At 39.3% G+C, this 144,179-nt stretch overlaps 1 protein-coding gene and 1 long non-coding RNA gene across 5 annotated transcripts; one reads left to right on the forward strand and one right to left on the reverse strand.

Annotated features, from left to right (window-relative positions):
* Positions 1-17,712: 17,712 nt before the first annotated feature.
* Positions 17,713-27,096, reverse strand: TENT5A (terminal nucleotidyltransferase 5A). Of its 3 annotated transcripts, none has more exons than XM_039334446.1 (4): positions 24,822-25,227; positions 24,362-24,431; positions 23,836-24,329; positions 17,713-22,733 (listed from the first exon to the last, which is right to left on the reverse strand). In XM_039334446.1, the coding sequence occupies exons 3-4, from the start codon at positions 24,283-24,285 to the stop codon at positions 21,954-21,956; spliced, it is 1,230 nt and encodes a 409-aa protein (XP_039190380.1). In that variant the 5' UTR covers positions 24,286-24,329; positions 24,362-24,431; positions 24,822-25,227; the 3' UTR covers positions 17,713-21,953. The 3 variants fall into 3 exon arrangements, with proteins under 3 accessions (XP_039190380.1, XP_039190379.1, XP_039190381.1); XM_039334447.1 differs by lacking the exon at positions 24,822-25,227 and adding an exon at positions 26,961-27,096 and having other exon boundaries at positions 17,715-22,733; XM_039334445.1 differs by having other exon boundaries at positions 23,836-24,431.
* Positions 27,097-27,206: 110 nt separating this feature from the next.
* Positions 27,207-83,750, forward strand: LOC120304189. 2 transcript variants are annotated; one of them, XR_005555658.1, is made up of 5 exons: positions 27,207-27,331; positions 39,759-39,811; positions 63,391-63,478; positions 65,513-65,618; positions 83,377-83,750. It is a non-coding gene; the product is annotated as an uncharacterized LOC120304189 (long non-coding RNA). The 2 variants fall into 2 exon arrangements; XR_005555657.1 differs by lacking the exon at positions 65,513-65,618.
* The last annotated feature ends 60,429 nt before the right edge of the window (positions 83,751-144,179 follow it).

Consider the following 144,179-nt stretch of genomic DNA (forward strand, 5'->3'; position numbering starts at 1 on the left):
AGTTCTTGCACTTAAAGCGGTATATAAGTCTCATAAATAAATGAATAAATCCCCTCTTTAATAAGTAATTTACAGTGATTTACAGTGGAGCAGGTTATTTTAACCTTCTGGGTTCAGAATAAATCCTTCTCATAGTGTTGAAAGAGCCAGCAGCATTATGCAAATCAAATGGAAGTACATTGATTCACTGAACTAGTACATATTTTATAGCTTTTGAATAAATTCCCCATACAGGATCATTTGAAGAAAACATTATTAACTTTTATGTTTGGTTACCTGGAAAGAGATGAACAGGGCTATGATGGTTGCTTTTACAGGTTTGGATTTTGTAGCTCCATCTGGGTAAATCATAGCAGATGGTTCCCAAGTGTACTGGGAGGAAACTGTTTGCTTTCTCATTTTCAGCCGTGGAAGGTTTCTGTATTCTTTTAAAGCTTCAATTCATCATTCCTTCTCTTGCTCCTGACAAATACCAGGCTCTTTTTTTTTCCCCTGCCTTTTTGGAAAATTATTTTTGAAACTCCCTCTCTCCCTCTCTCTCTCTCTCTCTCTCTCTCTCTCTCTCTCTCTCTCTCTCTCTCTCTCTCTCTCTCTCTCTCTCTCTCTCTCTCTCTCTCTCTCTCTCTCTCAGTGAGCAAATAATTCAGGCTTGAATCACAGTAGACATAGTCAGCCCATAGTCAGAGAAAGAGAGACTGCTTTTTTTCCCCCTTAAAAAATGACTCATTTGTGTGCAAAATTAAGCCCCATTCATACCAATCTCTTTGAATGGGGAGCATTTATCCTTCATTTCAGGTAGAGTTTGCTGATGACAGAATTGCCAGGAATCCATATTCAAGTAATATGATTAACTCTATAACTCCAGGTAATAAAGTAGCTTTGGGTAAACCTAAATGGGTTCCCTCTCTGGATGATGGAGATCTTGGTCAAATTATCAGACTGAAATACCCCTCCTCAAAATAGCTATGACTAACATTCTTTAAATTTTCTCCAATGGCTTCGATAATACGAGATTGAATGGCTGAAATCAGCTATCAGGTGTTGTTTTTAGAAAGATAAGCTGGGGAGAAAAAGATGATGAGCGAAATTGGTAAGCCGTTTTCTGGGGTCCTGCTAGTTAGTTAAGGATGTGCTATGTTGATAACGACCTTATTGATCAATGGCAAAAAATGAATGAAACACTTCTGAGAACTTTGTATGATTAACAGTCTCCAAACCATTCCAAAAGGATCAGTAATAAGCCACTAGCTGTGTATCTAAAATGTCTGAAATACTTCCCTGCCCTTAGTTTTTAGCAAGGATAAAGAGGGTAAAGACTCTGTTTCAATAGGAAATTAAGCAAATTTGGACAATATATCTCTCTCTATATATATACAGCCCATCGCTAAAAACGGTTGAATAAATCTTAAAGTATGTTTATTTTATTTCACACTGCGTTACAGTAATTATGTTTTGAATTGATTTTTACTGCTCATTTTAGAAGTGCAAAGGTAGATTTAACTGAATAATTTTATGTGCAATGATATTTTTTCATCAGTACACTATTATAGTTGTCAATATGCCTTTAAGCACTGTTTTGATATTTGTATGAAAATGGAAGCAAATTGCAAAATAAATATTCTATCACAAATATTTTGTTTACATATCTAACATCCCCTACGTTATTCTTCTAGTAATAAAGATAATTCCAGAAAATCAAGTGGTTCTTTCCTGAATTTGCCAGCCTCAAAAGCCTTGCCAATATCTAAAAACAAAGGAATATGTATAGATTTTAATTTAACTACAATCAAAGAATATTATGGAAGCTGACTTCTGTTTTTGTGCAGTAGTGCAGCAGCCAAGGGATTGTGGGGCTCCACACCCTATGGCCGATTTCTGCCTGCCAGGGGACCCTAAATGGGCCTGAAATTGCCCCATAGAGGCAACATAGAAGAAGGGAAATCCTGCTGATTGTGGAGATACAGCAGTTGATCCAATTGATTTGGGAAAAGCCGTCCAGAAACTGGGAGGAGAAGAGGCTAGCCCACAGGTCAGCAACCTGAGGCTCCGTAGCCACATGTGGCTCTTTGAGCCTTCCCGTGGCTCAAAGACTCCTCTGCCATTTACAGAGAGAGACAGAGACAGAGAGAGGCACTTGCGCTTCCCTGCTTCTCTCTCTGTCTCTCTCTGTTTGTGTGTGTGTGTGTGTGTGTGTGTGTGTGTAAAAGAGAGTGGACTCACGGTGTTCTCCGACAAGCTGAAAAGCTTTTTGGGCGAGGCTCCTCCCTTTGTTGCATCACTGCAGGAAGCAGGAAGCAGGAAGGGCAGGAGAGAGCTAGCTAGCCCAGCTATGCTGACTCAGGAATTCTGGGAGTTGAAGTCCCAGAATAACCAAAGACTTACATATATATATATATATATATATATATATATATATATATATATATATATATATGTAAGTCTTTGGTTATTCAGGTATTCTCCTAGAACAGTGGTTCTCAAACTTTTTAATGCCGCGACTCCCAACTGGTTGTACGTCGAGGACTAAACCGGTCGTAAGTCGAGGACTAAACCGGTCGTAAGTCAAGGACTACCCAACCAGTCATAAGTCGAGGACTTTCCCTGCCTGGGAGCGCCACGCATGCGTGGTGCCGCCCCCTGCGCCGGCCAAGGCATAGCTGGCAAGCAGCAGAGACGGAGCAGGCCGACCACCGGCTGGGCCACCAGCTGGCCCAGCCCAAGGGAGGTAAGGCACCCTCCGGAAAAGGGGAAAAAATGGTGGACAGCCTTGCTTGGCGACCCCCGTGAAATGGTCGATCGACCCCAAATGGGTCGTGACCCATAGGTTGAGAACCGCTGTCCTAGAATATTATTGCTCCTAGAAGCAAAAAGCCGAAACACCAGCCTGAAGATGACGAATGGGACTTCGTCAAAACATCGCCAAGACACTTCCAATTTGATGCAGGAAAATACCCGAATAACCAAAGACCTACATACAAACACCCGCGAAAACCTCAGAAAACAAATATATATATATATGTCTTTGGTTATTCAGGTTTTCTCCCGCGTCAAATTGGAAGTGTCTTGGCGACGTTTCGATGAAGTCTCATTCGTCATCTTCAGGCTGGTGTTTTCGGCTTCGTGCTTCTAGGAGCAATGTGTGATCGTAGCTGTTTCTTCCTTTTAACTGCCAGTGGGGGTATGAACTGATTGGATGAGAGCTTGGCTGTGTTCTGATTGGATGGAGGTGTATTCTGATTGGTTAGGAGCTTGGCTGTGCTCTGATTGGATGGGGGGTTGGCTGTGCTCTGATTGGTTGGGGGAGTGTTCTGTTTGGGTGGGGTCTTTGTTGTGCTCAGATTAGTCTGAGTTTTGCCACAGTCTTTCTGTTTCTATTTGTAGGTCTTTGTAATTTGTTATCTTCTCATCTATTCTGCTGTCTCCAGGCACTGCCACGTCCACTATCCAGACTTTTTTGTCTTTCTTATCGACAATTGTTAAGTCCGGAGTGTTATGTTGCAGGTGCTTGTCTGTTTGAATTCTGAAGTCCCAGAGCAGTTTAATTTTATCATTTTCTATGACTTTCTCTATTTTATGATCCCACCAGTTTTTGCTTACAGGCAAATGATATTTTTTGCAGATCTTCCAATGCACCATTGTTGCTACTTTGTCATGCCGCTGCTTGTAGTCAGTCTGTGCAATCTTCTTGCAACAGCTTACCAAGTGGTCCACTGTTTCTTCAGCTTCTTTGCATAGGCGGCACTTACTGTCTGTTGCTGTCTTCTCAATTTTGACTTTATATGCATTTGTCCTTAAAGCTTGGTCTTGTGCAGCCAGAATTAGTCCCTCAGTCTCTTTCTTCAATTTTCCTTCTCTTAACCATTGCCAGGTCTTGTTATTATCTGCTTTCCCAGCTATTTTTTTAACGTATTGGCCATGTAGTGCTTTGTCTTCCCATGCCTTTATTCTGTTCTTCATTTGGTCTTTCTTGTAGGCCAGTTTGATCTCTCCAGTAGTCAGTAAGCCTTCCCAATATACTCATTTCAGTACATCTTCATCACTGTCTTCAGATATTCTTCCAAAGCCATTTTTTCTTCTTCAACCATCTGATGTACTTGTAGCATTCCACGCCCACCTATTTGCCTTGGTAGATAAAGTCTGTCAATGTCACTTTGTGGATGAAGGGCATGATTCGTTGTCATTATTTTTCTGGTCTGCCTATCCATTGCTTTTAGTTCTGCTTGAGTCCAGTCCACTATTCCAGCTGTGTAGCTAATGACTGGAATTGCCCAGGTGTTGATTGCCTTTATGGTATTTCCTCCATTGAGTTTGGACTTTAAGATCTTCTTCACTCTCTTGATGTATTCACCTCTAATATTTTTCTTGACTTCAGTGTGCTTATTATTATTATTATTATTATTATTATTATTATTATTATTAAAGAGATTTAGTCTTCTGAGCTTTTTCTAAAGTCCATCCTCAGGGAAATTATCAGAGTCTGCTAGATAGAAGTTCCCTGGGGATGAGCTCCAGCACAAGTCCTAAAGCTTGGAGGACTAAACCCCTGGTCCCAGTGACAGACCAGATTAGACCCTGCAACTACTTGTAACACTGGGAAAGGTGAAAGGGAAAAACAAAGAGAATGACCAGCAGTCCAATGAATGAGCTTTGTTGCAGTAACAATGAATGCATCGTTGGGAAAGCTGAATGACCAGTTGCATTAGATTATCCTGGAGGGGTAAAAAAGTATCTCTATGGTGGCTAAGAGATTACATTATTTTGATGGCATATGAGAAATCAGTCAAAAAGTGCACTATCCACCAAGTTACGTTATTGATCAACTCTGAAAGGGTTTTTTTGGATGTGTGGAAGAATTCAACTTAGAACATAGAAGAAGCTGAACAAAGAGATTATTGGCTACTGCCCGTGATATGCCGATCACATCTGGAATGGATACTGAAATAGACTGATGGTTGCTCAGGGAAATACTTTTATAGCTTCAAGATATGTTTTTTCTTGAACTCAGTGACCACTTTTGCAGACAAATTAATTACTACTCTTTGCAAGTTCTTAAATTTCTCCTCTTACTGCAGTTTTTGTGAGAGAGCACAGATCCAGTTTCTATAAGTGCAAGACTCTGTGTCCTTAAGTGGGGTATCATTATGATTCATACAAGATTTCACCTTTTTTAAATGGAAGGTTTCACACACAGTACTGCAGCACAATGTTTTCCACAATCCATTAGCCCAAAGAGCACAGAGAAACACTGCAGTTCCTCAGTGTTCACCATGTTGTCTTTTGTGAATGTAAACCACAGACAAATAATAAAGTAATGGAAATCTTAGACTGAATAGTAATATCATAAAGAATTTTGTTTATGATGGAAACAGAAACCCACAAGAGCAATGCAAAACAGCTCTTGTGGGTGCCCAACTTTATAAAGTTTTTGATGAGTTTTGCACTATTCTATTCAGTTACCAATAAGGGTATTATTAGAACACCACGGAGCTTGATGCTTGCAGTGAGTAACTCTAGTCTAAACCATATTTTGTGAAGTTTCCCTACAAAAAACTTGCCTGGTAAAAAAACTCTGCAATTGGATATATGGTAATAGAGATCAGACCAATGGTATCAATCTATGTCTGAGTATAATAGCTTCCTATTCCCACTGTATTGCTGAGAATTGGAATTTACAACACTGGGTTCAGTTTTGTTTTTGTTTTTGCTTTGTTTTGCTTTGTTTAAACAATAGTTTTCCATTTCTGATAATAACCATAACAAGTAATTTCTACAACCAAATCAGACTCACAAGTGCAATTTCTTCTAGGCAATTACACTGTACACAAGATATTTAAAGAAATGGACCACATCTTCTTTAAATGAGATAAAGTAGATACATTGAAATCAATGTAAACAAACATCTGGCCAGCAATTCTGGATAGGCAGTTCTTAGATGAAATGGGACAACTTGCCACAGCCAACTCACTGTGGCCAGCTCGCCACGGCCAATTCACAGTGGCTAACTCACCATGGCCAACTTGCCATGGCACAACTTGCTGTAGATAATTCAACAATTCAATTTAATTATTAATTTAATTATTTTAATTCTTGTCATTCACTTTTCATTTTGTCCCTCCTTTGGAATCCTTTCTTTAATGATTCTGTTCCACCATTTCTTTGATATTACTGTAACTCTTGTCCTGTGGCGAATTGCCCCATGGCAAGTTGACCATGGCAAGTTGGCCATGGTGAGTTGGCTGCATCGAGTTGTCCTAGACATGTTTTGGAAACGTGGACTTCTAATTTAGTGATAGACCCATTTCAAGCCAATTAACCTTTAGGTGGAGGCTAGGACCATTGGAGTGCATGGTCTCGTAGTGCTGATGGTAAATATCAGATGTGTCTATAATAACACCTGGCTTATCCATAATCTGGTAGTGGATGAGCAGGCAGATCTAATGTGCATTAGTAAGACCTGGATGGATATGGGTGGTGATACTGATCTCTTAAAACTGTCCCTTCAGGACTTCCGGTGGCGACCGCCGTGCCGATGGCGGCTTATTTTAGCCGTCCACCCTGGGATGTGTCAAAGCCTGCTGAGTCAGCGAGCAACAGCTGTCTCGCGGCTCGGAACCTCTCTCCCCGGGAGAAGGGGAGGAGGTGAGCTTTCCTCAGATAGTGGTAGAGCTCCCCGAGACCCCAAAGTTTTTTTTTTTTTTTGGGTGGTCGGAGGGTGAGAGCTCCCACGGAGTCTGAAGTGTTCTCCACATTCCAGGATGCCTTTGCCTTGATTTTTCTTCAGGGCAAAGCTAGACGCTGCTTCCACATCTGTGCCTAAAATGAATTTGTCAGTAAAATTTAAAGCAGACAGAGCTGACCAGGAGAGATTAAAATGGTGATCATTTTGAGACTTTAACTCTGGAAAAGAATTTATCTTCTCCTTTTTTTCAATTAAGAGTAGTGAAAAATGGCACTGAGATGTTGATTCTTTGAGTGAAAGGACCGGAACTTCTATTTGGAACAATGTAACAGATTTTGTATTTATATAAAATGCAAGAATCTTCTTTTTTTTCTTTTAAGGGTTTTTTTGTCTTTTTTCCTCCCCTTCTTTTTTTTGGTATTTGTTGATTTTCTAAGATTTTAGCAGACTTTTTAATAAGTGGTTTTTAAAAATAAAATGGCTTCAAAGCATCTCGGAGCTTCTGTTGTTTCTAAAGCCTCAATCTTCCCGGTAATGCAGACAGCTCAGCAAGCTAAGTTTAAGGTACCACCAAGTTTGTTGGTCATATAGAGCATCTGGATGATCGTATTGAAGATGCTGTGGAAAATTTTGAAAAACTGGAAGATCGAATTGACAAAGTAGAAAATAAGGTGGAAATAATACAAGATGAAATTACTATGTTACAATATAGAGACATAGAATTTGCTTTAAGAATAAGGGGAATGAAGGAAAACATGCAAGAGGATTTGAGACAAGTGGTGGTAAAAGATATAGCTTTCATTTTGGGGGCTGAGCCTGAAGAAATACTGAGAGAGACAGAAAAAGTTTTTAGGGTTAATTCAAGGGTTGCGAGGCAGAGGAATTTGCCACAAGACGTGGTTATTTATTTTTCTAGGAGATCACTTCATAATGAAATTTTACAGGCTTTTTATAAGCAGAGATTTCAAATTGCAGCTCAAGATGTTATAATTTTGAAAGAAATACCTTCAAAAATTCTTAGAAAAAGAAAGGATTTTGCTTTTTGGGCTGACAAGCTCAAAAAACGACAGGTCCAGTTCAGATGGGAGATACCGGCTGGAATAGTGGTGAATTATGCGGGGATATATTATATGCAATTTCAAAGGCGAAAGATTTTTACATTTCTGTTTTGAAGGCGGGCTCTCCATCATCTTCACGACCTGAGATAATAGAAGAAAAGTTGGAAGAGCAGTCGGTTGATGTAGGAGACGTACAGGCTGAACCTCTGCAGCAGTCTCTTGTGACAGAAGATTTTTTAAAGAAATCGAGAATGACTCTTGCAGCCTATAGACGTAAAGAAAAAGAACAGCAGAAGGCAGATGTTGGAATAAAGAAAAGGAAATGATGAACTTTTGTAGTAGTTTTTTGAGATAGAAGATGTTTTAAAGGAATAGTGAATGATTCGTGTAATATGTAGATGTGAAGAAAAAGAACAATAAATGTTAGTTTAGCTGGTAGTTTGATTTAGTATGTTTTAAAGGAATAGTGAATGACTTGTGTGGTATGTAGATGTAAAGAAAAAAAAATAATAGAAGGTGTTGATTTAGTGGAAAAGTTTAAATATTTGGGAGTATATATTATAAATTTTTTAATTTAAAGTGTATAAAAATAATTATGAGATATTATGGGTAAAGGTGTAAAAGAATTTAAATTCTAAAGATCTCTGTTGGTGAGAATTTTAGTGATTAAGATGAATGGTTTGCTAAAACTTTTTAAGTAGGAGCGTATTAATAAATTTACTTAAGGGTGGGAAAAAAAAGCAAAGAGCCAAGTTTATTGAATGTAAGTTTGTTGGTGGAGTTATATTGGAGGGAAAATCTTGTGTTTATTATGGATGAATGGTTGTTTAAAAGAAATATACACCTTGGCATGGAGAAGATGGATAAATTACATGTAGAGTAAGTATGGGATTTAATGGATAAATTATGATTAGAGTTGATATGGGATTAAAAAGTATTATTTAGATTATGAATAATTTTTAGTTTTTAATTTGGAATTGCTTATATTGTTATTTTTGTTTTTTTGACTTGCTTAAATTTGTTTTGTATTCGAGTTAAAGCACATTATTGATTTTGTTATTTGTATAGTTGGATAAGTTTATTTAGAATTTGCTTGTTTATTTGTAACCCTGTAACCAGCTCTGGGAAATGAGGGGGGAGGGAGGGAGGGGGTTATTCTAGGGGGGGATATTGTTAAAAACTTGTATAAAACTTTTCAATAAAAAAAATAAAAAACTGCCCCTTCAGCAGCTTTAGTGCCAAGGCCAGGTTTTTTGGGTAGGAATGTTGATCTCTGAAGATGCTTTATCTATGTCAAGGAATTCTCCTTCTGAGGTGAAATGAACGGATTCCAATTTGAAAAATTGGGGTACCTTGGTGTACCAGCTACCCTACAGTTTGTCAGTATCCCTCTTTATATTTCTGGCATGGTCTTCAGGCTGGTGTTGAAGACCTCCTCTCTACAGGTGTTGAGAGACTTCATCCTCTGTGCCCAAGAAAGGCGAGGAGTCCAGGGCCCTCACAGAAACCATGGGTTTATTCCAAGCGCTCTCTGGGAGAAAACATAGCAAATACAGTACAAGTTGGAATTCATCTTTGCCTCAGAGCATTTATTTTGTTAACTAGATGTAGTGCACGCTTCCATCCCTCTTTCATTGTGATCAAATCATTAAGAGCTGTGGGTGGCATAGGGTAATACAGCTAATTAGATTGCAGGCTAATTCTGCTGACTGCCAGGAGTTCGATTCCCACTGGCTCAAGGTGAAGTCAGCCTTCCATCCTTCCAGGGTCAGTAAAATGAGGACCCAGATTGTTGGGAGCAATATGCTGACTGTAAACTACGTAGAGAGGGCTGTAAAGCACTATGAAGTGGTATATAAATCTAAATGTTACTATTGCTACCAAATCAAATCAGTCCAGCTAAGACTGAATGCCATTTGTGACTTTCACAGAGAAAACAGACCCATTCAGTTGTTCCATCCAAAACATTTAATGGATTCAATGGCCCATTAGTTTTCTAACTATCTGGCAGGCAGTTCCACTAGGTTTTTAACTAGACAGGCCAGTGATAACAGGCACTTAATAAGACTGCCCGTTAGGGTCTCTCTCTGGGGGCCTCAATTTACTGATGATAAAGAGGCAGAAGTGATACCTGGAGTGACAGTAGAGGAAGATGAAAAGCAATGTTGTTCATATATGGCGTGTAGTCCCTGTTCAAACATCTCTACATTTCTTATTGAGTGGGTGGGCTATCATCCAACTTCCTTATTTACATTTCTAATTTCCCCTTGGAGGGGAGGAATCAGGATCTCCCACCAATTTGCACAGCATTTTGCTGATAAAACTTATAAATTCTCCAAAATCTTGACCCTTCATGGGCCACTCCAAGGAATGGCTGGTGTAACAATTGGCCATGTTTTCTGGAAATGATTGTGATGTGCCAAGGATGCCCTCTGTCACCTATGGGCTTGAACCAAGCCCTTCTTGGCACTTTAGGGCAGATGTGCTCACCTGATCCAGAAGTTTGTGAAACAGCCTTGAAGGAAGCTTCACTGGGCTTATTTTTATGAGGTGCTTCCTGGATTCACTTTTTTACAATCCTTTATGGAAGGTGGTTGAGCAGATAGGTGAAGTGGGAAATCAACTATGGAACAACCTGTGATTATCTGGGCCTCGTTCAGTCAACAATTCATCAATAGGTACAGGATGGAGATGACTCATCTCCTGTTCTGGGGAATAACTATTTGTTGATGTATGCTGCAGACAGTTTGCAAATAGTCTTTTATAATAGGAAATGACTCTTTTAAACTGGAAGGTGGAAGAAGAACAAGTGAAAGAAACAATGACAGTATGGGCAAAGAACTTTGGATATTCTATAGATTTGGAAGACTGGCAAAAACTTTGGGATAAAAATATTAAGCTTACAAAAGCGGTAGCATAAAAAGAAAACTTATATAAGATGTTTTATAGATGGCATATGACACCAGTTCGCTTAGCGAAAATATTTAAAAATGTCTTGGATATTTGCTGGAAATGTAAACAACAGCCAGGCACTTATTACCATACCTGGTGGACATGCCCTATCGCTAAGTAATTTTGGTCTAAGATCCATAGATGGTTGGAAAAGATGATGAAACTACAAACAGAATTTAAACCAGAATTGTTTTTGTTAGGAATATTAAGACCTAATTATGGCAAAGAGAATGACTACTTGATATTGCAGGTTTTAACTGCTGCAAGAATAGTATTTGCCCAATTTTAGAAAAATGAGAATCTACCATCTGACCAGATTATTATTACCAAAATTTTAGAGTGTGCAGAAATGGATAGACTAACATTAGAAATGAAAGAAAAAGATGACTCAATTTATTTTAGAACTTGGGAAAAAATTTATTAATGGTTAGAGACATGTTAAAATTTGAAGGATTCAATATTTTAGAATAGTTGACTGATTTTTAATTGAATTCTAACTAACGTTTTGATGATACGATTACTTTTCCTGGTTTACTGATTTTCATTTGTTACTTTTGATTGTTAGGATTTATTTTTTTGAGATTTTATTAGTAGTGTTTACTTAATAGATCAACGTATTTGTTTACAATTGTTTTTAATATGTTACAGTTTAAGCTTTGTTAAAAATGGTTGAATATGATATTTACTTATTATTATGATCCGGACGGTTGCTTGTTTGTTGAAATATGTGATTGTACCTATCCTTATTTTACCCTAATTCCTTATTTCCTTCCCCCCCTTTCCTTTTACCCCTCCCTTTACCATACCTGTATTGTTCCTATTTTTTCTCACTTATATAAATTTAATAAAATTTTGTTAACATAATAGGAAATGACATTGCAGCAAGAGAGATAAATTATTTTTTTTAAATAGGAGTGAACAATGCAGTTTAGTTTAAGCCAACTTGGAGTTCAAAAATGTTTTTTTATAGTTGCAGCCAAAATGTAAAATATTGCCACCTTAATTACATACGTGTCAGATTCTGAACAATTATCAGAGAAATATTTCATTGAACTAGGCCTCTTAAAGTGATTTGTGATTTTCAGTCAATTTGGTACCTCTTCCAAAACTTCTCAGGAACTCCCTATTTAATCTTAAATTACTTAAACTATACAAAAAAGCATTATGGGCTATGCTGTGAATTTTATAAAATAATTAAGGTCAGATATTAATTTTAAGCATGAATTATTGAGAACATTTCTGAACTTTTGCTATGCATTGGCAGATTAGCAAACTGCAAGCAGCACATGATCAAACGTGGCTATGCTACTATACAGGGCTCTTGAAAATAATTTGACAATTGTCAGAAGTGGATTGGATTTTACTAGAAGAAAAAGACTGCACTTTTAGCAGTTTTATGACACTATCAATGGATCTACCAGAAAGTTTTGGCACTAAGGAGAGGTACTTTGTGTACTGGAAAATCAATCTATAGTTTGCATAGGAGATTCTGGAGAGAACATTCAATTACTTGGGGTTTTGATATGGCTTCTCCTCAGACTTATAAAATCCTTGTATCACACAGGCTGCACGTCACTTCACCATTCTGGCTTAGCAAAGAGGCTTGAAAAAGCTGCAGGGATATCTTTAAGAAGCCATCGGGGTGCAGTGAAGGGACTCATCAGGATATCTGTATCTCTTCCATCTCACAAGGAAAATATTGTAACACTGCTGTCTGCATTATTATATTTGCATAAACATTTTGGCAGGGATAAGAGGCTCTGTGAAAACACAACCAGGTTACCCACAGAGAGAAGCAAACTGTATCCCGCTCAGCAAGAGATCCTGTGAGTTCTACGTTTCGCAGAAAAATGGGAATTGGAACTTTGCAAATGCTGCATTTGGTCATCCAGTCAGAATAATATGTTATAAGTGTTTGGAGAACAATAGCCATAAGAGGGGCAGAGTGCATCTTGATGGCCAACAGCAAGAGGTTAAAGACAACAGACTCTTCTCTCTCAGCATGGCATTTAAATTTCATTTTTAATATGTACCATTGTGCCCACAGGAAAAAAATGACAATAAAGGTTATCTATTCATTCATCTATTTATCCAGAGTCATGGCTCCATGGGAGACTGGTTTGGAGGAGGAGTTGGAACTGGGAACATCTGACAGGGATGGCAAATGGAGATGTTTGGAATGTTTGGGGAGGCCAGGGGCTGAGGACGATGCTGTCCCAAGCCTCTCAGGCATTGGAGAGATGCTCGACTGGATGGAGAACTGCCTGCCTTCACAGACACAGGAGAGGAATGGCTGCTGATAGGCAGCAGATCCTTCTGATGAGGAATAGCTGCCTCCTCCACTTGATCCAAGGGGATGGAGAGCAGAGCGTAGGCAAGCCCAGAGAAGGGCTGCAAGGCTGCTAGGGAGAAGGCCGCCTCACCCCTTTTTCCAAGGAACACTTGGAATGGAGTGACTTAAGGAGAAGCCGTGGAGAGTTTGCCAGGAACAATTGTTTGTTTTGGCTTATACTCCCTTGGCTTTGCCTCATGCCTTACCTAGCCTTGAGGACTACTTTCTGCCTTTTGGCTTAGACTTTGTCCTTGTGGGTTTTAGAACAATAAATAAATTAGAAGATAATTATGTACACATTCTTTAAAACTAAAATTAAAAAAAATTGGATGATGATAGTAAACCAAGAAAGTAGATAGAATTATTAGTAAGCTGTTAGGAATCTATCGAAGGCTTCAGATTCAGAACCTGTCATCTCAGTCTGATTCCCAACAAACCCAAATATGTGAATTGATGCCAGCCAAAGTACCATTGATCTCGACATTATTATCTCTTCCCCAGACCAGCACATTTTTGCATCGAGAGACTGAAGTGGCTCTGATATGATTTCTTGTTTGCTTGTTTTAGTCTAGATTGTACAAAGTCTGTTCATAAAATGCCATGGGAAATCGCATTCCTAATGTTCCTCAATATGCCAGTAAATTTTCAGTGGCATGACTCCAAAAAAATTTTGATCCACAAAAAAAGGGGGATTTGGGAGCACACACAAGCTGTGGGCTCTGAGTCATGTCCTCCCACTTGATTCTTCACCACTATGCTTCCAACATTTGATTTTAAATTGTTTTGATGGATGAATTCAGTTTGTGCTAACAGTTATGTAGTTTTAATTCTCTTGTATTCGTTTTGTATGCTTAACATTTGTCATGCATTAGCATGCATCCATTATTTTGTGCATGCTGATGGGGGGGGGGACAACTGAAAAAGTATCAGAAATGGTTGGTTTCTCCCCACTCCAAAAAGAAAACCAGTTTCATCAAGTGGCTCATTATTTATAGTGCACTAACTAGGTATAAACAGGATTGGCTCAGAGGTATATATTATCAAAAGTGTTCCTTCCCATTAGTTAGTATAAAGGATTCAGATTCAAATCTCCATTCATCACAAAATTTAGCAGCTGACTTGGCTAATTGCTATTTGTATATCAGTATTTTGGGGGTAAAGGGAAAGGAGAAGAGTGTGCCTGTTGCCTTGGGCTCTGGAGGGAAGCCATTACAGAAGTATCATACGTAATAATTTAAATGCTTAATAAAAAAAGAAAGGAATAACATTTATTACATTTATATTTTTCAGTGTGATAAAATTAGTTAAAAGCATAGCAGGTTATATTTCACCATAGAAGAAATAAGAAATAAGCTTTAAAAATCCTTCAACAGCAAACAAAAACAACTATGCATAGAGTGGGCTTATCAAAGAAATAGATTGTTACAAGCAATAGCAATAGCACTTAGACTTATATACCGCTTCACAGTGCTCTCTAAGCGGTTTAGAGTCAGCCTATTTACCCCAACAATCTGGATCCTCATTTTACCGACCTCGGAAGGATGGAAGGCTGAGTCAATCTTGAGCCGGTGAGGATCGAACTCCTGGCAGTCAGCAGAATTAGCCTGCAAGCTTGCACCACCACGGCTCATTCGAGAGAAGTCTCTTCCCAGAGTACCCATATTTCATGCTGTTCTTAATGGTGAATCAGAAAGTGAGGCCATGGATATAGATATTAAAATTTATCAGGTTCATAGAAATAGAAATGGATTTCAAAAAAAAATCCCAGATATCAGCCATGTGTGTCTTTCAGTATCTTAAAATAGCTTTGAAAATAATTAGGCAGCTAAAATAATTAGCAAGCATAGGATAGATGTAGCACAATTTGGATTCTTGGTTCTTGCAAGTTCTCTAACAATTGTAGCTCACAGTCCATGGAATGGTACAATCTGGAACTATCGATATATGTTTCTCTGACTCCATCAATATGTCACCCATTTCAGCATCTGCAAAATCTTCCACATGTTTTGGAGCAGGCAGGCAGATTTAATCTGCCAGTCCACCTATGTACCATAGGATCCTCCTATGACATTCAAATATGGAATCTTTGTGCATGTCTTCTGAATTCAAACTCGTGTTCTTAGCATGCAAATATCAGCTGGGTACAGTGGAGACTTAATGGATTGTTGAGATGAGCTTCCAAAATCTCAGACTAATGCAAAAAAAACGTATCAATACAGCAATAGCACTTAGACTTAATATACCGCTTTACAGCCCTCTCTAAGCGGTGTACAGAGTCAGCCTATTCCCCCCCCCCCCAACAACCTGGGACCTCATTTTACCCACCTTGGAAGGATGGAAGGCTGAGTCAAGCTTGAGTTGGTGAGGATATAAAAGTTTTCATCTGAGAGCTTTCTCTCCGCTCTCTTTTAAATGTGAAAATAGTCTTCAGATACTCACAAATATTTAAGAAACATTTATATATTGTGAACTGTTGCAGCTTTTTATTTATTAATGGCATGTTGACACTATTTGAGAAAAGCCATCTACATTTATCCTCTGGAGAGGCAGTAGATTTCGTGCCCACACTGCCAATTTTATAGACTCATCTTTTCTGTTTTCTATCCAACACTTTTACAGTTGTTTTTTTTTAACAACTGAATTTAACGTGTTCCTGATTTTATTAATACTCAAGGAATTCGCTCTGCGAGTTTTTAAACCAAAAAATTCTTAGTATTAATAATTCATAGCATTAAGCTTTGGAAGCTTTTCAGAGCATAACTCATGCTCATCTAGCTCCTAGCATTTGAAAGTTAACAACCCAAAATAAAACTCGTATTTTTTTTAACAATGGGGGGATAATGGTCAGTCTCTAGAATATTTACATGAATCTGTTTCTCGTAAATTAACGAAGACTGATGTAGTTATTGGCTATTCCTAATGGCAGAAGCTATCCAAAATTTCAGATTAAGATTTTTCTCTAGAATTATAAATTAATGTTAAATCTTAAAGCTAGCAGAACAGAGAGCAGGGCCTCCCAGGTCCTGGGTGAGGGACTGGAAAGCAGTATGAAACGGCAGATTGTTTGACTATAAAACTCTGACATACCCTTACCCAATGGGTTCATAATCCATCTCCAAACATGCTTTGATCCTTCACTTTGGCCTCATACCTTCAGTTTACAGTCCAGATCCTGGGAAGCAAAAGCATGGAGAACGAGCTTTCCAGTAGGGGGAAAAAATATTTGAAATTTCTGGGTGATTTTTTTTCCAGTTTTTTTAAATATATTTCCATAAGCATGTACAATATCCATGAAAGTTATTCCAAAGCACATTTTTAAAGATACTTAGCACTACTGCTAATATGGAGAAACATAGTTTCCAAAGTCATTCTCTTTCTGAAGAGAATCCTGAATGTAGCTTGGGAGGAGGCTCTCAGCAACTTGACTACAGTTCCCAGGATTCTCTGGGCACTGGCCTGTCATAAATCCGATGCACCTTTGTGATGCCAGTGGGCCTTGATGGATTTTCAGTGCATAAACAAAAAATAATCTTATTATGCTGGCTATGTGAACATAACAAATGCTTTGTATACTAGAAAACTGTCTGAAGTTTTAAGTATTTATCTGGGTGCTCAAATGCTAAGATCTCCCCTTCTTTCCCTGAAAACTTATATCCAATTTCTGCTTCATAAAGGAGGCATCACACTTCCATGTTTCTCAGCCATTGTCTTATTCTTTTTTACAATCTATTAATTTAGTAATAAATTCAGTCATTGTGCTTTCATCACATAGAGGCGTTACAGCTGGGAGAATAATTACTACTTTTATTTATGACAGAGTTTATTTAGTACCTAACATGCTTATAAAAATCATACAACTTTTCCACAATTTTCCCTAATACAATTAATTTTCACTTTAATTTTTATGTTCTCGAAAATCAGACTTTTATGCATTTTTATTTGCTTTGTTGGAAACTTAAAAGTACAAAGTTTAAAATCACTGCAGGTGTCCGTACATGAATGTGTTCCAATCTCTGTAGTTTTGGGGAAAGAAAATTGTATAAACTTATTTTCCTTTATGGTATTTTTAAAATTAGACTTACATTGAAGAGGCTATTTGCTATGCAATTGTTCCCATGAAGCTTATATGTCAAGATGCTTCTCACTGAAATATTTTATTCTCTGTAAATGTGCATCTCTGGTTTACAGTTTTTTCGTGGAAGAGGCATTTGGCTAAAAAGGCATACCTTGATTTAGATAATCCCTTTTATCCCAGTATCAAATGACAGGCAAATGGATAGGTTTTGCTCTCATCCTGATTTGAGATTGGAAGTTGAATGAAAAGGCATGTTTTCATGACTATTCCAGTTCTCCATCTTGGTGCCCCTCAGGATGGGTTGATACCACAACACTAATTCCCAACTAGTATGGATATTGCAAGTCAAACACACCTGGCCACTGGATTGGAGAAGGCTGGCATATGCATTTCCATGAAGAATTCAGTTCAAAAAGTGCTTGCAAAAGTCATGCTGGAAGAAAGCCAAGGCTTTTTCCCATGCTGCATAGCATCTTTAATGGCATTTTCCAGTAAGCCGAAGTACTCTTTAAGGCCATGCCATAAAGTAAAACCCCTTTTTTGACAATTCAACAGCAGAAGTCAACAGACAATGGATTTCAAAATAGTTTTTGACACTGGAAAGATCAGACGCAGATAAATAGAAAAAATAACATTTTTATTTACAAATATTCCAAATATTGGATTCTGTAAACAAAATTCACAATCTGTTTCCTCTAGCCCAGAAGCAAATGCTTTTGTTACTTAAAAGGGTCTGTTTTCCAGCCTTTACTTGGTTAAACCTCCAACCAAACCCAGAGTCAACAAATTCCCATAGCAGGAGGAATAGTTGGATGTAACAGGATGCGTTGCTGAAGACTACAAGTTCAGAATTCTGTAGAATTTGGGAGAATGGAATTGACTTCAAGGGCTTTCAGTGCCATGTACAGCCCATTGTAGAATGCGTAGGCTTTCCAAAGTTTAAGTAGTTGTAATCATAGCAAACAGCAAAACTTATATATTGACATTTGATTTTTGTCCATTGCAATGGAAACTGGAAAGACATCCGAAAACAAATTAAACAAAAAAGAAAAGAAAAAAAAGAAAAAAGTGCTGAATATGTCTTTAGATATATTTCCTTCTCTGTCTCTTTTCCTTTACACAATTTTAAACTCCACAAACTGTTTTAAAGCTTTCTCTGAATGAATAAGAGCCTTCAATAATATAACTTGCATATAAAGCATTTTACAATAGGCATTTATAAGGTGTGCATGAAACTTTGTGCAATACCTAGCAGCAAGTAAGTTCTAAAGCCTTTGAATAAAATGAGTTATGAAAACAATAATCCTGCTGGCATTTTTATTGTCATTTAATTTTTGCTTGTTTCCTTTCAAAGAATTTGTTTCGTGTGTGCATATCACAGATTATATACAGTACAATTTCACTGAACAATTTGGGGCTGAAAGTAACACTTCCAATCATTTGCGATCAACACAACAGATATGGGCAAATGAGATTTTCAAAATATTCACTATTCAAATTATTCTTTTAAAATTCAATAGAATACAAAACCTTACATTCTCCCTTTCTCTTTCCAGCCACTGTTGAAACAGAACAAATTTAGATCTTCCATGATTCAGAGATAATTCACTGGAACCCCAATCAATTTAGCTATAAATGAGATGTCTTAAATTAAGCACTGCAACAACTTTTAAAATCTACTGAAGAAATAGTACAGGATCTTAAGCAGTATTAAGCATTTTCTCCTCAAGCTATTAGTCCATCAAAATTGAAAAAGGAAGATAGATATTGCCATTCCCTAGAAAGAGCTAAGTATGTGCCCACAAAAAATTAATTTTTGGAAAATACAGGTTTTAAGTTGTTTGGCCAGCAGTCAGTAGCATCAGACACTTTCTATTAAAAGCCCCCACCGATTACAACCCCTCCCCTTCCCAATATAAATGTGTGGACATGCCTGTAGGCTAATGAAAATTACTGAGCACTTGAAGTAGAGGGGGAAAAAAACAATTGCCAGGATTTTACCACATCCATTTGCTGTAAACAGCAACTAAAATCTGAACTATGGAATATGGTACAGAGTGTTGGCCGGGAGACCTATAATGCCTGGACTAATAATGATTTCTTAAAAATGGAAAAACTACTCCAAAGGAAAATATGCAATATATTATCAGCTTCTTATGGCCGAGGTCCTGCCAGTGATCCTTAAAAGAGTGGATATGACTCATTTTTTTTTGCAGCAAAGTCACTGCGGTAAGGAAAAGATAAAACCACATTACCAGCTGATCCCATTTCCCCAGCCCTCAGCTCAGTTTCCACCAGGAAGAGCTTGCATAGTTGCAGGCTCTGTCCCCCCCCCCCAAACCTCCTACCCTCCACTCCACATAAGTTGGACTGGAATCATTCATTATTCTGTTCTGGATGGTCATAGGAATTAAAGACAGACGATAAGTCTGATTTTTATCAAATGCAAATGTTTACCTCTCTTTTCATTCGCCACAGAGGAGAGTGGATTAACAAATATGAGCATTGTTTTATAACTAAACACTAATCGAAACAAGCTTTAAAAAAAAAAGTCATACCTATCAAGCATCAGAAGCCAAGGCAAGCAGAAAGTGCTTTCAAGAAAAAAACAAAAGATGGTTTCCCCACAGGATTCACAGAGAGGACAAACTTTGAGAACTGTAAACACATGGGGGATCCTATTCAACTAACACAAAATTATTGTAGATACGGGGAAATCTTTCACAATTTAAAAACTAGTAGAGAAAATAGATTGCCAGTAGCTTTACAGGGGGGGGGGCAAGGATAGATTGTCTGATTAGCAACTTACTAATCCTTCTATTATAAATGTCACCCCATTTTATCATTGATTAAGGATGCATCTAAATAACATTGGATTCTGTAAGTGTTGGTGGCCTTCCTTCATCAGTACTGGAAATGTCACATCATTAAAAATGGGGGGAAAGCAGACAGACCAGGCTCCAACACAATTCGTAAAGCATCAGAGCCTTAAAACCACACATACATTCCTTAATTAATTATCTTAAAGATCTCTTAACTCTGTATTAAAGTTAGATTTCATTTCCTTTTAAAAACCAGTTTGCTGGCAGAAAAAGAAAACAAAGTCAGGGACTCTTCTATATAGTAATCAACACAAAGGGGGTGGAAGAACATGCAGTAGATTGATTCTTTGAGAAAGTAAAAATGATTCCTTTTAAATAAGTCACAATATTAAGCTGCAAAATAGAGGGTGGCAGTCAAATCAAAGATGTTTGATAGTGTATGTATGCATTTGTAGGCACACACACACACACACACACAAACGTGCAACACAAATGGTTCATTTCACATTTACAAAGTTATAGTGGTCGTGGGATGCACAGTGCATTCTGCTTGCTTTTCAAAAGAAATATTAATCATTAAGTATTTAAATCACCAAGTAAAACAATATTTGGGAATGAGGGGAGCCATCTGTTTGAGCCACATTTCAGTTGGTGTCTTACTCCATCAGAGATATGTAGTCAAGGAATTTCTAAGCTGAACATTCAAACCACATTATATTAAGGTACAATAATTTAGAGTTAAAAAGTTTTGTCCAATTATGAAACCCTATGGCTCACAAATAGGCCAATTAATTACTTTTATCATTCGATTCCTGTTTTCTTTTATCAAGATTTTTCTGATATGGGAATCTCTGCAAAGTGTCTCACAATCATTACATCCTGTTACAGGCCGGAACACACACACACTATAGCTCATTTAAAACATTCCTTAACATTGCTACATTTCCCTACCATGTTTAAAACATGTGATATACATATAACATGTTATACACACGCACACAAACAGAACAATAAACATACACATTATGTACCAAAGATTGCCGAACACCAACAATATAACCTTTATATAGGTATTTGCAAGGAAAACAAATAGGAATATCCTCCACCATTTATTCACAAGCTTATTTTTTTTTTAAGTTTCTTGTGTCCCTGATAAAAAAAACAAAATGCAAGATTAAACCACAAAACTATATTTTTCTCACTTCAAATTCTCTGAAGGAATCAGGCACTTCTGTTTAAAATTTGTGTATACAAATATATATATTTATATTTCATAATCTACCATATCCCGTCTTTACTAGAATTTATCTTTGGTCCTAAAGCATATGAATCTTGCTACAGCTGGTTTTCTTGCTTTCCACATTTTTTTTTTTAAATGTGAAGCATGCACACAGCTGGAAATAATGAAATTTGCCATAATCCTTCCACCCCCACCCTTCTTCCAGCCTCCATCTCTCTTCTTTTTTGGAGCAAGCGATTTCTCTTAAAGCATTCTATTCAAGCAAGCTATACATTCTGTGGCGACCCATAATGCATGCTCCAAAGAGAGAATCCAAAATACACCTTATTCCAACATAACTGTATATTTCTGTATATAACTTTTAATTCCTGAAAGCATATTTAGCTTTTTTTTTTTTTTTTGCTTCTTCTTCTTAAGGTTCCTTTTTGATTTCAAGATTTTTTTTTCTCGCTCTGCCATAGCTATGGGAGCAAAGCATTGCCAACCCATATTGTCATCAACCCTTTCTCCTAGGTTTATTTCAAGGCGATCTTAGTTGCTCTTCAAGACAGGTTGCATACTCTAGGGTGGGATCCAATAGCTTTTGGTTCTTTTCTAAGTCATGCTCAGTTAATACCAGAGAGAAGAACCAGAAGAACTTTCCTCCAGCAAAAAAATAAAAAATAAAAATAAAAAAAAAATTAAGAGCAAACCACGTTGCACTAAAAACATCCCACTTTTAAAAGAGGAGAACCACCCTCCCCCTTTATTTGCTTGCTGGAAAAAGACATGTTCCCCAAGTCTTATTAAAACTGCTTAGTTGCAGGGCAACCAAGTAGAATAAGTGTGCTGCTGACAGGGGAACATGGGCTGAACCTGAGCAATATAGTAATTGCTGAAGTTAGCATCCGCTACATAAGGGGCTGGCTGGTAGTAGCAAGTGACATTGGCCACGTTGGGGATGATATTTTGCTCAGCCAGCACCCGGATGGCCAGCATGGTGATCAGGTTTAAAGTCTGTCGCCTCTCATGTCCCATCAGGCACACTGTGCTCTCATTCACCACCCCATGAAGGGTCATGAGATAGTCATACTTGCGGTCCTCCAGTCCCACAAAGTGGTTCTGCAAGTAAGACTCCAGCTTGCGCTGCTGTTCTCCAATGTCTGAGAAATCAATAAAAAACCTGGAGCACATATATCTCTGGAGGGACTTAATCTCAGATTCGGAGGCAGCCCTGAAGCCTCTCACTAGGAGGTTGCAGTATTTAAGGAGACCACCTCCCCTGATCTCTTCTGGATTTCTAGTTGCAATGGTCTTGTTACAAAGGTGATCAAAGGCTTCTTGGAAATCCCCATAGACGCTCTCCCCAATTATAGTCGGGTGAAACGTTTCAGCCATTGGATTTTCAGAACATTCGTAAAAAAGGAGGAGAGAGTCCAGCTTGATCTGAAAAGAATCTACACTGAACTCAAACTGCCTCCTCAGAGAGTCCACAAATTTCAGCTCCACATTTTTGCCACTGTTGTTGGATAATGAGATGAGGCTCCATCGGTCTGAATCGTTGAAGACTTTCACCATTTTCTGTACGTAGGCTTCCTGCAATTTGAAACAAATACCCCCCACCAAAAGAGAAAGAGAGAGAGAGTGAGAGAGTGAGAGAGAGAAAAGAAAAGGTCAGGAAACCAGTAGCAGCACTTCCTCTTTAGAACTTTCATTTGCATTTGATCCCAACTTTACCCTGTCCTCCCCAGAGCTCAGGCATAAGAAACAGACAATGTGGATAGATTTAGTACGTGCTCTGCAGACAGGCAGTGGTTAAAGATCAGAGAGAGGTGGTGGGGGGGGGGACTCATGCCATGATAAATGCACGAAAGGGATGTTCTGTGCAAGGGTGTTTAGTAGTTTCCTCCAAAGATGTAATAAAAATGCATACAAAGAACAGTAGAATTATCTTGGAAAATTGTAATTTAATTATGGCAAAAATAAGGTGGATAAAGATACTAGTTCTCGTTTTTTATATTTTTAAAATCAAAAACTGTTTTACCTTTTGGAGAAACTGGAAAATTTCTAAATAAAATTTAAGCTTAAGGTAATTCCTGCAGAATAACAACTTAAAAGATTTTGGACGATTCCCAACTTCTGTTAAAAGGCCGTTTGGCTTCAGTTAACCTCTGCTAAATCACGACCGTAAGAGGCTAGGCTCTCAAAATCCTTAACTAAATCCCAGCACTGTGGGTTTCTGCAGCCTGGGGCGAGAATGGGTCTCAGCTTCTCTATTCCGTCCGAAAGGGAGGGAAACGGAGGAGCACTGTTTCCCTCTAGCGGGCCCATCCACAATTCAAGGAAGGAAAGAAATAACTAATGAATACGACTTAGCTCAAAGAAAAAAACCGGGGCTCTAAACAAGCCCAATTTCTTCGGTTTAATTCAGCTATAGAGCGGGGCTATAATTAACGCGTATGGATCTCCCTGCTCTTCCTAAGCAAAGGAGAATTGATAGTTGGGAGGAAGCCAATTAAGAGACGGTGCTGGCAATAAGCGTAAGAGAGAGCAGAGCGAATGGATGGGTCTAATCCTCACGGAGCCGTCAATGGCACTTTGCAGTTCAAACTGAGGCATCTCTTTTATTCTAGGCTCGCCCTCGTCCCTCTAAAGCAGCCCACCTGCCGGGACCGAGAGCGCGCTCCCTTTCATTTACCTTCAGGGTGAGCGGCGTGATCTTCTCTTTGTTAACCCCGTCCGGCAAGAAATCCAAGAGGCAGTCCAGGACCACGTCTTTGACTCTCTGGAACTCCGCCTCGCCTTTCAAATCGGCGCAGAAGATGAGGTCCAAGTCCTTGTAGCCCAGGCCGCTATCCTGGTGCAAGACGTGGCTGGCCGCCGAGCCGTTGAGTCGCACATCGCGCACGCCGATGCCTTGCTCCTCCAGGCGGCTCCGCACCACCTTCACGATCTGTCGCGGCTGCATTTCCAGCGTGGGGAAGTTGCCCCGGCCGTGAATCGGGATGGTTTCGCTCAGGATACGATCCAGGCGTTGCACTTGCTCCCAGGTCAGCACGTTGCAGCGGCTGTTCTCGCAACTGCCCGCGCAGGGCTCCGGAGGGACCTCGTTCGAGCTGCCGTTAAGACCGTTTTCGTCGTCTGCCATGGTCCAGCTTAATTTATAGATGGTGTGTGTGTGTGTGTGTGTGTGTGTGTGTGTGTGTGTGTGTGTGTGTGTGTGTTTAAACGACACAGGCAGAACTAATGAACAAAGGCACCGTTTCCTTTTCAAGGCGTCTTCTTCCTTCGCTCCTAGTGGGGGTGGGGGAGGGGGGAGGAGGGTGAAAGAAATGCAAAAGCAAACTGAATTACAGCTGCGATCCTCAAGCCTGGAGGGTCGCAGTCGTTTTTCTCCACCCCCTCCCATTCATCGAGGTCCCTCGAGTTTTCAGCTGCGTTGAGACACGAAGCGAAGCCGCCGCCGCCGCTGCCACTAACCCCCCAGATTGGACTTGACCAGGGGCACAAATATTTTAACTATGCGCCCCCCCCCCATCCACCGGTATACACACACCCGGGCTTTCTCTCGACCACCTGCCGAATGTATGTATGTATGTGTACGTGACCGAGCCGCCTCACTCTAAGGAAAGGCTGGCAAGAAAGAGAAGGAGCGACAGACAAGAGAGACGAGCGTCCACCTACGCGCAGTTGGAGGAGCAGCCCCGTTTGGAGTTATTTATGGAGCCATGTCCCGTGGCGCGCCCGTTTCGCTCTTCTCCAGAGAGCTCCTCCAGCTCGCCCTTCCGCCTCTAGGCTATTTGCTAGTTCTGGTCGGAAAACGTTCCCAAGTACTTTTTTATATGGGCTTTTTTTTTTTTTTTTTTTGGCTCTTCCGGGGCCCGAATCGCTCTCCGCTCCCCACGCCCCTCTCATCTGCATATGGACGCTTCTTCTCTCGCTTTCCGACACGCCCATTTCTCTGCTTAAACAGCTGCTTTTCCTAAAGTTCCTTCCTCCGCCTCTCCCCCCCCCCCAAAAAAACCGTCTCCGGCGCAAGGGAGGAAAGGTGAAAGTCCGAATTGGGGGGGGGGGAATTCTGCTGGAACTTCCTGGAAGCAGCTGCTCGGAAAATCTGCCAACGATGGGGCCGGAGGCGGTGGGAGTTCTGAGAGGGCCCGGTCGACCAGGGATCCTCGAAAAGTGGGGGAGGGGGAGGGGGTGGAGGGTGGTCCTCAGAGCCAGCAGCCAAAGCCTGAGAACGTGGGGTTTTTTTTTGGTCTCTCCCTGAGGAGAGTGAGCTTTGCAATAGCGCGGAGTTGTACAACAGCCAGTCTCGCGGGGGTGGAGGAATGATACTTGCCCCTACTGAAAGCCCTTCTTAACCTGAATTATGCGCTAATTGCTAAAGTTAGCATCTACATCTGCGTTTGGCTGACCGAAGCAGCAAGGGACCTTGTAATGGAAGAGACAACCGGCCCCTTACCCAACCGCTAGTCAAATACCCCCTCCTATTTACTTATTTGTCAAATTTATTCGCCACCCGTACTCGCGGTATACCTTGACTCAGAGCAGCTTACAAGTAAGAAAGGGAAAGAATCAGAGGCTAAACGACATAACGGGGCTTTTTTTTTTTTTTTTTAGGTAGAAACCAAGAGTAAAATTCTCATGCAGGTTCGTAGGGAAAGGAGGGGACTAAGAAAAAAAGAAGGGAAAAAACAACAACCCCAAGCTCTCGGTCGTTGCGCACTTGCTACTTTACCCTGTACTGTCTGAACATTTGAGAAAAACCCAGATCTACCAACATCAGCTAAACAAATAGGTAACACGCAAATGGGGAGGGGGGGAGGAGGATTGCTCAGCATCCCTCCAGGCTCGCTCTCGCTCTCTCTGTGTGTGTGTGTGTTTGTGTGTGTTCTCAACTGAAGCAAGAGGCATCTTGGGCGAGAGCACTGAAAGAATGTATGAGCTCTCTGATTTGTGATAGATGCGGATGCTCCCGGTCACCCAACTCCAAATTATATTCCGGTGGGCTCCCTGATGGTTAACTGGCAAGAAAGGGACGGGGGTGGAAGTGGTATGCAAGGCGTCTTAGGACAGGCCTCTAGCGACGCAGGGAGTAATTAGATCGTAATCCTGACGGCAGAAATGTCTGGTGCGGAGCTAAACATAAAAGCAGTTGGAGGGAAGTTGGCTGAAATGTTTCGGTTACTTATTTCCTTTTAAAAAAGAGTAGCTGTAGGCAGTAGAAAGAGCAATGTAATAATATAAATAATCGGGGTACTATTTACTGGACCGACCTTTAAGTCGGCCGGTAAAACCTGCGTGTCAAATCGCTGGCGCATCTTCTCACAGAGAAAGGATAACCCAATTTCAAACAGTCGTCTTGGCTACCTTCTTGCCTTCCGCATTTATTCTCCGAAAGTAACATTCCTACGCACCCCGATTTAACAAGTTAGTAGACAGGGCTGAGCGCCAAACAGCAAACGAGGCAAAGAAGTAAGGGGCGCCGCTGTATTCAAGTAGGTCACGCAGTTTAAAAAGCGTTTAAATAAACGGCGTAGAATCGAACATTAGGCAAAAGTTGTCTGCTTTCATAGCAACTGTTACCTTTTATTAAAGGATTTTTTTACAAAATCCATAATCTATTCTATTAAGCATTAAGATTAGTAAAAAAAAAAAGTTTCCAATTGGCTAATGCATGCACGGGGGGAGGCTGGGGGAGAGAAGGAGAATAAAATGCAGATAACTCACTTTTTTCCCCGCTATGTCAAATCTCCAGTACGCAATCATGCAATGGCCTGAACATTAAAGAGTTAAAGCGCGGTAACCGAAGGACTCTACCTGCGCAAATCCAAATCCTCTTTAAATGTTGATGCGCAGGACTTGAAAGGCATGGCAAGAGAGCAAGGTACGTGGCCGAGGCGTCGTGCACAGATGCAAAGGTGTCTGTCACGCTTCCTAAGAAAAGATGAAGGAGACCACGGCCGATAAAAAAGGGGGGGGGAGGTCAACCCAGCAGCTGGGAGAGCAGTAATAGGAGTGGGGTGCAACGTCACGGGCCCTGACGTTCCAGCAACAGCTGTAGGGCGATTCCAAAGACCTGTGATGTGCAAAGAGCTTCGCCAATCACCGCCGCCTTGGCTGTGATCCTTTATTTTCCTGCCTTCAGGCTCCCAGAATGTCGAGCCAATTGGAAAGCTGCTCGGGCGAACGTAAGCTTGCCAGATCTGTGTGAATGAGCTTGTGCGCGCGGAGGGGGGAGGAGGAAGGGAGAGAGCGCGAGAGCCCGCCCACGTGCCCACATACGAGGGCTGCTGCTTTAGGGAAGCTGAAAGCTTCCGCGGTTGGAGCTTTCTGAGGCGGGGATCAAGGAAAGCTGGGAAGGTCTTTTCGGTTGCTTCCTTTTCCCGAGAGTCCCGATTTTGGATTGGGGAGGGGGGTCGCGGTCGGCCAGGCATACCGATCTGTCCTTCGAAAGCAGGAGGTGTGCCTGTTTTCGCCGTAGGGGCACAATGGCGCGCCGCCAAGATAAGAGGCGCTGCCTGAGGCGCCTCACTAGGTTCAGGACTCGGCGGGCCAGGTGCTCTCAGCAGCAGCTTATGAACTGCAGGAATTGTGCAACAAATAAACGGTGGCAAATAATATAAACAATAAAGATTGATCTTTGACGGGGGTTCAAAACCTGCCTTGCCCTCCTCTCTCCCCTGCGCAGCCGTAAAAAGAGGACTGGGGTGATGGTGCTGGCGGCGGCGGTTGCTCACTGGGCAAAGATTTCCAGGCTCCTAATCTTTCCGTGGGGCTTTTACACGTTCCTGAACTCGGTTTCGGCACAGAAATAACGTCGGTTTGAATCCGAATCGTCTTATGTGCCACACACGGAGAAAAAGAAAGCGATGGTTAAGGCAAGCGGCCGCGTCTGCTACCCACATCGTGTTAAGCTACGGTTGCTTAATCACACAGGGCTCCGACGATAAGCCACGGAGTAAAAGCTGCCCAAATAAGAGTTTTCATTTAGTAAAAATACAAATCGGACGAATGGCGTAGTACTTTGGAGGGGGCGGACAGCACCGGATTAACATCCTCCTGGTGTCTCAAGCCACACGGGTGGCTCTAATTGCTTCCGGATGTCTGCTGACACCAGTAGGCTTGCCTGCCCAGTCCAGAAGGGGAGTTTCCCCCTCCCCCCACCTTCCAGAGTTACATAAAAGCAAGGCTTATAGGCTCCACGTTCTCCCGCCTTAGTTTTCAATCTTGCAAAAAATAATTTATGCGTTGTCCAGAAGTTCTGGTACACTGACATGGAATGAAAAAAAAATCGACAACGTCCCGCTGCGCGTGTTCAACTCCCGCGCTTTCCAAGGTGAAAACAGCCCGCTTCTTCCTTAATCACCGCTTGAAAGTGCCGTGGAAAATGATAAAGGCAATTGAGCACCGGCCGCCCCACTCTGTGTGCCCCCTCGCCCCAACGGGCATTGGGGACTCCTGCTTGAAAAGAGTCCTTTTTCGGCAGTTTCCACTTCCCTCCCTCTCCCGCCATTTGAAATAATTTACGGTACTTCTTGCAGGAGCCAGATTCGGACTAGCGCCTTTAATAGGAGAGGACTGCCTCAGGCAGGGCTGCTGGTTTCTAACAGCCCCTCTCCAAGCTGTTAAGGGAATTCTCCCAGAGAAGTTGAGTTAACCTGCTGAAGTACAACCAAAAAATAATAATAATCTGCCAATCCACAAAGACGGGTTGAAATTGCCAGGTCTCTCAATTCCCGTCTCCCGATCCGATTGCCTCGGATGGCCGAAAGGAAAGTTGGTTCCGGCGCCCCTGCCGGCAATGCGCGCGCCGGAGAGTGGCACGCGCTGCCCTTGTTCCGCCCCATTGATTTACTTTTGCCTATGTGCGCCGCTTTGGTACGGGTTATGTGGCAATGCTGTCCCCTACCGGCGAAGAGGCCAAATACAACTTATTAGACTCTGCCTTCTCCTGCTGAGGGCTGGAGGTTGTTCTCCCCTGAGCTTGGCCTCTTTCGAGTCAGGGCTGGTTTTGCCACTCAAAAAAAACATCCGAGGGACACCGATTCCTTGACAAACAATTCTGCTCCTAAGCGATGTTATCCTTTATTTTTCAATTCATCTAAATGAAGAAAAACTTCTTTAGGAAAGAAAAGACAACGTGTGTGTGTGTGTGTGTGTGTGTGTGTGTGTGTGTGTGTGTGTAAAAAGAAATCTGAATTTGTAATGTATCGCAGTTGTGACTTGAGCCTGCTTAACGCCCCTAGTTGGGGGACTGCAAGGCAAAAGAGATTATAAAAAAGTAGAACTGCAGTATAGCAGTCAAAATGCCAAGTTGCAATCAATCAGACAGATCTGTGTGAAAAAAACTTTCTCTCTCTCTCTCTCTCTCTCTCTCTCTCTCTGTGTGTGTGTGTGTGTGTGTGTGTGTGTGTGTGTGTGTGTGTGTGAGGAGAGAGAGAGAGAGAGAGAGAGAGAGAGAGAGAGAGAGAGAGAGAGAGAGATTTCTTTACAGTGCTCTGAATTCTATCACAGAAAAACCATTTCCTTCATCAAAAATGGAGTTGTGGCCTAGAAATTCAGTTTACCTGAGAATAACCAATCTTAAAGGTAAATGGGGTAGCTGAGGAAAAGATTAAATTTATAAAGGGCCTTAGGATTTTTTTTGAAGAGCCTTCAAAACCACCACTATCCATTGATCAGTCTGTTACCCACAGAACTGTGGAAATCACATATTAATTTCCTCATGTCGCTGTGGTATAAAACCCAGAGATCAATTGGCTTTTGGTCACCAAATCATCATCACACTGTGCTTCAGAGGATGTGTATTCTCATGGAACATAGAAATCTCTCAAATTGTAAACATCAGAAATGATCGTGTCATGGGTTTGAAGCATCACCACAGTGTATAAAAATGTTTGTATTGAGGGTGAAGGTTCGTTCTTTGAGCTTGTGGGTTGGTTTCCAAACATTTCCTTACCAGGCTAGGTAACATCTTCAGCGGAGTTTAGGGGATGTCAATTATATTTTCCTGGAGCCGTTTTGTTACCAAAACATTTATCCAAGAGGGTGGGGGAAATTGTGGTCTTTGGTTGCTGAACTAAGCTCCATGCAGTCACGCCATGGCCAATGCTAAAAGCTGTAGTTCAGCAACATCTGCACAACCACAGTTTCCCCATAGAAAAAGCCCAGCTCCTCACTCATCCTCCTCAGATATGCTTACATAGAAACTTTCAATTTCCCCATTAAGTCACAATTACATATATTCACGACTAAAATCATGAATCTCTATTGTTGTTGTCTAAAAGCATGGAACTGAGGCTCCTGTAAGTTCTATAAACCTGCTACTTAAATCCAGAGCCAAAGATTACATTAAAAATAAAAATTACAACCTGTTTGTTTCACTGTTGTTCTGTAGAAACATGGATTTAGGGCACAGCTCTATACTGTGGGGTTTTTTTAGATTTTAATTAGCTATGGTACAACATAGCCTTCATACATGCTAACATATTTTAATTTTAGTACTCTTCCTCTGAAGCAAGTGGAAGAAGGAAGTCCATCATATTAATTAAGCATGTGTAAACTTTTGTAATAATTTGGTTCTGTTTGAAATTAAAATTGACTATATAGAAAACAACATAGCAAGCTTGAATTCTGAAACGTTATGTAGTTTGCTTTTGGTCAGATGGAGACTGCATGTCTCTTTTCTTTGTGTAATGTATTCAGGACACATCAGTTAAAACTAACCAAATTGGCAATCTGACATTAGTTGCCAATCCAAATTTTCCCCAGTAGAATCAAGTCTTTGAGTCTGGGGTAAGGAAGCATTGCAACTCTGCCAATCCTTGCTTTTTAAGCACAAAACATGGGGGAAAGTATTGTAATTGCTTTTTTCATGTCTATATGTATTCTTGGTGTTCACAACATTATAACTGCAATGATAAAAATGTTTATACATTTTTCCATCAGATGTGAGTAACCCTTTGGAAGGCTTATGGCACTTTTTCTTCAGAAATAGGAAGTAAAGTCATTTGAATATTATGGAAGGAACTAATCACAAAAAAACAATATTTGAACAATACTTTTATCCTTCTATACAGCGAAGGCTATATTGTAAATATTAAGTGAGGCAATTGCACTGAGTGCTTTAGAGAAAGAATAGAAACCTAACTATCCAATATTACATCATGGTAATGCAAAATCTAGTCAGAAGCAATTTAAAAAGAGACATTTTAATTACTGGTTGTGATCCTTTTCATAATTATAGGTTAATAGGGATGAATGATGGCTTCCCTAAGTGTGTGTGAGCATATTCACTTAATTCCAGTTTTGGCACATATTGTTACTTTCAGAATACTGATACCAAATTTGCAAAGCAAAATATCTCTCATAACTTTTATGCCTGTAGGATGTTTTTTTGCTTAGAAAAAGGGTAACAGAAATAAAAGTAATTGGAAAAATTAAAAAAGGTCTGCAGTTCCCAAAACAATGACAATTAAATTTGAAAATAAATAAACTTTTTAAGAAGAGTATTTCTTAAAATATGCAGGACCATACCTAAAACACTTCATCACTTTTGCAACTCTATTCAAGTTGCAAAAAAATACAATGGTTTAGCAATTTCTTTTCAGAAAGGATTCTGAAAAATGAGAGGTGGATTGGTACAGGTTCCGGAGCTGACAAGTTGACTTATGCTTCCAGACAGAATAATAGGCAAAAGAAACTCATACGTTATCTTCATGATATTTTGTGAGACATTTGTTAAAGTCTTTATTGTAAAAGAGAGACAGAGATGAAAACTAATGCATTAAAGAGTTCTTTTAAAAATTATAATATCTTGATAGGAAAAAGTTACATATTCCACCATTATTCTTGTAAGCGCTGTAATCTTTAATTGGAAACCTACAAGAAAATTTGTGTCACTTTAGCACTTTGTTCCTCTTAGTGTTTGTTACACAACCTCCTTGTTTTTTCACTCCATTTACCTAGTTCAAACAGCACAGCTATGAGTATAGGATGTGTAAGGGATTCTGTTTGTTAGGTGGCCTGTTGCAAAGCTTGACATACAGAGAGAGAGAGTGGCTGGCCCAAAGTCACCTGATTGGCTTCAGTGCCTAAGGGAAGATTAGTACTTGGGCCTCTCTGCTCCTAGCCCAGCACTTTAACTACTTCACCATGTTGCCGTTCATATTACTTTAACGCTTTAAGAATTAAGATTGGAATCAAATCAGAAATTGTTGGAAACAGCTGATAAGAGTTGTCAGTCATATTAATAAGAAAATAATAAAAATTGACAGGAATTTCTAATATGAAGTAGGGCCTTTATAACCGATCAGAATGTAATGTTTTAAATTTTGTGTTAAAAGAAATCCAAATTTCAGATATGACAGGAGTCTGTGCATAAAATTATAGACCATTAATGGGTTCCAAATTAAGTTTTTGACATTGATGCATACTCTCAAGATGTAATCTGCCAGCCTTCTAACCAAGGAATTGATTGTAAATCCCAGTGAGAGATGTAGCCTATTCTAGCAACTGTTATCATGTATAAAGCCAACTCAGTATACTTTCTGGAAATATAAAATGCAAGAAGGTGAAATCATTTTGTTTTTTTCATCCCATAATGAAGCATCTTCCAGAATTGCTGAGCTTTGTGACATTGCTACTACCGGTAGATATAAAAGAATAATCCAACTTGAGATATCCCCCTCTTTTTTGGAACATATATAATTATTCAGAGTATAATATTCACCCTGAATTTAATATCTCCCTGTTCTATTGACATTCGTATTGTTGTATATCAACTGTTTTGTTAATTCTGCATTAATTTAATCATTCAATATTTGACCTGTACAGCCTCTGAATCATTTCAGTAGGTAGATGTATATAAGCCAGTACAAATGTGAATTTTATGCTATAAGCATTTCAAATTTAGTCAAAACACTTTAAGTATCCTACTTTGCTTTTGTAACTCCACCATCATTTTTGAAGATAATGAATGGTTTGTGACTGTTCTAATGAGGCAGTCTCAAAAGATTACATCTTTTTATTAAAGGTTAAATCTTGCAATCTACTAAAGTAATATTTCTGCACAGATCAAAGATTTGCCTTCATGAAAAAAAGTTCAGTATTGAAGAAAGAGACCCTAAACTTGCAGATATTCCTTTATATTTATTGTATACTTTTAATAAGCCATTTATAATTGGTCTCTTATGCACTGAACACTTCTATTTGTATCATGCCAGAGATATTTATGTAGGCCTTCTGAGATATTTTTTTGCCATTTATTCAACATTTTTTCTTCAATTTTTATTGGGAATCATCTGAAATTAAAAAAAAGTCCTTGATGAATTATTCATCAACAACAGCTTCGACAGGCTGGCCAAACCAGGTTGAGAGTAGCCGTTGTGTCTTCGACATTCGGTGAGCAAGGGATTTGTCTATCCCAAGCATATGAAGACAGACTCTGGTGGAGTGAGCAGATGAGATCTATTAAAATAGAACCAACGGTCATGAAGGCAGTTTCTGCAAGCGACGTGATATGCTGAGAGCACGGCAAGACACGAAAGATGCCCTGGTCAACCACTGCACCCAGCTCATCTCCAATTGTCTCGACTTTTGTCCTGCCATTGGAATAAGATGAAATCTGGGAAGAGAGAGTGAGGCTGACTATGCGCGCCTCTCCCTCACTTAAATCCAATCCACGCGCAAGTCTTGACATCTTGACTTTCCCTAACTCTGATAAATCTCAAAGTCCTGTGGTGATAGGCGAGCGAAGAAGCAGCAGGTGTGGAATCACTGGGAGCTGTGGATGTGGACCTGCACACAGGCGGCTCAGGTCTAATGGTCACTTCTTGCTGATGAAGCAACAGCTGGATTTGGCGTCTATCTGAGCGACTGAGCAGCCCTCTTTAGGATCACACTGCTCACCTCCGTAGTATGAGGAAGGGGCTAGAAAATGTGCCCTAAATATTGTTGCTTCTTTCAAACCCTGTCCAGCCCACCCCGGTTGGAGGGAATCCCATCTCATGCAGTCGAAATACAAAATTTAAGATGAAACACAAGGTGTTACCACTTATTATTGGTACATGGAATGTATGTACGCTTCAAGACAATCCATTAGCAGATCGTCCAGAAAGAAGAACAGCTCTGGTAGCCAGAGAGCTTGCAAGATTTAACATTGACATTGCGGCCCTGTGTGAAACTCGTCTAGCCAATGAAGGTCAGCTCACAGAAACAGGAGGCGGCTACACATTCTTTTGGTGTGGACGTAGCAGTGACCAATGTCGTGAGTCTGGAGTTGGCTTAGCAGTTAAGAACCATCTTGTTCGCCAACTTGCCAGTCTTCCTAAGGGTGTGAATGATCGACTCATGACACTGCATCTCCCATTACTAAGTGGAAAACAAGCCACACTGATCAGTGCCTACGCACCCACAATGACAAATCCAGATGAAGTAAAGGACAAGTTTTATGAAGATCTTGATGCCCTACTTTCATCCATGAAGTGCACCGATAGGCTGATTTTATTTGGTGATTTCAACGCAAGAGTGGGGTCCAATCACTCTACCTGGGATGGCGTTATTGGTAAAAATGGAATTGGCACATGTAATAGCAATGGCCTGTTGCTATTGAAGACATGTGCTGCTCATGATCTGGTCATTACTAATACCATCTTTCGCCTACCCACTCGTAAAAAGACGTCCTGGATGCATCCACGCTCCAGACACTGGCATCTCATTGATATTGTGTGGAGAAAAGACATGCAAGATGTAAGAGTAACTAAAGCTATGCCGAGTGCTGACTGCTGGACTGACCATAGACTCATCATTTCCAAGTTAAATATTCACATCAAGCCAAAGAATCATCCACAGGGAAACAGAGTTGTGATGAAAAAGATCAATGTCAGTACACTGGAAAACCCCGACATAGTAGCTTCATTAGTAAAAGACCTTGACAATCAACTCCTGGAGCTGCAAATACAGGAAAATGCTGAGAAGGACTGGGAATGTTTCCGGGACATCTTGCACTCTTCTACACTTAAGGTTCTTGGACCCTCATATAGGAAGCAGCAGGACTGGTTTGATGAAAATGATGAAGAGATTAAGGCCTTGCTTGCCGAAAAACACCATCTTTACCACACTCATCAGAACGACCCGTTGTCAACTGCAAAGAAAAATGCTTTTATAAACACTCGCAGGATTGTACAGAGCAAGCTCCGCAAGATGCAGGACTCCTGGCTGAGTGCCAAAGCAGATGAAATCCAGAAGTTTGCTGATAGAAACGATGCCAAACGATTCTATGAAGCCCTTAGATCCCTGTATGGACCTCAGCCCTTAGGAATCTCTCCTTTACTGGATTCGAGTGGTGCAACTCTTATCACTGAGAAGACCCTGATTTTACAGCGCTGGGCCGAGCATTTCCACTCTGTGCTGAATCACCCATCCACCATCAATAATGAGGCGATTGACAGGATACCCCAGGTAGATATGAACTATAGCCTTGATGCCCTACCATCAGAGGCTGAAACCTCACAGGCCATCAATCAATGTTCCAGTGGTAAGGCACCAGGATCTGACGCAATCCCAGCGGAAGTCTATAAGGCTGGCGGTGCTGTGCTTGTTGAAAAACTTACCCAGTTGTTTCGATCTTTCTGGAAACAAGGTTCCATTCCTCAGCAACTGAAAGACGCGTCCATTGTGCACCTCTACAAGAGGAAAGGAAATCGACAAGTCTGCAATAATTATAGAGGAATATCACTTCTCTCTGTTGCAGGCAAGATCTTTGCACGAGTGTTGCTAAATTGCTTGATTGACCATCTGGAACAGGGTATACTACCTGAGACACAGTGTGGTTTCCGCAAAGAGCAAATATGCACAGTGTACATATTTGCAGCTCGACAGCTCCAGGAGAAATGTTAGGAGCAGAATCGTGAACTATACACCACCTTCGTGGATCTCACCAAGGCTTTTGACACAGTTAGTCATGAAGGACTGTGGCGCATTATGTCGAAGTTTGGGTGCCCTGACAGGTTTATTCTGATGGTACGACAGTTCCATGATGGCATGGCGGCTCGTGTTCTGAGTAATGGTGGAGCCTCAGAGGCCTTCCCTGTTACTAATGGCGTTAAGCAAGGCTGCATGCTGGCACCAACCCTGTTCAGCATGATGTTCTCAGCCATGCTGTCAGACACCTTTCAGAACAGCTCAGTACAGAGATACAGAACCGATGGGAAACTGTTCAACCTGCGAAGACTTCAGGCTGTCACCAAGGTAAAGGAGACTGTGCTACGAGATCTCCTCTTTGCTGATGACTGTGCCCTCAATGCAGGATCAGAGCAGGAAATGCAAGCCAGCATGGACAAATTCGCAGCTGCTTGTGACAACTTTGGCCTCTTCATCAACACGAAGAAAACTGAAATGATGTACCAGCCAGCTCCAAAAGCCCAATATCAAGAGCCTACCATCACAGTAAAGGGACAAAAGCTGCAAGCAGTGGACCAATTTACGTATCTTGGTAGTACTCTCTCCTGTGCAGTGACAATTGACATCGAGGTCAACTGTAGAATTGCCAAAGCAAGTTCTGCATTTGGCAGATTGCAGACTTACATGTGGGACCGCCGTGGAATAAATCTTGCTACCAAGCTTAAAGTTTACCAGGCAGCAGTGCTAACTACCCTATTGTATGCTAGTGAGACCTGGACAGTGTACAGGAGGCATGTTAGGCAACTGAACTACTTCCACATGACTTGCCTTCGTAGAATTTTGAGGATCCGGTGGCAGGATAAGATACCAGACACAGATGTCCTCTCCAGAGCAGGCCTATCATCAGTTTACACTCTGTTGATGAAAGCCCAGATGCGCTGGGCAGGCCATGTTGTAAGGATGCCAGATCATTGCATCCCTAAACAGCTCTTCTATGGTGAGCTGTCTCAAGGAAAGCGATTGCACGGGGGACAAAAGAAGCGATACAAAGACACGTAAAAAGCTTCTCTTAAGTCCCTGGATATTAACACCATCTCTTGGGAACTTCTGGTGCATGATTGACCGACATGGCGCACCTTGGAGTACCAGGGTTGCCAGACATATGAACACAGAAGGACAATCTTGGCACAAGAAAAGCGAACACTCCGCAAAGCCAGAGCTGCAAATGCTGAATTAACAGTGTCTACATTTCTTTGTTCAGTATGTGGCAGAACATTCCGTGCTAACATCGGTCTTATTAGCCACCTACGGTCACATTGTTGATGGCCCATAACCCAGAAGATGTCAAGGTCTTCATCGAAATCGATGGACGAACAACAGATTTTTCCTGCTAATTTTTCTTCTAGCCTAGATAGATTTAGGTTTCTGCATTTTAAAATATGCATTATCTTGTTTATCAGATATATAATTGATTATTATTGCTTAAGTCTTTATTGTTTCTGGTTAGGCAAAGTCTGCAATCTTTTAAGACAAATATTAAACCCTGCTATTTATCTCAACTGCTGTTTTTCCTCTTTAGATAAATTCCATAAATCATCTGGCTTATTCTTGTCAAACCAATATCCTGATATTATATGGTATTATCTATGTTCCATTGCCAGTTCTAAGAAATCCTTTGGGTGAATGTGAATGGTCATCAGCATATAATTTTAATTTATGTTTTTGATTTTATAATTTGAATTCTGAAATTTTACTCTTACATATATTACCATTTATTCCTTATCAGAAATTCTATTGTCAATAGAACACTGCCTTTGTCCCAAATCTTACAACATCAGGAGATTAATTTAAAATCAGGTGACCTTAAAGCTTTTTCTTGTATTGGAACCTATCTAGAATAGCTGCAAAAGCAGGAAGTTCATTGTGGTCTTAATAGGCCAACCTATGCTTCAAGGTTGAATTGGATCTGTAGATCACATGTTGAACAGACCTGCTCTGCACACTTTAGTGGCCAGACGTAAAGCTTTCATTACAGTTGTCCAATGTCTTTACAAGAAGGCCAGTTTTTCAGAAGAGAAATCAAAGAAAAATATGTTTGGGGTGGTGAGAGTAGAAACTTCGCAAAAGCCTAATTCTGGTTTGAAAGTAAATGCTCAAATCAGGTTTGCAGTTAACAATATAAGGAGGTTTGCTCTTTGCAAATTTTTTTTTTTTTTTTTTTTTTTTGCACTACAACATGGCAGCAGCCAGACATTTTACCTCTGTAATTATGGTTTGCATATTAGTGGAGTCCTTAGTGTTCTCTAAGCTTAATTGTTTTCAGCAGACATTTCATTTCAGCCTCCGTTCCTGGAGGCTAAAACATATGAGGAACAGTTGCTGGAATTGGGTATGTCTAGTTTAATGAAGAGAAGGACGAGGGGGGACATGATAGCAGTGTTCCAATATCTCAAGGGCTGCCACAAAGAAGAGGGAGTCAAGCTGTTCTCCAAAGCATCTGAAGGCAGGACAAGAAGCAACGGATGGAAACTAACCAAAGAGAGAAGCAACCTAGAACTAAGGAGAAACTTCCTGACAGTTAGAACAATTAACCAGTGGAACAACCTGCCTCCAGAAGCGGTGTATGCTCCAACAATGGAAGTTTTTAAGAAGAGACCGGACAGCCATTTTTCCGAAATGGTATAGGGTTTCCTGCCTGAACAGGGGGTTGGACTAGATGACCTCCAAGTCCCTTCCAACATTATTATTATTATTATTATTATTATTATTATTATTATTATTATTATTATTATTATTATTATTATTATTATTATTTCCCAGCTATGTAACTTTTTCAGTTCTTCCTCTTCTATTGGTTTGGGTATTGCTCTCATCATGGCTATGTTTCTTACTTAAGAGAAGGATTTTTTTAAAAAAAGTATTATTATTATTCTCTGATACTGTGGTATTTGATATGTGAATACATACTAACAGCCTTATAACATGGGGAAGAAAAAGAAACATGGGACCATTACTGGTTCTTTGCATTAACTCTAAAAAATTAAAAATTGAAGATCCACCACTAACAAAGGAACAAGTGAGTAACCTAATGACTTAAGTGATTCATGTGTTTTTGAATTCTGCTAATAGATTCAGGATATTGCAGCAAGAACCTTTCTCCAAAATGAATGATGATTTGCATTTTCTCCCATTTTCCTTAAACCAGGAATATCTTGGGGATGATGATTCATATTATAATAATGTACCATACAAGGGTACTCAATTCTCCGAGAAGCAAACTGAAGAACTAGGTAAAATATTTTAAAAGAGACAAAACAATCTACTTTACAAGAAATATAAAAAGATCTTGTGGCTAAACAATGGCTTTTAATAACAGAACTGTGACGCCTATATTTGATCAGACTGCAATAATCAACACAAGGGTATAGTAGACAAATTAAAAGTTTTGGTAAGCTACACAATGAAGATTTCAACTCGATCCTAAAAACCTTAAATTCTGAAATCTTGAATTATTGTACTAATAAATTAGCAGTCAGTGAGTAAAATCTCAGAAGGCTGTGACAGGAGTTACATCTCCTAACCAAACTAATCACATTAATCTTTGTTTGTAACAATGTAAGTCCCTGAGATGACTATCTCCTCCAAGCAATCTAGGTGGAGATAGTCATATCAGGGATCCATTACTTATTTTCTAAACAAACTTCTCTCTTACAGGATATATATTGAACTGATCTTAGGAAGGGGGAGGTGGCTGCCAAACTGAAAAGGTAAGAAAATAGTTTTGCTAATATTCAAGCATGCCACAAACTCTGTTGTGTTGTAGAAGATCAACAGCTTCTTGGCAACATTTGGTATCTTTTCCGTGTGTTTATTCAGAGAAAGAGAAAAAAGTGTGCTTCCAGGCAGAATAAAAGACCAACTCCATAATAACTTCAACTTCTGGAATGTTAGATTTGGGCAAGTATTCACCATACGCTTCAATGTAAGAGGTTCTCATATTTAAAAACAGCCATGCTCTATAATAAACAATAGATAAAACAAACACACAAATATTCATGAGCATTAATCAGAAGTTCACTTGGCAATTGTTGTCCCATTTTCAATTCAGAAAAAAAGTGGGCAAATACTTTCCCAACCCAACATAACAAACATTTCCTAATATATAAGTTTAGCAAATAAAATATAATAATAATAAAGTTGGAAGGGACTTTGGAGGTCATCTAGTCCATCCCCCTGCTCAAGGCAGGAACCCCTATACCATTTCAGACAAATGGCTGTCCAGTCCTTTCTTAAAAACTTCCAGTGTTGGAGCATTCACAGATTTTGGAGGCAGGTTAATCCACTGGTTAATTGTTCTAACTGTCAGGAAATTTCTCCTTAGTTCTAATTGCTTCTCTCTTTGATTAGTTTCCATCCATTGCTTCTTGTCCTGCCTTCAGGTGCTTTGGAGAATAGTTTGACTCCCTCTTCTTTGTGGCAACCCCTGAGATATTGGAACACTGCTATCATGTCCCCCCTCATCCTTCTCTTCATTAAACTAGACATAACCAATTCCAGCAACTGTTCCTTATATGTTTTAGCCTCCAGTCGCCTAATCATCTTTCTTGCTCTGTATTTCACATACTGTGTTCAAAACTTGTCTGGAAACAGGTTTCAGTTCAAACCATCTTGCCTCACTGCCTTCTGCGTGAAGGAGTCCACTGACACATCTCCATTAATATTGAAAATACGTCTTTCTTTGACATCATTAGGAGAAAGTGAGATATGATCAAAATTTATTTTGGATGAGGCACTGCCACAGGCATTAAATCTATTCAGTGAAATGATATCAAACAAAAGAGCTTAATTAATGCTCAAAATGAATATTAATATTAAAGAGAAAGAAAGTTAGAATCTGTAAGATATCTTTTAGCCATGGAGACTAAAGGACTGTTCAAATTTCCCCTTACATCTCCAGTTTGTTCATTTCAAAAAAGATGAAAACTTATTACTGAACATAGAGAAGAGACCTGGAATCACCCTGTGTTAAGTAAGAGTCCACGGGAATAGAATCGTCTTAATGCAGCAACTGATTAAAGAAATGGAGTAGGCTTCAATTTGGAAAATTGGCAAACTATCACTTACTGGGCCAAAATACTTGAACTGTCCCCCAGCATATTACTGTACAGTATATAGTTTGTATCCCAAAGCCTTTTCATTGAGATAATAATGGTTTGTTTCCTTTTTTAGGTAGTGTTTTTCAATGTATTCCAGCTGATGGGCGTATTTTAATTATTTTTAATTGTTATTACAAGTTATAACTGCTTCTGAATAATTCATGTGCAGCAAATGTTACATTTTATATTCTAACACTTGTATTGTCCTTGTTAAATAAAACTAAAAAAGTCAGTCCCTTGTGTGGGATACATTATCTCAGTTAATTGCAGCATATGAATTTTCATGATATACTGTTTTCAGCAGATTATCTTGGACACTGTGCAAAAGGATAGAGAGGATTGTCTGCTAAAATCATTTGAGTTACAAATGTGTCTCAGAGATACTTTTCAGAGTGAGAAGAGTAGCATATACATTTAATAAATAGATAAACAAATAAATAAACAAATAAATAAAAATAAAAATGCCTTTTGAAGTGATAAAATTTTCTCAAGGTATATTTGGACTATTAATACTGAAAGAAAATTGAAAACAATTAAATAGGATGGAGGTTCTTCAAGTCTTAATAAAAATTATCAATGAAATAATTGGCTTTATAAGGCCCTGGATTTGTTCCTTGCCTTCAGCATTAGGCTACTTCTTTCCCCCAAAATTTTCACCCTGTTGTCTCATTTGATCCACTAAGAAATTATGCCTGATTGATAAAATAAAGAACAATTTAAAGATTTTAAACCAGAGGAATGTGAAAATCCAAAATCTAGTATCGTTATTTATATGCTGAATCAATGGTCCTGGTTAAAAAAAAAATACTACAGAAAACTCCTCCTACCTTGTAATTAGGAAAAATGACCTTTGTACTTAGTTGTTTTACAAGTAAATATATTTACAATTAGAAAGGACACTTCATGCTACAAAGGAATTTTGTCTATAAAAGATTCAGCATTATTCAGTTACTAGCATAATAAAAGAGAACAGCTCTTAAACATTTTTGTGCCCAAACATGTAAATATATTTTGTGATGTACCAGAGGGATGTACATCCATTCTGATGAAAGAAAAGCAAGAAAAGAATTTAGACAAATGGATTCTTAATGAAAATCCATTCATTATTTATACATTTTTTCTTGATTTATTTTTAATTATTTTCCTTTGAGATTAAAATAAAATCAAAACTTGGAACAATCTGAATAGGTCAAAGGAAGGCTACAAGGAAGAGTAATAAGTACAAACAATGAAAATGACAGATATAAAATAAATACATTTTTTTTCAATCTGCTTAAAATTTGGCAGGTTTGATGCCTTGAACTAAAATGCCTGAAAACATTAACTGGTTGGTTGGTTGGAAAATACTTAAGATGCAAGCAGCTGGCTATCTCATTGAAGTCGTTTGGAAACTTATGGAATGTGTTGTTTTAAATTGCCACAAAACATGTTTTTCAGGCCGTATATTTGGCTGCTCTGAAGGAATGATAGAACACTAAAAATATTATGCTATTCAGATCAGAAATAAACCATTAGTAACCAGCAGAAAAACAGATGACACTCCTACTGAAGAAACCATAGCTTTATGGTAAAGCAAGGTTTTGTAGTTATAATATATTATCAACCTTTGATATGTCCATAAAAAGGATGAGGTTACAAAGAGAAGAATTTCTATGCAAGATCTTGGAGAGCCATTGCTAGTCAGCATATAAAAACAGCCTGAGATAAATATTGATCTGAAATAAGGCATCCTAATATATAATGTACTCACGTATTTGTTTGTCAACAAAAATGAAAATACTTTGGCCAATCTGTCTGTAATAAAGCTAGGTTGATGCTTGAAGTATCTATAAGTTTGATTGTCCCTAAACACAACTTGTTGACCATTGTGGGTTAAGAATGGGTTGGCTTGTTTCCAATTAGAGTCTAATAAAGAGTTGACAAAATGTAAATATGAAAGAAAGTAAAACGGACCAAAGTGTTTATTCCTCCCTCTCTCCCTCCCTCCCATCCATCCATCCATCCATCCATCCATCCATCCATCTGGTTTATATCTCTCTGCAATTCAATGACTTTTAGTGGTTTCTATTGGTATAAAATATAACAAACATTTAAAATACCCATAGTATCATTAAAATGTAACATCAGATAAAAACAATATAAATGAGAAAACAAAAATAAAGATGGCTAAGCTATTAAATTGGAAGAATATCTTCCAAAATTGCTTTGTTTTCTTCCTAAGGGTCAACAAGGAGGGGGACTGCCTAATTTTCACCAGTTGGCCATTGTAAAGCATTGATACTGCCACAGAAAGGCAGTAAGTTCTAACCATCATCTATTCAAAAACTGAAAATTCTACCGAGTCAGGACAATTCTGATTGACAGGCAACTTATCTACTTCTTTGGAGTTCATGTTCATGTTCTTTGTCTTATATCACTATAATACTTCATGTTGATATTGTGTTTGTCAACTCTACACTGAGCCTGGCTGCAGCCATTTTGCTCGTTCTAGGTTGTCACAAGAATGGAAGGGTGTGTGGAGGATTTTTACGAGTCTAAACTTTTTACTGTCCCATAGGAACCAAGGTCATTTCTGTCTGTTAGATAGGGGGTGTGAGCATTTGGTTAGAAAGCCTGCCAAACTGTTCTATTGGGAAACATAGCTGATTGCATAGCAATGGAGTGGGAAGTTCAACTTTGTAATACTGTCTCTCTTTGAAGAGGATTTCAGACTTGGTTTCACTTTTTACCATGCTGATACCATGTAATCAATAAACGTGTTCTTTGAGGAAATCTCAGGCCTCGGAGTTCTGATTTATTTGGTCTTGTCTATCGGAACCTGGACATTAAACCAAGTCTGACAGTGGACAGTGTCATATACATATATTTTTGACCCAAAGGTGTTTTTCAAAAGGCAACTGGACTTTCATGATTTTTTTCTTGAAAATGTTTTTCTTTTCATTCAAGAAGCTTCTTCAGTTCCAGAAAGTCCAGTTACCTTTTGAAAAGCACTTTTGGGATAGCCATGATCTGGATGATTGAGAATCTCCATAGATATATACTTTTATGTTTATAACTCTGTTATACATTTTCCGAAATGAGAATGCACTGTAGGCTAAAAACAAAATGCTACATAGCTGCCTAATTAACGTACAGATTGGTTCCTTGCTGGAAACTTTGAGGAACTATGTTATAATTTCAAATCCAAATATAGTTGAGCATGGAAGAGCTTACCTATCAGTTTGAAATGGTTTCTTTGTAGGCATCAGCTAAAATGTCAATTTAAAAACAATGGGGATGAGTTGTAACTAAGATACTATTTGGCTATTGATGTCCTAATGATGGACAAGTGAATTAAGAAAAATAGAGATGGGTCAAATTATGTGCAGATGACTGATATCTAACTGGTGTTCTGTGCATTTAAAGGAGAGTAGAGAATTATCATTTGCTCTAATAAACTGAAGCTGAGTCTCTTATAAAACACCTCTATAATATAGAGCTAAGCCAACAATTCTTTAGCTAAATAGGATTAATTTTCAGAAAGGTGACTGATTAGTTAGCTGCTGACCTGTAAAAATGAGTAAAAACAAGGTTCTTGGAAAATAATAGAGCTATTTAGCATTCAGGTCAAATTCAGATAATAGTGTATAGAAAGATCAACTGATATCGTAATGTTAAAGGCTAAGAAGAGTTTTTTTAAAAAATTGTACACAAAAGATTTCAGTCTTTAAAATAGTATTTTTCCTAAGTAGAATCATTTGTGCACTCCAAACTAAACAAATGGAGCATCTAAATGATCAAATATCTGAGGACACGGTGTTTTCCCATTCATTGCAGCCAAGTTATTTGATCCATTCTGCTAACTTTGTTATATAAATTCACCTAGTCTGACCCTGAGTCTTGAGATGATACCAAAGAGAATGAGCTTTTCATTCTCTTGTAAATAAGATTGTCAGTTTGGGGTGGTGATTAAGACATCAGGTTAGAAACCAGTGGACTTTGAGCTTCTCTGATTAGGCACAAACCAACTGAGTGACTGGGCCATTAATTCTCAGCTCTAGGAAGGAGGCAATAGCAAACCACTTCCAAAAAAAATCTTGTCAAGCAAGCTACACAGAACTCAAAAACTGACCTGATGGACACTTTATGTCATGTTTCCGAAAGATGAAACTCTTCAAAGAACTTTGAGGCATTATTTACTTTAAAGAACTTTTATTCTAGCAACATAGCTTCCGTACATAGTCAAAGCCAAAATCTAACTTCCCCTTCCTTCAGCACATAGATCAAAGCTCAATTCCCTCCCACAACTAACTGTCATAAATCACATTCTCCAATTAGTTTGAAATGCTGGCTTTCCGCCCAGTTCTTACCCACCATTCCTTATCAGCTCTTATTACAATATTGTATGTCTAACTAACTCCCATCACATTCCCCCCTCCCCCAGTATCATCTAATTCTAAGGGTAAAGTATAAGAAAGAAAAAGGCTGCATCTCCATACGTTGTCAAAGCAAGAACATCCAATGTTAGCAGCATTGACACTTTATAGATATCAGAAACAAAAAGGTTTACAGCTAAAGTTTTGAAAGCAGGGAAATAAAGGTAATTAAGGCAATGTCTTAATTTTAAAAAATGAGTTCCGAGGAAGCACAAATCTTTTCAAGTAGTTGGCATATTGGATAATTATTTTTTAACAGCAACGATAACAAACAAATAAGTTGAAGGTATTCAAAATCTTATACCATTTAGCAACACACACTTTCATGAGATTTCTGTGATTTTTAATGTTTAAAAAGTAATTTTGTTTTAAATATTGAAAATCAAAATTTAATAGTGTCACAGATACCTTGATGACAACTGTTCCTGTTTACTGATCTCAATATAATTAATACTGTGTTTGTCCCAAAATAAACTCTAACCGGAAAATAATGTGGTTTTTGGAGCAAAAATTAATATATGACCCAGTCTTATTTTCAGGGAAACACAGGTAATGTCACACATTTTACCTTTCAGGTTTATAAGTCATGTAGTCCTTGCAAGCTTATGCCATGATAGATTTTATAATAATAATAATAATAATAATAATAATAATAATAATAATAATAATAATAATAATAATAATAATAAAGTTGGAAGGGACCTTGGAGTTCATCTAGTCCAACCCCCTGCTCAGGCAGGAAACCCTATACCATTTCAGACAAATGGCTGTCCAGTCTCTTCTTAAAAACTTCCAGTGTTGGAGCATTCACCACTTCTGGAGGCAGGTTGTTCCACTAGTTAATTGTTCTAACTGTCAGGAAGTTTCTCCTTAGTTCTAGGTTGTTTCTCTCCTTGATTAGTTTCCATCCATTGCTTCTTGTCCTGCCTTCAGGCACCTTGGAAAATAGCTTGACTCTCTCTTCTTTGTGGCAGCCCCTGAGATATTGGAATACTGCTATCATGTCCACCCTCGTCCTTCTCTTCATTAAACTAGAAATACCCAATTCCAGCAGCCTTTCCTTATATGCTTTGGCCTCCAGTCCCCTAATCATCTTTGTTGCTCTTCTCTGTACTCTTTCCAGAGTCTCAACATCTTTTTTACATTGTGATGATCAAAACTGGATGCAGTATTCCAAGTGTGGCCTTACCAAGGCATTGTAAAGTGGTATTAACACTTCATGTGATCTTGATTCTATCCCTGTTAATGCAGCCCAGCACTGAATTGGCCTTTTTGGCAGCTGCAGCACACTGCTGGCTCATATTTAAGTGATTGTCCACTAGGACTCTGACGTCCCTCTCACAGTTACTACTATTGAGCAAGGTAGCCCCTATACTATACCTGTACATTTGGTTTTTCTTGCCTAAATGTAGAACCTTACTTTTTCATTTTGTCATTTTGTTAGATAGTGCCCAGTATTCAAGTCTGTCCAGATCCTTCTGTATCTTAAGCCTGAATTCTGGAGTGTTGGCTATTCCTGCCAGCTTGGTGTCATATGCAAATTTGATGATTTCCCCATCTTTCCCCTCGTCCAAATTGTTGATGAAGATGTTGAAGAGCAGTGGGCCCAGAACAGAGCCCTGGGGCACCCCACTACACACTTCCCTCCATGTAGATGCAGTTCCATTGAGGACCACACACTGAGTACGACTGGTCAGCCAGCTACGGATCCATCTGGTGGTGATGCTGTCTAACCCGCATTTTTCTATCTTCTCAAGTAGTAGGTTGTGATCTACTTTGTCAAATGCCTTACTGAAGTCCAAGTAAATTATATCCACAGCATTCCTCTGGTCCACTAATTTTGTCACTTGGTCAAAAAATGCAATAAGATTTGTCTAGCATGATCTGTTTTTGACAAACCCATGTTGGCTTTTAGTAATGACTTTGTTTGCCTCTAGGTGTTTGCTGATTCGTTGTTTGGTTCTCTTTTCCAGACTCTTCCCAGGTATTGAGGTCAGGCTGATAGGTCTGTAATTTCCTGGGTCCATTTTTTTTCCTTTTTTGAAGATCGGAACTACATCAGTTCTTTTCCAGTCCTCCGGTAGTTCACTAGTGCTCCAGGATCTTTGAAAAATATAGTTCAATGGTTCTGATATCACATCTGCCAGTTCCTTGAGAACCCTGGGGCGTAATCTATCTGGTCCTGGTGATTTGAACTCATTTAGCCTGGACAGGTACTCACTTACCATTTTCTTGCCTATCTTAACTTGTGTTTCTATTCTGTTTTTTATGGCACTATTTTTGATACGTTGGTCTGCTTTTTCCCTTTGTGTAAAGACAGATGTGAAAAACGAGTTAAATAGTTCTGCTTTCTCCCTGTTGCTTGTCATCTTCTTGCCACTTTCACCCACTAATGGACCAATCGTTTCCTTAATGTTTTTCTTGTTTTTTACATGTTGAAAGAAGCTTTTTTTGTTATTTTTGACTTTGGTCGCAAGCCTTAGTTCATTTTGAGCCTTAGTTTCCTCACTTCATCTTTGCAGGCTCGGGCTATTTATTGATATTCTGACTTAGTTATGTGCCCCTCTTTCCACTTTCTATACTTGTCCTGTTAGCGTTCTTTCCAAAATACTTGTAAAGTATCAGATTTTATTATACAAAGAAGAAACAGAAGTATATATACAAAACTGATAATTATAACCAAATAATTATGTAATTATAAACATTAATAGCAAAAGAGAGAAAGACCTGGAATTTTTTCATTTTATATATAGAATAATTCCAAATCAAAGGAACTTATTAGCTGTATTACTTTGGCCCTTGATTGAAAAAAGTCCTATTCAAATATTGACAAATAAGTTATTTATTGCAAACTAGCACCTGTTTCAGCAGCAATTCTGGAGTGAACATTACACTAAATTCTAACATATATTAACATAAACAAGCTTGTATGTTCCAGAAATTTTTTTAAAAAATGAAAATTAGGATTATTAATCAAGTTGTTACCTGAAATTTGAGACTGATGGTATAATGGCAATCAAATAATAAGCAGTTGACAATTTATGGGGACTATAGCACAGAGTATTTAAAGCTAACATACAAAGCATTCAAAGGATAATAATCTAGAAGAATTCAACACATTGTCAGTTCAATGAGAAAAATACAAGAAGTTCTGATATTGTTACATTGATTCAATGGGAGAGCGGCATTTGCTTTGGGGAATAGCACACTGAATGCAAAGAGAGATAACTCATGGAGTTCAAAAGAGAAGAAGGAAAAATGGGGGAAGTTGAATACTTGTAGAGTGACTCACCTTAGATAATGTTCAGGAGACAACAGAAAGAGATATGTGAAGGTCCTTGATGCAACAAAGAAAGGCAGAATTTTGGAGGCTTCATATAACAGCAAAGGGGGGGGGGAGTTTTACAAGATGTAGCAGTCACATACCCACATGTGAAGAACACCTTTTGTACAGATACCACTTTACTTGAAAGTGGAAAATAAAATAAACATTTATTTTTGGATCTAATTCAAAGGAAGAATTACCTTTTCTTTGAAGCTTGTAAACAGAGTTCTGGTCCTCCAAAGCATTAGAAGAATCTTCAAACAGTTGGAAGGGATTTGACAGGGCTCTCTACTACTTTGCACATGCTCTTTGACTTCCTGAAACCATGGTTTGGCTGGACCTAGACGAGTTCTACAAAAGGGCCTTGATATTCTACTCCTTGTTTGATTCTAGATCCAGATGAAAAGTCAGCTTTCTACTCCAAGCTGTGAAACCCAATTCAGCCATATTGCATCAGTGACCTAGGAACACTGTGCTTCCAAAGTCTAAGAAGACCATCTATTGGGGGTGAGAGGGGGGAAGGGGTCTGTTCAGCTCTTATAACACATAGCTACCTCCTTGGGATTATGCTACAACTCAGTAAGGATCTGGACAGATCTCTCTCTCTCTGATTGAGGATAACTTTGGCTGCATTTGTCCAATTCAGTTGAGAGGTTGCTGAAAGAAATATCTCTTCAGAGACATTTGTCTCTCCAGAGCTGAAAGAAATCTCTCTCCAGAATATTAAAAAAAAACCTAGCAAATGACTGAAAAAGCTCAGGGCTGGACTCCTTCTTTATTTTTTCCCCCAAGTTACTTCAGCTGTAGAGAAAAAAGAAAAGAAGAGGCTAGAGACTGTATCAGAGTAGAGCAAGCTATAGAGGTGGGGTTTTCCTTCTAATTTTATAGTAGGCTTATGTGCCAAAGCAGAAGTATCATTGTTCCTAGTAAAAGGTGTGTGTCGAGAGAGGAGATGGTCAAGACCAACAAAGGGGAATCTGAAAGAGACACCACCACCACCACCACCCAAAAAAAATATGTTTCAGCCAGCTGGATTAATGGTTTTCTTCCTGGTTTGAACAAGAATTGCCAAAAATTGATAGCCCTACATAGGTTTCCCAGTTTTTTTTCTGATTTAATAAACAGATTCCAAAAAGGAGTTGATAAGAAATTGAAAACCTTAAGCCTGTTGCTCTGATTAACCAAAGGACCAATCTGTGGTCCGTTCAGTTCTAACAGCCTTACTTTAGGTTTAGGGAGATATTCTTTTGCTGTATCTGCTATTCTTTTACAAAGGCCCAGAAATCAGCACTGCAAATGGGAAGAACTGAGGAGAAATGTCAACACAATCTTAATATGAAAAGGTCTCCTTGGCTCACTTTAATATATTTATTCCCTGTTGCTATTAGAATTGCTGCACACAGGAGAGAGAGGTATCAACTATTAAAGAGTTCCTGCTTTTCTTTTTAGATCAGACTAAGAAACCAATGCTATATAGTCTAATGTTACTTTAACTGGAGCAGAGTCTTGTAATTTGAATGTGCTTCCCACCCTCCTCACTTCATCTTTCTGTGAATTAGGGAGGGGTCTATCTGAGGTGTTTTCTAAATTGGAAAAGACTTAAGCTACTCTTGTCTGATTATTACTTTGACAATAGATTGTCCTATTGTCCTTCAAGGACATTCTTTATGTCCTTTACATTAACAACAATTTGGAAAAAAAAACAAGCCACCCCTCTCCCAAGGAACACAAAACAAATAGACAATCAGCAACCAAGATAAAACCACCATCACCAATGGAAAAAACAATCACAATGCAAATATAATACAAATGTCTCAATCAAACTAATTCACAGGCTCTAATAGGCATTCCAGTCCCGAGCCCAGGAACACAGCCATGTCTTCAGGACCCAGCAAACTATGCCTGGCAGTCTTGTTAGTACACAGAGCCAGTTTGGTCCGTTGGTTAAGGCTAGAAACCAGAAGACTGTGAATGGTTGGTTAAGACTAGAAACCGAAGACTGTGAATGGACTAGAAAAAATGACTTTGGGCTAATCACTCTCTCTCAGCCCAACCAATCTCATAGTATTGTTATGGTGAAAATAGGAAGAGGAAGAGGCAATAGTGTAAGGCCCAAAACCAAGAATGCTATGTAGTGATTCTTCCAAGCTGAGTTTATTGTTTCACACTTGCAAATTCTTGCCAGACTGAGCACTCTATCTGTATATTGCATCCACCATATACACTATGAACTATTAGGGAGTGGCTGTCCTCATCCTCTTTCTCTCACACATGATAGGAGGGCTGAATTGCCTCTTATTCCTCTGGAATGTAACCCCTCCCTCTTATGAATCTACTTCCTTGCTACATTCTATCATATTTAGGTATGTTCACTAAGGCTAAATTAAAAACAACAAACAGAAGTATCACTTTTGATTGCAAATGAGAATTATTCCTTGCAATCAGCTTTGGATCTCCTGGTTTGACCATAATATGAAATTTGCATAAACCTTGGCTCAAAGAGAACAAATCACGTAACATGTTGTTGCAGATTTCTCCTTTCAGCTTTGTATAATAGTTCTTTTAGCCAACTCCTGTCCCTGACATGTTAACTATTTTTGATGCTTTTGTAGATAACAAATATTAAAGTCACAGAAAAGCATGTGGGTCTTAACAGATAGCAAACTTGTGACTAGCTTGCCTTTGACTCTGGATTATCTCTGAGTCAGATTTCAGTAATAAAAGGTTCCAGACCTAATTCCAGTATCATTTTTCCAGATGTCTAAGATTATTGTTTGAATCTATGGGATTTAAGTAACAGTTTCTCACAATGTTCCAGCTTATCTTCCATGTTTTAAGCCTTTTAGATTTCACCACTGGAATTCATTGTCTGAGATTTTGGAGTAAAGGAATTTAAATGACAACAGTATAATGATCACATTCAGTTGTAGTTCTCTTTTTTCATCAAGTCTTTATAAGTTGGAAAAATTATTCTTCTAGGGCAGACATGTCAAACTCGTGATGTCACATGACATTGCGCAACATATCAGAGCTTTTTCGCCATTGCCGGCAATGGGGTTGGCGTGATTTCCCGATGACATGTCTGGCCCGTGGGCTGGCAGTTTGACACCCTTGTTCTAGGGCTAGAATAATGGAAGTTTTTTAAAAGCAGACCAACTAAACACCCTTCCTAAAAGCTGAAGCTGCATGATCATCTCATAGACTGTTCTTGGTGACAGAGGAGACCAGAGGAGAAACTAAATTTAAGTAGAATTTAGAGTACCGTACCATCTATTGGAGTTGCGTTGCACGTCTTCTAATATCAGGAAATGTATTGATTTCCAGGAGGTGTTCCAGTTCTATCATAAATAAATGTGCTTTTAGAACTAAGAAAGGATTTGTAAGTAAATAAAATGGTGGTTTCTTAAGATACAATGCCCCTCTCCTCAAAAGATACAGAAGGATCTTGACAGACTTGAACATTGGGCACTATCTAACAAAATGAAATTCAGTGATGAAAAAAGTAAGTTTCTACATTTAGGCAAGAAAAACCAAATGTACAGGTATAGTATAGGGCAGTGATGGGCAACCTTTTCGGCGTGGTATGTCAAAATTCGGCAAAAAATCGAGCATAACTCGCGTGGTGTGTCACTTCGACAAAAAAACATAATTTTGCGCAATTTATAGTTTAAACTACAAAAATGTATAATTGCAATATATACAGGTAATTGTATTTAATAAACCAAAAACAAATTATTTAACATACCAGCTTAGTAACTTCTTTGTTCATCAATCTGTCGATTTTGTATGTTGCCCTTGATATTATTGAACTTGTTTGGGGTGCCGTGAACTGAGATAAGTGAGGGGGAGGGCGAATTCTTTAACTAACCTGCATATTAGTGACTTTTTGTTGCTGAATTTCATTGGCTAAATCTTCAATTGAAGGTTGGTATTTTGTACACTTCAGGCCCAAGCAAGCGCTACTAACCTCATCTGTCAATCTGTTTCTTTTGTTGGTTTTGATATTATTTAATGCTGAGAATAAGGTCTCACAAAAGTACGTAGAAGGAAAAATTGTGAGTAAAGCTGTTGCTATATTTTTCAGGGTGCTAAAAGTGTCTGGTAGTCTGTTCCAGGCACTCCAAATTTCCTGTTCGTAGTGGCACTCATCTTGATTCTCCAAGCAGCCCCTTTCCAGATTCTCAAGCTTTGACCTCAAGTCGACAAACACCTGAGCCCAGATGCTGTCTTGAAATTCTGCAAGCTGCATCTCCAAATCATCTATTTGCATCCATTGGAAACCATTTAATTCCAAACTATTGTAGACTACTACATCAGAATACTTAATTATTCTCATGGTCTGTTCTAGGCTTCTAAATTGACTAAATCTATCAGTAAACTGGTCAAGTAACGAGTCTAAAACATGCTGGCACTTCATATGCAAGAGTTCCACTTCATTTCGTACAGCTGCACTGGCCTTCTCAAAATGCTTTTGTACTCGAGGAAAATACTTATACGTTTTAGTTTCTACATCTCGCTTGAAAATTTTTACTTTACTTTCAAAAGCTTTTATGTATCCAAACATAACATCAATACTTTTGCCAAAACCTTGTAACTTTAAGTTCAGTTCATTAACATGAACAGAGAGATCTGTAAAAAACATCAGGGTGTTGACCCACTTATCATCATTGAGCTGAGGAAAGTTTCCCAGATCCTTATCTTCAAGAAATACCTTAATTTCTTCAAAGCACTCCACAAAGCGCTCAAGAACCTTGCCTCGGCTCAGCCATCTTACATTATTGTACATCAGCAGTCCACTGTAGGTGGAATCAACCTCCAGTAAAAGTGCTGAAAATTCTCGCTTGTGAAGGGGGCGAGCAGCTATTAAATTAACTATTTTTGTAACAACTGACATTAAGTCATTTAAGTCAGTGAATCCTGCCTTGGCACATAAAGCCTCCTGATGGATAATACAATGAAAAGGCACAATCGGATGTCCAATAGCTTCTGTAAACAATTTCACAAATCCAACTTTTTTCCCCACCATGTTTGGGGCACCATCTGTCGTCACTGACACAACTTTAGAGATATCAATGCTTAGGTCGCAGAATGTTTGCATAACAACCTTACATATTTCGCTTCCTGATGTACTTGTTGGAACTGATACTAACTTTATCAACTCTTCTCTCATTGTGTGACTATCAGAATATCGACCAATAATGGCCAACTGAGCATGTGACATGACATCAGTAGTTTCATCAAGACAGATGGAAAAATATTTACAATTCCTTATGTCTCTCTTTAATTGATGTTGTACGTTTGTGTTCAGTCTCATTATTCGGTCTATTTCTACTGAGTGGTAACTCAGATATTCTCTTAATAATTGCATCTTTATTCTGCATATCGTGAAATAGAAGTGGCGCACATCTTAGGAGAGTTTCTTTAATAAATTCTCCCTCATTAAGTGCTTTTGCATGCTGAGCTATGGAGTGAGCAATGCTCAAACTTGCAGATGTTAAATTTGTACAGCCTTTTATAAATTTAAGGATGGAGTTAGATTGGCTCTTATAAAGGTGTAGCTTCCTGGAAATGTATTCCTTCCTTTCATCCTCACTTTTTTCCAAGAGCTGGGAATGATTAGTTTCAAAATGTCTATTTATATTCCACGTTCTGCTTACTACCGTTTCAGTACATAGAACGCAAAATGATCTGCCATTTTTTTCTATAATACCATACATCTCGCTCCATGTCTCTTGAAAGGGTTGGCCACTGCTACTACCACTCCCTTTACTTAACCTTTGTTTTTTATTTTTTGGGTGCTCCATCAGTGGGCCAGTGACAGCAGATAGAATTATAGATAGCTTGTTAGCCAATTAGGGGTTAACTAGCCTAACACAGCCTCCCCCTCACTTATCTCAGTTATTGTGGGCAATTACAAGTCCTTGGCACCCCAGGAGTAGACTCTCTGTGCCAGAGTTCAGGCCTACAGACAAAAGGAGATTGAAAATTTTATTATTGAAGGGGCTTATTGACATTCATTTTTTTTAAAAGATTTTATTCACTATATTTACTCCCTATAGGGGACTATTACATGTAATCATTCAATTACATACACTGATCAATGCTGTGCTATAGCAAAGTATTGATCAGTGTAATGTAATTGGTGGCACAATAAGCTTCTTGTTTCTGTGGCACATACAGTATTATATTTTATATGCTCAAATTTATGTCAGGGAATGCTGGAAGTTGTAGTTAGTTACTACAACTCCCAGCATGTTGCACTTGACTATATAGTAGTATAGGTTATGGTGCAACATGCTGGGAGTTGTAGTTTTGGCTCAGCTGCACTGCTGCAGAGCCATAGGCTGTATGAGGGCATGCTGGGCATTGTAGTTACTAACTGCACCTCCCAGCATGCTCTTATACAGCCTCTGCAGCAGACCCCAAACCTAAGTCGCATTATTGCTAATAATTTCCCAACTTTCCTCCCCCTTACTGTGTGGCACTAAATTGCGGCCTGACTGGAAAAAGTTACCCACAATAACCTGGTGACCTAGTTTATTTCTCTGCGCTTCTTCCTGTACAAATGGTGGCTTAGACTTTGCCTCTGCCCCAAGAGTTACGTGTATCTTTCTTGATTTACCACGTTAAAATTGCCCGAAGGAACAAGAGATTCATCTCTTTGGATTCGTCTCCAGAGTTGGTTAAAATATGGGCGTTTTATTATTGAACGTTTATTATTTAAGCGTTTTAAAAATAAATATTAAAATTTGTATACCTTATCCTTGAACTACTCTAGCTCGTTCCTGCAAGGCTTTTCAATGAGAGTTGAATGTTACATAAAAATCTTTCGCTTAAGACTTTGCTGGGTTGCTTTCTGGTTAAAGATGAAGAACGGATTACTTCGCCGCCTTAGCTGCGCGATTTTTTTCTCTTCCACCAAAAATCTCCTGTTTCCCATAGCAAAAGGAGGGTCATTGGTCTCAGCCAATCACTGATTATGAGCTCACAGATGGACGTGGAGGTTGGCCCAATGGCAACCGCGTAATGAATTCATTATACTAAATACATGTAAGGCCAGCTTCCCCATCCAGCCTGAGAGGAGTGAGATGTAATATAAAAGCAGCGGGGCGGCCCTTTCCTCTTCTATTCTGTTACTTACATCGACTCTTAGCTTGTCGGGAGAAGTAACATCTGAGGCTTTTCATTTAATCCCCTTCTCCTGTTTCTTGCCATTCCTTCGTCAGCATCATGGAAAGTGGAGGAGGAAGAGGAGAGGGAGAGATGGGTCAGGAGAGAATAGATGCTGATCCAAGAGAACATCCGGGGTGGAAGGGTGCTGCAAGGGATGGGACGGGTTGCGGAGGAGGAGGAGGTGGCGGCGGCAAAAAGAACGTGGAGGCTGGGCGGAATTCTGGGAAAGCCAGAGAAAAAATCCAGCAGGGGAGGGGAGATGCACTTATTAGCTCCCCTCAGCCACGAGACCTCCAGATGGTGGTAACAGAACCCGCAAAACCTTAAGATAAACGGGGAGAGGGAAGAAAGACCATAGATCGTTAATTCCTAGAAAGGAGTTCTGGTTCGGCTGTCCCGAGTGGAACAGAGAGGTGACGTGGCGCCGATCCTTGGAAAGGCACCCAAGGAAAGAGGCGGTGAGGAGAACTCAGGTGGTTCATCCTGTGCGTGTCACCCCAAATGGCTACGCATGTCAGCACTGACACGTGTGTCATAGGTTCACCATCACTGGTATAGGGGGTACCTTGCTCAATAGTAGTAACTTTGAGAGGGATCTCGGAGTCCTAGTGGACAATCACTTAAATATGAGCCAGCAGTGTGCTGCAGCTGTCAAAAAAGCCAACACAGTGCTAGGCTGCATTAACAGAGGGATGGATTCAAGATCACGTGAAGTGTTAATACCACTTTACAATGCCTTGGTAAGGCCACACTTGGAATACTGCATCCAGTTTTGGTTACCACGATGTAAAAAAGATGTTGAGACTCTTAAAAAAAAGTACAGAGAAGAGCAACAAAGATGATTAGGGGACTGGAGGCTAAACCCAGTGATGGGATTCAGCCGGTGCGCACCACTTTGGCAGAACTAGTAGTTAATTTTTTGTTGCCCAGGCCCAGAATGGACTTCTGGAAGCAGCATCCACACAGAGAACCGGTTGTTCACATACTTGAATCCCACCACTGGCTAAAATATATAAGGAACAGTTGCTGGAATTGGATATGTCTAGTTTAATGAAGAGAAGGATGAGGGGGGACATGATAGCAGTGTTCCAATATCTCAGGAGTTGCTACAAAGAAGAGGGACTCAAGCTATTCTCCAAAGCACCTGAAGGCAGGACAAGAAGCAATGGATGGAAACTAATCAAGGAGAGAAGCAACCTAGAATTAAGGAGAAATTTCCTGACAGTTAGAACAATTAACCAGTGGAACAACCTGCTTCCAGAAGCTATGAATGCTCTAACACTGAAAGTTTTTAAGAAGAGACTGGACAGCCATTTGTTTGAAAGCCATTTGTTTCCTCCCTGAGCAGGGGATTGGACTAGATGACCTCTAAGGTCCTTTCCAATATTATTATTATTATTATTATTATTATTATTATTATTATTATTATTATTATTATTATTATCATTATTATTATGGATGATCGCACAGTCAGCCAGATGTTCAGACTGGATTTGGCATTTTGTCTACCTATCGAGTCCTTACCCAGGACCTGGGATAGGCAGATATGGATGTTTGATGGTATTGCAGGTATCGTCGCAGGATGGAAGCAGTTCCTAGTAAGGCCGCCTTTTGCAATTGACTAATAGCGAATTTGTCAATGCCAATGGTGTTCAAGTGGTGCTCCAGTTGTTTTGGGATTGCACCCAAGGTACCTATTACTATTGGTACTACCCTTGCTTGCTTTTGCCACAGTCTTTTTATTTCTATTTGTAGGTCTTTGTATTTTGTTATCTTCTCCAGTTCTTTCTCTTCTATTCTGCTATCTCCAGGCACTGCCACGTCCACTATCCAAACTTTTTTGTCTTTCTTATCGACAATTGTTAAGTCTGGGGTGTTATGTTGCAGTGCTTGTCTGTTTGAATTCTGAAGTCCCAGAGCAGTTTAATTTTATCATTTTCTATGACTTTCTCTATTTTATGATCCCACCAGTTTTTGCTTACAGCAAATGATATTTTTTGCAGATCTTCCAATGCACCATTGTTGCTACTTTGTCATGCCGCTGCTTGTAGTCAATCTGTGCAATCTTCTTGCAGCAGCTTACCCAGTGGTCCACTGTTTCTTCAGCTTCTTTGCATAGGCGGCACTTACTGTCTGTTGCTGTCTTCTCAATTTTGACTTTGTATGCATTTGTTCTTAAGGCTTGGTCTTGTGCAGCCAGAATTAGTCCCTCGGTCTCTTTCTTCAATTTTCCTGCTCTTAGCCATTGCCAGGTCTTTTTATTATCTGCTTTCCCAGCTATTTTTTTAACATACTGGCCATGTAGAGCTTTGTCTTCCCATGCCTCTATTCTGTTCTTCATTTGGTCTTTCTTGTAGGCCAGTTTGGTCTCTCCAGTAGTCAGTAAGCCTTCCTGATATACTATACTTCATCATTGTTCTTCAGATATTCTTCCAAAGCCATTTTTTCTTCTTCAACCATCTGATGTACTTGCAGAATTCCACGCCCACCTATTTGCCTTGGTAGATAAAGTCTGTCACAATGCCAGGTGAATTGCCCTGAGTTCTAGCCAATTTATATTGTGTTTCAAGTCCTCCTTGGACCATTTCCCCTGGGCTATCTGAGACTGGAGGTGAGCCCCCCAACCAAAGAGACTGGCGTCTGTGATGAGAACGATCCATGACGGCTCTCTGAACTCCGAGCCCCTGATGATGGCCCGAGAACTCCATCATCGGAATGACCTCAATACCCGGAGAGTCAACCTCACCTGCCTGTTGGAAGATGTTATTCTTTTTGTTATTATTACTATTATTATTATTATTACTATTATTATTATGCTATTAATTATTAGATACCATGTGGGTGTTGTACTAAAATAATTAGTGACTGTAAGTTTTAGGAAGAAGCAATGAAAAAATGGAAACTTACTGGCATTTCCATTAATCCAGCATTCTCAATTGCAAAAGGACCAATAGTGCCTTTTCTTGGACTGTGAGTCCCTTCTCACAGTTACTCATGCCTTGGTCACCTCACATATGGATTTAATTATGACCATAATTAAGCTTGGAATTTTGGTCATTGTGTTTTATGACTGGACTTGATTTTATTACTGTTTTTATGACAGCCATTAAACAAGTCACTGCAGTTGTTAAATAAATCACGTGGCTCTCAAGTGAATTGACCAGTTATAAGTCTAAGGCCAGCTCATCCAATGTGCCTTTTTTTCCTGGAAAATGGGGAGAAAAATCACACAGCACAATCATGTAACTCCAGGTTGCTGCAACTGGGCTCCGGCCCTTTGGAACATCTTGCCTTCTGAAGTGAGATTGATTCCCACCCTCCTGACCTTCTGCAAGGGCCTGAAGTCCTGGCTCTGCCAGTTGTCTGGGGCTTCCAGTAAGGTGTACCACACTGGAGGTGCCCATTAGGATCAGCCATCCATAGGAAAGGAACAAGCAATCTAGAACTACACTGGAGATTAACTCTTGCTCAAACACTGGAGGTTCTTAAGAAGAGACTGGACAACCATTTGTGTGAAATGGTATGGTGCAGACATGTCAAACTCATGACGTCACGTGATGTCACAAAACATATCGGGACGGTTTTGCCATTGCCAGCAATGAGGTGGGTACGTCTTCCAGATGACGCATCCAGCCTGCGGGCCGGCAGTTTGACGCCCCTGATATAGGGTTTCCTGCTTGAGCAAGGGGTTGGACTAGATGATCTCCAAGGTCTCTTCCAACTTATTATTGTTATTAATAATAATTATTATTAAATGTACATCACTCAAACATAGGTATACACAATAATCAAGAAAACAAAATATGCATCATAGCAACATAACAGAGATTTCGCCCCTGAATACATAAAGTGATTTCACATCAGTGGTGCAACTCACCTGGTTTGTGTCAAGAGATCATATTGCCTGTTTTGTCACTTCCCACCGTTCTGTGGACTATTATGCACTCAAGGCAAGAGCATCCTTAGAGTAAAAACAGTTAGTTTTCCCTGCTTTGGAGAGTGTCATTGAAGAGTGCTATTTTTTTCCCCCCTCACAGCACTAGAAGAATAAATACTCTTCAAGGCAAATTTGCACACAACCTATCATCCCTACAATCCTGCTACAGCCTGCTTTCAAGTAAAATTAAAAAGAACATTTTTTTCTGCCAAGTCAAACAGCATTTTTAAACAGAGGTGGTTGAATTAGTAGAACAATTACCATAGATAAACAATTATGTTTATGCTCTAGAATGGTATGACATTGGAATCTAAGCAATAACGTAATTTTCTCATTCTGGCTTCATATGTATCTGGCTCATAAACATTTTAAGGTATCTCTTTTGTTCTTTACTTTCTGCAAAATCTGATTATCAATGAACTTATTTTGCTGGGGAGTCTCGTTGGAGGTTTTTTTTAATTATTTTAATCCTTTTATAAAGTTCAAATTTAGCTCCAAGCAGTAAGTCATTGCTACCCAACCCCAGGCAGAGGTACTTGGAAAAACGTCTTAGAGAAGGCAAGTGGAAATTCAATTACACTGTTCAGTATACTTATGGGGAAGAAAAAAAAAATCCCTTCTCTTAAAATATAGGCTATTGTGTTGAGAGAAAAATCATCAGGTCCAGTTCCAAGCTGGGAGTAAATAAAATGGAAGCTGGCTGTTTGGAAAGAAGATTTAATGATGAGCAGAACCACCAGCAGCATGTAGTTCTGGGACAGCTGACCAATGGAGCTGAAAGTAGATGGATCTTTATAGGGCTCTGAGACTTTGAAGTGGAAATGTTTCTGAGTTTGTGCAATGAGGTGGGCTTTTGTGTCTTTTGCTAGTCTGAAGAGGGTGTTGGATTAATCCTATTATGTCCTAAAGGTCATGTTCCTTAGATTTTGGGTGGGAGAATGTAAATTCTTAATCCCATCAGTTGTGGAGGCTGAAAGTGTTTTGCTTATGAATGGTGTGCCCCAAATCTGAAACTTGGGCTGGTTTCTGCCTCCCCTAAGATTTTTCTTCTTTATTCCTTTAGGGAAATATAATATTCTGCCTTTTTTTAATATTCACCAAAATATTTCCTTCTCTAGGAGGGTGGGTGCTGACTTTCTACAATTGGGTGGTTTAAAATGGTGAATAAAGTGATGGGACTGGATACTTTGTTTCAAGTTACTACATGCTCCTCTTGGGAACAGGGCTAGTACAAATTCCTTCCTTCCTTCCTTCCTTCCTTCCTTCCTTCCTTCCTTCCTTCCTTCCTTCCTTCCTTCCTTCCTTCCTTCCTTCCTTCCCTATGGCTACCCATCTCAGAAGTGACTAGGCAGTGAACAATCTTAATAAATTAAAATCAAATTTCCATCATAAATAGAAAAATTAAAATACACAGCAGCAAGGAGACTGTCACCATCCAAGGTTGCTAGAGGTGAGCCACAGCTGCAGCAAGTTGGCCAGAAAGCTCCAGAAAAGGACCGGGAGCAGCTGCCACCCATTAGCAACGAGGAGGACATGAAGTCCACACCTCCTCCTGATCCAAGGAGCAGAGAGAAGACTGGCACAATGCCGGTCAGCTAGATTATCCATGAGGAGGTAACCTCACCTTTCATGAAAGGCTGCACCAGCACTGCCTACTTAACTCTGCCCTGAGGACTTGAGTGTTGCTGGAGCAACATGCCCCGTTCTGCACTTGTGTCCTCTTGCTATGCATTCTGGCCTGTTTGACTGCTGGATTGCTTTCCCGGACTTTGTGTGTTCCCATTAGATTTGGTTACCCAGTGACTCTTGCTGTACTGAACTTGGAATCTGTACCTGTGCAACAGGGGTGCTTTCCTGTCTGGAGGATTTGAATAAACATCTGTAGGACTCTTGCCATATGTGCATGCGGGGTGGGGGGGGGTGGGGCAGCACAAGTCCAGACAGGAGATCATGAGGGCATGAATGACAGCAGAGTTTCCCAGTCCAGGAATGGGTTAAACTGGCACCTAACCCAAAGGTGTATAAAGGCTGTTCTAGCCACAGCTGCCACTTGATGGGTTGCCAATGGCACTGGAAACCCAGCCTGCAATTTCTCAGGCAACTTCTGCAAATACATGACTTACAAAGCAGATCTAAGCAGAGAATTGTGCACTGTCTAACATTATTTGGAACAACACTCTGAAATTCTTATTTCCCAGAATGTTTCTTGAAAATGTAGTGGGGGGAGGGGTGAAGATGTAAGCAAGAGACATACCCAAACAGAATTTTAATGAGGTCACTGTAGCTTACATTGCTTTCCAAACATTTTAATGAAGTGATTTCAAAAACTGTCTACTTTAACCAATTTAAATGAGAGAAACCGTTAAAACCCATTGTGAAAGTGCTCACAGGACAGGAAATGAAAAGGAACAGTCGCCAAACATTTTTTTTTAATTTTTCTCATGAAAAATGGAATTCACTTTATTGTCCCCAAATGCTGAACCAGATTTGCATTCCAAATATTAAACCCAAACAACATTTAAGAAAACTTGCTGCCAGTTTTTCAAAATGTCTTACTCTGAAAAACAAAAGTACTTATTATTGTACTTGTTAATATACATATTGATTAGCATGCACATTATCTTATGTATTTGTCATTGTTTTGGAAAACATACGTGAATCTAGATAAACAAACTCTCTCCTGCCCATCTAGCAGTTCAAAAGCATGCAAATGCGAGTAGATAAATAGGTACCATTTTATTGGGAAGGTGCCCACAGAAATGTTTCCAGACAACGCTGGCTTCCTCAGCTAAGAAATGGGGGTAAGAACTGCCCCCTAAAGTCAGACACAACTGGACAGGAGAAACCTTTGTCTTTATCTTTAAACAAAATCTCTTCTGCTAGTTTTCCCAAACTAATATCCTCAGATCAGTTGAACTATAATCCCTATAATCCACCGCTGTGATGGAAAGTAGAGGGAAATCAGTGGCCATATACTTTGGATGATGATGATGAAGAGTGTAGTTGTTCAATGGAAATGGAGGACATGAATTTGAAAAAAAAATTTCCCTCCCTATAATACTACTACATTTATACTGTAATCCAGTGTTTCCCAAACTTGACAATTTTAAGGCATGTGGACTTCAACTCCCAGAATTCCACAGCCAGCGTGGAAGTCCTCATGCCTTAAAATTGTCAAGTTTGGGAAATACTGCTGTAATCAGTGGAAAATAACAGCTAAAAGACAACAATGAGATTGTTCGCATGAATTAATCAAATGTTTCTCTTTGTACTATGTTTTAGTTTGTGTTTTAAATTTATTATTATTATTCATAAATATTTATTAATTTCATTTTTATAGACAAGAGGCTTTTATTGCAATAACTGAATTGATATATCCTGTTTGGCTTTTGAGTAACCATCTGAAGACAAGAAGGATTTACTTCAGAGTAAGTGCACAAAGATTCGCCTTGCGTATAAATCAGTGGTTCTCAACCTTTTTAATGCCGTGACCCCATAATACAGTTCCCTATGTTGTGGTGACCCCCAAGTGGGTGTGGCCACCAATAAGAGGGAGTAGGACAGCTAGGGAAAAGGGGAAAAAATGGCGGACAGCGTGGTTTGGCGACCCCCGTGAAATGGTCATTCGACCCCAAATGGGGTCCCGACCCACAGGTTGAGAACCACTGGTATAAATGAAAACGTTGGTTACAAAACCCTTTCTCTTAAATGATTTATATTATTTTTCCATTTGGAAGAAGAGTAGTTCTTGCACGCTGATATATAGGCTGTGTATTTTTAAGCATATCATAGCTTGTGGCCTCACTCATAAAACTAAGCTACCAGGTAGTTTATTTTCATTTAGCATGAGTTCAATATAAAGACTTAATATTATGATAAAGTAGCTCATTTCAACAAACCATGCTTAGTGCTGGTTCAGAAATATTTATGAACACAACCAGTATTACCTATGTGGCCGTAATCCCAACTTCATCATTCTAGGATGCCTGCATTGCATTATTAATACCTCTTTCAACATCTGACCAACCCTCACTAAGGTGTGACTTGTGTCAGGCACAAAAGACCAGGGCCACATGTGAAGTTCCAGTTAAACTGATGTATTATTACTCATGCCTATGCATGAGAATCTATTCAATTAACTGTTAGCACTATTTTGGTGCTAGATAAGGGGTCAATGGAATTCAAGAGGGGTTGGACTTGGTCCATTTGTGGCTACATAGCGATTCTAGGCTGATCTCTCTTTTGACTCCTCCCCCAGGTTTTGCCACTGCTTTTCCTACACTTGGTAGATAACTGGCTTGTTTATGGGATTCTCCCACCCCAAATTGTTTGTTGTTTATAGTCCACCAAACTATCAAGAACTCAAGGTAGAAAAAACTGATTCTTTCTTCTCTCCCTTTTATCTCTGGAATTTACCTTCAGCTGAGAGATATTGACCCTTGTGGCTTCCATGGCAAAATGGAGATTTTCCTGTTCAAACAACTGAGCCACTACATCATATTGGCACTTTAGTTCTTAAAAATGCATGGTTACTCCATAGATAAGGTGCATATTTATGAAATAGTTTTGCACATGCAATATAATCTAGTGTGGTTGCCTCATGTCTACACAAATTCAGGTTTCCACATCCAGGAATCTGAATTCAACAAGAATTGTAAATTGTATAGAGTAAGGAAGATGACCTTGATGGAAACAAGAAAATTTTCAGAAACAACTCAAACAAATACCTCCCTGATTTACTACAGGAAAAAAGTAGAGCACAATTATACTTGCAAGATTCTGTTACTACAGCCAATCTCAGTGAAGTCTTTCCATAGAACTGATTACGTGCTTGGTCTATTTAATGGGATGGACAATATCAAAACAGAATATTTTCTGCATCTATAAAAGTTGCAGACTTTTATAGATGCAGTATCATACATTTGATATTGCTAGTGAAAAAAAATGTATATATCATGTTCAGACTGCATAACCTGATTCTGAGAATTACGTTGACCACATGATCTGTGAGTGGGGACGAGCCTAGAGCCTGTTTTTATGAAATGTTTTCCAATCAGCCCATGAAGCTGTGCATGAGCCAGAAGGAAGGATTAAAACAGAGCCAACTTTTGCAAGCCTTGCATGTCTACTTGAAAAACCGTTCCCTGATGTTTGCATATGCAAAAGGGTGTCCGGCCACTTCACTTGACCTGGGTTTCATCAAAAGTGTTGTCTGCTCTCACACAGAGAATGGGCCAGCATTTGAGGCAGCTGATGGGCCTTGCAAAAATTGCTGCTACTCTATCTTTTCAAAGAGAAATGCTGTGTTTGCACCAAAGTCCTTTGTAAAGCACCTCCTTCACATTCTTTGCACAGCCCTAGTATTGATGCCTGAAAAATATTAGCAGAGCAAACAGTGCTTCATCATTCTGCAGCAATCTGTACATAACAACAGCAAACACACATCTCTTTTTCTGAAACAGAACCATTGAAGTTTGCTGCTAGGCAGAACTGTTTTTCTGGAAAAAAAGAAAAAAAAATACAGTCCCTTGACAGGGTTTGAGGAGTTTGACATAACATAAACACAGGGTAAGTTTCTAACCCCAGGATTGAATATAATATGGGTACATTATGTTTTTGGCTAGAAAACTTAACCACAAGAAACTTTTGCTTAATCTTCTTCAATCATTCATTATTTTATTTTATTAATAGATTTCTTATCTTCATTTTCACTCTGTTGACTGTGCTTTCCATCTTTGCTTATTTCCTCTTATCCCTGTATTTATTTTCATCTTACCTTTGTAACTTTAATTCCATTTCTTATTTGCATTCCTATTTGTACATGAGGGATCCTTGGTGCTTTCTGAGCTTGTTTTCTTACAGACATTTCGTTACCCAAACTAAGTAATACCATCAAGTAAGTTTTACACTTATTCATACCTCAGGTTTTACACTTACTAGTACTGATGATGTTACCTAGTTTGGGTAATGAAACATCTGCAAGAAAACAACCAAGCTCAGAGGGCACCAAGGACCCCTCATTTCAACCCTGAGCTATGTATATTCTCCTTTATTGGTTATTTGTGGGTTTATTAATTACTTTTTTCACATATACCCCTCCTTACTTCTCTCTCTTAACTTATGGGAGCTTATTTTCTAGCATTCTAACATGTTCTAATTTCTTTTGATAATTACTCTTCTCCCCCCTCCCACATAGCTCTCAGCAAGTCCCTTATTAATTACTTCCTTGAGCTTTTTGTCACTGGGGTAGAGCCCCCCCCCCTTTCTCTCCATAGTGATGGTGAACTAACTTATCCATAGTTATCCAGGTCTTCTTTTTGAAGATAGCCACCATATTTAGTGTTCTTCAAGTCTTCTGATATCATGCATGTCCTCCATACTTTCTTAAAGATCACAGCAAGGTGCTTGGACCTGACATTTGCAAAATCCCTCAGGACTCTTGGATATTACTACTCTGATTCTGTGGGCTTAAATGTATTCCAGGGGTTTTGTAACCATTTCCTTGGGCTTGCCATTTCTTCCTTTGTGTCAACTGTTCTGTTTAGGTCCATTTGAACACTGTTACCCTTTGATGAGAAGTCCAAAGCAAAAGAGGAGTTGAAGACTATTCTCCACTCCCTATCACCAGTTATTATCCTGGAAAAACCCACCCCTCTTTTTTCTTTCCTTTTGCAACCAACACAGTAAGAAAAAAAAAAAGAGAGAGAGAGTTTTTTCATTGCTTATAACTTTCCTGGTTATACTTCGTTTTTTGTACTTCCTTTCTAACCTTTCCATGGACAGCAGCTACCTGCTGGTACACGTCCTTGACAATTACACCCATCTTCCATGTCCTTTCAACACTTAGCTTATGCATCCACAGTCGTTTTCTAAATGCCATTTTTCCATGCGAAAATAATGTGCAACCCTAAAACTAATTTCCCTTCAGGAGAGAAATGGGTGCACCATGTGCAGAGAAACAGGGCAATGGGAGATACCTAGGAAGAAACGAAACGAAGAACTGAAATGATCAGTCAGGGTAAGAGCAAGATTGTTTTGAAATCAGTGCCCAAATTTAGGCATAACATACTGTATCTGGGCTGCAAAAATCTAAATGATCCCCAAATGTCAATAAAACATAGCCTTACCCAGTGGTGGGATTCAAATATGTGAACCACCGATTCTCTGTGTGAATGCCGCTTCCGGAAGTCCATTCTGGGTCTGGGCAACAAAAAATTAGCTACCGGTTCTGCCGAAGTGGTACGAACTGGCTGAATCCCACTACTGGCCGAGAAAAAAAAAATAGAGGTTTCATTGCTATTGGTATATAGGTAGTCCTCACTTAACAACCACCATTGGGACTAGCAATTCCATTGCTAAAGTGATGCAGTTGTCAAGAAAGACATCACATACCGAGGGTCATCACTTCTGCTATGATCAGTAAGCAAGTCACCCACGCTTCTTAAACGAGACATCAGGTGACCACAACTTACTTCCAGCTTCTCCATTGATGTTGCTTGCCAGAAATCACTGTGAGGTGCACAAATGACAATCACAAGACCACTGCCTGCTGCAATGGTTATAAAACAGGTCCCAGCTGAGAAGCAACCAATCTCAATCACAGGATCATGGCAACACCACAAGGGCCATAAATGCAGGGACTAGTCATAAAGTTGGTAACTTCAAGTGGTCACTAAATAGGGTGGTCATTAAGCCAGGATTACCTGTAATCACGTTTGTTGTCTGTCATTAAGTTCTCACAAGTATGATTTAACTCACTAGGTTAGGTTTGGCTCCTTTGTACTTTGTTTTGCTCTGACTGGGGTGGTAAAAATGTAGCATCTGTTCTGGTTCTGCACATGCTCAGGTTCAACTAAGGCTTGTTATACTGAAGATAGGTGGAGAGTTTCCAGCCTGGGGAGAGAGGAGATAATTTATTGCATGCACAGTTGATCCAAAGCACTTAGACAAATTGGTTCAGATTTGCTTTTAATGATCCCTGATTTGTGATTCACCTGGCAGCTATTTTTCACAATGCCCGTCAGTAAGGCCGTGAGGATCAATTCATCTTTGGCTTCTGTTTCTGAAAAGACTTCCCTCTCTTCCCCCAGAAAATGTGCTAGGGATTTCCAATGGATTTTGTTCACCTGTAGAAAGATTAGATGTCAAAATCCCTCATTGTTAACAGCTTTTCTTCATCCATTCTGCTGAAGGCCTTTCATTTGTTTTAAAAATTTACAGTGCCTTGGCACTCATTAAAGCAGGCTGCAGGGGTCTGTTTTCCTCCAGTAGGCACATATGGAAAAAGGCAAGTCTGCTTTTGCAAGCTGCAAAACATAACCCATAAATCAATGAGATAATACAGCACAGCCTGTCACAAGGAAAGTCCTAGAAATGCATTTCTCCTTTCAGCTGGAATTTTGACTGAGCTTTCCACTGGAAATTAAAAATGCACTTCTTCAAAACTTCTAGGAAACAAAGCGTGTGTAAAAAAAAAAAATCATGATCAACAATAGCAAAAAAAATAGCACTTAGACCAGAGGTCTTCAAACTTGGCCCTTTTATGACTTGTGGACTTCAACTCCCAGAATTCCTCAGCCAGCGTGCCTTACATAGTGTTATAGCTCATTTATATTTTCCATTCATCAAGCTTAAAAATGTATCAAAATGAAATGGTCCAATGGTTCCTATAATACTTTTCATACCAACCTTTTAGAACATAATTCTTTTGTTCCTTTTAAATGTTTATTGCACCATTTGGTGATTGTGATGATGCAGCATAATCAAGTTGGTGTCATCTCTTAGCAACTACATATATGTTCTTCATGATGCTCTGTCCCATCCACCTTGTTGCTGGTCATCCTCTTCTTCTCCTTCCTTACATTGACCTCCCCAGGATCATTGCACAATCTGAGGGTCTTCCTGGACTCATGACTCCAGGAAGGTCTTCACATAAATCCAACGTATGTTTTTCTGGACTGAGAAACCCTCCTTAGAGCCACTCATGCCTTGGTTAATTTGGAAGTTGTCTCTTAATAATGCACTCTACACAGGCTACACTTAAAAAGCTACAGCTAGTTCAGAACGCATTGGCAAGCACAGTGATAACCCTCAGTATGTTCATGTAAACAGTGCCATGAGCACTTTACCAGTATGCTTCCAATTGCAACTCAAAGTTATCCCATTTAAAGCTGTATATGATTTAGGGCTTAGCTTTCAGAGGGACTGTCTGTTTCCTGCAATTATCAGCCTGCCCTGGATAATCAATGTTGACTTGCTTTGGTACTTATTGATTAAACAATGTCATTAATTAAACAGGATCCAGGAAGTAGCTCTTCTTTGCTGTAGTACCTGCCAGCTTTGCTGTTGTACCAGCATCCTGTGAAAAAAAATGATTGCATCTTCAGTTGACAATTCTTAATTGTTTGTTCCTGTAAAGCAGACATGTCAAATACAAGGCCCGGGGACCGGATGCGGCCTGCAAAGTGGTTTCATGTGGCCTGTGAAGCCATCCTGGAAACAGTGAGGGAACGGCCCCCGCTGCCTTGGCCCTGGCCCAGGCCGGCCAGGAGCCAATGTACAATTTTGTGGTGGCCATCTATGCTGAAATGCATTCAGTCTTAGCTCCACAAGGCCATCTAGAAACAGCGAGGAACCAGCCCCTGCCATGTCGGCCCCGCCCCCTGGGTGCATGCTGGGGAGGTGTCACTCTTTGTGAGGAATGAAGAAATGGACCATGCCTTGGCGCTTGCCCCGGTCCTACCCTCTTCTGCCAGAGACCCTCAGATCTGTCCCACTCCTGCCCAGGCCCCCACAGGCACCCTTGATGCGAACAATATAGAGCTGGCCATGCCCACCCAGTAGGCCACACCCACTCCATCCACACCCACCCAGTAGGCCGCACCCACCCTGGCCACACTCACCCGACCCCCCGAGGGTAACCGCAATGGTGATGCGGCCCTCAATGTAATTGAGTTTGACACCCCTGCTGTAAAGCCATAGCACTACATTTGGGGCCAGGAAACCAGTGGCCTTGAATACATCATCCCCATCCACCAAATAGTTATCTTCATGGTGCAGAAGGAGGAAGAATCAGTATTTCCCATCTCCATTCTTCTATTCTTATGCACAAAAAAGGGCTGGTATAACTGAGGCTACTTCCTTTGAGAATGTTCATGCTAATTGCCCACAATATTTTTTTTTCCCATGAGCTTGATTGACTGATATCAGTCATGTGCATTCTCACATCTTGTTCATGCATTCATTGCTTTTGCCTGCCTTTAATCCCATTTTGCCACTTACCCATTTTTGATGTTTGCGGATGTTTAATAAAATAACATCAAGCTATGAGTTGGTTTGTTTAGCTTGTTTGTTTTTGCCAGCTCAATTGAATGGAATGTATGCTCTTTCTGATTTGGAGACAGGGACTGATGAGGCAACTAGTGGGTACAAATGAAACTGGAAATTACTTCTGTAATTTCCCCAACCCAGACGAGATCTGAAATGAGCCGTCAGCTAGGCCTCTAGACCAGAGGTTTCTCTGAACTGAAGGGCGGAAGAGGAAGAGGTTGGCAGCAGCTGGTTTTGTTTTGTTTTGCCTCTGGGACAGAAAAGAGGAAAGCGAGAGAAATTCTCTCGTGTGAAATCCCATTCTTTGGTCAGTGAATCCAGATTTTGAGCCTGGTTGTCAGGCAGGACATTCACTTTTCCCAATAATGTCAGGTGAAGAATGCCTTGTGTGAAATCCTTTTGTCCATCATGACTAAAAGCCATTGGCATCACGGGATATGAAGAAGACTACACTGTATACACACAGGCTGAAAGTCTATGGAGAATCTCAGCCATCTAGGTCACGGTAGTCCCAAAGGTGCTTTTTCAGGACGCATCTGGAGATAAACCTCCAAATGGTCCCAACAACCGTCTAAAAGAATGCAAATGACCAACTGTCTGCCAGGAGTATAAATCCTTCCATTTCCCACCATCCAGTCAGAACTGAAGAAGCTTCTTGGATGAGAAATGAAACGTCTTCACAGAAAAACAAGAAAGTCCAGTAGCCTCGTGAAAAAAGTATCTTTGGGAATATAGGCTGAAAATATCCCTACCCAAATAGAAACTGAAACTGTAAATGTAAGAATAGAAAGAATAAAAATGGGTAGACTATCCTCTTCAATCATTTTTCTGGCTATTCTTGAGAATATTTCCAAAGAAACTCCAGAAAGTTATTGACACTGAAAGCAAACCACAGAGCTCTTCAGTTTGATGGTTTTGATTTTCACTTCCCAGTTTACTTAGAATTCAGCCAGAACCACCATCTATTAGAAATTTATAAGTACTGACTCAGCTTTCGTTTATTGTTTACCAAGAAATTGAGACAGAGTGCCAATTTTGCATGTTAATCTTCTTAGAGAGCCTTTTACAGCAATTCAAAGGCACTAATATTTTCTTATTAAAACAATTCTGGTGTAAGATCTAGTGCAGCAATGCTGGCTGTGGAATTCTGGGAGTTGAAGTCCACATGCCTTAAAATTGTCAAGGTTGAGAAACACTGATCTAGTGTAAATCATTGAAATGAAGCAGTCTTCCTTTAACATTTTATAAAACTGAGATGCTAAAAAGCCCTCTTTACAGGTGGTGACAAAGCAGAAAGAGCACCGTGTTATTGCCATTTTTGAAAAAATGAAAGGCAATGTAACTTCAACACTGTTATTCAGAAGTAAAGTTTGATTAACCTGAGGAAAGTCTCATTGTTTAGCCACACTCAACAGAAGAAAGAGAGATGGATTATTAAAAGTTTTGATTGGGCTTCTGGGCTTCCAGAAGAATTGCTAACATTACTTAAGAGTCATCATCTGTCTTTATGTAAATGAAAACATCTCTGGTTGTTGCTTTCTGGTTTTCTTTCAGTTACATTTTGTAGTGGCAAATACCAAAATATCTAAATCAGAATTGCTAAAACATGCCATTTTCTTTCAACAAAAATACGCCATCATTATCTAACACAGAGTGCAGCCCTTCGGCAGTCCATTGTATTGTTCCAACTCCCCAAATTTATTTATTTATTTATTTATGAGACTTATATACCGCTTTAAGTGCAAGCACTCTCTAAGCAGTGTACACCAGTAAGCAATGTATATATATATATATATATATATATATTATATATATATATATATATATGTTTTTCTGAGGTTTTCGCGGGTATTTGTATGTAGGTCTTTGGTTGTTCGGGTTTTCTCCCACGTAAAATTGGAAGTGTCTTGGCGACGTTTCGACGAAGTCCCATTCGTCATCTTCAGGCTGGTGCTTTCAGCTTCGTGCCTCGAGCTGCAGCTCGAGGCACGAAGCTGAAAGCACCAGCCTGAAGATGACGAATGGGACTTCGTCGAAACGTCGCCAAGACACTTCCAATTTTACGTGGGGAAAAACCCGAACAACCAAAGACATATATATATATATATATATATATATATATATATATATTATATATTATTTACATTGCCCCCAACAATCTGGGTCCTCATTTTACCTACCCCAGAAGGATGGAAGGCTGAGTCAACCTTGAGCCAGTGAGATTTGAACCGCTGACCTGCTGAACACAGTCAGCTAAAGTGGCCTGCAGTACTGCACTCTAACTGCTGCGCCACCTGTAAATTTTTTAATTTTATTTTTGCTTTTGTTCTCAAGGAAACAACAGGCTTATAAAAAGCCTGGGCACAAGAGGAAATCTTTGAAGAAATCCATTCTGGGTCCAGAGGGTGAAAACACCTATAGGCCAATGGCCAGTAGGCTCTTTCTTAGCAAGGTGTTTGAGCAGCCAATCATGTGCTAATTGTTTTGGACAAAACTGATTTTCTGGATCTGATTCAATCCAGTTTCTGATTATGGAATAGAAACTGCTAGACTGCTCCTTGAGACTGACTGATGCAAACATATGGCAGTTCTTCATCTACACTGGCTATCCAGACTGTTTCTGGAGCCAATTCAAAGTAATGGTTCTGACCTTTAGATCCCTAAATGACTAAGAACCAGATTACCTGAAGATAATCTTTTCACATATATACCCACCTAAACCTTAAGATCATTTATGGTGTCTGGAAGGATTGAACATATGATTACTTTTTGAGAGACACTTTCTGACAAATTTATTCATTGAACTTGCTACCTTTTCTTCACTGGAAAAGCTTTTATTTTGTACAAAGGAAAAAGGCAAGGAAACTGGGAGGAGATGGATATTGTGATCGCTTTTTACATATAGTCTCCTTTAAAAGGATAAAGATTTGAAAGATAATAAAGATGGAGGAAACCGGTGTAGATATTACTTATAAATATATTTTGGCCAAAATTTTGGAAAATAAGGAGAAGATAATTGCCTGTTCAAAGGAGATCTCTTTGTTTTGACAAGGCAAAAGACAAGGACTAAGTGAAACATCAATTTATACACAAGAGGCTTGTGCCCTGCTTATCGAGGTGGAAGAAGTAAGTCCACAGTTGGACAATCAATTGATTTTGGAAAAAAGATTTGATATCAATGGACAAAGGACCTATGATAAGGAACTGGACAATCTTGTTTCAGAATGGCAAGTTGGTTTGCAGACGCCATTTGAATTTGAGATAGAGAAAAAAACATGGGAAGAAGAGAATCATGTGAATAAAGGGGACAATCTAAAAGAAAGGATTTTAAGTGAAATTTACTTAATGTTAAAAGAAAGGGGAAATGATGTTCTGCTATGAGTCATTCAGATTAATCACACTGATTTAACAAAATGTATAAGGGGAGCTTTCTTTTTGGAGTGTATAGTGTGGCAGGCAGAGGCCCGATTATGGAAACCTGTTTGGACTAGAAAGAAACCCAGAATAAGACACAAATATTAAATCTGATTATAGTAATGTGGTAAAGGTCTTATAGCAATTTGGATTGAGTTGGACTTGGATTTTGTTAAAAGGGCTTTATATGTTTTTAATATTAGAGATGGTATAATGAGAAAAGAACTGAAATATGGGAAATGATGGAATTAATTATTGGAAATTTGGAGACATAGTGAAAAACAATAGAAGATTGGTGAGAAAGAGAAGAATTTATTTTGGGAGTTAATAATGCTTAAATAAAAAAACAATTGGGGCACCTGAATGGTAAATGAATATGTTAGTTTAAGATTAAATATCTGTAAAATTAAGAAAGCATAATACAGGATTTGTGGGATGGATAATGAGTTTGTAAACTTTTATTGATTAATGAAATTCATATAGAGTGACATATTCAAAGAAAATTTGTTTTAGAAATGTTTTTAAAAGCCTATAATAACATAAATAGACAGAGAATGTTAGCTTATTTTTAATCATATAACTTGGATGAAATGTTATATTAGTGAATGAATTGGTTTTAGAAAGATATTGACTTGATTATAATGCTTTTAAGAAATGTAGTTTTATAGATTAAAATTTGTATTGATTAATGCAGTTGAGGGTTAAATATAGTGATGAATGAATTTATTTGAAAATGTATTAATTTGATTATAATATTCTATATAGATAGAGAGGGAAGTTTTTAAGAAATACTGGGTATATATGTACTATGTTATTGCTTGTTTTTTTTAAAAAATGGATCACCATGTTTCCACGTGGGTTCCTAAGCTGTGTTGGTGTAAAATGGAAAACTAATAAAAATTGTTTTGGAAAAAAAAAAAGATCTAATAGTCCAGGTCTTTCTTCAAAGGAAGTAAAGTATGCCTGTACAAGAGGGAGACTTTTTCTGTCCTGCCACTCCATTGTGGAATTACATTCCTAGAAAAGGTTGACTGGCATCCACATTGGCATTATTTTGGCTCTGGGTGAAGGCATTTCTATTTTCCCAAGGTTTTTAAAATGATTTTTAACTAATTAATATTGGGTTAGTTTTAGAATGACTGCCTTATAGCGGCCTAGTTTGCTGTATATGGTGTTTTTACTTTACACCTTACTGCGTATGCTTTTATTCAAATGGTGTTTTTTTTATTTGTTTTATTGTAAACCAGCCAAATATCTTCAGCTATTGGGCAATTTAAAATAAACAGATAGGTAAATGGCTCTTCCTGTTTACATACCCAACAATCAAGCCTCTCTCTCGCCAAGAGCCTGAAATGTCCATTTTTGACCTGGTTTAAAGAGCAACACTTTTCAAAGTCCAATTGATTTCATTGCCATCCTAAACTCCTCAGTCCTCCAGAAATGCAGCGAAGTCACTATTATAGAAGCCAATTTGAGGTTATTTTCCAGATGGCTCAAAAAATGTTATCAATCTCAACCCTGAACCTTTTGAGGACCTCATCATTTTAACAGGTAGCTTCTGGGGCCATTGAAAGATCAGGAGGTTGAGCTGCAGCCACCAGATAACGCCCAACTTAATTTAAAATCAAGACCAGTTCTACTGCTGAAGTCTAAGAGATGCTCAATTATGTGATAGTTCCTAAGATTAGAATAAGCAAAGCATTCACTCTTAGTGGTGCAAAAACTGGGTTGCTGTGTTTACATTTATGCTCTGTATAAATAAAAAAATTGCAGTCTTCCTAACTCCAGCAAGTAACAGTGCTATTACATTTATTGGTGGTAACATAATCCAGAAATGTCTTGTTTTTACAGTAAAGTGGAAAGGCAATTTTAACATCTAATTTTAGGTAGGATGTGGACTTTAAGTCTAATTTAATATTCTGCCTCTCCTCTGAAAGTCTTGGAGAAAATATATTGATATTTATTCAGCATATATATTGTCAGATTTAGTTGTTATCATATTCAATATTGCTGGAAAGAATATTGTGATTCTTGTGGTGTTCATGGAAAACCATCACTGTTTGTTTAAAAGTTATAAAGTTATGGAGAAAACCTATAACCATCATTGGGTGTTACATTGATTCTGTTTGTGAAGAAAGAAAATGACTGTTCTAAAATGAAGATGGGGATGAACCAATTTGTCAGCACCTTAGTTTATAAAGGGTTGTTGTTGAGTTGTTGTTGGGTTTTTTTTTTTTTTTTTTTGCTTTGATTTAGCATCTTTACCTTCCAACCTGACTTAATTGTTTAAAATCAAGAAGTATAAAACTAACAAAATTATTGCCAATGGTCCATTTGGATAGGAAAAATTCCAGAGCAGATTAGTGTAAACCCAGAAGACTTTATTTCAGATGTTACCCCCTTCATATTAACCTTTGTAAGGTGACCCTCCTTTTTATGTTGTGTGATCCATTACATTGTCAAGAAGTGTTTTTAGAACTCCTGTGATATGGAAGCTATTGAATATTAATTCTGAGATACTAATACAAACACCAAGTTTTAGAGGGCTGCCAAATCCAGGTTGCAAAAAAACCAAACCACTAGATGGCAGCAGAAGAGATAGTTCTTGCTGCCACCTTGCACTCATCCAGATTACTGCAGCCAGTAATCTGGATTTCTGAACAGTTTGGCAGTACTCAGAATGGTGTCTGTGTAGATTTTTTTTTTTTTTTTGCATGTTATTACATCATGAAACATGCTACCTTTCTGGATTTGCCTCTACCATGACAAAGCCAGTCATTGCAATGAGTGTAATGCAAACCATGGCCATGTGATTATGCAGTTTATATTGGATAAAGTCATGACACCTACGTAATCAAAGACCTCACTATCCCCAATGTTGGTTTTATGTTTTTTAAAAGAAATCTTAAGACAATATCTGAGCAGTCTCCACTCTACTACTTAGTCTTTCAATAACTGGAGAAAATATTTGACATATTCTAAATAACCCCATAGCTGATGGGCTAATCCACATTATAACAACTCTTGTGCTTTATAAAGAATAGAGTGGGGTTACTGTATTTTAATGCTAGTACAAAGTCACGAAGAAGAATCTTTCTCCTCCATCATCATCATCTGGACATAAGAAATCAATGATTTTTTACAAATCCCATCAATGATTTTTTACAAATCCCATATGCATGGGAAATTGCACTTTTTATGTTCTATACATTGATCAATAAATCTGAAGAATTTAATCCTATTTGCTGGATGGATATTGGATGTTATTAAAGGTGAAACATTGTCAGCTCATAGACTGTTGTACTGTTCTTTCCACAGAGGGTGTTTTTTTTCAATTTTTTGCGGCATTTTATACTTAATTTACAACATTTATTTATTTATAAATTTATTAAACTTATATAGCCACCCATCTCACATATGTGACTCTGGGCACTGTACAACAAAACTATCAGGTCAAACAATAGTAAAATAAAAGTATAATGCAACAATTTAATTTTTTTTAAAGAATTTTGAAAATTGCTTAAACCCAGACCTAAATAGGACTACGGAAAAACAAAGCAGCATCCTACACTCAGTTCTCTATTTCTCCAGGATGTCCAGGCCTGTTGAAAAAAAAAACAGCTTTTGAGAGATTTCCGAAATGCCAAGTGGCTCAGATAATCTTTATATTAGTACTTACCATGATCCAACTTGCCAAAATTACATGGAAAGTTTCAAAACCTTTCTATTTTGGGGACAAAAGGTATAACAAGTAAAAGATTTCTAATTTGACTCAACGGACGTACCTGCACCATTTTGGTATGTTTGTTCTCCAGTGTATGACTAAGCTACAGTTTGCGACATTGCTTTTTACTGGAGAGTTGGGGGAGGTACTTTTTATGGACCCACAAAGATCTTTAAATTGCTTTGCATGGATTATTGGCAGAGGTTTGCATAGCGAGCAGCAGGCCCCAGCTCTTTATGTAATAATTACAGTACATTTGCTTTGGCTTGATTCTATTTGGAGATCCTAGTTGAAGCTACTACAAGACAGCACCACCACCCTATCAAGGAACATGAAGCTGCAGCTGACCCAGAATTACTGGAACTGCTCTGTCTCTGTACCATAATGAGAGGGTATATATGCGATGCACAGTTCTGCAATTACAAACTGTAACAATTATAGCAAATACAGCCACACCAGACAACCAGTTTAAATGGATAAAGTACAAAGGCCTTTATCCCAAGGGAGCTTGAATTGCCCTTCCCTAAGAGCTACTTTTCTGAGACTCAGCCACTCTCTTTTCTTATCTTTCTACCATCTTTTTAATGTAACTGGACTAATATAATTTTTATACTACTACATCCAGGAAATTAATTAGAAAAAAAACCTTCAACTCACTGTGAAAATTCTCACCAGGACAATTTTAGAAGGAGATGACTTCTATCACAAGATGCTTGGGTACTGAACAAAAGTCAGTCTTGGATAAGTGTAATATTTTGTTAACATTTTTGTAACTTGAAATATTGAAATCCAAGGCCAAAGTCATGCACATAATACTCTTTGAATAAAGAACATCCTTTTCATTTGCCTAAATACAAAATCTATTATTATAAGATATAAATTCTCCATGAAGAAATTTTGAAGGCAATGGTGCTGAGATTGCTTGATAATTTATGGGTTTATATAATGATTGGACATAGGTTTTTTTTTTTACTTCTATGCTTATATATTGGTGACATCTTTTTATATTACTTATGAAATGTTTTCATTTGCATTTTATCAGTTGACATCAGTGCTATCTTTACCACAAACAAGAACATTATATTATCCAAAAAGTTATAGGACAGTACCTTGAACAACAATCACAGTAACAACAACAAACAATGAAGAATGAGTCAAAAAGTAATATTTTCTCATCCATCATGTTTATTAAAAAGGAAGGTGCAATCTAGCCATTTCATCAAGCAGCTAAATTTATATCAAGGCTTATGTGTTCATAATCTTCAAGTATGTCTCAACTTGAGTTACTTTGAGGGATACTTTCTGTGATAGTTTACATGCACCTGAGCTCACTAGCTCCTAGAAACTGGGATGGTTGTCTTTCTTTTCCTGGTGAAGAATAGCAAGCTAAATGTGGATGAGTAGACGAGGTTGGAGACCTGGACAGAAAGAAGCAGCAAAGATGACCAGGGGACTGGAGGCTAAAACCTATAAGGAATGGTTGCTGGAATTGGGTATGTGTAGTTTAATGAAGAGAAGGACGAGGGGGGACATGATAGCAGTGTTCCAATATCTCAGGGGCTGCCACAAAGAAGAGGAAGTCAAGCTATTCTCCAAAGCACCTGAAGGCAGGACAAGAAGCAATAGATGGAAACTAACCAAAGAGAGAAGCAACCTGGAACTAAGAGAAATTTCCTGACAGTATTAACCAGTGGAACAACCTGCCTCCAAAAGCTGTGAATGTTCCAATGCTGGAAGTTTTTAAAAAGAGACTGGACAGCCATTTGTCTGAAATGGTATAGGGTTTCCTGCCTGAGCAGGGGGTTGGCTTCCAAGGTCCTTTCCAATTTTCCAGCTCTATTCTATTCTATTCTATTCTATTCTATTCTATTCTATTCTATTCTATTCTATTCTATTCTATTCTATTCTATGTCTTAAATATTATTGTAATTAACATCTTAATCACAGCCAGAGAACTTTTGAGGATGTAACACTGTTTTGTGCGAAAACCTGGCACAAATAACCTTTTAAAATTCTCCACCAATTTTGGAGTAGGGAATTTGGATGGACCATTTCTTGGAATAACGTCAAGAGAAGGAGATGTGCTAATGAGAGGATTCCCTCATTGTGATTACAATAGCACCACTACTGAACAAGCCCAAATAGGAAGAATTTCTTGGTGGCTTTGCTTACAGATGAATTAAAACATGGAAAGCCAGAGAGGCTTATACAGCAGAGATTATGACCCAATGGATGACCAATGGGTTTTCAAACACACATACTCTTGGCTCCTTTATAAACTAAGGAAATAAAATAATACTTTATCTTACTTTCTGCTCAGCATTTATTAAGACATGGCATCTAGATTATGCAATAATGCGGAATCCAGAGGAAGGCAAATAAATCTGCCCTGTCATATGTGCACTAGTTGTACCGAGAATATGCTGTGAAAATTTTTTGACCGCTTGGTCATCCCTAATCTGCTGTCCTTTAGATAATGATAATGATAATAATAAGAAGAAGAATAATAAGAAGAAGAATAAGAAGGAGAAGGAGAAGAAGAAGAAGTATATCAGATGGTTGAAGAAGAAAAAATGGCTTTGGAAGAATATCTGAAGGACAGTGATGAGGATGCACTGAAATTAGTATATCAAGAAGGCTTACTGACTACTGGAGAGACCAAACTGGCCTACAAGAAAGACCAAATGAAGAACAGAATAGAGGCATGGGAAGACAAAGCACCACATGGCCAGTACATTAAAAAAATAGCTGGGGAAGCAGATAATAAAAAGACCTGGCAATGACTAAGAGCAGGAAAACTGAAGAAAGAAACTGAGGGACTAATTCTGGCTGCACAAGACCAAGCCTTAAGGACAAATGCATATAAAGTCAAAATTGAGAAGACAGCAACAGACAGTAAGTGCCGCCTATGCAAAGAAGCTGAAGAAACAGTGGACCACCTGGTAAGCTGTTGCAAGAAGATTGCACACAGACTGACTACAAGCAGCGGCATGACAAAATAGCAACAATGGTGCATTGGAAGATCTGCAAAAAATATCATTTGCCTGTAAGCAAAAACTGGTGGGATCATAAAATAGAGAAAGTCATAGAAAATGATAAAATTAAACTGCTCTGGGACTTCAGAATTCAAACAGACAATCACCTGCAACATAACACCCCAGACTTAACAATTGTCGATAAGAAAGACAAAAAAGTCTGGATAGTGGACGTGGCAGTGCCTGGAGACAGCAGAATAGACGAAAAAGAACTGGAGAAGATAACAAAATACAAAGACCTACAAATAGAAATAGAAAGACTGTGGCAAAAGGAAGCAAGGGTAGTACCAATAGTAATAGGTGCCTTGGGTGCAATCCCAAAACAACTGGAGCACCACTTGAACACCATTGGCATTGACAAATTTGCCATTAGTCAATTGCAAAAGGCGGCCTTACTAGGAACTGCTTCCATCTTGCAACAATATCTGTAAAATCATCAAACATCCACATCTGCCTATCCCAGGTCCTGGGTAAGGACTCGATAGGTAGACAAAATGCCAAATCCAGTCTGAACATCTGGCTGACTGTGCGATGATCAATAATAATAATAACAACAACAACAACAACAACAACAACAACAACAACAATAATAATAATAATAATAATAATAATAATAATAATAATAAAGTTGGAAGGGATCTTGGAGGTCATCTAGTCAACCCCCGGCTCAGGCAGGAAATCCTATACCAATTCTGGGAGTTGAAGTCCATGAGTCATAAAAGAGGCAAGATTGCCTACCCCTGCCCTATATCATTTCAGACAAATGGCTGTCCAGTCTCTTCTTAAAAACTTCCAGTGTTGGAGCATTCACCACTTCTGGAGGCAGGTTGTTCCACTGGTTAATTGTTCTAACTGTCAGGAAGTTTCTCCTTAGTTGTAGGTTGCTTCTCTCCTTGATTAGTTTCCATCCGTTGCTTCTTGTCCTGCCTTCAGGCACTTTGGAAAATAGCTTCACTCCCTCTTCTTTGTGGCAGCCCCTGAGATATTGGAATATTCTATCATGTCCCCCTCATCCTTCTCTTCATTAAACTAGACATACCCAATTTCAGCAGCCATTCCTTATATGCTTTAGCCTCCAGTCCCCTAATCATCTTTGTTGTTCTTCTCTGTACTCTTTCTAGAGTCTCAGCATCTTTTTTACATCGTGGTGACCAAAACTGGATGCAGTATTCCAAGTGTGACCTTACAAGGCATTGTAAAGTGGTATTAATACTTCACATAATCTTGATTCTACCCCTCTGTTAATGCAGCCTAGCACTGTGTTGGCTTTTTTGGCAGCTGCAGCACACTGCTGGCTCATATTTAAGTGATTGCCACTAGGACAGGGCTTTTCAATCTTTTCACCCATTGTACCACTTTTAGGATATGGCAACATCCAAGTACCACCAGTTGCCTAGCAAGGTGTCAAAAACTTGATGACCCCCCAAAAAAGGAGAAAAGTGATATAATACAGGTAGTCCTTGACTTACCACAGTTCGCTTATTTACTGTTAGAAATTACAATGGCACTGAAAAAAGTGCCTCCCAAGCCACAGCCGAGAAAGATACCTGCTGGCCCACTCGGCAGTGGTCTTCCTCCTGTCCGAGGTTTTCATTGTTGTGAGCATGTCTGTTGAGGATTGGCAGCGGGGGTGGAGTGGGGTGGGTGTTTGGTTTTTATTCCCCCCGTCTGCTGAGTGGTTGTAGCAGGTTTTGGTCACTTCACAAGACCCTGTGACACTGTGACTGTCATAAATATGAATCAGTTGCCAAGCATCTAAATGTAAATCACAAGACCCTGGAGAGGCTGCAACATTCTTCTGGGCTCAGCAGAAGCACCAGGATCAGCGCCGAGGTCCATCTGGAGCCTGGCACTGATCCTGGTGCTTCCGCTGAGCCCTGACAGCCCTGCAGCTCCAGCTATCTCTCACTCAGATTTGTGCGGTGCTACCATCGGTTCAGCTCATTCCCCTCCCCCGCTACCACTTTTCTAGGATGGTCGCGTACCACCTGCCAGGTGCCAATGTACCACAAGTGGTACCCGTACCACTGGTTGAAAAGCCCTGCACTAGGACTCCGAGGTCCCTCTCACAGTTACTACTATTGAGCAAGGTAGCCCCTATACCAGTGTTTCTCAACTTTGGCAACTTTATGATGTGTGGACTTCAACTCCCAGAATTCAATTCTGGGAATTGAAGTCCACACATCGTAAAGTTGCCAAGGTTAAGAAACACTGCCCTATACTATACCTGTACATTTGGTTTTTCTTGCCTAAATGTAGAACCTTGCTTTTTTCACCATTGAATTTCATTTTGTTAGATAGTGCTCAGTGTTCAAGTCTGTCCAGATCCTCCTGTATCTTAAGCCTGTCTTCTGGAGTGTTGGCTATTCCTGCCAGTTTGGTGTCGTCTGCAAATTTGATGAGTTTCCCATGTATCCCCTCGTCCAAGTCATTGATAAGATATTGAAGAGCACTGGGCCCAGAACAGAGCCCTGGGGCACCCCACTACACACTTCCCTCCATGTAGATGCGGTTCCATAGAGGACCACATGCTGAGTACGGCTGGTCAGCCAGCTACGGATCCATCTGGTGGTGATGCTGTCTAACCCACATTTTTTATCTTATGAAGTATTAGGTTGTGGTCTACTTTATCAAATGCCTTACTGAAGTCCAAGTAAATTATATCCACAGCATTCCTCTGATCCACTAATCTTGTCACTTGGTTAAAGAATGCAATAAGATTTGTCTGGCATGATCTGTTTTTGATAAACCTGTGTTGGCTTTTAGTAATGACTTTGTTTGCCTCTAGGTGTTCGCTGATTCGTTGTTTGATTATCTTTTCCAGAATCCTCCCGGGTATTGAGGTCAGGCTGATAGGTGTCGAGCTCTGCGAGGCCGCCTTTGTATGAGGAAGAGACGCCGCCAGCCAACCCCACCGCCCGGCAGCAACCCCATCTGAATTTCACCGGTGCCGCTGCTCAGCTTCGTTGGCAAGTTAGCCCGGCATTGCTGGTATCCTCCCGTTCGCTCGTCGGAGCTGCATGTGATGTCATTTTCAGGCGCCTCGCTCTGTGCGACATTCTCCCTCAGAGCCTCGCAGGGCCGACATAGGACAGGGGAGAGGCCGGTCGCTAAGAAAATGACTGGACATGTTGCTGGATGGGCTGATAGTCTGGGAAAGGAGCAGGGAGGGGCTGGGACTGGGGTTTATGCCTTCTAGGCCAGATGATGGTTTGTTGGGTGGGGCTAAGTCCGGTGTGGGTGGGGCGGGCATGCTCCCTATGTAAAGGCACTGAGAGTAAGCCACTCTCAATGCCGACTTTATTCCTGTACGGAATGCATTAAACGTCCGTGTGTCTCTCATTCCTGCTTGCTGGCTGTTTTGTGGAGCTCCAAGATAGGACGACCTGACAATAGGTCTGTAATTTCCTAGGTCCATTATTTTTCCTTTTTTAAAGATGGGAATACATCAGCTCTTTTCCAGTCCTCCGGTAGTTCCCCAGATGCTGAGAACTACAATATCCATTATTCCCAGTCATCCTACCAGGAAGGCTGAACCCCCTAACCCAGTGTTTCTCAACCTTGACCATTTTAAGGCATGTGGACTTCAACTCCCAGAATTCCACAGCCAGCATTGCTGGCTGTGGAATTCTGGGAGTTGAAGTCCACATGCCTTAAAATGGTCAAGGTTGAGAAACACTGCCCTAACCCATGCACATCTGACTTGGTCTCCCCTTCAGAATAGTTGTTGAGAAATAAACAACATGCCCAACCAGATGGGTGGCAGATGCTACTTCCATGAGCAAACTGATGTTGCCCAACTTGTCACATTTTGGGGGATCTTATGGCTGTTGAAGACTTATTGGCTTCCTTCTAAATCAGAAACTTTTCCTGGACTGCCACAGAAAGTGGAGAACAGTCATGTTGGAGCTGCTGTTGATGGAGATTGTCCTCTGCCCAACCAGGAGGTTCTTTATTTATAGAACAGTCTTTGAACAGACCACTGCAGTTTAGTGTAGTAATAACAAGTTACAGCAAATTCTGAGAGTGGTAGAGTGTAACACAGCCATGCATTACGCCCCATTCTAAATTATCTTTGAGGAAAAGTCTGTAATTAAGGGAGATTTGAATAGGCAGTACCTGGGTCATTCTAAGGGATACTTTCTCAGTTATTTTTATGGGCAGGCAGAAAGAAAAAAAACACAGGCTGCCAAATGGAATGGGTCTTCATATAGTCCTTTTTTAAAGCTTTGATGCCTTGGAAAATCCAGCTTAAGTATAAATAATTTTAAAAAGTATTCAGAATTTAGTATCTCATAAATAAGGTTAATTAAAAATGTAAATGTCACAGTTGGGCAAAATGGTGTGCCTCTTTCATTGAAGGTATCCTGGAGCAAGTCTATTCCAGATCAGATAAGAAGCAAATCTAGGCATGCCCTGGATTAAGGACGACTCGTTAATCATGTCCCAAACCTGTGTCCACATGTATCTCAGAATTTTTCCATAGCTGAGGTAGCCCAAAGAAATGCTAAAATGCTAAGTGGAAGTGCTGAAAATGGTGCTTTCCCTAATATCTTGCCTCAGAAGACCGCTTGTGGATAATGTAGAGTTTGTTGGTGAACACCAAGGAGATGGTTAGAAATGATGAACTCCATGATGGCAATCTAATGACTCCAATTGGTTTTGTTTAGACACTGAGGGATCCTTAGTGTTCTCTGAGCTTGGTTGTTTTCTTGCAGATGTTTCATCATCCAAACTAGGTAACATCATCAGTGATAATGATGTTACCTGGTTTGGATAATGAAATGTCTGCAAAAAAAAAAAATAATAATAACCAAGATTAGAGAGCACCAAAGACTCCTCATTTCAACCTTGAGCTACAAATATTCTCCTTTATTGACACTGATCTCTTTGTCTGTCCCTCTCTCCTCCTGTCTGATGTGGAGTGAGCCTGGATCCCTTGGAACCAGAGACCCTTCCTCATTTGTAACTGGGGTGATTAAGCAGTCATCCAGGCAACGAACAGAGCAGTGTTATTGATATTGACTTCACTGTTCCCAGTTAAGTGAACACCGTGGAATCCATTGCTGAAAAGATTGGTTCTTTGAATTGCTTTGTTATCTGTTTATTTAAACTCATTGTGTGGTCAGCCCTTGTGTTAATAATCAATAAAGCAGTCAACCAAGAGGTGTAAATAACCCTTTGTTGCTACCTGTGTGAACAAAGGAAGGCAAATCCTGAAACTGACTAACCTGTTCCTGGCTTCAGATATGAAATTGAAAATGGAATAATAATAATAATAATAATAATAATAATAATAATAATAATAATAATAATAATAATAATAGTAGTAGTAGTAGTAGTAATAGTAATAATAATAATAATAATAATAATAATAATAATAATAATAATGTGGAATGTAAGTGTGGACAAATGTGCCACACTTACTATTAAACAAGGAAAAATAGTAAAACTGAAGGAATCAAGATGCCCCACGAAAATAACATTAAGAATCTGGATGAGGAAGATTACTACAAATACTTGGGTATCCTTCAAGCTGACAACATCAAGCACACTGAACTCAAGAAAAGGATTAGAGGTGAATACATCAAGAGAGTGAAGAAGATCTTAAAGTCCAAACTCAATGGAGGAAATACCATAAAGGCAATCAACACCTGGGCAATCCCAGTCATTAGGTACACAGCTGGAATAGTGGACTGGACTCAAGCAGAACTAAAAGCAATGGATAGGCAGACCAGAAAAATAATGACAATGAATCATGCCCTTCATCCACGCAGTGACATTGATAGACTTTATCTACCAAGGCAAATAGGTGGGCGTGGAATGCTACAAGTACATCAGATGGTTGAAGAAGAAAAAATGGCTTTGGAAGAATATCTGAAGAACAATGATGAAGATGCACTGAAATTAGTATATCAGGAAGGCTTACTAACTACTGGAGAGACCAAACTGGCCTACAAGAAAGACCAAATGAAGAACAGAATAGAGGCATGGGAAGACAAAGCACTACATGGCCAATACATGAAAAAAATAGCTGGGAAAGCAGATAATAATAAAACCTGGCAATGGCTAAGAACAGGAAAATTGAAGAAAGAGACCGAGGGACTAATTCTGGCTGCACAAGACCAAGCCTTAAGGACAAATGCATACAAAGTCAAAATTGAGAAGACAGCAACAGACAGTAAGTGCCGCCTATGCAAAGAAGCTGAAGAAACAGTGGACCACTTGGTAAGCTGTTGCAAGAAGATTGCACAGACTGATTACAAGCAGCGGCATGACAAAGTAGCAACAATGGTGCATTGGAAGATCTGCAAAAAATATCATTTGCCTGTAAGCAAAAACTGGTGGGATCATAAAATAGAGAAAGTCATAGAAAATGATAAAATTAAACTGCTCTGGGACTTCAGAATTCAAACAGACAAGCACCTGCAACATAACACCCCAGACTTAACAATTGTCGATAAGAAAGACAAAAAAGTCTGGATAGTGGACGTGGCAGTGCCTGGAGACAGCAGAATAGAAGAGAAAGAACTGGAGAAGATAACAAAATACAAAGACCTACAAATAGAAATAGAAAGACTGTGGCAAAAGCAAACAAGGGTAGTACCAATAGTAATAGGCTCCTTGGGTGCAATCCCAAAACAACTGGAGCACCACTTGAATACCATTGGCATTGACAAATTCGCTATTAGTCAATTGCAAAAGGCGGCCTTACTAGGAACTGCTTCCATCCTGCGACGATATCTGTAATACCATCAAACATCCACATCTGCCTATCCCAGGTCCTGGGTAAAGACTCGATAGGTAGACAAAATGCCAAATCCAGTCTGAACATCTGGCTGACTGTGCAATGATCCAAAATAATAATAATAAAGCCAATTGCAAAAGGTGGCCTTACTAGGAACCACTTCCATCCTGCGACGATATCTGTAATAATATCAAACATCCACATCTACCTATCCCAGGTCCTTGGGAAGGACTTGATAGGTAGACAAAATGCCAAATCCAGTCTGAACATCTGGCTGACTGTGCGATGATCAATAATAGTAATAATAATAATTTTAAAACCCCTCTGCTTTTATATTTGAGGTAGCCTTGCCTTGGGGAATTCCGTTCCCAGTTGCTGTGGCTTCAAAGAAATCCCTGATTCCTTGTTCTTGGAATTCACACAGTGATCCTGAAGAGAAACCCCTTTCTCAAACTGCTACTGTTCAGTGTATATCTCTCATCTGAACACATGAAGATGGTCACTACACAGCAGCCAGATGCAAAACAGTTTTTTCCTACTATCCAGTGGTTATGGTCCAATCATAGTTAATAATGATTTTTAAAAAACAGTCAATTGTACAACAAGAAAAAACAAGGGATAGTACCCAAACTCTCACTATATAGAGTAATCGGAGTACTGGGCATCCTGCATGAAGGAGGTTTTCTGTGAGATGTGGATGAAGAGGTAGATGTTTCAACAGAGGGAACTACCCAGTCATAGTCCTTGGACTGCTACATGTTAAAGGTGTTCAGGCAACAGCGCAGTACAGACCCACTTCAGATACATGGTAAAGGTGTTCTTTGGGGGAAATCCCTGGATGTGGCCAAGAATGTTCGGCCTTTTTACTGTGGCAATACATTTTGTTTAAAAAAGAATTACAAGTTGACAAGAAAAAGTGACTGCAGATCTTGCCTGCTGATAATGTATGCATCTCACCCCTGAATGTCTCCCGAATTTACTCATCTGAACTCTGAATATTGAGAAAGCATCTTATCATCTTTATCCTGGTTGTTTAACTTTCCTGGTGACTTAATTTGGGAAGGAGTGCGTGTGAATAGATAAAGAAGGCAAAAACTGAACTCTGTTGCAGCAACTGACATGGGGGACAATGTAAGTATTCTGCTTCAAACAGCAAAATTAATCATCTAGGCTCAGGGGGGTAAATAAAGTGGTGATTTCATGAAGTTCCATATAGAGTTACAGCCATCAAGTCATGAACAAACTGTTTGAACATGTTCTATTAAATCTAATTAAATTCATATGGGGGAGTAAAAATAACTTGGCAGCATATTTTAGAAACAGCTAGGGAAAGACAGAAGCCAGGGAACCCAATGAGAACTAACAAAAACAAAATTAGCCACTGTAAATAGATTTGTTTCAGACAAAAAATTCAGCATTTTTTAAAAAAATAAAGTGCCATATTATGCTATAATTTTGCATTTGTTTCATAGAAAACAAGTTATTTTCATCCAGAAAAAGAGAATTTCAGCCCCAAGAGTATACGCAGTGCTATGTAAACACACAGGAATACATTTTGCACTTTGTTGTCTCAACTATCTCCCACTGCAATGATGGGAAGGAAGATACACAAAAAGATAATTTATGCCATCATCCTAAAGCAGTGGTGGCGAACCTATGGCATGCATGCTAGAGGCGCATGCGGAGCCATCTCTGTGGGCAGCAACATTGCCCCAGCACATGTGGTCTCTACAAGTTTGCCATCACTGGCCTAAGGCCAGCCAGCCTGGAGCCACCATTGGGGAGCCCACCATCCCACCAGCCAGAGACTCCCTGGATCTCCCCCAACCCTGCCTGGCTCCCACAGGTGTCCCTCCCCATAAGCAACATCAAGATGGCCACACCCACCCTGGCCATGCCCACCCAATCTGCCATGACTACTGCAGCCACACCCATCCAGTGGCCATGCCCATCCAGTCTGCCAAGCCCACTGTAGCTGCGCCTGCTGAGTGGGCCACATCCACCCGGCACCCCGCGATACATAAGTGGGTTTTGGGTTGCCGTTTGGGCACTTGGTCTCTAAAAGGTTCACCATCACTGTCCTAAAGTATGGAAGAAAGACTATTTCCATTATCAAGATTGCATTGCCATCAGACCACCAATCTGTTTGTCAGGCTGTTGAAAACACAATTCCTCTGAAAAGGGCACAGGGAAATAGGATCCTTCTAGTTAATACCCTATATACTACAGTTGGTCTTCAACTGCAAACCAATTAATGTTGACTGTAGGACAGGAGGAGATGGAAAAAGTGAGAAATTAAGGTTTGGAGGGGGAGATGGGATACCATTAGTAGTAACTAAAAGGGGGGGTTCTAACGGCAGCAGATTGCCCAATAAATAGTCCTAAACAAATGTACACCAGGGATGCAGCCTTTTATGCTCATTATGTTGCAGTCAATTCCACCGTCGTTGCTAAAATTCATTTTTGAATAAATATGTGGAATCAAGCTGTTAGTGACTACCATGACAAAAGTGGAGATGGACAGGGCAACCAAAGGATGAGAATGAGAAGAGAGACAACAGGATGTAATTCAACCACAGATCTTGCTATTGTGGGCTACTCTACCGAGGAAGGAAATGCAACATGAATTATGTTCTCCATGCTGAAAGCAAGGGGGCTCTGGGTCAGTACGATAGCCTGTAATGAAGCGCTCTGCTGGCTTTTGCAAATGCCTACATCTTTTCCAGCAATAAACCCTAAATTAATAGTCTTGCTGCCCTGAGGTAACGTGGTTTCAAAGCAATATTTTATGGTATGGTCCTCTAGCACAAGTTACTGGCCCCCGGGAATACTTTTGCAATTTTTGTGCATGGATGCTATGCTTCAGTGCTTTAATCTACATACTTTGCATTTGTGTTAATAACATTCTCTAAGGTGCTGCAAGGGAAGCGTTGTGCTTTCCCCTGTTCATTTGTTAGCCTTTCATCAGGTTTCTAATACAATTATCACAATCTACGTTTTGTCCCTTAGTTACCGTGCATTTTCATTCCTATGGATTTCAACAAAAATGTCCTACATACATTTGGCATCTCTTGTAAATACATGTCAATTGCCAAGCATCCAAATTTTGATTATGTGACCGAGGGGGTGCTGCGATGGTCGTAAGTGGGAGGACCAGCTATAAGTACCTTTTTCAGTGACTTCGTAACTTTGAACACTCACTAAACAAATAGCCATAAATGTAAGTACTGGCTGTAGCCCCTATTTGGCCAGTTCTTATATATACACTTTCCTACATTAAATTTCTAAACCAATTTTAGATTATGGCAAGATATGTTTGAGCTGTAAAGTTTCTGTTTGAAATCTCTCAGTCAGTTGCCAAATATTACAAAGGGCATAAAATGGCCAGCTTAATTTGGAAGAGAAATGCTGACCTTTGGGGACAAAACTACTTTTTCCAGAAGTGTTAAGTTTTCATTTCAAATTACAGTATTTGCCTTGAATTGCCAAAGCACTTAGGAGGAAAGTCTGTCTATAAGCATGAACTGCAGGGCAATTTTCCTAGTCGCAGGTGTAGATTAAAAAGGAAAGACAGGAGTTAAAGAGGCTTTGAATTAGCTGTGTAAATCCCACTGTTTTTATGCCAAAGAAAGTAAAGGGAGGGAGTGGAATATGGCAACGTTGCTGTATACCTGACATCGGAGTCACTATCCAGCTTCCTTGCATTTTGGCAGTGTGTTTTTATAGAAGTGTTTGGGAAGTTTGATGGCAGGAACAATGCAATTTATTAAGAATGAGAAGAGCGTTTGGGGTATGAACATTGTTAAGAAAGGCTGTAAGGGTTTTTTTTTTTAATCATCTTCTTTTGTAAAGCAACCATGTTGAATGGATCTCTTTTCTGAAATTATACACATCTTTTTTATTTTGTTTTCAGAGAGCAAGATGTGAGCTGGGCTGCAAGCTAATCAGAGCAGCACTACGTTGTTGAAGGAAGCTAGGAAAGTAATTATTTAATAAATTATTAGGTCTCTTGCCTTTCTCTCCAAGTGGCACTCAAGGCCATTTTTATTTTTATTTTTTTGGTCTGATTTCTGGCTGGTCGGGAACACCACCATACTGGATTAAGCATCCATTTCTTTTTCTTCAGCCCTATCACTGAGATCAGCTACTTTTTTTTTTGAGTTCTGAGATTACTGTAATCTTTTACTCACAATTGGAAACTAGAGATTAACTGGATCCATGGAAAAAGAAGGGCAATTCCTACATATTCAAATTTCTCAAAGTTAGTTTTTCTTCCGCTTTGGTCAACCTGATTGTCCCTTTAAGCCAGTGGTTCTCAACCTTTTTAATGCCGCGACCCCCAACCGGTCGTAAGTCGAGGACTATTCAACTGGTGCAGCACCGTTTGCAGAATGGGGCTTTTGGCAGGCTCAGCAGGGCAGAGACAGCCTAGACAATTCCTATTGGCTTTTGAAAGCCAATAGAATTAGACTCTATTCAAGAGAGTCTATTCTATTGGCTTTCAAAAGCCAATAGAATAAAAGGGAGTAGCACAGCTAAGGAAAAGGGGAAAAAAATGGCGGACTGTGTTGTTTGGCGACCCCCGTGAAATGGTCGTTCGACCCCAAACAGGGTCCCGACCCACAGATTGAGAACCACTGCTTTAAGCACTGCTCTAATGAGGCACTTTGCCACACGGGAGGATGGCATCATTCTCTTCATCAAGGTAAAGAGGCCCAGGCATTCCCGTGACAGGTGGCTCGCAGTAGGAATGTAATGGTATGCGGCAATGACTGTGGGAGACAGGAGAAATACCTACAGTCTGGGCAGTGGTCTGATAAAACACAGCTCGGTCTGCAGAATGGGGGCAAAGCAATCGGAAGCATTTCAGAAAGGACCTCCTAATTTTCTGGAGGCTAAAAAGAAAGGAGGGGAGAAATACTTTAAGTCTTGCAAAATTAATGTCAGCCTTGCAAGGTGGTTCAAATAAGAAGCACACCCAGATGATCCAGTAATCCTTCTTTATTGTAAGGTTAAATTAAACATATTCCTGAAAGTCTGAAATAATATACCGTAAATGCCGGCGTATAAGACGACTTCCGCGAGCGCTGAAATCGGCGCCAAAGACGGGGGTCGTCTTATATGCCGAGTCGTCTTATACGCCGGAAATACTGGTAGTTTCCGGCGTATAAGACGACGTTCTAGGAATGCGGCCCAGCTATAAAGACGGGGGGCGTCTTATACGCCGGGTTGCCTAATACGGTGGCATATACGGTATTCCATATTCGGTTGCAAATATCAGACAGGCGGTATCTGCTAAAACATGTTTCAAGGAAGTCTGGCACCTACTCACTCACTGTGGAATAGCATCTTGATTTCCGTTCCTTACAATGTCAGCCATTTAAAACAAGGGTCCTGTTCAATATTACAGACTGCTAAGAATGTACACAAAGTAGAAGTTACAGATTTTAACATAGAAAAAAATCTCTAAAATTTCTCTTTCTCTACTCCATCTTTCACACCAGCTAAAATAGTTTTTTTCTACCAATTCTTTAAAAGTGTAGGATTTTTGTTCCGTTTTCCTTCCTAATATTTTATCCACTATTTGGGGGTGGGGGGTGGGAAGCAAGTTACTTTGAAAACTATGTGAAAGGGCTAGAACATAATCTAATCCTCAAAAAATATTTTCTGATGCAAAGAACCCAATTCCCAGAAAATTATTTATTTAGAAAATTGAAGCTTTGGTCTAGAGAAATTTCATTAAAACTATTTTTATTTTTAAAAAAGCGGGTGGAGATTTCATAACACAATATTTTCACAGAGACATGCATAATGGTGCAGCTTATCTTAGTTAAATAAGACTGTATTATTTATTCAATTAATAGATGTTTAGAAATTATATATCCCCACCTTTCAAAAGCAAATAAGTTACCCACAGCAAAAAGAGAATTCTGCACTGATGACAATGTAATTAAATTGTTGTCTGGAAATGTTTTAACAGGCTATAAAGGCCTTTCAAAATCAAACAATGTGAATTTGTATTTCAGCAAGACTTTTGAAGGTCAGAATTTCCTTACTCCTGCTTTTCCTCATCCTAAATTGCATCAAGCAGAACCAGTTAAGGTCAATCATGCAAACCCTTTTTTAGATTGTCATCCATCCCATGCCCCCAACCACGTACAGAACAGGATACATTATGCAAACTGGTTTGTGTTAACTACACGAGTACAGTAGGAGAGTTTGGAGTGGATTTCTAAAAGATAAGGGGAAATAACCTATGGGAGATAAAATCCATAGGATTCCAAAATGATGGAAGCAATGTGCCCAATGATTAATGCCTTCAGGAGTGTGGCCATGTTTCAGGATGGCCCCGAGAAGCAGAAATACCACAATATCCAAGGGAGCACTAGTTTTCCAAAGACTGCTTTTGAGCATTATGTGAGCATTATGTTTCTTAAAAAGAAAAGTCAGTCCTAATCATGGGCACCATTGGGGGAAAGGCAGTGGTACTTGCCACAACCAAGATATTATGAACTCCCATCAGCCAGACCTGCTACACCCACACCCATGACATTCAGCAGAGCATGTAGCTGAGACAGGTGGGCGAACTGCACTTTTCCTAAGGGAAGAACTATTCCTTTGTTACAGAAGCACTTCCTCATGTACATCCCCTGCAATGGATTCATTCTTTGTTCAGAAGAACTCTCATTAAATCGGAGACCAAGATAAGATCCTGTGATGGACAGCTGAAGTTAACACTTTACTCACCTGCACCACACAGCACATTGGCTGGCTTCTCAATTTTCCACAATTACAGGAATGTTAGATAACTGTGCCCTATTGTGGCTAAAGTGTACTAGGAGTTTTGTTGTTGTTCGTCCATCGATTTCGATGAGGACCTTGACATCTTGTAGATTATGGGCCATCAACCATGTGTCCGTAGGTGGCTGATAAGACCGATGTTAGCACGGAATGTTCTACCACATACTGAACAAAGAAATGTAGACACTGTTACTTCAGCATTTACAGCTCTGGCTTTGCGGAGTGCTCGCTTCTCTTGTGCCAAGATTGTCCTTCTGTGTTCATATGTCTGGCAACCCTGGTGCGCCATGTCGGTCGATCATGCGCCAGAAGTTCCTAAGAGATGGTGTTAATATCCAGGGACTTGAGAGAGGCTTTCAGTTTGTCTTTGCATCGCTTCTTTTGTCCCCCGTGCAATCGTTTTCCTTGAGACAGCTCACCAGAGAAGAGCTGTTTAGGGATGCGATGATCTGGCATCCTTACAACATGGCCTACCCAGCGCATCTGGGCTTTCATCAACAGAGTGTAAATTGATGATAGGCCTGCTCTGGAGAGGACATCTGTGTCTGGTATCTTATCCTGCCACCAGATCCTCAGAATTCTACGAAGGCAAATCATGTGGAAGTAGTTCAGTTGCCTAACGTGCCTCCTGTACACTGTCCAGGTCTCACTAGCATACATCAGGGTAGTTAGCACTGCTGCCTGGTAAACTTTAAGCTTAGTAGCAAGGCTTATTCCACAGCGATCCCACATGTTAGTCCGAAATCTGCCAAATGCAGAACTTGCCTTGGCAATTCTACAGTTGACCTCGTTGTCAATTGTCACTGCACAGGAGAGGGTACTACCAAGATACGTAAATTGGTCCACTGCTTGCAGCTTTTGTCCCTTTACTGTGATGGTAGGCTCTTGATATTGGGCTTTTGGAACTGGCTGGTACATCACTTCAGTTTTCTTCGTGTTGATGAAGAGTCCAAAATTGTCACAAGTGGCTGCGAATTTGTCCATGCTGGCTTGCATTTCCTGCTCTGATCCTGCATTAAGAGCGCAATCATCAGCAAAGAGGAGATCTCATAGCACAGTCTCCTTTACCTTGGTGACAGCCTGAAGTCTTCACAGGTTGAACAATTTCCCATCGGTTCTGTACCTCAGATTAACTCCCACTGAGCTGTTCTGAAAGGCATCTGACAGAATGACTGAAAACATCATGCTGAACAGGGTTGGTGCCAGCATGCAGCCTTGCTTAACGCCGTTAGTGATAGGGAAGGTCTATGAGGCTCCACCGTTACTCAGAACATGAGCCGCCATGCCATCATGGAACTGCCGTACCATCAGAATAAATCTGTCAGGGCACCCAAACTTCGACATAATGCGCCATAATCCTTCATGACTAACTGTGTCAAAAGCCTTGGTGAGATCCACAAAGGTGGTGTATAGTTCACAATTCTGCTCCTGACATTTCTCCTGGAGCGGTTGAGCTGCAAAGATCATGTCCACCATGCCACGCTCTTTGTGGAAACCACACTGTGTCTCAGGTAGTATACCCTGTTCCAGATGGTCAATCAGGCGATTTAGCAACACTCATGCAAAGATCTTGCCTGCGATGGAGAGAAGTGATATTCCTCTATAATTATCGCAGACTTGTTGATTTCCTTTCCTCTTGTAAACAAAGTGCACGATGGACGCATCTTTCAGTTCCTGGGGAATAGAACCTTGTTTCCAGAAAAATCAGAACAACTGGGTAAGTTTTTCAACAAGCACAGCACTACCAGCCTTATAGACTTCCGCTGGGATTGCGCCAGATCCTGGCGCCTTACCACTGGAACACTGACTCTCATGGAGTTCATTATGGCAGGGTTTATAATCCTTTGACAAATGTTGTATTCAGTCTATCAAGCTGATTAGAAAATAATACTTTCACAAGCATAACATTTAAAGGTATTTCCTTCTTTCTTTATTTACAGGCATGTTTTAATGTATTTGGGATATATAGTCTTAGCCGAGAATCCAAATAATAATTAATAATATTTTATTAAATCTCTATACTGACTGACTCTTGACAACTCTGGGCAATCTTTGTGTGGTAAAATAGACGGGTTATACTGAGAGTGCAAACCTACAAATCTTTGGCTGAGAAAAATTACATAAATGTGGTTATTTAAAATAAGACATACAAAATGAAGCACCTGTACTACATTTAAGAACATAAACGACATCCATAAAAGCCTACATGAGAATGAAATTCCTGGAGTTCATTAGCATCCCAACTAAAAATATTCCCAACTCAAAACCAACACAGGGGGAAAAAAAGGCTGTTACGAAAATGGCATGCAAAATATGTTTATTAGAAAATGTACCACAAAAGGCCATTTTGTTACAAACGTTCACAACATTTGATGGAATGATGGAATGTTTGTGAAATGATAGGAAATTGATTAGACTTGATCTGCACCTCTTGAGCTACATATTACATTCTATGTGTGCAGGAAAGGTTTAAATGTTTCAGACATTGTTCTATGTAGGTCAACCCAACTCACTTCTGAATATACGTGAATAGGATTCCGTAGCCATGGATGAAGAACTGGTGCAAAGTTTATTTTACGAAGTATAACTCTTGATAGTATTCAAAACAAAACATTCCCCTGAACACAATTTTTGGAGGTATGTCACTTTCCCACTATGGGCCAGCATCTCTGTCTCTCCTTTTAATTCAATTATCCTTGTTTTTCTATTTAATCTCCCCTTGTAAACAAAGTGAGTCTCAGGATCTTACAAGCCTATCAAGGGAGGGGGGGGAATACTGAAGCTTTTTTTTATCATGCCAAATTTATCTATATTTTAAAAGAAAAAAATGTTTCCTGTCGTCCAATCTTAGTACCTACAATTGAGAGGAGAGAAGAATTATTGCTTTTCATGAGAAGTAGTTGCATTCAGGGCAGGTTCCCTGTATAGTGTAACCCAAATGACAATGTTTCTCTTGAGTCTTATTGAAAGTGTTGGCAATGGGTCTCATTCCTGTCTCCAGACATCTGTAATTAGAGCCACAATAAACTCTTGGAGGTCTTCCTAGTACAGGGAACACATCTTTTAAACAGACAGGACAGCTTTCTGATAATATGGAATTGTTTGTCTTTCATTAGCAGAAACACAAACACACACGAAATATGTAAGGATGTGTTTATAAAACATATGTATCTGTGTGTGTGTGTGTGTGTGTGTGTGTGTGTGTGTGTGTGTGTGTATCATCATCATTTTAGCCATTGTCTATCCACTGCAGCCTGAAGGCCTCTTCCACATATTTCCAACCAATATGATCCTGAGCTTTCTTTTGCCCATTGGGTCTGCAATACTTGCTGATGTCATCAATCCATCTTGTTTTAGATCTCTTTTGTGGACACTTTTTATGAAGTGGGATATATTCTGCCTTGGTTTTGTTTGTTCTCTAATCCATATATACCGATACATATACCTATACGTATACGTATGTGTATACGTATACACAATTTTCTTCAACAGGATAAGAAATGCAAATGCATGCCTCTTACCCAGGATCTTGATAAACTTCTGGACACCAAAACACACCCTTTTATCAAGCTTAAAAGTGACTCATTCTGTTGAAAATGTCATCAAACAAGTTTCTTTAGGACTTTGCTTTGCTTACCGTTCAAGTTTACTAAAGGGCAGCTGGACATAAACTATTGGACAGATCTGCTGATTTAAAAAAAAAAAGAAGAAGGAAGGAAGGAAAAATGAACATACAGTATTTCAAGGCTGTAAGACACGGAAAGGTCAAACTTAATAGTACAATCAATTGCATACATTTAAAAAAAAAAGAAGCCCTGAGGTCATTTGCTGCCTTTGCACAATGAAGCCTCTGTATACGTGACTTCACATCAGCATAGTTAAGGAAATTTATAAAGGGATTTGTTCTTATCTTTATGTACACGCTTGGGCCACTCTGTTATTTTTACAACTCTAATAGATACACAAAAGTTGGTAGACCTGAAATAAACTGAGGATAACAGCCTAGGTAACTTTTTAGCTGTAAGACTGAATATCTTCCTACGTCTAGAAAAGTGGAAAGGCAATGTACTCACCAGTCTAGTTTTGATGTTTGCACACACTAAATTTTCAAGTTCTCCCTTGAAAGGTATCAGAAAAAGCTTTTTTTTTTTTTTTTTTTGAAAAGGAGGAGGAGAGTGGAAAAGAAGCATTAAAGAACAATGTCGGAGAAAAGCAGCCTGGAAAATAAAATAGAAAATTTTATAGAGAGGTCATTTGATAATTTTTTTTATATCCCTACTTAGTCGGTCCACTGGGTATTAAATGAAGAAGTATTGAGAACAAAAGAGCTCCTGGCAGATGGCATTCAGAAAAAAAAATGTCCAGCCTAAGTTTCAATCTCTTGGTTGTGACAAATTCTGAACCTGCTGGGGCATATTGGCCAGTTGCTATGGTTCTGCTTACCTGGAATGTGCTTTTTTTTTTTTTTTAACAGGCAGGGCCTCCCCCAAAACTCCCAGGTCACATCGTTCATCATGACACTGCTGGAGTAGAAGATTAATAATGGGAACAATCTTCTCAGCGGGAAGCCACTTTTTGGAAAGGAGTGCCTTTCTGCTGGCAAAAGAACCCTGCATTGGCATAAGAGGAAGAATTAGGAAGTGATCATTTATTTATTTTGCAAAACTAGCAAATGCATTGTTTTGGATTAACAGCTTTCCCTGGCTAACGTGTCCCCAACTGCAAGGATCAAAATGAGATGGGCTTGAAAGGACGCCAAGAATCCATTTCTCTCTTCTTGTTTTATTATTTATTTTCTTAACATTTCCTCCATCTGAAACAGTTTTCAGTGTCATGTTTCTCCACAGAGCCAAAATAAGGAGCCAAAGACCAGCAGCATGAACCTGTGAAAGATTAGCAATTTTAAGGCACTCACGATCTAATGGTAAAATTGGACAGGCTGACTTATTTTCTCACCAAAATCAGAGAAGTGCTAAACATATCCCCTTAGGGCACTTCTTAAAGTTTTCAAGATGATGGTACTCCAAAAAATAAGGAATACTTATGACTGTTTTTCTAAATAAAATGAATATTGAACGCATAATATTAAATCAATCTTAGTTTTAGTGGTTCATCCTCTCCTTTTTTTCTCAAAATGGGTAGTCAGCTGCATCTGGAAGGTCAAGAAGGAGGGGTAATAATAATAATAATAATAAAGTTGGAAGGGACCTTGGAGGTCATCTAGTCCAGAGGTCACCAACCTTTGTCGGTTGGACTGGAGAAAAAGGGAGGGAAAAGCATTTTACATGCACACAGGGCTGCGAGCATGCATGTGCTGCAAATGGGGCAGGACTAGTGTCCGTGTGATAGTCACTAGCCTTGCCCCGTTCTTATGTGGCGCAGAACCTTGTTTCTGCTCCCCGCAGCATGGCAACAGCCATTTTTGTACCTTGCAGCATGGCAGTAGCCTGTTTTTGTGCCCCGAGGTGCAGCGGCGGCCTGTTTTTGCACCCTGCAGCATGGTGGTGGCCCGTTTCCATGCCCCAAGGTGCAGTGGCAGCCTGTTTTTGTGCCCCAAGGCACGGCAGCCCATTTTCATGCCCTGAGGTACAGTGGTGGCCCATTTTCACACCCTGAGGTGCAGTGGCAGCCTGTTTTTGCACCCCAAGGTGTGGCAGCGGCCCATTTTCATGCCCCAAGGTGCAACAGCGGCCTGTTTTTGCACCCCGTGTTATGGCATCCTATTTTTGCATCCCATAGCTGTGTTGCTAACGCAAGTAAAGGGTGTGCACGCAGATGCGCACATAGTGGCCAGCCTGTTCTGCAGCCCGGTGGCCAGCAGGCCATGGCCCGCTACTGGGCCATGTCCCACAGGTTGGGGATCCTTGATCTAGTCCAACCCCCTGCGGGTAGAAGCCCACCAAGTAACATTTCATGACAGACTACCTGATCCTGATGTTCCATATCTTGTACACATTTGGTACCTTCATCAAATTTTGAAATGAAATCACTAAATTTCATATAAAAATCACTATGGAAACATATTAATTTTACAGCAGATAATTGATTTTTTTTTTTGCAAAGGACTGTTTCCAGCTTATATTTTTATCTACTTCTCAGAAGAATGAAGTGATCCCATGTCCCATAAAATACAATTTTGGGAAGATGAAATTGGGGCAAGAGGATTTATTAAAATCAAAGTTTCCTTCCATCATGAATCATTTTGGCTGCGCCTTGCAGATCTCCCTGAGTATCAATATATTTTAATAATATTATTCATTTTTTATCAATACATTCAGTGTAGAATATAATGAGATATTTGTGTCTTCGTGTTTCATTAATGTTTGAAATGAGTCTTAGAGTCAATTGATTTAAATATTTGGCCTTGATTATCAAGAATATTAAAAATCCATTTTCACAAACATACAATGAAAGACAAATGGCCATTAATGTCTTTTCACTGAATAGTTCATATTCTTTATGAATGTGTTGGGGGGAGGAGTCCCAATCGTGAAGAAAGATCTGCTACCATGTCTTCATTTGTGGATAGTATACTTGTTTTTTTACTGAAAGTGAATGGATGAAAAATTAATAAAAAAAATAATACTCTACCTTTTCTAAGGACCAATGTGGAATGTCTTCAGGATGATATTCTATGGGATGTTTTAATAAATACTGATCTAGATATATATATACAGTCATATTTCAGAAAAAAGAAGAAACATGGATTATATCATCCAAATTTCCCCAAACTGATGCTCATCAGTGGCTACATTATATAGAAATGGCTGGAGCTATACTTCAATACATCTGGTTGGAACTAGGTTGAAGAAGAATAATTTAATCTGGACTTCTGTTAAATATTCATCTTCCGGTGTTCAGAGATATTATGCAGATATTATCCAGTTCTGATGACTATGCAGCCTTAAATTACAAATGGAGAAAAATGGCATCAAATCTGGTCAGCTCCAACTCAAGGATAAGTCAAGAATACATCAGTACTTCCACTCTTCAATCATAATCAGAATACAAAAGTACAAATGACTATTTATTATAACTTTAGGAAACATTTACATTGCCCCAATAATACGTTACATCAGAGTATCATAAAAGGAAGGGTATAATTTTAGATTTTCAGTTCCTAAATCCACACAGATTACAATACTTTCTTAAATATCCAAATACAAAACAGTCAAAAATGAGAAAATATACTAAATAGGTCACATTTACGTTTCTTTTGAACTCATATGAAACCTGTCTGACCTCTTATATGATTAAGAATACCTGGCTTTGTCCTATAGGAATTTAGTGATGTTCCTTCATTATACAAATAAATGGTTCCTTGGAAGCAAAGCATTTATTTTAATGTAATTTACTGTCTTTATTTATTTACTTATATCCTGCCTTTATCATTTTCACAAACAACTAAAGGTAGTGAACATATTTTCTTCCTCCTATGTTCTTTACAACAACAACCCTGCGAGATGAGTTGGGCTGGCCCAAGGTGGGTTTTATGACTAAGCCAGGACTAGAACTCACAGCCTCCTGGTTTCTAGCCTGGTGCCTTAACCACTGAACCAAACTGGATCTCTCTTTCCTGTCTTTGGAATGTAGAATGCTGATTCTATACTGATTTGCTACACATATCACTGGTTAGTTAGTTTATTGAAACTTGGTCATTGAATTAATCACAACTGGCTAAATCAAACAATATTCTATGTTATAATATATATAAAATATAGCTTAGAAACCACAGTGGCTTGATTCACACAAAACACTAGGCCAAAATGGAACAACCCTCTGTAGTTTATCAAGGCAGATCATATGGGATTATGTATTATTTGATTCTCATGGTGAAAATTACTGGCCCAAAATCATCACTCATGAAACGAATGAATTTCTGCCCTTCTGGTTTTATGGTTCAGGGGTTGTGAATTATGATCAGAAGAAGAAACCCGTTCCCAATTCTTGTTCTACAGGGTATTTGTGAAATTTTGTTGGACTCACTGAAGTGGTATTACAATTTTATTGAACTGATTTTATTCCTAAAACAAAGCAGGGTGACTGAGGCTATCCTTCATGATCTTTTAATAGGCAGACAGGGACAAGCTAGATCTCAGACAAATGCTAAAATTGATATGCACTTCCTGGTCATACTTATAGGGATACTTACAAAAGTACCACAGTTTCTGTAGAGAGAGAGAAAAAGTGGGGAGGGGAGTATCCAGTTGTCTCAAGGTAAATGGTCTTTCAATATGTGTCCCAAGTTTTTGTTATTTATTTCACACTAAAGAAGACATTTTTTACCTTATGGTTGCATGTCTAGGAAGATGCCATGCTCTATTGTGTTTATTTATTTATTATTTATTTATTAATAAAATTTATATGCCGCCCAATCCCTAGGGACTCAGGGAGGCGTACAAAATTAAAACAATATAACAATAAAACAATAAATAAGTACATTCATACAGCATGTCCAATCATATCCCCCCCCCCCCGGGGACATCAATCCCAGGCCTGCCGGAACAGGAGAGTTTTAATGGGTTTCTTAAAGGCCGGCAAGGTGGGAGTATTTCGAATCTCGGGGGGAAGTTGATTCCACCAGGTCGGAGCCACCACTGAAAAGGCCCTTCCCCGAGGGCCCACCAGCCGACATTGCCTGGCCGACGGGACCTGAAGGAGGCCTAATCTGTGGGACCTCACCGGTCTCTGGGAACTATGCGGCAGTATGCGGTCCTGTAAGTAACCTGGTCCTAAGCCATGAAGGGCTTTAAAGGTGATAACCAACACCCTGAATTGCATCCGGAGACCCACAGGAAGCCAGTGCAGTTCACGGAGGATAGGTGACACATGGGTGTACCTTGGTGCACCCACAATCGCTCTCGCGGCTGCATTCTGAACCAACTGCAGCCTCCGAACGCTCTTCAAGGGTAGCCCCATGTAGAGCGCATTACAGTAATCCAGTCTTGAAGTGACAAGGGCATGAGTGACCGTGAGTAGAGCCTCCTGGTCCAAATAAGGCCGCAATTGGTGCACCAGGTGAACCTGGGCAAAGATCCCCCTGGCCACAGCCGATAGATGTTGTTCCAAATTTAGCTGTGAGTCAAGGAGGACACCCAAGTTGCGTACCTGCACTGAGGAAGGTAAATTTACCCCCCCCCCAGGGCTAATGATGGACCAACAGGATGACCCTTGGGGGGCAAGACCCAGAGCCACTCGGTCTTGTCAGGGTTGAGTCTAAGCCTGTTCACCCCCATCCAGACCCTCACATCTTCCAGGCACCGGCACATCACGTCAACTGCTTCACTGAAAGGACACGGAGTTCTGCTGTTACGTTTTTCCAAACATTCTGAGACAATCTGTTGTTTGCTTTCCTCCATCCAGACATGGTTTTCTTTCTATTACACAACTGGCATTCTTTAATACCATTATGTTTCCATGCAGACCATCTTTCTTTGGATTGTTTCCCTTTTCTTGTCCATGAGCAAGTTTTGGTGTAGGATGTCTATGGAGATTCTCAGTCAACCAGGTCATGGTTGTCCCAAAAGTGCTTTTTCAAAAGGCAACTGGATTTTGTTCTTTCCTTAAAGAATTTCACTTCTCATCCAAGAAGCTTCTTCAATTCTGACTGAATGGGGAGTGGGTGGAAAATGGAAGGGTTTATATTCCTTGCAATCCTCTGGTTGTCAGCACTCTCTCTGAGAGACATTGAGGCCACTTGGAGATTTATCTGTGGCCTTAGGGTCACCTGAATCAGAGTGCAAATTCCTTTTGGGGTAAGACTTATCTTGCATTTTCTTGATATTTTGTACAGTTCTTGATTCTCTGCTTCTGTCTATTTGCCTAGCTTTTGTTATTCATACTGCCTATTTGTAAATCCAGCTTGGTGTACTGTTTAAGGTACCAGGCTAGAAACTGGAAGATCAGGAGTTTGAGTGCTGCTTGGGAACAAAGACAGCAGGTGATCTTGAGCTAGTCATTCTGTCTCAGCTCTAGGAAGAAGAAGGTAATGACAAGCCGCTTACTAATAATTACAGGCTTATGTATTTCATTCTTGTTAAGGTGACCAACATTTTTACAATGAAAAAGAGGACACAAATAAATTGAACAAAAAATATCATAAATAAAAGAAACATTTTATTCATTGCAACATTAATACAGAATACACTATAATATGATAAATGCATAATAAAAAACATTTGTAACAATAACATTTTATATTATAATTATGCTTACATGCCGCACCCCCGCCTGCAGCTGCCCCGACAGCACTGCTGCCCCACCATGTAGAGTGGGCTCCGCGGCTCCCAAAGCACCATCTGTGCTGGCTCTGGCCCCGGGGGGGCAGCCCACTGTTGACACACCCCACCTGCAGCCGCCTTGCCAGCACCACCGCCCACCCTGCACAGCCCTGTGTAGAGCAGGCCCCAGGGCTCTCACAGCATGGGGGCAGCCGGCCACCGCTGCCCCTCACACCCTGCCTGCAGCAGCCCACTGCCCCTGCCTCTTGCGCCCGCAGCCATTATTGTCCTAGCAGGGCCAAAGATCAAGAGAAAGTTACCATGGCATCGCCACTCCAGTCTCCTCCAGGTATCTTTGGGACTAACTAGGAGATGGTGTAGTTGGGTAGCAGGGAGGGGTGCAAAGTTCCTGCCAATTTGCCTTCGCTGCAGGCAACTTACATGTGCAAAGTTTGCCGGCCGGGTGTTTTGGCGCGCTCAGCAGCAATTCCTATTGGCTTTCAAAAGCCAGTAGGAGGAGTAGCACAGCTCATGCAAAAGTTGGGAAAAAAACCATCAAAAAAAGGTACTGGAACGCCGTTCTGAGCATTCTATGAGAAAAAAAAGCCCTGCAGATTAGTCTTCAAATATCAAAAAGGAGGACATGTAGGAGGACACTTTTTGAGGGAGGACAGAATTTTAAAAAGGAGGACTGTGCTCCCTAAAGGAGGACGGTTGGTCACCTTATTCTTGTGCTTTCTGGCTCAAGGGCTCCAATAAATGTTGATTTCTATAACTCCAAGCTTTTTCCCATTGTTAATATATGTGAGTTGCATCTCTATACATGTCTTTTAGAAATAATGCACATATAAACTGCCTGAAGTTGGCTATAATGTTGCCAATTGCGCAACAAGCTGATTTTGCATGAAAGAATTTTTTAACTTAGCTCAGCCTTTATTTGTACCATTTTTAAAATACTTTTAGATTTTGAAATCTCTATATCTAATTGAAGCATCAGCATTTGAAATCACAGCTATCCAAGGGTTGCTAAAACCTTTTATTTAAATCAACATTTGTGAATCCTTTTTTTTTTCAGAATCTATTTTGAAGCTGTTCTAGTCTTTTGCCAAGAACTTTGAAAGAAGCTTTGGATATATTGTCAAACACTTCATGTTTTACATATGTACATTACAACTTACATTTATAATGTAATTTGGGCAGTGGACAGCTATGTCCTCCTTGTGTATCCTTGCCAGGTCAAGGAGCAGAGAGGAAGTATCATCATAAACCAGTGTTCAGATTTGCCAGCTCTTCTGAGATATGGAAAGGAAAATTGTGTGTTGCTGCTAAGTGGGTAGCAAAGACATACAAAGAGGGCATTTTAATCTCTTTTCAGTACTTCTTTGAAATTTCTTCCTGAGTTTACCAAATATTTATAATAGTCCTGCAATATGGAAATCAGTTTAACATTTCTTCGCTCTCACTATATTTCAAAATAAAGCAGTGTATGTTCAAGCTTATCATTAGCCAGTAGGACCTTTACTTGGGGTCAGCTCCTACCCTGGGGAGAGTTACTGTTGAGTACAGTAATAGGCTTAATTTTGGAGCATCTCCTAATATAGTTGAAAAAGGCTCTTCCATAAAAGAAATGATATGTAAATGAACCAGTGAGTTTACATCATATATTAATCCACCATATGGTTTTCTTGTTTGTGGCTTGTGGTAATGCAAATCCCCAGCTCTTATGTTGTCTAAATGGCCGTTTATGGTTTTTCTCTTGAGGTGAGAACTTCTAGGAGAAGCCAGGGTTTAATTTTCTTGAGGTAAAAACGCATTGATCAATGCATTTTAATTTTTTTTCACACATAACGTAAGTCAATGTGCTTTTAGATTTACTTGTTAATCATTTGATCTATTTATTCCAAAAACAACAGCACACCAAAGACCACTGAGCCTGTGGTAATAAAAGAAGATCCTCTCTTCCTAATTTCACTTCAAACAAGAGAACTTGAGATCACCCACAAGTGCTCCATACAGTTGTTCCTCATGAGGAGACCACAACACAGCAGTCTCCAGCAAGTTTAGAGCTCTGGGAGATGAGAGAATACCCAAACCACAGTCAGTGCCCTGACAAGTACACTGGGTTTGCACATTTCTTTAATCACTTTCAGAAATTGCTTGTTAACTGCTTTTCAGCTATTATAAACTTTGGGGTAGACAAGTTTTACTGCATAGGGTGTTTCCTTTCATCTTTAGCTAAAAATATTTTAAGTACAAGTTTAAGGACTTAGAGCAGGGGTCTTCAAACTTAGCCCTTTTATGACTTGTGGATTTCAACTTCCAGAATTCCTCAGCCAGCCATGCTGTCATAAAAGGCCAAGTCTGAAGACTCCTGACTTAGAGGAAGTGTAACATTCCATTTGTACAAAGTAGAGACAAGTGATAGCTTGTGACTGGCTGACAGCAGAGAGAGTAAAGGACACCCAAAGCCATGTTAGCTTTCAAAGCAACTCTGATAAGCAGAGACCCCAGGAAGGTGATAAAGGTCATTGGCTGGCTGCTCATGTCAGAGTCCAAACTCAAGTCCTTCCTTCCTCCCTCTGTAGAACTGAAGTTGCACCATGCTGGTTGGGGAATTCTGGGAGTTGAAGTCCACAGCTCTTAAAAGTTGCCAAGTTTGGAGATCCCTGGCATAAAGTTTCCAACAACTCCAGAAGCATGCACAAAAAGCCGTGGGATCTGTGAAATGCTGCACATTAATTCTCTGCACTGAAGCAGATCTCTCTAGTTTAGTTTGCAAAAATTTGGATCTTGCCAATTGTAATGAGTGCCTAAATAATGATAAACAATAGTATTATTGCCTCTGGAAAATTAAGTTTAATTCAACATTAGTTCTTTTTACTATCCAATATTGCAAGATAAAATTGAGCTGATGCCAAGCTAGAGCGGGAAATTCAATGCCTTTTCATTCCTGGTCTGCTTGTGTTAAAAAAACCAACTATCTGTATTGATATTTGTTTTGGGAGGAGTCAGTTACTGCACATTAATCCAATATTTATGTTAGGAGAAGATAAGGCCAAAGGGAGATCTCCATCACCACCTCCCTTGGTAAGCACTGTGTTTTTGTTAACTCTATATCAAGAGGAACTATATAAAGTGGTACTTGGAAAGATATTGATATTTCAAGAAACAACTAAGGAATATGCTTCCTGCTGCGACTTCAGTTGAATGTTTACAGTTTTGCAATGATTCTTTCCTCACATTTTTTTTTCCTTTTTTGTGTCTTATGGTCTGCACACTCTTAGCAAAATAGAGGAAGGTATTACATACACATACCTGCCAATTGGGGAGGGTGGGTGTCTTAAGTTCACTGAGCTTGTGGCAATAAAGGAAGACACTGTTGAAATTAAGCAAAGGGATAGAAGTGATAGAAGCATGTGGATGAAACAAGCAGTTGCATTTGGGTGTGAGAATCAGCATCCCATCCCTCTTCTGCTTTAGTTGCTCAGAAATTGGGGAAGAGACTATGGAAAACAACCTAATGGGCAGGTAGGATAAAAAGTGAAAAGCAAGTGGTCAAAATGGAGGCAGAAAAGGAAGAAGGCCTTGTCACTATAGCAACAAGCACAAGTGTCTCTACATACAGTACTCTAAGGGGATTTCCAAGTTGTGTGGCATTCTGTTTTTCATTGTGATCATCACATTTGTTTCTCAGCAGGACTACTCAGAATTGTATTCTCAATTTTTTATCTGAATTCATACATCATAGAACTCATAACACGGTTTTTTCGTTCTGGTCATAATATGGCTTGTTTAAAAAAATCATGGTTTAAAGATTTCTGGCTTAATATTATAATCAAACACAGCCATGCTCATTTAGGAATGAATAAAAAACGAAAGTCTAATCTGTTATATTTGTTCAACAAGACAAATTGCTATGTACCCATATATATCAAGGAAGAGATAACACAACTAATTATAAACAGTGTAACATTTTATGCAAAGCTCAGCTTCCTCAATTTGTCCACTTTTATTTGCCAACTCTAACTGAAACCACCCTGAAGATATATCCTCCCCCATTTTGCATATAGATACATAAAAGCCAACAAATGTATGAGTATATGAGGGTTTTTTATACCTCCCAGGAGATTTTAAAAAGGCAGCGCCAGGACAAAAACATTGGTAACTACTGATTAAAATTAATTATGTATAAAACAAGATGAGGTATTTACATAATTCATTGATCCTCATAACTGATTGACACTACCATTCATTCTCACACTGGTAAAGGAGACACCAAAATTGGATGGAGATTGAAGGGAAGAGGCAACTGGATAGGAAAAGAAGGAAAGGGTTATGTTTCAGTGTAACAAATACCTGAAGACACCTGTTTAGGTGTGAATTTGCCAAGCAAATAATTCTTTCCTAGCAACAACTAACCTTCAAGTTAGTAGTTTTTCAGCAGTGAAATCTGTAGCCACTTGCACTTCTTCCTAATTCTTTTAGGTCAGGGGTGTCAAACTGCAGGCCCGCAGACCAGATGCGTCATGCGGAAGCTGCATCCACCCAGCTCCTGCAAGGGGAAAAAAGTCGCAATACGTCACGTGAAACAGCGAGTTTGACACCCCTGCTTTAGGTTCAAGTCCCACTTTAGCCATGAAAGCCAACTGGGTGACTTTGGGCCAATACTGTCTCAGCTCAACCCACTTCACAGGGCTGTTGTGTGGGAAATAGGAGGAAGGTGTTTGGATGTGTTTGCCATCTTAAGTTATTTATAAAAATAATAAAGGCAGGACATAAATAAATTAAATAAAAATAAAATAAAAAGTAGTTGAAATCATAGAACCATAAATAATAGGATTTGGTTATGGTGATTTGGTTAGGGATGGTGTTATTTTGATCAAAGAAGCCAAGACTTTGATCACCTTCTGGGAACCACACAGACCTCCCCCCCCCCTTGCTGCTTGGGAAATAAGTCAGCAGGAGACTTCGTAAGAACTCTGTAGGCCAAAGCTAAAGGTTATCCCAATTCCTCAATTGTCAGTTGTAAATCAACAGCCTCCCAGTGAGATGTTCAACCATCCCCTAGCAGCAGCTGTTGGTCTTCTTGAACTTAGTGTTGTCTGTTTTCAAATCACCACCTCATCCTCCTTGACAAAATAAGGAGAAATCCAGATGGTTGCTATTGTAGAATTGTAGAATTCTATCAGCTTTTGTTGTCTGTCCAGCTAGAAGTAACTAGCATTCACTTTCACACTTATGCAATATTATCCAATATGGTCCAGTTTCTGCTGGACTTTAATACGTGTCCAAATGTTTACTTTTGCTCTTTTGTAGGACAAGACCCTCCTTGTATAGTATGTTTGGATGACTAGTTGGCCTCAGGCCAATTTATGTAAGGAGCAAAAACCAGTATGTAGATCTATTTTTTTCCTCTGGCTATCGCCCTAGTGTAAGCAGTAGATTGTGCCCAGTCATGAAGTATATTTTGCTCATAAATTCCAATTAGAGCTGCCAGAAATCACTTGATTTATCTGGATTATATGCTCCTCCTGGCTAATATCTCTGGTGTTATAGGCAGTATTGCACATTTTATTAAACTGTTATTCTGATAAAGTAAATATGCATCATGTGTTTTATTTAGTCTCCTGAAGAGACAGTCCTGCCTTGATATGTCTTTAAAGCAATGACATATTGCTTTAGTAATATAATGCCAGATTTTCTTCTTTGCTTCTTTCTACAAGCTCACATTTTTTTGGGCTGTTATAGGTCGAAGCCCTCAGCAAATCCTTCCAGTTCATATTTTTCATCTAAGCAATTTAAAAGCCTTTTTTTAAAACATCAGAGCTCCTTTGTGTTAATAACTAACCATATAATGTAAAGTCAACAGTTAAAACTTTTCCTATCAGCTTACCTCCATGCCGGGAAATCATGTTGAAAACTGTTTACTAAAGACAACATGAACATTATTGATTGGATCAGCCTATTTCAGAGGGATAATAGAGAATGAAGATGGCCCAAAAATAAAAAAATAAAAAATAAAAGTTTAGAATATGCATGGACAGCGACAGACACACATTCTATTTGCCTGGCAAATAGTTGTATAAAATATGTACTGTACTTATTTTATATCCACTCAGCTAATCATTGTTGAGTCATTAAAAATTTTTACCATGTATATTTGTCAGCTGCAAAAGGCATGGAGGTTCAGCTTAACTTATTTCTTGATAAAATCTTACGCACAAGAATTTTCTCAGCTAAACGTCACCACCTGATTAGAGTTAGATAGGATCAAGGGCAGTGAAAAGGGGAGGGGTTGGATTTAGTTTGTTTGTGACTACATAGTAATTCTAGGTTGAACTCTCTTTTCACCCCCTCTTCCTGGTTCCTCCTATCCTTCACCTACAATATTTTAATACTAAACTCGAGGCTGATTATGAATGAGTGAATGAATGATGTTTCAACTATTCAACTTTCAACTTTCTTAATATTATGGATCCTGATATTTTCCTATTGTAAAGAATTGAGGAGTCGAGATTTCATTCTCTCTGTGCATTATCAGAATAGTATATAAAGCCTATCTTCCCTTAAGCTCTCAGAGCAGAGATATGCTGATATTACTATGTTTTCTCATGCTCCCACATATGAGGTTTACATGATTTTCACCACCAATTATTGAGGAACCTATTTATCCAACTTCATCTATCCTGTGGGGTATTTTTAGTCACATTGTCCATTATGAGACACTATGTTACTGTTGCTGGGAACTGAACTCATAGATAGACCATCTCACTTCAGATTACTATACACAGTGCATTAGATTCAAGAGCTAAGTCCTGATGTTCAGTAGTTGTAAGAGGGGATATATAATGGCACTCTAAAAAAGTAAAAGGAAAAACAACATTTAAAAATATGAAACATGCAAATAGTAATCATTTGCAGTAAAAAGCAATGTTCACATCCTCTTCCATATTTTTTCATATGATTTTTCACTCAAAAATATTGCTTACATTGATTCAAGCTACATCTGGATTGGAAAGCTATATCTGGATTGGAAAGCCATAAAAATGTTTAGTTAAGATTTTTTTTCTCTTCCTCATATTGGGCACTATTTTTAATTTCTGTGAGTAAACAAAACTCTCTGTTGCACAGATCTTGATATTAAATACTCTGCTATTCATTTTCAAAGCACCCTCCTTTCTTTCTTATTTATTATTAAGAATCTCTTGCTTTATGTTACACAATTACACCACACATATTTATGGAATCTGGGCATAATTTGTTCATTTAAGAGAAAGAGTAGTTCAAAATTGGTCAAATAATTCTCTAATTATACGTTCATTAGGAATTGTTTAATATGGCTGGTTGAATACAGGACTGTCTAGGGACTCATTTTTTTTTTTTTAGTTTTTACTCCATGGTGCTGCATTTAGTCATAGTTCCATTTAGCTACTTAGCATTAGTAAGGCATTTCTGTTTGTAGGATTTGTTGTTGCTGTTGTTAATTGCGAAGTCATGTCCAACCCATCGCGACCCCATGGACAATGTTCCTCCAGGTCTTCCTGTCCTCTACCATCTTCTGGAGTCCATTTAATTTCACACCTACTGCTTCAGTGACTCCATCCAGCCACCTCATTCTCTGTCGTCCCATTCTTCTATTGCCCTCAATCTTTCGTTTGTAGGATTACTGATATATAATACCCAAAAGATTATAAAATTGGTTGCCATTATTATTATTTTTTTCTTGTTGAAAGCAGACTGCTTCCATATTTGCTATAGGTAAAACTTCCTTGGTGTTTTTGGAATGAGAAAATTCCAGGTCCATGAATTTATCGGAGGATTCCTCTTCAGAAGATGAGCCTAAAATGAAAAACCTCCAAAGTCATAACCATCATACTGAATGGTGTTAGAAGCATCTTTATACCAGACTCTGGCAGAGAAACCATTCCAAGTCCAATGAGAGAAAGACACTGCAGAGGCCAAGGCCATGTCAAGGCCAGGTCAAGTGCCCAGGAAATCAAGAGATCCAGGCAGTTCAAATGAGTAGAAAGATTTATTGCATGCTTAAGCTCTCTACAAGAATCTGACCAATTGTCAAGGGAAATGAGCAGGAGATAAGAAAGGCATTCAAATTGGGCTGGACTTAGATTTCTCATGGGTGCCCAGAGACTTATGATGCATTTTACACCTCCCTTGGGCTCAGCCTGGTCATGTCCTATATGTCAAATGGTTTGTGGAGAAAGGATGATTTATTCTAGAGCAAGAATTGAACAACTTTTTCAGGCTGAGAGCCACACTCGGCCTTTGAGTAGCAAGTCATGGCCTCCTTATAAATGTTTATAGGTCAGAGTCAAACCATACATAGGGCCAGGACAACAATACCATTCTTCTTAGTTTTATTTAAACACAATTCTAATTAAACTTAATGAATATGTGAATGAAAATTAATCTACACTCTAGATATTTAATGATTCCATTTTCAATTTAATTTCAACACTAAGTTACAATCTGGTGGCAATTTTTAGAAGTATTCTACATCTTTTATATAGATCTTTCATATCTTGACCAAAACTATTTTACATATATGTTCATGTCCTGATATGCAATTGTATCCTTCAAGTTTAAGTCAGTTTGTGTGAGAAAACAATAGGTAATTAGTCATGTAATTGGTAAATCATGTCCAGCTTTCTAAATAGTTCTCCAAAACAAGACTCGGAGCAACAATTTGTTTCTTCACCCTACTGCATAATGGATGAGAGTAAGCATCCTTTCAACTTTCCTTTGCAATAAAAAAAAACCCAGGCACTGTCCATTTTTTGATCTTCCTGTCAGTTTCCAAAATATATGTTTCAAAAGCAAATATGAGTCTACAAAACCAAATAAGTCTTTCATAATAAAACTGTATGTGACAAAGGGAAGCAATAAAGCATCCTGTGTTGATACTGTGAACTCAGGATGCCTTTGGCCCACCAAATTGCTGATAATTCTATGACCCTATCGATTCCTTTCCTAAAAGACACCCAAAGTATCCAGTAGAAACGAAGTGAGAAGTTTTGCTGAATTAATTATTTTAGATTTATATAGTACATAAACAAAAATAGAGTTCCTTTGACGTTCATGATATGTACACTTCAGTTTCCTATTCTACAACTTCCTATATTTTTGAACACTTTAGGCTGTTGCAAGCACTGCTTATATATGTATTTATAAACAGTGCGTGTGTGTGTGTGTGTGTGTGTGTGTATACTGTATATATGAGACAGAGAGACAGAGAGTGAGAATGGTGTGTGTGTGTGTGTGTGTATGTGTATGAATTAATTTGAATAGTTTACATTTTAAATTTAGCCAAATAATTAATTAACTATGATTATCCCCTATACATTTACCAGTGTTTTTCTATCCTATTCAATATGACAGTTCGATGGCAACTTCTGAAGATGCACAGGGAACTCAAAGCTTTCCATGAGTTTCTTCAGTCATTTTGTGATAGAGACAGATGCTTTCAAATGTGCCGTTTTGCTTGGCTGTTTATTTGAATTCTGAACAAGATCAAGATAACTGGTTATGGGAAAGGGGAAAAACCACCATCATGTGGATTAGCTCTTAACATCTTTTTTCCTCTGGATACTTATTTTTACACAGGACTGATCACTGTCTTTCATTATGAAATTAAGACATTATGCATGCTGGATTTTGGGTACTTTTTCACTGACTAAGAGAAGATTCTTAATTGTGTCTCATTTTTTCCTTTCCTGAGCAATAATATATAGTTTTAGCTGAATATTCCCTATCAGCCTAGAGATTAGCAAGTGTGCCTGTTCTTTTTACAATCACGGTGTCTAGACCTAATGTCCAAACAAATTCCTTTCTGCTATTAAACCAGTAAGTAGAAGCGGAGAGATAGAAAGAGAGAGAGTTTGCTTCTCCCAGCCTCCACCAGCAGCCTGGGAAAATGCAGAATTAAAAGCTTACTTTTCTTTTCAAGTTGTGGATTGCATTGGATGCGGCAAATTGTCTCGCCAATGTTTGTTTTGTTTACATGTGGTCTAAACGTCTTTGTGATGATCCTTGTGCTTAAATGCATACAATTTTTGAATAAAGATTGAAATTTGGGAGCTACGATGCCAATAGCAAATTACAGGGTGTTTCCTCATTCAAGATCACTGGCTTTTGCTATTGGTTTTGGGGCCTGATTTATCCATACGTACCAAAATGGTCCATCTTTTCCACCCGAAGTACATATTGTGTTTTCAGCATATCTGAGGGAAGGGCATGAAAAGAATATGCTCACTCATGCTCACTCTGCCTTTTGCAGTACTTAGCTTGAAAAATATAGGGTGATCTGGCTGAGGTTGATCCAGAGGACAGACACCTTTATGTGGTATCCCATCATCCACTTCAAGAATGCAGCATCCATTTCATTTCACTCTTTTGCGGTGAATTTTATTACTTTGAAAACAGGATGGAAATCTGGATGACTATTTCTAAAAAGACCAAATGAAATGCTACTTGGGCAGAAATCCAGGGCGGGTCTATGTTGAATGTATAAATCTTTTTGCTTAAAGCCAATCCATAAGGAGCCCAATCCTTTGTTAATGACTGAGAGATGTTAAAATTCATTTCAAACAACACAACCGCATAAACCTCTTTTGAGATGCCCTGTGAACTCTGGCAAAAGGATACTCTGACTGTAGAGCAGTGGTAGCAATGTTTTGGATGACAACTCCCACAATCCCTCACCATTGGTTGTGTTGGTTCAAGCTTATGAGAACTTAAATCCAAACAATCTGGAAAGTCCAGGTTGCAGAGGACAATCAGATTTCTGTAGAAATTTTAATATGAGGACTTTTTGATATGGTGGTTGACATGTCAGAAGACACAGTTCCTGCTGAAGAGCCCGCAGCTTATAGCAAGAGCAAGAGTACTTAGACTTATATACTGCTCCACAAATTTACAGAGTCAGCATATTGCCCCCCAACAATCTGCATTCTCAGTTTACAGACCTCGGAAGGATGGAAGGCTGAGTTAAACTTGAGCCGGTCAAGATCAAACTCCAGGTTGTGGGCAGAGTCAACTTGCAATACTGCATTGTAACCACTGCACCACCACGGCTCTTGTAATTGTAATAAATTGCAGTCTGCCACAGAACAAGATGGTATAATAATCTATATAATTGGCAAAGAGTTCCATGTTGTTTGTTGGAGAAGCATTTCAGTTCCCATAGTCCTCAATGTTTTCACCATATTTTGTATTTTTAGAACTTTGATAAAACTTGTTCAAAATATGAGCACTTTGCCTATCTCCAAATATAGAGTCAGAGCTACTGCATGTACTGTACTTTAATCACAAACAATATGAAACCTATTTGACTCTAAAAATGGATTTAAATTAATTTTTAAAATGAACCAATTTTTCTGTTCACATAATATATTTTTCACCTCTATAAACCAGACAGACTAAACATGATTTAATTTAAATCAACAGTCTACAAATTTCAGGCTATTTCAACTGCTATAGTCCTTTTAACAGGCACAAACTAAGAAAGCAATATTATAACTGATGCTATTTAAATTTTTACTTCTAAGTTTTGATTTCAGAGTTTCTGTGAGGATCTATAGTCCCATGTAACTCCTCTGAACCTGGTATAAAATCTGCTAGTTTATGATTAAGGTTCTATCTTTTGTGCATACAAAGTTAACATTCAGTGGGATCAAACTTTTTCAATTATTGCCCAATTTGGGAATACCTCCTATCTTCATTTGTCTCTGCAAGTTTCCTCTTTTTTAGAAATGTATATAAATATTCTTGTTTTACCCTTCAGAACACAAGAGTCTTTATGTGCATAGTGTAAAAATAAGATTTATTTTGTTGCTGTCTGATTATATTTGAACTGTTTTACATTTCATCAGTTTCATTGCTTTTAATTTTATTTTCAATACTGTGAACTTCCATCAACTAGACATTTGAAAAGCATTGTATTTTGCCCTTACAGGCTTGGATTTCCAGATAATAGCATACACAGCCCTAAATTAAGATGCCTTCATTTTCATACTCTTTTCTCTGATTTATAATGTAAGTTTTCCAATTATCTTTTGGGAATATCAATTGTTATATACATTTAAGGGACATTAATTGGATGAACAAACATGTAAATGTTTTGTCTCCAATCTTCCCAAGATGTGCCTGAAAATAAGCATTTCTAATCTCTTCTCTGCCTCCCAGGCATATATTCTATTTCTGAAATCTTAAAGGAATACTAATTGTATAGGTTTTGTAATGAAACCATAAATTACTTGCATTCTACTAAAAAAAAAGATATGAGTAAACTGGCTACTTCCTTATTAAAAAAAAAAAAAGAAGCAGACAGCTTCAGAGAAAACCAAGAGGAAGGCAACTGATAGCTGTAGAAAAGAAAGAGAAGAAAAAAAAGGAGGAAGGGAATGCCAGAATTCACAGAAGGAAAGTGTCTATGAAAGTCCTTTTCTAATTAAGCACTAAGAAGATGATCTCTTCCTAAAAAAAATAAATATATGTTATACTATTTTGTAATACAATGTTATTGTTAATCATGTTTCAATTGTTCTCGACTGAGTGGCCTTCTAAGTAAATGAAAGATACAAGATAATGTGAAGCCCTCATGTCTAAGATGCTACCGGTATCTTACCAAGACAAGAAACAAGAATCATATCAATATACAACAAGCAACAGTGTAAAAACTTTACAGTTATCATGTTGTGGGGATAATTTGGACTTATCATTTTGGGGAGTCACAGCAAGATTTTAACACAAATGTCTCCCCCCCCCCAATCTAAACCTCTGCTTTAATAACCCCATTTCCCCTCAGAGTGGCTAGCAGAGGGGTGGAATAAATTTACAGGGGAAGCAGATTAAAAGCCTGAAGGAAAAGTGAATCAGAAATTGGAGGGTCCAAGTCTAAAGAATGGAAAATGCTGTAAAGAGGACCAAAGAAAAATACAACACAAACAACACAGGGAAGATATTAACGTCAGTTCCACAGGGGGGGGGGGGGGAAGAAAGAAGAGAAACAGAAAGAGGAGGGGGCACAGCTATAAACAGAAAGCACTGCCAGACTCTGAATAATGGAAAAGCTGCTTTAATAAAGACTGTGAGGAACATACTATTCATTGTAAAGAAGTCAGTGTGGGAGATCTGAGCCTGTTACTAACTAAAAAGCAATTGTTAAGAGAAGAAACCCACAAAAAGAAACGAAACTTCAAATCAGCCAAGTACTGAATATTCTCAGATTTTAAGGGAACAAAAGGAGCCGAACCTTTTCCAGCTGAGAGTTGAAGAGGCTCAACATCAGCATGAAAAGGAAATGTTGCCGTTTAAGGTTTACAATAGTGGAAAGATAATTATACTTCTAAGGATCTTTTACATGTATGTCTGGGGAGATGCCCACACCTTTTTGTCAAATTTTGAGACAGCTACTGGAACACAGAAACTGAAAAAAAAAAGATTCAGGAAATCCACCCAGACTGGACAGAGATATGCAATAAACTTTTTTTCAGAAACTGCTTCCTATGCTGTCTTTAAACAAACTATATACATGTTGAAAGAAAATCTTCATCAGGGTCCAGTCCAAGCTGGGAATAATCAAAATGGAGACTGCTTTAGAAAGAAGGTTGTAGTTTATTGAAGAGGAGAACCAGACAGAAAGATGACTCTGGGAAAGCTAACCACATGTAGTAGTGGTGAGTTTTTATACCTTCTTGAGCTTTTGTTTGGAGTTGTTCCTGTGGCATGAACTTTAACCTGAGTCTGAGTGTGCCTTTCTGGTATTCTGATGATGATGGATTAATCCTATTTTGTCCCAAAAGTCATATCCTGCTTCCCTTGGGGGTGTGGCTGATGACTATGTCCTGTGTTGGATTTTTTGGTTTGAAGGATTGTTGATTCTAGGGATCTTTGTCTTTCTAATCCCAGCTTCCTGGCTCCAATCTTTCACATCCGCATTTCTGCAGATCTGGTTTATGTTTGGGGCAGAGAGACTTGGGGGGATGGGGTTTCTGCCTTTAAGATCCTTTTAGGAAATATAATGTTCTGCCTTTTAAAATTCCCAAAAATATTTCTTCCTCTGGGGGGAGGGGCTGACTTCCCACATACAGAAGGTTTACAAGGGAACCTAATTATTATTATTATTTTTCAGAAAATGTTTAGGTTTGAACTCTAAACTAGGCATTTTATGTGGAGTTTCTATTCAGCTATTCAAGAAATAGTTAGATACAAGGGATCTTGTATCTAACTTTGTGGAGAAGGGGTGTCAAGATGGCAACCACAATCATGTGGTTGTAGCCCTGGTCCTTTATATAAAAAGGAGTAGATCTTGATTATGGGGTTGCAGCTATCATCTTGACATTTTTAAAACCTGTGTAGATATCCATATTAGATGAGACCAAGATAGACAATATTGAAAAGATGATATATTTAATAAATTTGAGGCCATTTTATTTTCATTTAACTTATTAAATAAAGATTAAAATGGATGGAGGGACTACAGATATACTAATAACTAATGAGAATAGCTAAGATAGTTGACCACTTTGCACTGAAAAAAAGAGGAGTCACATTTCAGATTTTGTAGATTTGAAACAGCGTAATTTTTCAGTCTAATCTGAAAGTCTTCTACACAGAAAGAAAAATTTTCTGTTCTGAAAAGTCAAATGAAAATCAGTCCTTGATCTAAGATCATGTGCAGCAACATGTGATCATTTGTGACCAAAACTTAATGAGAACAGTAGACACAGATACCTGTAATTCAAAATTTGTGGAAGGAAAAAAGTGCCTTTAGTAAATATCTAATGGTGGGAGGATCAGGAAGAAAATATCTTTGAGGCTGCCATTGTATAACAGCGGGAGAGGAGAGGAGAAGAATTTGAAGCACAGTAAATGTAATAAACATCAATTCATAGCATTTATTATAGGGAGGAATATCAACATCAAACTATATGCATGTTTGTGCCACTACCAGGAAAGCAAGACATTTGGGAGATAGTGGAAGAGCTAACTACGTCTCTGATGCTCACTAGGAAGTGAGAGATGTAGCAGGGGAAGCTGTGGGATAAAAAAGACAGACATGGCAAAAGAAACCACTGAAGTGTTGCAGTTGAAATATTGTTGGTTATTGGTAGAGCACATGCGGAAGCAAAGATAATAGCAGAAGAGACTGCAAAAGAATCTGGGGAAGAGAAGTGCCTCTAGAAGAAAAGACAAAAAGAAGAAACTGAAAATTTTCTTTGGGTTGCTGAAACAAACAATAGAGAACGCAGTAGTGGGATACTGTTGAAAGCTTCACATGAGACAATAAGAGGAAAAAAATTATGAGCACTGTTAGGAAAGAAAACTGTCAGACAAATAAGGCACAAGAGCAAGCCAGTGATTCTGGGGGAAATGAAGATTACTGCAAGGCCAGAGGTATCAGATATAATAATAATAATAATAATAATAATAATAATAATAATAATAATAATAATTTTATCTACCAAGGCAAATAGGTGGGCGTGGAATGCTACAAGTACATCAGATGGTTGAAGAAGAAAAAATGGCTTTGGAAGAATATCTGAAGAACAATGATGAAGATGCACTGAAATTAGTATATTAGGAAGGCTTACTGAACTACTGGAGAGACCAAACTGGCCTACAAGAAAGACCAAATGAAGAACAGAATAGAGGCATGGGAACACAAAGCACTACATGGCCAATACATGAAAAAAATAGCTGGGAAAGCAGATAATAATAAAATCTGGCAATGGCTAAGAGCAGGAAAATTGAAGAAAGAGACCGAGGGACTAATTCTGGCTGCACAAAACCAAGCCTTAAGGACAAATGCATATAAAGTCAAAATTGAGAAGACAGCAACAGACAGTAAGTGCCGCCTATGCAAAGAAGCTGAAGAAACAGTGGACCACCTGGTAAGCTGTTGCAAGAAGATTGCACAGGCTGACTACAAGCAGCGGCATGACAAAGTAGCAACAATGGTGCATTGGAATATCTGCAAAAAATATCATTTGCCTGTAAGCAAAAACTGGTGGGATCATAAAATAGAGAAAGCCATAGAAAATGATAAAATTAAACTGCTCTGGGACTTCAGAATTCAAACAGACAAGCACCTGCAACATAACACCCCAGACTTAACAATTGTCGATAAGAAAGACAAAAAAGTCTGGATAGTGGACGTGGCAGTGCCTGGAGACAGCAGAATAGACGAGAAAGAACTGGAGAAGATAACAAAATACAAAGACCTACAAATAGAAATAGAAAGACTGTGGCAAAAGCAAGCAAGGGTAGTACCAATAGTCATAGGCTCCTTGGGTGCAATCCCAAAACAACTGGAGCACCACTTGAACACCATTGGCATTGACAAATTCGCTATTAGTCAATTGCAAAAGGCGGCCTTACTAGGAACTGCTTCCATCCTGCGACATATCTGTAATACCATCAAACATCCACATCTGCCTATCCCAGGTCCTGGGTAAGGACTCGATAGGTAGACAAAATGCCAATCCAGTCTGAACATCTGGCTGACTGTGCGATGATCGATAATAATAATAATAATAATAATAATAATAATAATAATAATAATAATAATAATAATAGTTGGAAGGGACCCTGGAGGTCATCTAATCCAACCCCCTGCTCAGGCAGGAAACCCTATACCATGTCAGACAAATGGCTGTCCAGTCTCTTCTTAAAAACTTCCAATTTTTAAGGCAGGTTGTTCCACTGAAACAGAAACTCAAGAGGTAGCTGCTGCCTGATATTGCAACATACACAGAGAATTCAAGCCCCTCAGAAAATGCTGAACTGGTTCTGAGAGCAGCCTTGATTGGGGTTCTTCCTAGGGTTTACAACAAAGTGGAAGTGGTGTAATTTCAATAATCTCAGTGGTGCAAATTGCTGATAAAAGTAAATATCTTTTCCCCATTGCTAGATTAAATAAAGAAACTAAAGGGGGGAGGGATTGAGCACTGAAACTTCAAGGAAACTAAGAAATGCAGGCCAGAATATAATAGTGGCAGTAGAGATGGTGGTGATGCCCTCAATAGAAATGTGGTTGCAGAGAATTTTGAAGAAGTTAAATGAAGCAGCTATGAATTTAGAAGACCTGGAGAAAAGATTGATCTATTGTGACAGTAAATATAAAAATAATGGATTGGATTGGAAGGGAGGAAAATTATTCTGCTGAGAGCATGTGTCCTAGAAGGATAGCGCTGCTAAGCATCGAAAGAAATTGAGAGTTATCTAATGAAATAATAGTTACATTCATTCTACTAAATGAAGTGATGAGTTAACCAGTCGCTCCCTTATTAGAAAAGTAAGAAGAAAGCTAAGTGACCTTGGAAAGAAAGGGATTGTTAAGAAAAAAGAGAATAGACCAGTGGTTCTCAACCTTTTCTTCACCTCTGACCCCCTGTAAATATATTTTGTGGCCACGGACCACGGCCACGGATCATAAAGACTTAACTCAAGATTTAAATCATAACATTTCTTCAAGTCTTCGTGTATCCCCTGGGACAACATCAGGGCTCTGCACGCCACAGATTGAGAACTGCTCCAGTATACAATTGGCTAGAATAATAACAAAAAGAGAAAGGAAAACATATTAGAAAATTGTTTAATAACTAAATAAATAAAATGAAGATACTGATGGGCCTTTGTGACAATTGTTCTGTGACTGTTGTTGATTTACCTCTTTAAAGAGAAACCTCTTAAATTTAATATATCCATTCAACTAAGATTATTGCAAAACAGTGTTTTAATTTTGTATACATAATTATGTTTTTATTAAACATCTTTTAAAAGTGGAAAAAGAAGAAAGGTAGTCAAAGAAAAGAAAAGCACTTAAAAAGAATGAACGGGGATTTTTCAAGCATTATAGAATTAGGTTAATATTCTCAATATTTGATTAATTAGTTTTAAGTAATTAAATATATTGTTAAAACTACAGGTTGCTATGAAGATCCAAATACTATATGAGTATTAACAGCCATAATCAGCATAGCATAAATTGTAAAGTAAGAATAAAAATTACAGTAGTTTCTATCCAAGTAACTAAATATCTATTCTTACTTAACAGATTAATAAAAATTGTTTTATTTATTTATTAAACAAATTTATATAACTGCTTATCTTACCTGTGAAACTCTAAATCAGGTGTTTATGACTTGTGGACTTCAACTCCCAGAATTCCTGGCTCAGGAATTCTGGGAGTTGAAGTCCATAAGTCATAAAGGGGCCATCCTTTTCCATCTCTGCTCTAAATGGTGAACAAAGATAACAACAGAGTAAACAAACAAAATTAGATAATCAAGTCTTGACCCAAGTTGCATTTAGAGAAATCCAGATTTTAGATATGGTACCAACCTATATGCAGACTTATAATCCAAAAATGATTTCCAAATTGAAATACACTCCATGTCAGATTTAATTTTCATATGAACATAAACATCAAAGCATATCTCCAGAACTCAAATAGCCCTCCTTCTAAAGAAGCAACTGTAGGTACTTTCTGGTAAGAAATGCAATGTATCCTTGCAGGAGTTACCCCATACAAAAATTGCTTAGTATACTTCTGGGAATATAAAGTTTAGTAATGTCTAATAAAAAGATGTTAGGTTGTAAAGGAAGTTCATCTTTTAGAATTTATATCAATTAATTACAAATCATTTCCCCAAATTCTTGAACTTTACAGCATTGCCATCAATTATAGAAAAATGATCCATCCTGGTTGCTACATCTCCAAACAATTTTGGAGAACAAACTGTCCATTTTAGCAATCAGTTCAGAAGTAATACATCAGAGGTAAAACATCTTTGTACACTCTGTAAACAGGTATATGAGGTTCACTGCTGGTATATTTTTCTTGTAATGTGAATTTAATTGAAATGCCATTATGGAATATCAATTACTGTATCTAAATTCAGCATCCACTTAACCATTCATTGTTTAATTTGTTCAGTCCCTGAGTTACATCTCCCTAACAATAAATTAGGCTCAGTAAATGTTTTAAGTTTCATGTTACAACTTTTTAAATTCAGTCAGAGCTCTAAGTATTCTCCCTTGTTTTTGCCATTCTTTTAATGTTGTAGTGCTTATTTAGAGTGATAATAACTGACTTGAAGGTTTTGCGTATTCCAAAGAAAAAGTCTCAACAGAGTTCATCTTTGTCTTATAAACAATTCAAATTTTGCAGTTTAATTTGTTAGTTCTCCATTGAGTAAATTTCTTGGTGCTTTCTTCTTCGCGAGAAATATTTAATAAAGAGGCGAGAGGGAACCAGCTGGACTGATGCAGATTTCTCTGCATTTATCCTTGGGCTTTAATGTGCTGATTATTGTTGCACAGTCTCTTATAGACTGTTTATTTCTGTCTGCATTGGCCCAGAGATATTTGGGCTCCCTCAATAAAGACAACATGACTATTAGGTGACATGGACATGCTCTAATTTGCAGTCCAAGCTGCTAGCCTGATTATAGAATTTTAAAATGTGGAGCTGCATCAGTCTTTCAAATCCTGTAATATCTTGAATTTAATCCTCAGTCTTTTATTGGAGCATCTAAAATTTGTTACTTGTCTCTGCCATTTTATATCTTATTTTCAAGTTTTATGGGAATTGTTTGAAACAGAAATTCAAGCCATGGTAGAATAGTCACTTTTGCAACTACAATTCTTCCTAATCAAGGCAGTTACAATCTTCTCCTTGAAGTATCTGCTGCTATATTCTTCCAGATCTGCAAAATAATAATTTGAAAATAGTTTTTTTAATTAATTTTTACCAAATAGATTTTCAGATGATTAACTATTTAGCAGCAATATGGTACCAATATTATTCAGTTAAGCCTCAACTCATCATTTGAGTTGTATCTTTGTTGATCCAATGTCCTAATATCAAATCACACGACTGTATGTATTCCATTAGCAAACCTAAAGAATTCTTTGGCTGAGTAATTATATTTATAATATTCTCAACATATAATTTCAATGTATGTTTTTTGAGTTGCTAATTTAATTCCTGAGATTTAATTTTCTTTATGCATCTTCTCTGCTCCAGTGCCAACAGGACTAAGGAAAGAGAAAGGGGACAATGTTTTAATTGTTTTTAACCCACTAAATTAATCGTTTAATATAATTGTTCATAATCAACTAGAGTAAATGAATGACAGGATCTATTATATCTCTTCCTTATGTAAGGTTCTATGTTACCAAGAAAAAGATTAAGAAAACAAACATTCAATATGCAAACTGAATATAAGCCCTCTTAACTTGTTTATATTAAGATGGTAGCAGAAAGACCTTAAAGTATATCCTTTGATCAGATAAATCCAGTTTGTACATGCCCAATCAACCAAGGCAAACCAAGTTTTTTATCTTCACATCAGGAATAGCAATTTTTTTCATTCTAGTGGTGTGGAAGACTTTGGAGGCCCTGTTCCAATGTTGGTAGAGTGTCAGTTGAAAAGGATGTTGTTCTGCATACTTCCTCAAGTGAGTCACACAAGGCTGCAGCTTCATTGCCCAGACTTAAGCCATAGGTCTACGAAAGCTTCAAAATGAATCACTTCTAAAACAAAGCAAACCCCTGGCTTCTATTACCTCAGTTTGAAGCTTCTTCATCTAGTTTTGAAATCAGAATAAACTTCTGAACATGTGCTTTGCTCAAGTCTGCTAATCTCAGGTATATGTAAGGAGCCAGTTAATGAAAGGGCTGAAAGAGGCTTTTCGACAAATTCCAGTAGAGGAGCATATATTAAGGTTGTATTGTGGAGCTCTTGGTGCTCTCTAAGCTTGTGAATGGGGAATGCAGGCACAGAACCATTTGGACATGTGCAACACAAGCACAAAAACCATGTTTTGGCAAATGGAACTGCCAAATGCAACTTAGCGATGATATGAAGTATATCAACAAAGCTTTTGCACTTTGACAAATCACATCGTGTCACTACACAAATTACATAGAAGTAGGTTCTCCATTTATATTCTCCCTGACAAATCTGAAAATATCTGCAGGTGCCTTTTTTTTTCATGTTCCGCAGAATGTTTGGATGAATTGCTGTCTGCACGGTTCTATCCTATACTTACCGGTACCTATTTAAATAGGAAAGTTCTATGAAGCATCTTCGTTTGTAGTAGGATTGCAAGCTTTTCAGGCTGAATTAAGAAGGAAGCAAAATCAAGCAGCATTAATTGCATTTGAAAACTAGCAAAAACTTCTGGGAAAAAATGCTTTCACTTCCACTTTTCTTCATCTAAGCATTAGCTGATGGCTTATAAATAATATGTTAAATACCCAAAAAAAATTGCAACAGCAGAAACATAATTTTAGCATTAACACCTTCAAAAATCTCTGTGTGCTGCACCAATAAACCCCAATAACCCTTTATCAAGAAAATAAATGCTAAAGGGAGGGTATGGGGGGAATTTAGTCCAGAATACCATGAAGGTATTCAAAATAATTGTCTTAATTATAAATAAGAATCCTTCCAGGGTACGTTTTTATGCAGGATTGCACATTGAAAACATAGTGATCCTGGGAAATTTGTGACAGATGGTAGATATGAAAATTGGCACTTTCAAACTAATGCCTTTCCTACTACACAGTCCCTGAAAAGCAATTGAGGCCAACTCAGGATTGCCTTCGCTTCTGCTATCCCTTGTAATGCTAACACCAGGGCTACAGTGATCAAACCCTTAAGCGGAGAGAGGTGAGAGTAAAGTGAGGCAAGAATTGTTTCAAGCAAAAAATATATAACTTTCCTGTGACTATAATGCTGGCTGTGGAATTCTGGGAGTTGAAGTCCACATGCCTTAAAATTGTCAAGGTTGAGAAACACTGCTATAGCTACACCTCAGTTGAGCTAGAAGAAAATGAATACAGCTTTCAGGACCGGCTTCAGTCATCTGATACTGAATTACACAAATACACCATAAGGAAATATCCTGCTTTGATATACCACAAAGTCAAGTTTAATATTTAATATTAAATTTAATATGTTCAAATAATATTATTTAATAAAGTATTTACTTTTACATTATTTAATATTAAACAATGTATATTTAAATATACATTTAAAATATTTATGAATCATTGTTCATAAATGGCCCAGTTTAAAAATAACATTCAGTAATTTGGGGGTGGTCTTAATGGGACGTATAAACCCAGCCATTGAGCTTACTATTAATATTAACTAAGCCGTGATGGCCTGTTCAAAAAAAAGTCATGGTTTAAAACATTCTGATTTTATACAGTGTGAGAACTCAGTTATTATTTATGAATCTAGTTGATGCTCCTATGTCAGATTAGAAAGAAGTAAAGTAAAATAAAACCAAGTAGTTTAAAATAAGGTTCAAAAAGGTTAATTGCTGTTTGGTAAAATTCTCTTGAGCCTGCAAGAGGTATAGCAGAAAGTTTGGGTATAAGTAGACAATCACAGATTATTTATGGAGGAGGAGGAGGAATAGGCTTATCTATATTGGCTTGCAATTTGCACCATAGGCAAGCAAAACTTCTTTCCAGCTATCATGAGAAATTCCAATAAATATGACAAGGTGTATGTGTATTTAAGACAATTGAAAACCAAATAAAACCAAAATGAAACTTAAGGAAGGAACTTCACAGCTGCCAGCTAAGAGTTAAATTGCATTTGCTAGTTGGCTAGTTCCTCTGCTTGTGCTTTCTCTTGAAAGTTCTGCATCTGAAGGACCTCCATTGAGTGTGAAGTGTTCCCTACAACCAGAATGAAGAGTCCTTGAATGTTTCAATATCACATATTTGCCTACATTTGTTAGATCTTGGTGCTTCTTCTGCTAGGAGGGTGAACCACGCTGCTTCAGTGTGTTTGCCTGTGACATTTAATACCATTAAATGTTTAATGGGCCTGCTTTCTTCACTTTACTAATAGTTAATGAAATATCACTACTGCTATTTGTATTTATTTTGTTTTTTAATTATTTAATAGTTTTATAATTTTAGAACTGTAAGCCATCCAGCTTACAAAACTGAATGAATGAATGCTGTGTCCACCTAAGTATCAGATGTGTTAGATCAGCGGTTCTCAACCTGTGGGTCACGACCCCATTTGGGGTCGAACAACCATTTCACATTAGACTCTTGAATAGAGTCTAATTCTATTGGCTTTCAAAAGCTAATAGGAATTGTCCAGGCTGTCTCTGCCCTGCTGAGCCCTCCAAAAGCCCCAGTCTTCAAACGGTGCTGCAAGGTGAACTTTCTGGGAAGCTTCCCTCCCTGCTGAGCAACTACTAAAAGTAAGTAAAAGAGGGCCAGGGGTGGGAGGTGGGAGGCCAGCGAGCACAGGGAGGGTTGCTGGCACGCGTGGGGCCTGGCGGGTGCCTTACCTGCCTTGGGCTGGGCCAGCTGGTGGCCCAGCCGGTGGTCGGCCTGTGCCATCACTGCCGCTTGCCGTGGCCGCTCAGGAGCGCCTGGGCCTGCCTGCCGCCACCCCGAACGGGCGGTGGCCAAGGTAAGGCTAGCGGGGCAGCGGTGGGCACAGGGGGGGTTGTTGGCGTGCGTGGAGCCCGGCGGGTGCCTTACCTGCCTTGGGCTGGGCCAGCTGGTGGCCCAGCCGGTGGTCGGCCTGCGGCGTCTCTGCCGCTTGCCAGCTACGCCTCGGTCGGCGCAGGGGGTGGCACCATGCATACACGGCGCTCCCGGGCAGGGAAATACAGGTAGTCCTCGACTTACGACCGGTTGTGGGGTCACGGCATTAGGAAGGTTGAGAACCACTGTGTTAGATGCTATATAATTATAATTTATTTTTTACCCCAGCAGTTTTGTAATTGGTTCACAATCACAAGTCCACAAGTACTATGGCTATATTCAGTAACAGATTTTTTAAAAAAAAAGAAAAAAAAAGAAAAAAAAGAAAATGCAAAGCAGTGAAGATCTCAAGCTAGGAAGAACTAAACAAAATAACCAATATTATGAACTGCAAAATTTGAGAGTCAGCCCAATTTAGCTGTTAAGGTGCTGAACTACATGTGGGGACCCTGGTTCTAGTCCTCCCTTGGATCTTGCCAGAATTAGGCAAGTCCAATACAAAGCAAGTGGATCCAGCAACTAAGCATTTAAGAGCAATAATAACAACAAGCTGCAGAAAGTTAAGATAGAAATATTCTTGTGTAGAGGTGGAAGACGCTCAGTACTAACAGGCCAACAGGCTACCTAGCAAACAGAAATAGAAGAAACAAGTAGGCAAAGCTGTTTAGATCTTGTTGAAAACAACCATGTTTTTTTTCACCTAGTTATATTGTTGTACAGTTTTCAGTCCCCAGACTCTCAGAAGTAGATTGAAGGTAATCTATTATGCTGTCAAGAAAGACTGAAAACACATGCCCTAAACCAGGGGTAGCCAACCTGGGCTCTTTTATGACTTGTGGACTTCAACTCCCAGAATTCCTGAGTCAGCATGGCTGGTTCAGGAATTCTGGGTGTTGAAATCCACAAGTCATAAAAGAGCCCAGGTTGCCTACCCCTGCCGTAAACCATTGTAAATCCTTTACCCACAACAGTCTCTTCACCTCAAAGACAGGAAAAATCCATTTATTCATTAATTCAATTTATATGGCTGCCTGTTTCAAGCATGTCAGTTGAGAGGGGAATGCAGGGAAAGGTGCAGTATCTTGCAGTTATTTCATTTGCCCCACAGCCAAATAAAACAGCTTAACTCTCCAGCACTTTTAATATAGTATTAAACTATTCTCCAAGGCGCCTGAAGGCAGGACAAGAAGCAACGGATGGAAACTAAGCAAGGAGAGAAGCAACCTAGAACTAAGGAGAAACTTCCTGACAGTTAGAACAATTAACCAGTGGAACAACCTGCCTCCAGAAGTGGTGAATGCTCCAACACTGGAGGTTTTTAAGAAGAGACTGGACAGCCATTTGTCCGAAATGGTATAGGGTTTCCTGCCTGAGCAGGGGGTTGCACTAGATGACCTCCAAGGTCCCTTCCAACTGTATTATTATTGTTATTGTTGTTGTTGTTAACTCAGAGGCCCAGTGTTAGTTCTTATACGTTGCAGAATAGATATGTAAAGTATGTATTACACAAGCTTCATGGTATATAAAAAACCTCTGGAGATGTGGTTGCCCATTAGAAATCATAGAATAACTACAAGAGATGGGGAGGAATATGAAAGACAACGTAATGTTATCATTACTTTGTAAAACTATCCTTTGACTGAAGGAAGGGTTCTGCAGCCCACATCTGGACTACAGTAAAGGTCTCAGAAGGAAGAGGAGTCCTGAGTCTCCCTTAACATCTGGACAGGAGACTGAGCAGATGAATAGCTCATCTGGTTAAGTCATCCATGCCACTGCTTAAGACTACATCCTATGTCACTGCAAATCGATTTCTTTTAATGTAGAGGTTTTCCTTAGGATGTTGTCTCTGGTCTTTTTAAAAATAACTCGAATAGTTCTCTGCCAGTTCCAGAGTGGGCATCTCACAGGGGTGCAACTGCCCGGAGAAAGCATATCCATCTTTTGGAAATCTTCCTGGACTCATAGCTTCTACTGCTCAAGGGAGGGCCTATTCTCAGCTTACTCTGGTAGCCCAGTTGCAACCTTTGTGCAATAGGAGCATGAGGAGCTTTGTGCAATAGGAGCTGCACCTGACTACAGCGACTCTTGCCCTTATCATTACTCAGTTAGACTTCTGCAATGTGCGCTACATGAGGCACTTCGAAATGCAGCCTCCTCAACGTACCCAGTTGCTGATGGGTGTTCATTGCTATAAGCACATTACAGCTATTTGTGGGTCCTACATTGGTTTCCAGTAGATTTCTGGGTGCAATTAAAAGTGTTAGTTTTTGGCAGAGAACTGCCTGCTCCAACTGGGCCTGGCCCCTTCTGAAGAAACCTTTGCAGGAGGTCTCGCTTTTTTTTAGGTGATGGTGGATGAAGCCAAAAGATGCTGCTTTTCCATCAAAGCACCGATGTTATGGAAGAGACTCCCTTTAGAAATGCCCATCTGGGCTTTGGGGAATGATTATGACTAAAATATCACTTGCTAGATATCTATTTTTGATTACTTCGTGCTATAATTACTACTATTGTTATAAAACATTGTGTTTTTAATCTCTCACTACACTCTTGGGTGTTTTTACTGCATTTTATTATGTTGAAAGCTGCCAGATCTTGCATGGTGGTGCATATAGATTTGAAAAATTAATAATGACATATAGCATAATTGAATAAAATCTAAACTGAGCAATTCTCTTTGGGGGAATAAATATTCTCTCCTGCCTTCCCTAGCTTCTGCCCACATTAGCCATACTTGGCCAGGATCTTTACTGTTATATTTCTATTACCTGTCAACTCTACAAGAGAGACCAGATCAGGAAATCAATTCCATGGCTAAAGCTATTGTTATTGACACTGTCTACTCTATAACCATCACATTTTGCAAGTCTAATTGTGACATATCTTCATTCCAATGGTTCACTGAATTAAGGAGATTTCTGCTTGAGCCACTTTGGAGTATTATCTCATTGTTTGGGACTTTGAAAAATGCTTTAAACTCTTTTGTCTAGGTAACAATTCCTGAATATATCTGTCAAGGTCATCTTCTTTTCTCTTTACCTGACGAAGATCTGATTATTTAGATTTTTAATCAAATCGGTGCTAGGTGACAACCACTAGCTGACAGTAAACAATGCAGAAAATGCAAACTATTTGTCGCCATCCTGTGAACATCCAGATTGGTGCAATCCAGATTTGATAGCCCTATTTTAATCATGTTTAGTATGTTTTTATTTTGCTCCATTAAATTAGCTGATGTTTTGCTATAGGTATTTTTTTATTGTGTTCCTGCTCAGTTTATTACTTCTATTGTTTTAAAATTTTACACAAGCTGCCTTTATCATACATACAGTAAATAAATTTCAAAAGTTTGTACATCTATGGATATATGTGCTTTGTTATCATTTATTGTTTGATTTTGAACTATGCCAGCATGATAACCAGTTGAACCCAGATTCAAATTTCAAATTTCCATTAAACCAAGAATCTCTCTCAGGCCAATGATATTCTCAGATGGAACACTAGATATCAATATCATTTTAAATAAATAAGCAAGCATGCAAATAAGCATTTGGGAACATTCATATGCAAGAGAGTTGCTTCTCCTTTATATACTTGAATGCAATTTTAATTATGATGACAATTGCAGCTTGCATCAGCATAGTTGATAAGTTAAAACAGAATAGTGATAAGGTAAAACAACACAGGAAACTTTTTTTTCCTGACTATTTATCACTGAACAGTTTGAAAAGTAAGATTGCAGAACTAGTATCTTCTGTGGGTAGTAACTGACATTTTTCCTTGCTCAACTTCATGATTTTATCCAAACTACAAGCTCAGCTATCCAAAACCATGCACAACAAGATGTTATTTCTTCACATTGGGAAATGTTTGGTGGTGCTGCTTAGACCGCTGTTTATTCTTCAGACAGGTTGAAAACAAAGCAGCTGAGTAGCCTCCAAAACAATTGGAAGGACCCACCAATGTTTAGCAAAGAACAACCTGTCACATTGCTTATGCTTGAAGGTCCACCCAGATTCCAGACCCTCCTCATCATATGATGCATTTCAGTTCTTGTTAATTATAACCTGTATTGCTCCAGTCTCTTCTCTTTTTTAGCCCAAATTTAACTCAGCCTACATAAACCTGGTGCCATCCCCACTGCTTATTACTGTAAATTATTGACCTCAGAAATGCTGAATTGTAAAATTGAGGTTACAGAAACCATTTACATGAGTGTCATTTGTTGAAGAATTATTTCTCTCTAAACCTAAACTTAAACCATTGGCCAAATGAGCCATTCTATGGAGTCTGCAAAAATTAGAGGATCTTCAGCTTTTGTTAGACACAGAGAAGTCTGATCTGAAACATCTCTGGGGCAACAAATTGATATGTGCCTGGATGGAAGAGTGCCTCAGAATTGAGTGCCCTGAGTGGGTGGAAGCTTCATATAATTAAATAACCTTTCAAGCTTTTACTCAAGTTCTCAATTCCTCCATTTCTGTCTCCAGTAAATACAAAGATAAGGTAAGCTGGAAAAGAGCACCTGGGAAATAGAAAAGATAATAGGAATCAATTTTGCTTCTCTTAAAGGAATGTTTTCTGGTTGATCGTGACCACCATGGAAGTTATTTTGTGAAAGGCAACATTTGTGATGGCAATTGTGTTGCAAAAGCACATCTATCACACTTTCACAGTGCCAAACAAGCCCATTGGAGCAGGGTTTCATGACAGTGCAGTCGGTGGTGGGATTCAGCTGGTTTGCACCACTTCGGCAGAACCGGTAGCTAATTTTTTGTTGCCTAGGCCCAGAATGGACTTCCGGAAGTGGCATCCACACAGAGAACTGGTTGTTCACATATTTGAATCCCACCACTGGGTGCAGTGCTAGCTATTTATCATGTAATGTTGGATGAAATAAATCAATTTCAGATGGAGGTGGTACATCCAGACTGGCTCTGCTTGATCTTTCTGAAGTATCCTTCTAGGTTTGCTTAAGGATTGGGAAGATGTGGCGTAGTTTGATGATAGTTCTCCTCCTTTCTCTAACAGACTTTCAAGTCAGGGTTAGCGAGTGGGGAGGTTTGAAGCTCTAGATTCCTGTCCTGCAGGGTAGCCTCAGGCTCAGCATTCTTCCCACTCCTATTTAATATGGTCATTGGGTGAGGTCAATTGTAGCATGGGGTTATGTATTATCAGTATACTGATCATACTCAGTTGTACATCTCAGTTTTTGGTCATTCATGTAATGCAATCTAGTTATTCCCTTGTGTCTGGAGGTTGTGAAGACCTGGATGGGGAAATAAGGTCTCCAGTTCAATCCCCACAAGGCTGAATGGCTCTGGGTTTAAGTACTCTAGATCTGGTGCTATGCCATCTTTGACCTTGGATGAAGTACTACAGAGTAGTAGCAAAAACAGAGCTGGTGCACAATTTGGGGATCCTACTAATAGCTTCTACTGAAGGAGCAGGTGTTAGCAATGACAAGAAGATATTCACAGAACACCATCTTATGTACCAGGTGCACCCAATCCTGGATCACAGTCCTTTGAAGAGCAGCCAAAGTTGCAGGTGCTCAACAATGAAAATTGTACACTCATGCAACACCATTGTTTCATGAGCTACAGTAGCTCCTAGTAGGTTTCAGAGGGCAATTCAAAAATGTGGTTGTCTTCTATAAAGCCTTGTATGACGTGGGACCTCTTGTGGGACCATTGATCTTGATCTTTCCCACCAATCCCAGAAGATTCAGAACTTCCTTGTTTAAAAATGTCATTAGTTGGACCTAGGAAGCAACTTTCTCTGTTATGGCACCTGCATTCTAGAACAGATTCAGATGGTCCTGACCCTGTCAGCCTTCTGGGAAGCCGTGAAGTCCTGGCTGTTTCCCCAGGTATTGAGATCAGTGTATTAGTTAGATGTTATGTTTTATGAGGTTTTGCTTGGAGTTTTGGTCCTATTGTATTGTGCAGGCAATCCTCAACATAGGTCCACAATTGGGTCCAGAACGTCTGTTGCTAAGTGATATAGTTGTTAAATGAGTCCTCATGTGACCACACCAATTTTATGACTTTTAATTGCCATGGTCATTAAGCAAATCATCAGAGCCATTAAGATAATCCGGCTTCCCCCATTGGGGAAAGATTACAAATGGCGATCCCATTTCCCCCCTGGATTACTACAACCATGGTAAATACATACCAGTTGCCAAATATTCAAATAGCAATCATCAGACTGTGGGGTTGCTACAACTGTCCTAAGTGTGAAGTTAGTTTTCTCGGTGCTGTTGTAAATCCAAATGATCACTAAGCAAATAGTCATAAGCAGAGGACTATCTGTACTGTGATTATTTTATTTTGCTTTATTTTATATTTTTAGGTATTGTTAGCTACTCCAAATCATTAGTTTGAGATTGGCAGTTTTTACAAATTCTTTAAATAAAACTATCCAGTTGCCTAGTAGCTTTCGAAGAAACTTACTGCCACCTGCCCCATGTGAAATGGATTTGTATTAGCACAGAATGGGGAGCAAGACTCATTTTTTGAGACAATACCCTTGAGACTAGTATAGTGTGTTATTTCCATGGGATGTTCAGTCCTAACTTGAAAGAAGCACAGTATATGCTCCTGAGATCAATCAAGCTACTATCCTACCAAGGATTTCTTACTCAAAGCTATTTGTCTTTAAAGGGAACCCCATTCCCAGTGGTGGGATTCAGCTAATTCTCACCACTTCAGCAGAACCGGTAGCTAATTTTTTTGTTGCCCAGGCTCAGAATGGATTTCCAGACGTGGCATCCACACAGAGAACCGGTTGTTCACATTCTTGAATCCCACCACTGCCCATTCCCACTTATTGACTTAGTGCACCCCACTGAAACCTATCCCATGTAACACATATACAGGGAGGATCTAAGTTGGGTAGTCTCCAATCTGGAAAAAAAACATGTACAGATGCACAAATCACACTAGAAAGGTGTGCTTCCAAAATGTTCTCATACATGTTGGGGCTGTTAGTTTCCCAGACCATCATTCTGACTGAGGTATAAGATTGTACCAGTCCAGTTTTCAGAAAGAATCCATATATACAATATGTTGACTGTGGGAAACTGTACCTGAAGGTAGTCATTTCCTGGTTTTAGTTACAGGAAACTAAGTAATCAAAGTATATAAATCTAATTGTCACTGTCTGGAAGTTATTCCTGAATAACAGTCACAAACCTGAAAGTAAGTGAACATCTCCAAGCTATCTATCTAGACTAAACATAAAGGACATTTTTCAAGCTGTAATTTTAAGCAGGGAAAAACCAAAACTGTTGCTCCTTCCTTCCTTCTTTTAGACATCTTAAACCTGTTTTTCCCCCGCTTCCAAATAGTCAATGTAGGATTTCCAAGTGGTCCTTCTTCCAAATAAATTTACTAGATGAGGTTTTGTGAAGGGCATGGATAAGAATGCTGTTCAATAACATCTTAACAAAAAAAACACAAAACCCAAAAGTATTCCTAAATGAGATAAAAGAACCTACAATGAAAAAAAAATCAAATGTAGGAAAATGGATTCAACCATCCCACAGATACAACATCTAAGCAAAGAAAAAGGATATGATTTAAAGTGCTTGGAGTTGTGAGGTAACCAGTATAAAGCACCTTGAACCATATTTTATCAATCCTAGATAATATTAATTTTGGATAGTGAGATGGGTGGCATATAAATTGAATGAAAGGATGAATGAATGAGTGAATGAACTGAATAAACTGAATAAATAAATTGAATCAATAATCAAGTCTGCTTTCTAGAATATAGGCAGACAAATCTTGAAATTTTGATCCAATCACCATCAAAGAAGACAAGAGTTCCTCGAGAAATGTTATTGCTTCAAGCAAAGGATAAGATACTGCCTGAGCCCCATGTCATATACAGGTAGTCCTTAACCTACGACCACAATTGAGCCCAAAATTTCTGTTGTTAAGTGAGTTTTTGCCCCATTTTACGACTTTTCTTGCCACAGGTGTTAAGTGAACCACTGCAGTTGTTAAGTTAGTAACACAGTTGTTAAATGAATCTGGCTTCCCCCATTGACTTTGCTTGTTCAGAAGGTCGCAAAAGGGGATCACATGACCTTGAGACACAGCAACGGTCGTAAGTATGAACCAGTTGCCAAGCATCTGAATTTTGATCGCATGATCGTGGGATGCTGCAAAGGTCGTAACTATGAAAAACGATCATAAGTCACATTTTTCAGTGCTGTCATAACTTTGAACGGTCACTAAATGAATTGTGGCAAGTCGAAGACTACCTGCACGGAAGTTGGAATTTAATCAAATGCTACCAGTGGAAAGATACCTTACTAAAAATTTGAGGGCAGTAGGCCAGAGAAATAAACTGCGTGGCATACATTGCTATACCCACCCACCCTCCACAAAGGGAATTATCTGGGCGGTTGGGACAAGCACTCAGGGCCCTTGCCACTGTTTGTCTTGCTTTCACCACCTGCTGCCTGCTGAGACAGTTGTTGCATGCTATGGTTATGCCAGCCCTGAAGAAAGGTATATTTGAGTGGCGTGGACTGGTGTCAAATATCCATGAAGAAGTAAGCCTCTCCATGAGTCCATTCACTCTCTGCAAACTATGGCTGAGTCTTCAAGAAATGATCCAACTAACTGAATTAAGCAGGGCAGCCCAAGGAATGGCCAGGCCAGCCAGCCAACCTGTTGCAACTTGATTGGGAGCAAAATTATGGCACCTCCTGTGCTTTGAACTAGACCTCTGAAGCAAAGATGAATTTAAGTTGGTCTTGCACTGTGACTTTTGCTCACTGACCCACACTCTGGGGTTATGGTGGAAATAATCATCTGCCAGTCCAGATTTTCCCCCGTGGCGGGTTCAAGCTCAGCAGAGTCAGGACAGGAAAGATTCTGCTGGCTTCATCCTTTGTTGTGTAGTGGGGCTGTCTTCAGAGTGTTTGCAGGAGCTTGGTTGGGAAGGGAGAGATTGGGACAGCTGCTGCTGGCTTTGGGTGTGGCCGGTGTGGGCGGAAGAAAAAGATAGAAAAGGGAAGGAAAGGAAAGAGACAGGGTGGCTGTTGCAGTTCATCAGGTGAAGGTAAAGAGGGAGTGGAAGTTTTATTTGCTTTTCTTCGGGAGGAGAATATTTTAAACAGAGGCTAGAGAGAGGAGGAGTGAAATTTTATTGCTTTCCTTTGTAAGGAGGATATCTCAAATGGAAGAGAGAGGGAGAGAGTGGAATTTTATTGCGTCCTTTGTAAGGAGAATATCTCAAACGGAGGCAAGGGGGAGTGTGTAGAAAGGAGTTGGCTGAGGCTCCTAGCCTCAGATTTTAACAATAAAGATAAAGGGAGGGAGGGCTTTGACATTGAGACCTGACTGAAGAAGAAACAACAGAAGGAGAGGAGAGACTGGTGGTGGCTACTGTTGCTGCGAAGCCTGGAAGCTATTTGGACTGTGACTATTGCTGCTGGTACAGGTTTTAGACTTTGTGGGGGGGGGAGTTGCCCTGGGGGGTGAGCTATTGCTACAGCACACTGACTGTTGTTGTTTCTACTACTGTCTGGAGCCGGGGTTTTCCTCCATCCCACTTGACTCTGAACGATCGCTGAGGAATCCTTAATTCCTGCTGCTATAACGGCCTTGGGCTGTTGGATATCATCATAGCATTGACTATCATGGCTGGTTATTTCCGTTCCTGGAAGCCCCTCCTTGATGACAAGAGCCTGCTACCTCCTAATTCTGCATGAGCTCCGTCTGGAAGAGACATCTTATCAACCCCTAGAGAACGCTACTGCAGGGCTTGACAAAGGGGGACAGGGCTGGGAGGGCCTGGGTTTTGGAGGCCTCTGAGGAGGTAACGCTACAGTTGCTTTTGTATGTTTCCCTTTTAACACCTGAACTAACTTAAAACAATTGACTTTGCCATTTCTCTTTACTGCCAACAAACATGGGGGGAAGTTTGTTTTTTTTTTTTTTTAGGATCATGATGCTAAGTACAAGTTGGCAACAGATAATAAGAAGGTGCTGTGTTTGTACTGGGAGATCGGAAATTGCCTTGAAATGAAATTTGCAACCTGGAGGAAGAGCTTACTCTCTCCTTGCTCTAAGCTCCAGATGGATTCCTATGCTACAAACACTGGCCAGAGGCCAATTCCTCTGCTCCATCAACCCCCCTCTGGCCTGGCCTGTATATCCTTTTACTGGAAGAATGGCAAACATATAATTATGAATAGCAATTGTTTTTCTTCAAGGGCAGCCCTGTTGGAAATGCACACACCAAAGCCCATTAGCAGGAAAAGATCAAAAGCAAAATCCTATTTTGGAGCCAGCTGAAACTAAGAGCTTTATGGAAATTCTGTTTCAGTTACATTTCCTGGCCTTGTCCTTTCATAGATGCAACTCTGAACTACACACCTAAAAAGCCCCTCAAGGCGTGTTTTCTTCTACTCTATCAGAGGGATGGTATCAAGGTTACTTGAAGTGTTACTACTGCTTTATATTGCTTTGGTAAGGCCACATTTCGAATACTGTTTTGTTCACCACAATACAAAAAAGATGCTGAAACTCTAGAAAGAGTGCAGAGAAAAGCAACAAAGGAGATTAGGGGGCTGGAGGCTAAACCTACGATGAACAATTGCAGGAACTAGGTACAGCATGTCTAGCTGGATAAAGAGAAGGACTAGAAATGACATGATAGCAGTCTTCTAATACTTGAGGGGCTGTCACAGAAAAGAGGGATTCAACCTCCAAAGCATCTGAAGGCAGGACAAGAAGCTATGGATAGAAATTAATCAAGGGGAGAACCAACCCAGAATTAAGGAGAAATTTCCTGACAATGAGAACAATTAACCAGTGGAACAAATTGCCTCCAAAAGTTATTGGAGGTTTTTAAAAAGAGATTGGACAATCATTTGTCTGAAATGGTATAGGAATTGCACAGGAAGGCGTGCAAGGTCCCTTCTGACTCTGTTACTCTGTATTCCTAGTAATATTCCCCTGCAGCCATTAAAGAAACTAATACCTTGGAGTCCTGGTGGACGGTCGCTTGGATATGGGCCAGCAGTGTGCTGCAGCTGCCAAAGGGGCCAATACAGTGCTGGGTGCATTAACAGAGAGATAGAATCAAGATCACGTGAAGTATTAATACCACATTGCCTTGTAAGGCCACAGTTGGAATACTGCATCCAGTTTTGGTCACCACGATGTAAAAAAAGATGTTGAGACTCTAGAAAGAGTACAGAGAAGAGCAACAAAGATGATTAGGGGACTGGAGGCTAAAGCATATAAGGAACAACTGCTGGAATTGGGTATGTCTAGTTTAAAGAAAAGAAGGATGAGGGGGGACATTATAGCAGTGTTCCAATATCTCAGGGGCTGCCACAAAGAAGAGGGAGTCAAGCTATTTTCCAAGGCGCCTGAAAGCAGGACAAGAAGCAACGGATGGAAACTAATCAAGGAGAGAAGCAACCTAGAACTAAGGAGAAACTTCCTGACAGTTAGAACAATTAACTAGTGGAACAACCTGCCTCCAGAAGTGGCGAATGGTCCAACACTGGAAGTTTTTAAGAAGAGACTGGACAGCCATTTGTCTGACATGGTATAGGGTTTCCTGCCTGAGCAGCGGGTTGGACTAGATGACCTCCAAGGTCCCTTCCAACATTATTATTATTATCATTCATCGCACAGTCAGCCAGATGTTCAGCCTGGATTTGGCATTTTGTCTACCTATCGAGTCCTTACCCAGGACCTGGGATAGGCAGATGTGGATGTTTGATGGTATTACAGGTATCGTCGCAGGATGGAAGAAGTTCCTAGCAAGGACGCCTTTTGCAATTGACTAATAGCGAATTTGTCAATGCCAATGATGTGTTCAAGTGGTGCTCCAGTTGTTTTGGGATTGCACCCAAGGCGCCTATGACTATTGGTACTACCCTTGCTTGCTTTTGCCACAGTCTTTCTCTTTCTATTTGTAGGTCTTTGTATTTTGTTATCTTCTCCAGTTCTTTCTCTTCTATTCTGCTATATCCAGGCACTGCCACGTCCACTATCCAGACTTTTTTGTCTTTCTTATCGACAATTGTTAAGTCTGGGGTGTTATGTTGCAGGTGCTTGTCTGTTTGAATTCTGAAGTCCCAGAGCAGTTTAATTTTATCATTTTCTATGACTTTCTCTATTTTATGATCCCACCGGTTTTTGCTTACAGGCAAATGATATTTTTTGCAGATCTTCCAATGCACCATTGGTGCTACTTTGTCATGCCGCTGCTTGTAGTCAGTCTGTGCAATCTTTTTGCAACAGCTTACCAGGTGGTCCACTGTTTCTTCAGCTTTTTTGCATAGGCGGCACTTACTGTCTGTTGCTGTCTTCTCAATTTTGACTTTATATGCATTTGTCCTAAGGCTTGGTCTTGTGCAGCCAGAATTAGTCCCTCAGTCTCTTTCTTCAATTTTCTTGCTCTTAGCCATTGCCAGGTCTTGTTATTATCTGCTTTCCCAGCTATTTTTTTAATGTATTGGCCATGTAGTGCTTTGTCTTCCCAAGCCTCTATTCTGTTCTTCATTTGGTCTTTCTTGTAGGCCAGTTTGGTCTCTCCAGTAGTTAGTAAGCCTTCCTGATATACTAATTTCAGTGCATCTTCATCATTGTTCTTCAGATATTCTTCCAAAGTCATTTTTTCTTCTTCAACCATCTGATTTACTTGTAGCATTCCACGCCCACCTATTTGCCTTGGTAGATAAAGTCTATCAATGTCACTGCGTGGATGAAGGGCATGATTCATTGTCATTATTTTTCTGGTATGCCTATCCATTGCTTTTAGTTCTGCTTGAGTCCAGTCCACTATTCCAGCTGTGTACCTAATGACTGGGATTGCCCAGGTGTTGATTGCCTTTATGGTATTTCCTCCATTGAGTTTGGACTTTAAGATCTTCTTCACTCTCTTGATGTATTCACTTCTAATCTTTTTCTTGACTTCAGTGTGCTTGATGTTGTCAGATTGAAGGATACCCAAGTATTTGTAGTACTCTTCCTCATCCAGACTCTTGATGTTATTTTCGTGGGGCATCTTAATTCCTTCAGTTTTCATTATTTTTCCTTGTTTGATAGTAAGTGTGGCACATTTGTCCAAGCCAAACTCCATTACAATATCTTGGCTATATATACGGACAGTGTTGAGCAGCGATTCTATTTCAGATGATGTTTTTCCATACAGCTTCAGATCATCCATATAAAGGAGGTGGGATAGTCTGGCAGATGTTTTTGATGTTTGATAGCCATGTCCTGAGGTATTCAGTATTGTTGACAGAGGAAACAGTGCAATAACAAATAGTAATGGTGATAATGAATCTCCTTGAAATATTCCTCTCTTGATATTAACCTCTCCCAGCCTCTCACCATTGATCTACAACTGTGTCTTCCATTGTGCCATCGATCTTTGCACAAATTTTCTGATGTTTCTACTGACTCCTGTTATTTCTAGGCACTTTATTATCCAATCATGTGGCAGAGAGTCAAATGCCTTTTTGTAGTCAATCCATGGCACATTCAGGTTGGTCTTCCTTCTCTTGCAGTTTTCCAAGATCATTTTGTCTATTAGGAGTTGATCTTTTGTTCCTCTGCTATTGGGGCGGTTTCCTTTCTGCTCAGGTGGAAAGAGATTGTTTTCAACTAGATGCTGTTGTACTGCATCAGCTACCACACCAGTTAGTAATTTGAAAGTTGTTGGTAAGCAGGTAATTGGCCTGTAGTTACCTGGTGTTGCCCCTTTTGCTGGATTTTTCATTATTAGGTAGGTTTTCCCAGTTGTTAGCCACTTTTCAATTTCTCCTCCTTGTAGTATATTGTTGAACTGCTTGGCAATGAGTGGGTGTATAACAGTTAGATGTTTCAACCAAAACCCATGCAGTTCATCTTCACCTGGTGCTGACCAATTTTTGATTTTCTTTGCTCTTTTTTCTACCATTTTTGTTGTTATTACTAGTTCTTTCATTTCAACTTCTGTTTTATTTGCATCCACCTCTTTTAACCAAGCCGCATCCTTGTTGTATTTCTTTGGGTTATCCCATATCTGCTTCCAGAACTGCACTGTTTCTTCCTTGTCAGGTACTGACTGATTCCTTGCAGTTTCTCCATTGATGGATTGGTAGAAACGTTTCTGATTGGATTGAAATTGGAGGTTCTGCCTATAGTTTGCAATTCGAGCTTCATATCTACTGATTTTCCTGGCTATAGCTGTTATTTGTTGCTTTATTATTTCCAGTGCTTCCTTGATCTTCCTTGTTTCTAAGTGGTATTTCTTGATTAGGTATTCTTTGGTCTTCTTGTTCTTCAGCTTCTTTTCTTTCATCTGTTCTAGCTTGCTTGCATGTGATCTTAACTTGCTGATCTTATTTTCTAGTCTAACCTTCCATTTTTCTGGTGCACTGTTTGTTTGTTTTTCTTTTTTGTTGATTTTACATCCCAGGTATTCTGTTATAACTGCAGCTGTGCTGTACATTAATTGGTTTGTTTCTTGCAGTGAATTGGTGCTTATACTTGCTATTGCAGTATTTGCATCTTTTAATGCTTGTGCTAGCTGTTTCTTTGGAACAAGCTTCAATGCAGGCAGCCTTATTCTGTTGTTTTTGTGCTGTTCTAGATGCTCAATTATTCTTTGTTTCAATTCTTTTATTTCTTTAGTTAGAGGGTTTTGTTCTTCCTGAGGAAGAGGTGCCTGGTTTCCAAATGAGAACAGTTGTATATCTCTACTGGATTCTTATTATTATTATTATTATTATATTTTTTTAAAAAAGCAGTCAGTTAAAAACAGTTAAAAGAAAAGGGCTGGCTACCATCGCCTTAAGAGAAAAGTCTTCTCCAGTTTACAATAAAAGCATCTGTCCTTCCAGATGCAACTCAGTTCTGATGCCTCCGTTCCTTCATCCAATCTAATGGTAGCTCCATTAGATACACTTCACTGTAGCTTTCCAACTCCAAGGGTGTAGGTTACAGACATGGTTTAGAAAAACAATTGACTGTGAGGCTACATAGTTGCAACCTGGTGAAAGGAACCCTAAAAACAGACTCTTTACAGGATAAAGCACATCATATATTACAACAGCGTTTCCCTGAGACTTTCTGTGCTTCTTTCCCTCCCTATAACTTCTGAAGATAATTTTATGACTAGCTTTCAAAATCTGCAAGTCATCTGTTCTAATCAGGGAATTATAATCCACATCTGAGGAGCTATCTTATTGTTTTCCAAATAACTGAAGGGAGCCCGATCATTCTGAATTATTATTTCAGATATTCTCTGGCATTGCAAACGGCATCTATAGTCATAGAAAACTTCTCTCAACTGAAGTCCTGCCCTGAGAAAGTCATATGCCAGCAGCTTTCAAAGAAGGAAAATACAGCAATACATTTTACAGATATCTTGGCCTTTGCCTCCAGCAATCCTCTGTCTGCTCTCTGCCTGAATTACCAAGTCTGTTTTTCAAATGATTCTCTGCCAAAGTGTAAACAGCAACACTAAACTATATTAAAATAAACATTTTTTTAAATTACAAATGTTTAAACATCCTTTTTAAAAAGTAGATGATGTTCTGAAGTATTTTCTGCATATTTTAAATATCATTTAAAAATGGGAAGAAAGATGATGGCTAGATTCACCCACGGGTAAATTAAAGAAGAAAGTTTCATGCTACTATCCAAGAAATTCTTAGCGAATAAAGGAGGAGAATGCAAGCGCAAAACTCTGGGATGCACACGCAGGATAATGTTGCCAGGTCTGTTATGGCCTATGAAAGTTTATTGCCAGAACTTATAATAAAACTTGCTAATCACTAATCATTGGTGGATGAGAATCTAACAGAGAACATTCCATCTTCTCCTACGTTCTTAGAGCAAAGATATATATGGATGTTACATTATGCCATGCCCTCTACAAGGTTTTATATGACTTCTATCCCATCCTTCTTGGAGAGACTAGTGTGAGTGAAATAAATAGGGAGAGAAAGAAATATTAGGTATGTTTGTCATCTTGAGTAATTTATAATAATAATAAAAGAGGGATAAAAATAAAGCAAAAATAAAATGCAAAGACAGTTTCAAACATGTGCATTTCCTTGATAGAAGTTTTATCTCCACTTAGCATTTTTTTCCCCAAGACTCAGATTTCATGGTAGAATCCAGTTTCAGTTGAGTCACATCATGTACTGGGTCTATCACTGTCTGAGGATAATTTTACAAGTGAACTGGTAGAGTCCTTCAAAGAAACACAATCTTATTTGTTGCCTCTTTGTCTTTGTTTCTAAGTGGCCAGTCACCATCTGCAAG

The sequence above is a fragment of the Crotalus tigris genome, unplaced genomic scaffold (assembly GCF_016545835.1).
Source record: "Crotalus tigris isolate CLP2741 ecotype Arizona unplaced genomic scaffold, ASM1654583v1 scf7180000017631.5181431, whole genome shotgun sequence".
In the NCBI taxonomy this organism is placed as follows: Eukaryota; Metazoa; Chordata; class Lepidosauria; order Squamata; family Viperidae; genus Crotalus; species Crotalus tigris.

Coding starts and splice junctions, on each gene's coding strand:
- TENT5A (XM_039334446.1), bottom strand. CDS start 24,285: ATGGCAGACGACGAAAACGGTCTTAACGGCAGCTCGAACGAGGTCCCT. Junction 22,734..23,835: donor TCACGCCGCTCACCCTGAAG/GTAAATGAAAGG, acceptor TTCAAATTGCAG/GAAGCCTACGTACAGAAAAT.